Source organism: Rhinoderma darwinii, chromosome 2, assembly GCF_050947455.1.
Source record: "Rhinoderma darwinii isolate aRhiDar2 chromosome 2, aRhiDar2.hap1, whole genome shotgun sequence".
Taxonomy (NCBI): Eukaryota; Metazoa; Chordata; class Amphibia; order Anura; family Rhinodermatidae; genus Rhinoderma; species Rhinoderma darwinii.
The window spans coordinates 97,131,312-97,275,490 of record NC_134688.1 but is presented as its reverse complement, the minus strand read 5'-3'; the positions used below and the strand labels follow the sequence as shown (position 1 = coordinate 97,275,490).

The 144,179-nt window shown below is 42.1% G+C and overlaps 2 protein-coding genes across 3 annotated transcripts; one reads left to right on the top strand and one right to left on the bottom strand.

Moving 5' to 3' along the window:
• The first annotated feature begins 28,985 nt into the window (after positions 1-28,985).
• Positions 28,986-51,087, top strand: HIGD1C (HIG1 hypoxia inducible domain family member 1C). The gene is made up of 4 exons (XM_075851949.1): positions 28,986-29,110; positions 39,134-39,233; positions 47,812-47,946; positions 50,187-51,087. The coding sequence occupies exons 2-4, from the start codon at positions 39,143-39,145 to the stop codon at positions 50,249-50,251; spliced, it is 291 nt and encodes a 96-aa protein (XP_075708064.1). The 5' UTR covers positions 28,986-29,110; positions 39,134-39,142; the 3' UTR covers positions 50,252-51,087.
• A 3,627-nt stretch (positions 51,088-54,714) lies between these two features.
• Positions 54,715-134,832, bottom strand: SLC11A2 (solute carrier family 11 member 2). 2 transcript variants are annotated; one of them, XM_075851946.1, is made up of 18 exons: positions 134,649-134,832; positions 124,538-124,618; positions 121,545-121,669; positions 120,445-120,570; positions 115,599-115,718; positions 114,100-114,206; positions 112,838-112,908; positions 110,199-110,266; positions 109,826-109,981; positions 108,468-108,626; positions 102,415-102,504; positions 101,618-101,737; positions 100,096-100,245; positions 84,224-84,297; positions 78,194-78,347; positions 76,756-76,809; positions 60,427-60,456; positions 54,715-59,786 (listed from the first exon to the last, which is right to left on the bottom strand). In XM_075851946.1, the coding sequence occupies exons 2-18, from the start codon at positions 124,566-124,568 to the stop codon at positions 59,706-59,708; spliced, it is 1,716 nt and encodes a 571-aa protein (XP_075708061.1). In that variant the 5' UTR covers positions 124,569-124,618; positions 134,649-134,832; the 3' UTR covers positions 54,715-59,705. The 2 variants fall into 2 exon arrangements, with proteins under 2 accessions (XP_075708061.1, XP_075708062.1); XM_075851947.1 differs by lacking the exon at positions 60,427-60,456 and having other exon boundaries at positions 134,649-134,831.
• Between the last annotated feature and the right edge of the window lie 9,347 nt (positions 134,833-144,179).

The following is a 144,179-nucleotide window of genomic DNA, read 5'->3' as shown; positions in this document are numbered from 1 at the left end:
TGTGCAACTGGTGTCCCTCGTTATGACACGCTCCCTGCTGTCTATTAGATTGCAGAACAGTGGCAGGACCATGGACGAGACACTGTCTCTGTATAAAAGATCAAGGAGAACTGGCATGGCCCAAGCAATCAAACACTATTGGCCTCTCCTAATGGTCCTTTTACACCAGCCAATATGGGCTGTGAAAATGACTGCGGATCAACGAGACAGCTCGTTGATCGGCGCTCATTTACTCCTTTTCCACAGAGCTATGGATGGGGACGAGCGATTGTTACTATGATTGCTCGTCCCCATATGTTATTATGTTGGCAGTTTATACAGGGAGATGTGCTGCTGACAACGATAATACTTCTTGCTGCATAAACGGTACGATCAGCCGATGAACGAGCGTTTTCTTGTACATCGGCTGTCATTGCCCTGTTTACACAGTGCAATGATCGGGAACGAGCGTTCATATGAGTGCTCGTTTGCCCGATTATTGGCTTGTGTAAAAGGACCTTAAAGGGACACCACATTATAAGTGCCCTATCTCCTATATAAGGAGATTGGCGCTGTAATGTAGGTGACAGCAGTGCTTTTTATTTAGAAAAACAATCTATTTTTACCACTTTATGAGCGATTTTTAGCTTTATGCTAATGAGTTTCTTAATGCCCAACGGGGCGTGTTTTTACTTTAGACCAAGTGGGCGTTGTACAGAGGAGTGTATGACGCTGACCAATCAGCGTCATACACTTCTCTCCGTTCATTTATACAGCAATAGCGATATAGTTATATCGCTATGTGCAGCCACATAAACACACTATAACATTACTGCAGTGTCCTGACAATGAATATACATTACCTCCAGCCAGGACGTGATGTGTATTCAGAATCCTGACACTTCTGAATCTTTTCTGTGAGATTACAGCAAGGCAAACGTAATCTCGTTTGAAATGACAGGTTACATCGTAATCTCGCGAGATTACACTTGCCTTGCTGTAAGTCTCACAGAGACGCTACAGAAGTGACAGGATTCTGAATACACATCCCATCCTGGCTGGAGGTAATGTATATTCATTGTCAGGACACTGCAGTAATGTTATAGTGTGTTTATGTGGCTGCACATAGCGATATAACTATATCGCTAGTGCAGTGTAAATGAATGGAGGGAAGTGTATGACACTGATCGGTCGCTGATTGGTCAGCGTCATACACTCCTCTGTACAATGCCCACTTGGTCTAAAGTAAAAACACGCCCAGTTGGGCATTAAGAAACTCATTAGCATAACGCTAAAATTCGCTCAGAAAGTGGTAAAAATAGATTGTTTTTCTAAATAAAAAACACTGCTGTTACCAACATTATAGCGCCCATCTCCTTATGTAGGAGATATGGCACTTATAATGTGGTGACGGAGCCTCTTTAACCCTTTCACGCCGCAGCCCTTTTTCAGATTTTCATTTTCGTTTTTCCCTCCCCACCTTCCAAAGGCCATAACGCCTTTATTTTTCCGTCGATATAGTACTATGAGAGCTTGATTTTTGCGGGACAAGTTGTAGTTTTTTGTATCACCATTTATTTTGCCGTATAATATACTAGGAAACGGGAAAAAAATTATTTGTGGGGTAGAAAATGAAAAATAACAGCGATTCCGCCATGGCTTTTTGCGCGCCATTTTTACGGAATTCAATGTACAATTAAAACAACATAGTCATTTTATTCTATGGGTCAATACGATTACACCGATACCAAATATGTGTAGGTTTTTTCTATATTTTACTACTTTTACAAGTAAAGACCTAAGTGTAAAAAAGAAAATTTATTTTGTTTCGCCAAATTCCGGGAGCCGTAACCTCTTTATTTTTCCGTCGATTAAGTGGTATAAGGGCTTATTTTTTGCGGGATAAGCTGTAGTTTTTAATAATACCATTTTGGTGTAAATGTGACGGTTTGCTCACTTTTTATTTCATTTTTTGTGTGAGATTAGGTGAGCAAAAAATACAGATTCTGGCGTTTACAATTTTTTTTTTACGGCGTTCACCGTGCAGGTTAAATAATGATATATTGTGATAGTTCAGACTTTGACGGACGCGGCGATACCAATTATGTTTAATTATTTAATTTTTTACTATGCTCTAGGGGGAAAATGGGAAAAGGGGGGTCTTTTGAACTTTTAATATTTATTTTTTTTTTACACAAAAAAACCAACTTTATTGAACTCATTTTTACATTTTTTATTAGTCCCCCTAGGGGACTTCAACCAGCGATCGTTAGATCGCTTGCACGATATACTGCAATACTAATGTATTGCAGTATATCGTGATTCTGACAGTCTCCCATGAAGCCCTGCCGGAGGCAAAGCTTCATAGGAGTACCAAGATGGCGGACCTGGGGGACTTCGTCAGACCCCCAGGCAGCCGTGTGAACCAACGGCTCCCCCCGATCTCGCCGCGGGGGGGCCGTTGAGACGTTACAGGGGGTTGTCCCCCCTGTTTTTAGTAATTTAAATGCCGCGATCTCTATTGAACGCGGCATTTAACTCGGCATGTAACTCGGAAGTGTTGGCTGTAACACACAGCCGACACACTCGCTCTATGGAGCGGACTCAGCCCGTGAGCCCGCTCCATATTCCCCCACCCGGCGTGTGCCATATATATATACGGCGGATGTCGGGAAGGGGTTAAAGAGGCTCTGTCACCAGATTTTCAAACCCCTATCTCGTATTGCAGCAGATCGGCGCTGCAATGTAGATAACAGTAACGTTTTGTTTTTTTCAAAAACGAGCATTTTTGGCCAAGTTATGAGCATTTTTATATTTATGCAAATGAGCCTTTCTTAAGTACAACTGGGCGTGTTTAAAGTTATGTCCAAGTGGGCGTGTATTGTGTGTCCCATACCGAAGAAAAAATAGAGCATATAGTCAGGAGTATATAAGAATATATCAGTTTTATTAATACAAAATAACATACATTTAAAAACACATCATTCAAAGACTCTAGTACTAGTACTATGGTACGACATTCAGCACGGAACGATTGTATATAACACAAACGAAAAGGTATATACCGCAAACCAGTATACACTACCCACGGGAATAGTTATAGTATATTATATCCATGTGGCTTATATACTGATCATCCACAGTGTCCTCTCAGTTAAATAGGCATAAAGGTAATATCAAGTCAAGAGAGAGTCACACCGGGAGGATCAGTAATGAGAGTAGTGAGTAGTTATAGCAGAGCAGTCTTACCCATTTCAGAGAGGAGTAAGGGATATCAATACACGTCCGTGCTGTGTCGCCCACAGAAAACCCCAACGCGCGTTTCGCTGTTCTTAGTCGCTTCCTCAGGGGGTACATTCAATCCACAACATATGTGGTCCTTATATAGTGTGTGCATGTTACCCCAGTGAATCCACATTATCGCCGAGATGGGAGTCGGCGCTTGTCCGATGACGCGACCGGAAGCAAGGCATGCCCCACATCCGGCCCCGCATGCTGGAGCGCACATCCGGAGTCCCGACGCGTGACGGGAGTTCCGGACATGCGCAGTGCACGCACTGAAGCCGAAGGGGGGAGGCATCGCCGCAGGCCGCATCACCGAGCAAGCGCACATCATCAGGGAGGTAAGTGGGTTCTAACTTGGAGTACTAAAGATTTCAAGAATAGAGCATAGTGATGTTTGTCATATTAAACAAGTTTTAATAGCATAACAGAATAGCTGTAAGGCCAGTTTGAGTTATGGACACCATTATTAATAGCATATGTGAATATGCAGAATAAAACACTCGGGATGAATATTAGATGATAACTAAAAAATATATATACAATAGAATAAAATAATGACAATAAAATACAAAAAATAAATAAGTAAAGAGTGTTAGTTATAGCAGTACACATACATACTGTATAAGCAATGACGTGAAAACAATTTTGAAAATACATATAAGTGATTTGTATGATATGTCAACACACATACGATAGTATTCTGTTGAACATAAATTAAATGTGAAGTGTTAAGATACATCAAAGGATGTATATAAAGTGACATAGGAAAAACCAAATATTAAAAATTTACAAATATACCCTAGTACAGTACCAGAACCATATCAAGAGATGTAATGCTCAATACCAAAAGAGACGTGCTATATTATAGGGAAGTAGCACCCGAGCTATTTCCCAAAACAAATATACATATAAAAACAAAGGTAGATCCCGATATTCGCTGCATTGACATAGCTGCTGGATAAATTCATCAACAGTCACATTATACATAGCCTTTTATCCCTGTTATACTGAAATGAAGAAACTATCATACTATCCATTCAACAGTGGGCTCAAATTCACAAAGATGTTGTAGCACAATAGCGCCATCTACGTATAGTACCACATAAATACATAGTAGTGGTTATGTCCAGAACACACAGTAGATCTTGATTTTCTTAGTCTTAGCTTCTCCTGGACATTCTGATGGATCACATCATATTTACACCATATAAGAAGACCAGACACATGGGAAAGGTAGAAGGATATCTAAAAAATACAAATATAATGCAGAAACACATAATTAATAACACAAAAACTCAGCAGTAGAAGCTACAGGAAAGAGGCAAAGCTCAATGTTTCGTTAAGTCCATCAGGTTTCATGGATCCCAGTAGGACAATCCACCTGCACTCTTTCTGCGCAAGTATCTTCTTCACATTGCCCCCTCTGATGCCGCAATGTACCTTCTCAATGCCCCGTATTAGTAGTGTTTTGGGGCTACAATTATGGTATATTTTAAAGTGTCGCGGCAGTGTTTTTAATTGTGTGAGGTCATCGATTTCTCTTGCCCCCATAATGTCCCGCACGTGTTCCCTCGTGCGAATACGCAATTCTCTGGAGGTGAGCCCCACATAAACTTTGGGGCATCCACATGTCGCGTAGTATACCACATAAGTGGTGCTGCACGAGATGTATTCCCTAATTTGAAACTCCTTTTTTCCATCAACCGAGGAGAAATGAGTAGCACGGCAGATGTTGGCACAGGCTTTACAGTCTCCACATGGGAAGCATCCCTTTCGCGGACCACGCGAGCCAAATGGGCAACTTTGTTGGGGTATATAGTGGCTACTAACAAGAAGATCCTTAAGATTTTTTGATCTTCTTGCTGTCATTAGGGGTCTTACTGATAAGCCCTGCGCCAACTGTGGTTCAGATCTTAAAATCGGCCAGTGTCTGGTTAGAATGGTTCTCATTGCATCCCATTGTCCATTAAAGGTTGATATAAACCGGACATTTGGATCGCCGGCGACTCGTGATTTCGATTTAAAGAGATCAGTGCGTGGGGTAGATCTCGCTCTGCTATAGCCTCGTTTGATATTCCTGTTACTGTATCCTCTTTCTCTAAATCTCTCAGTGAGGTCAGCTGACTGCTGTTCAAACAAAGTATCTGAGGAGCAGATCCGCTTCACCCTGAGGAACTGGCCCACTGGGATGGCTTTAATGGTGGAAGGAGTGTGGGCTGATGAAGCATGCAGCAGAGCATTAACTGATGTGGTCTTGCGAAACACATCTGTATGTAGAAAACCCCGAATATCAGTAAATATTTGTATATCTAGGAATTCTACTTGATGCGGGTGATGTTTATATGTTAGCTTGATATTGAGTGAATTATCGTTCAAATGCTGCATGAAATCCACCAGCCCAGACTCCAATCCTTGCCAGATAAAGAAAATGTCATCAATATAGCGTGTCCAAGAGAGCACATGGTCGGCGGCGCAAGCTCCATCCCCATGAAAAACCTGCCTCTCCCAAAGTCCGAGAAACAGGTTTGCATAGGATGGAGCGCACGCCGCCCCCATTGCAGTGCCCTGTTTCTGTAAATAAAAGGCATCCCTAAACACAAAGAAATTGTGACTCAGGATAAATTGTAAAAGTTCCATAATCAAATCGCATAATTGTCCATCCCAGTTGCTGGTCCCCAGGAAGAAGCGGACCGCCCCCAGCCCGTCGTGATGTTTAATGCTGGTATATAGGGATTCTATGTCAGCAGTCACGAGATACGTGTCTTGTTCAATTTGAATCCCATCGATCCTCCTTAGGACGTCCGTCGTATCCTTGACATATGAGGGTAACTCTGCGACCAAAGGTTTTAAATAGTAATCGATAAACTTGCAGATAGGGTCACAGAGTCCATCAATGCCGGAAACGATCGGGCGCCCCGGAGGGTCGGTGGGATTCTTATGTATTTTAGGCAGGAAATATAGGGTCGGTATTTTGGGATCGAGAGTCACCAAACCATCGTATATTTTTTTAGGAATAATACCCTTTTCAAAGGCCATATTAAGGATCTTGAGGAGTTCCAGTGAGAAAGAGCTCAGTGGATTGTGAGATAATTTCATATATGTCTGCTTGTCCCGCAGCTGTCTATACGCCTCTTTCTCGTATTTGGTTGTTGGCCAAATTACAACATTTCCCCCTTTGTCCGCAGGTTTAATGACGATATTGTCAAGTGCCTGTAGCTCTTTCAGTGCGGTCCTTTGTTGGAAGGTTAAGTTGTCATTGGTCTTATATACAGACAGTTTTTTAAAATCATCAATGACTAACTTAGTGAAGATCTCCACCTGGGGACATAGGGACAAAGGGGGAAATCTGGTAGATTTTGGCACAACGGTAGTTGGAAACGTACCTGCTGCATCAATACTTTGTTCCCGCAAAAGATCTTCTAGTGCTAAGAGTGCTTCTCTCTCCATTGGACTATTAAATTCCGCAGGTACATCTCCCCTACTGTGTAGCTTTTTGAGCACCAGTTTCCTTGCAAACAAATGTAGGTCTTTTAGGGCTGTGAAAAAATTAAAAGAATTTGTGGGTGAGAAAGTTAAACCCCTACCCAGTACCTCACATTGGGCGTCAGAGAGGGCATGTGAAGAAAGATTTGTTACCTCAAGGTTGCGCCTGGGTTTCTTGTCCCACTGATCGTTAGATGGTTGCTTCCGTTTCACTTGTCTATCGAACAGTCTTCGTGCATTGTGAGGTCTGGGAGCGTTAGTTGATTCTGAGATATTGCCACTATCTCTTAGCCTAGAGGGTTCATCCAATGATGTGTGAGACGACATGGAGGATGATCGAGATCTAATTTTGGATCTGGACCAACCTCTACCCATGCGCCATTTATATACCCTTTGTTGCTGATAGTCTAGGACGTCTCGCTGGAATTTACCAGCTTTGACTGCACAGATATCCTTTTCCCATTTCTCTAGATCCTTATCCAAATCTTCAGATACTTTATCCAATGCTACACTGGAAAGTTCTGTTCTAAGTGTTGCTTGGATCTCCTCAATATTTTTCTCAATCTCAGTTAGAGTGGATTTATTGGATGATACTAACAGCTCCATATACCCTCTTGAGCAATTGTCTGATAGTTCCTCCCATCTTTTTCTAAAATCTTCATTTTCTATATCGAATGATGGGAATACCTGGACTCTCAGGCCACGAGGGATAAGTTTCCTACTAAGGTATTTCTCTAGGAATGCCTTGTTCCACCAGATTTTAGTTCTCTGGTGAAATAAATTCCTCAATCTACTGCTGAGTTCCCTACAATCCCTCCCACTAGTATTTAAAAGCAAACTAGAGTCTTCTTTGCACATTTCATCTAAATGAGTGAGCCATGAATGGTCACGGACTCTGAAATCCATAGGGTGCTGAGAGCCAGCAGCTGTGAAAAACACAGAGATTATAATAATAGATAAATAGACTCCAAGCTTATATAGGTTACAGGCTAGGTAAAGTTTAACAGGCCAACTTCCCCCCATAATGTATCGGATAGACTGCTCCGAAATATAGAACCATACCGAAGAAAAAATAGAGCATATAGTCAGGAGTATATAAGAATATATCAGTTTTATTAATACAAAATAACATACATTTAAAAACACATCATTCAAAGACTCTAGTACTAGTACTATGGTACGACATTCAGCACGGAACGATTGTATATAACACAAACGAAAAGGTATATACCGCAAACCAGTATACACTACCCACGGGAATAGTTATAGTATATTATATCCATGTGGCTTATATACTGATCATCCACAGTGTCCTCTCAGTTAAATAGGCATAAAGGTAATATCAAGTCAAGAGAGAGTCACACCGGGAGGATCAGTAATGAGAGTAGTGAGTAGTTATAGCAGAGCAGTCTTACCCATTTCAGAGAGGAGTAAGGGATATCAATACACGTCCGTGCTGTGTCGCCCACAGAAAACCCCAACGCGCGTTTCGCTGTTCTTAGTCGCTTCCTCAGGGGGTACATTCAATCCACAACATATGTGGTCCTTATATAGTGTGTGCATGTTACCCCAGTGAATCCACATTATCGCCGAGATGGGAGTCGGCGCTTGTCCGATGACGCGACCGGAAGCAAGGCATGCCCCACATCCGGCCCCGCATGCTGGAGCGCACATCCGGCATGCGGGGCCGGATGTGGGGCATGCCTTGCTTCCGGTCGCGTCATCGGACAAGCGCCGACTCCCATCTCGGCGATAATGTGGATTCACTGGGGTAACATGCACACACTATATAAGGACCACATATGTTGTGGATTGAATGTACCCCCTGAGGAAGCGACTAAGAACAGCGAAACGCGTGTTGGGGTTTTCTGTGGGCGACACAGCACGGACGTGTATTGATATCCCTTACTCCTCTCTGAAATGGGTAAGACTGCTCTGCTATAACTACTCACTACTCTCATTACTGATCCTCCCGGTGTGACTCTCTCTTGACTTGATATTACCTTTATGCCTATTTAACTGAGAGGACACTGTGGATGATCAGTATATAAGCCACATGGATATAATATACTATAACTATTCCCGTGGGTAGTGTATACTGGTTTGCGGTATATACCTTTTCGTTTGTGTTATATACAATCGTTCCGTGCTGAATGTCGTACCATAGTACTAGTACTAGAGTCTTTGAATGATGTGTTTTTAAATGTATGTTATTTTGTATTAATAAAACTGATATATTCTTATATACTCCTGACTATATGCTCTATTTTTTCTTCGGTATGGTTCTATATTTCGGAGCAGTCTATCCGATACATTATGGGGGGAAGTTGGCCTGTTAAACTTTACCTAGCCTGTAACCTATATATGCTTGGAGTCTATTTATCTATCGTGTATTGTGTGTGTACATCTGGGCGTTTTTACTTGTTTTACTAGCTGGGCGTTGTGAATGGAAGTGTATGATGCTGACGAATCAGCATCATCCACTTCTATTCACAACGCCCAGGTTCTGGCAGTGCACAGACACACAGCGTGTTCTCGAGAGATCACGCTGTGACGTCACTTCCTGCCCCAGGTCCTGCATCGTGTCGGATGAGCGAGGACACATCGGCACCAGGCGACAGAGGCTACAGTTGATTCTGCAGCAGCATCGGCGTTTGCAGGTAAGTCGATGTAGCCTCTGTCGCCTGGTGCCGATGTGTCCTCGCTCGTCCGACACGATGCAGGACCTGGGGCAGGAAGTGACGTCACAGCGTGATCTCTCGAGAACACGCTGTGTGTCTGTGCACTGCCAGAAGCTGGGTGTTAACGAAGAGAAGTGGATGATGCTGATTCGTCAGCATCATACACTTCTATTCACAACGCCCAGCTAGTAAAACAAGTAAAAACGCCCAGCTGTACACACACAATACACACCCACTTGGACATAACTTTAAACACGCCCAGTTGTACTTAAGAAAGGCTCATTTGCATAAATATAAAAATGCTCATAACTTGGCCAAAAATGCTTGTTTTAAAAAAAAACAAAAAAAACTTTACTGTTATCTACATTGCAGCGCCGATCTGCTGCAATAGGAGATAGGGGTTTGAAAATCTGGTAACAGAGCCTCTTTCAGGATAGAGCATCAGTGTTTAAGTCCCAGATAATTCCTTTAATGGACTGAACCCCTTACAATAGCTTACAATTAATGCTGGATTGGAAGGTCAGTAAGGGATCTTCTGTAGAGTAATCTAGGACCACCACTCCACTCTTATCAAATCAGTTTCTGGAAAACAAGCAACCAGACTGTTCAGAACAATATTACATTTTAACACTTACAAAAAATAACTACTCCCTTTTCAAGTGCATAAAATGTATATATCCCACAGAGATTAGGATGGCTCACTAGTCTGCTGCACTAAGCGAAAACTTTTTCTACTTTAGCCCAAAACGCAGTAAAATAATAAATAATCATTGGTAGGATTTATATTTATTTGAATGTTTGGCAAGAAATGTCCTTAAGTACAAATTAAAACAAAAAACATTCTACATGAAGAACCAGAAATTGTGTAAGCTTTATTATTGTGGTAAAACGGACAAAATTATACACATCTCGTATTTTCCATGTTCTTGCTCCATACTGTACATCACTCTTGTTTTTGCACTGTAACAATATTAACCACTAACAAGCAGAACATAAACAAAAGGGAGGTATCTGTGAGAGGCATCACATGCTCACCATAAGGCCAAGCTTTTTTATGTAACTGCTCATGCCCATGTTAATACTTGTGTAAAGTTACATGGCTCTGGTGCAAAGAAGACAGCCTTCGTGGCCCTGAATAGGAATTAGTTGTATGTTTATATTGGTCGATTGTTGAAAAAAATAACAGTCAGCAGTGGTTGTGTAAAGTAGAGAGAAGGAAATGATTCTATGAAGAGGTGGTGCCCAATGCCTACTTACATATGATGAAGAGTCTAGTCGGCATCTGAGAAGATGACATTAGAAGTCTGTTTGAGGAGCAGAGGGAGAAACTTAACGCATATGAATAAAGCCAAAGACAGAGGTGAAAAATACTAATCACAGAAAAAATGGGCAGCAAATTACATTTTACGGACAGTAGTTTAGCAAGAAGAATAGAGAGAAAGAAGGAAGTAACACATGACTACGGGATCAAACTACACAGTGTTTGTTTGTAGTCTATACCCAGGGAGACACATAGGTCTGCATAGGAGCTGCAGTCACAAACCATTAGGATATTTTTAATCAAGATTATTTGCAAAGTTTCTTAATTTTTTCTTTTAGATGTATTGGAACAATACAAAATAGAACCTAGAACAACCCTAAATGTAATGGTACGTGTAACACAAATATATAGAACCTATTGAGAACAAAACACGACCTTATATGAACGATAAAAATAGATGTATTTTATTGAATGATCAAGCTAAAATATACAAACATGTACAGGTAAGAAATGCAACCTTCACAATGGAACAGAGAAAGAAAAAGATGCGGCGGGCATAACAAAAATACAGACTGTGTCAAGGTCCTATACAGAATCAATGCATAATAAAATGTAATTTTAATCCAAAATTTATGACATATAGTCATGGAAAAAAGAGGGGAACCAGCGCAGTGTACCAGGATATAAAGCGAATCACAATAGCAATATAAGTAAATTAATGTAATCGGTCATGAGGATAAATAACCAAACATGATACCCAATGTATGAAAGGGTTAGAAATATCCTGATATAAACAATACCTGCAAGGTACCACTGGGCTGGAACACAGGGAAAACCCAGACAGGAGCGGTCAAGCACCACTGCCGCGCTCCCGACGTGTGTTCCGCCGTATGTTCGTCAGGGAATGCCGTCAAAACAAAAAAGACTCCCTTCTTATACCCTCATCACCCCTCCCATTTGCCCCTAGTCCCATGTCTGTTTGCACTGAAAACCGGAAGTCAGGTCGTATCAAGGAGGAGTACACTGCGCTGGTTCCCCTCTTTTTTCCATGACTATATGTCATAAATTTTGGATTAAAATTACATTTTATTATGCATTGATTCTGTATAGGACCTTGTCACAGTCTGTATTTTTGTTATTGCCACCGCATCTTTTTCTTTCTCTGTTCCATTGCGAAGGTTGCATTTTTTACCTGCTATGTGCACATTACACACACAGCTCTGCTATGTGCACATTACACACACAGCTCTGCTATTTACACATTACACACACAGCTCTGCTATGTAAGCATTACACACACACAGCTCTGCTATGTACACATTACATGGAGATGAGATTTTGGAGATAAGGTAGAACATAGGGAGGTTCCCGTCCGTCATACTATTCCACAGATGCAGGCGTAATATAGTGTGGACCTGCGCATGCGCAGTCAATAGGGAGCCATTCTTTGCTCTCTATGGAAACAGGAGATGCTTGATATGCAAAGTGGGGTATGTGGGCGCATGCGCAAAGGGAATCTTAGGACGCTGAGTGTTAGATGAGTTCGGAGCACTTTGTGCAGATATGCTGAGTGTCGATTCACACATTTTTAATAAGTTTTTCTCACAAGGAACAATGGGAGTTGTTTATAAACGTCATTATGGATGTATTTATGTTTTTAAGCACTTTGTTTACATGAAATGATGTACAGGAAATTATGTAACGGATTTTGTACTATATAAAGTGTGCACTGAATCTATGTAACCGTGCTTGATAAAGACCCATTCATGTGTTGAAACGTTGCAAGTGTTTTTATGCTTGGTGAATAAATCAAATACACTTCTTTGGATTATCTTGAGTGCTGCAGTTCCTTTCTTCGATATCATTCTAACGCCATCACAATTTGAGGTTCTTAAACTTGATTTGGCCTTTTCACCCATTGCTAAATATGATCATTTTCCCACAGTGAAAGATCTTACCCTTTTTGCCAGAAAACTTGTTTTTAAAAAGATTTATGCCAAAAAAGATTCCAGTTTTTCCTCGCTCTCCAAAATTTAAAGCGAAGCCCTTGATGCATTACAATCTCTACTGGATGAACAAAATGATACTCGCCAAGGTAAATTTCCGGTCCATTTCTTACCCAAATCAACCAAGTTTCCTGCCTTAAAGGGAATGTGTCGCGAATTAGAAGTTTTTTTTTTAAGTAAGTTACTTATTTCTATTATATTTTTTACGTTTTTTGCTGTATTTTTTTTTTCTTCCACATGGTGGAAAGTATTACAAATTAAATAATAATTTGACATGTTTTCCTATGTTGCCCACCAGAGGGAGCACTTCCCAGAATTACAGCAAGGTGAATAAGGCAAAGCAACCTGACTCACAGCTGCCGTAAATGTGGGAGGGAGTCTCACCCCCCTCCTACAAGCCAGGAAAAGGTGTTTTAAAATTGCTAAGCAGTGTCCGGCTGCCATTTTGGGAGTGATTCTGCAGCTTGCAGAAGCTATAGGACACACCAAAAGGCTAAGGGTATGTTCACACGCTTATTAAACAAAGGTAAAACAGCTCCTGATTTTCAGCCATTTTTTAATATAACTCGCGTTTTTTACGGCCGTTTTTTAAGCTGTTTTTCTATAGAGTCAATGAAAAATGGCTCCAAAAACATCCCAAGAAGTGATATGCACTTCTTTTTGGCGGGCGTCTTTTTACGTACCGTTTTTGGAAAACGGCTGCGTAAAAAAACGCCCCGTCGGAACAGAACGCTGTATTTCCCATTGAAACCAATGGGTAGATTTTTGTAGGCGTTCTGCTTCCGATTTTTCAGCCATTTTTCGGGACGATTACGGCCCGAAAAACGGATGAAAACACTGCATGTGAACATACCCTTAGAATGATGCAAGTGAAGTGAATGACTTTTCAGTTGACAGGTTCACACGGCGTGTATTTGACACGTTTTTTTTGCACATTTTACGTGCCAAAAACCGCATAAAAAAATGCTTGATTACGCTTGATTTTGTAAGGTTTGGGGGGATTTGTGTGGGGGGGGGGTCGCCGCTGATTCTTCAAAACAGCTGATAAGCGGCTATGAAGGATCAGCGGCGCCCGTTCACAATGGCGCCTGCTATCTCCCTACAAACCAGTTTCTCTGCTGTGTGGCTCTGAACTGCGGCTGCACCATACAGAGCTCACGTTCATTGTGTCCTATGCACTGTGCTGCCGTATTCCATCTGTGTATGTGTCGTTAAGAGACACATACACAGATGAAACAAAACATGGCAGCCCCCAGTAAAGTAAGAAAGATTTAATAAAAAAACTTTGTGTGTGAAAAATTAAATAAAGTCAATATAATATTTTATTAAATAAAACCACATAAATTAATTTAAAAAACCAAAACATGATACTGCCCCTTTAAGTAATTTTCCAGAGATTGAGTTTTTTGTAAAAGTTGTCGCTGAGGAACTCAAGAATATCTCAGTTAAAATACATTGTGACAATTTAACACATGCTCAAAGGACAGCACTCAGGGACTTGTCTAATATCGTGCTGTGGCCAGTGAAATTATATGAACAAGAAACGTTCCGACAATTACGTACTATTGAATGCTACAAAAGACTCACCTTTAACCCTTGTTCTAATTTCCAACAGGAACTAGCAATCATTATCTCCCAGGCACATGAAGATGGCCTATTGACAAAGAAACAAATGGAAGGATTACTAATTACAGAACCTACAGTGGCGACTATATATCTACTCCCTAAGATACACAAAAACGCTTCTAATCCTCCTCGGCGACCAATTGTGTCGGGTTCAAACAATCTGGCAGAATCTCTGTGTAAGTATACTTTTTTCTCAAACCAATTGTAGAGACGTTACCCTCATATGTACATGATACTACTGATATTTTGAGAAAACTAGAGGGCATCTCCTTGGAATCCAACATGTTTTTGGTCACTTGTGATGTGGAGAGCTTGTATACCTCCATTAGACATAATGATGGTTTGGAAGTGGTTCGGTTCTTTTTGTCAACCAGCAACTTAGACAGGGCCTTGCAAGATTTTCTCTTACAGGCTCTCCACTTTATTCTAACCCACAATTTTTTCATTTTTAAGGAAACCTTCTACCTACAGCTCCAGGGTACAGCTATGGGGGCGGTATGTGCGCCCTCGTATGCCAATTTATTCCTGGGGCTGTGGGAGAGAAATATCTTTATAACTGAACCGATTCCTATGATCGAGCAGGTAATATTCTGGGCCAGATACACTACCGTTCAAAAGTTTAGGGTCACTTAGAAATTTCCTTATTTTTGAAAGAAAAGCACAGTTTTTTTCAATGAAGATAACATTAAATTAATCAGAAATACACTCTATACATTGTTAATGTGCTAAATGACTATTCTACCTGCAAACGTCTGTTTTTTAATGCAATATCTACATAGGTGTATAGAGGCCCATTTCCAGCAACCATCACTCCAGTGTTCTAATGGTACATTGTGCTTGCTAACTGTGTTAGAAGGCTAATGGATGATTAGAAAACACTTGAAAACCCTTGTGCAATTATGTTAGCACCGCTGTAAACAGTTTTGCTGTTTAGAGGAGCTATAAAACTGACCTTCCTTTGAGCTAGTTGAGAATCTGGAGCATTACATTTGTGGGTTCGATTAAACTCTCAAAATGGCTAGAAAAAGAGAGCTTTCATGTGAAACTCGACAGTCTATTCTTGTTCTTAGAAATGAAGGCTATTTCATGCGAGAAATTGCCAAGAAACTGAAGATTTCCTACAACGGTGTGTACTACTCCCTTCAGAGGACAGCACACACAGGCTCTAACCAGAGTAGAAAGAGAAGTGGGAGGCACCGCTGCACTACTGAGCAACAAGACAAGTACATTAGAGTCTCTAGTTTGAGAAATAAACGCCTCACAGGTCCTCAACTGGCAGCTTCATTAAATAGTACCCACAAAACGCCAGTGTCAACGTCTACAGTGAAGAGGCGACTCCGGGATGCTTTCCTTCAGGGCAGAGTGGCAAAGAAAAAGCCATATCTGAGACTGGCTAATAAAAGGAAAAGATTAATATGGGCAAAAGCACACAGACATTGGACAGAGGAAGATTAGAAAAAAGTGTTATGGACAGACGAATTGAAGTTTGAGGTGTTTGGATCACACAGAAGAACATTTGTGAGACGCAGAACAATTGAAAAGATGATGGAGGAGTGCCTGACGCCATCTGTCAAGCATGGTGGAGGTAATGTGATGGTCTGGGGTTGCTTTGGTGCTGGTAAAGTGGGAGATTTGTACAAGGTAAAAGGGATTTTGAATAAGGAAGGCTATCACTCCATTTTGCAACGCCATGCCATACCCTGTGGACAGAGCTTGATTGGAGCCAATTTCATCCTACAACAGGACAATGACCCAAAGTACACCTCCAAATTATGCAAGAACTATTTAGGGAAGAAGCAGGCAGCTGGTATTCTATCTGTAATGGAGTGGCCAGCGCAGTCACCAGATCTCAACCCCATAGAGCTGTTGTGGGAGCAGCTTGACCGTATGGTACGCAAGAAGTGCCCATCAAACCAATCCAACTTGTGGGAGGGGCTTCTGGAAGCATGGGGTGAAATTTCTCCCGATTACCTCAGCAAATTAACAGCTAGAATGCCAAAGGTCTGCAATGCTGTAATTGCTGCAAATGGAGCATTCTTTGACTAAAGCAAAGTTTGAAGGAGAAAATTATTATTTGAAATAAAAATCATTATTTCTAACCTTGTCAATGTCTTGACTATATTTTCTAGTCATTTTGCAACTCATTTGATAAATATAAGTGTGAGTTTTCATGGAAAACACAAAATTGTCTGGGTGACCCCAAACTTTTGAACCGTAGTGTATATATGTACTGAGATTGGTTCTGGGGCTGTATATATGTACTGAGCTTTGTTCTTGTGCTGTGTATATGTACTGAGCTTAGTTCTGGTGCTTTATTTAGTTATTGAGCTTTGTTCTGGTGCTGTATTTAGGAATTGAGCTTGGTTCTGGTACTGTATGTATGAGCTTGTTTCTGAAGCAGTAATTATATAGGATATATTTATAATAAATAAATTACAGATGGGATTGTTTTCAATTCATTGTATATTTAATGGGAACCTATCAGATAGTTTCAACCCCTTGAACCGCCACCAAGCGGTAATACATGACCTGACAATATTTGCAAACATTCCCCTGTATGTTTTTTTCAAGGCAGCGCCGATCATATTATGTACAAGATAGGGCACTTATAATGTGGTGACAGAGCCTCTTTAACAGAATAACTAGACTTTGACCAATGTTTCCAATAATACACAGACACCTGAAATGTGCTATAAATTTCGGCCAAGGCTATTTATTAAATTATAAACCAATTGTACCTGCATACAAAATCGTTAGCCAGCCATCTCAACTGTATAAAATTTGTTAACATAAATAAAACTTTTAAATGTATAACATACCGGAAGGGGTTCGTCATCATGCCCCACCCAGTTTTACCAACTGAGTGAGCATACGGTTACAGAGTATGTGGACCCACTAGGCTGCTCCGCCGTAGCGGGGAGGCAGCTGACCAGGTCACAGTCTACACGAAAGTCAATAGCAGATAGCAATGCTTGGGTACCTGAACTAGTCCAGACGGTGGCTGTGGCTTCAGCACGGATGGAGGCCGGTGCGGCAGGTAGCGCTAGACGTGGCGGGCAGTATCCAATGTAGCAGAAGATACTGGACGTGGCAGAAGACACTGGACGTGGCAGAAGACACTGGACGTGGCAGAAAATACTGGACGTGGCAGAAGACACTGGACGTGGCAAACGACACTGGACGTGGCAAACAACAGCAGGTGCAGTAGACACGACTCCAACACTGGTAGGCACAGGAACAAGAACAATACGGGATACAGGAATGGGTAACAGGGCACAGGTAACAACTGGAACGGGGAAACATTAAGGGACCATTTGCGAGACAGACTGGGATAGACTAACAACGCTCAGGCAAGGATCAGAAGGCCTGGGGCCTTCTTATAGACAAGGAAATCATGGCAGTTGATGATGATGACAATTTCCTTTGTGCGCATGCACCCTACGGGACACCGCAGAACGGGTCGAAAGTGAGCACTGGCGTCTCCTAGGAAGGAGATGGGGACCAGCGCTCACGGATCCATGACTGCGGGCGTCGGGAGGTGAGTAAACCCGACGGCTCGCGGCCATGGACGCTGCAGTATCCCTCCTCTTACGCCCCCTCTTCTTGGGGCCAGAGCAAGAGAGGAGCTTTTTAATAAGAGCAGGAGCACTGAGGTTCTCCTCTGGCTCCCAGGACCTCTCCTCAGGACCAAACCCTCTCCAGTCCACCAAATAGAAAGTCCTTCCTACTACCCTTTTGCAGTCCAGGATCTCCTTTACCTCGATTACATCAGAAGGACCGCTGGGCGCAACAGTGGAACTAGAAGTCTTGCTGAAGCGGTTTAGGACCACTGGTTTCAGGAGGGCCACATGGAAGGAGTTGGGGATTCTGAGGGTAGGAGGCAACCGCAGCTTATAGGAGACAGGGTTGATTTGTTGCAGAATCTCGAAAGGACCAAGGAACCTGGGAGCAAATTTGTATGAGGGCACTTTCAAGCGAATGTTTCGAGAGGACAGCCAGACTTTAGTCCCCGGAAGATACAGAGGCGGCTCTCTTCTCCTAGTATCTGCCTTTCGCTTCATGCGATCTACTGCCAGCAAAATAGGGGACCGGGTCTGTTGCCAGATTTGCAGGAAGTCCCCATATGCAGAGTCAGCAGCGGGTACCCGAGATGAAGTCGACACAGGAAGAGGGACTCTAGGATGTTGAATGTATACAATGTGAAATAGAGGGGAAGTGGTGGACTCACTTGTGTGGTTGTTGTATGAGAACTCGGCCCATGGAAGAAGCTGTACCCAGTTATCGTGCTGTGAAGAGATGAAGTGGCGGAGATAATTCTCCATGATCTGGTTGATCCTCTCAACTTGCCCATTGGACTGGGGGTGATAGGCTGAGGAAAAGTCCAAATTCACCTCCAGGAGTTTACAGAGGGCTCTCCAGAACTTAGAGGTAAACTGAACTCCCCGGTCGGACACAATGTGAAGAGGCAAGCCATGCAAGCGAAATATGTGTTGAATGAAGAGACTCGCCAGTCGGGGAGCAGAAGGTAGGCCGGTCAGTGGGATAAAATGTGCCATCTTAGAGAACCGGTCCACCACCACCCAGATGGTGTTGCATCCTGCTGAGAGAGGAAGGTCTGTGACGAAGTCCATTGCAATGTGCTGCCAAGGGGCATTGGGTACAGGCAGAGGTTGAAGCAGGCCAGCAGGCTTGGATTGAGAAACTTTGTTAGATGCACACACCGAGCAAGAAGAGACAACATCCAGAACATCTTTAGGTAGCGCGGGCCACCAGAAGTGACGAGCAATCAGGTCTTGGGTTTTACGGACACCAGCGTGCCCAGCCAGTTTAGAACTGTATCCCCAGCGGAGAATTCTTCTCCTGTCTGCCAACCGAACAAAAGTTCTCCGCGGAGGGATGTCTCTAATCTGCAGCGTATTAGCGGTGACAACGCAGGACGGGTCTATGATAGTCTAAAGGGACTCCACTGTGTCTTCCATCTCAAACGATCTGGACAGGGCATCGGCCCTCACTTTCTTGTCAGTGGGACTGTAGTGGAGCAGAAACTGGAAACGGGTGAAGAACAGCGACCACCTGGCTTGACGAGGATTCAGTCTTTGAGCGGACTGAAGGTAGGTAAGGTTCTTGTGGTCGGTGTAGATCAAGATGGGGTGAGCTGCGCCTTCTAGAAGATGTCTCCACTCCTCCAGAGCCAATTTGATGGCCAGTAGCTCCCAATCTCCAATAGAGTAATTGCGCTCAGCAGAAGAAAAAAGTCTTGAGTAGTAGCCACATACTACTGCCTTTCCTTTGGAGCTCCTCTGGAACAGAAGTGCACCTGCACCAACAGAGGAAGCGTCCACTTCCAGTGAGAACTGCCGAGATACGACAGGGTGATGGAGGATCGAAGCTGAAGTGAAGGCTTTCTTGAGGCTAATGAATGCGGACTCTGCCTCTGGAGTCCACACCTTGGCGTTCATACCCTTCTTGGTAAGGGTAGAGATGGGAGCCGTCAGAGATGAAAAGTTCAGAATAAACTGCCGGTAGAAATTGGCGAATCCCAGGAACCGTTGTATGGCCCTTAGGCCTTGAGGACGTGGCCACTCCAGTACAGACTTTAGTTTCTCAGGATCCATCTTAAGACCTTCGAGATGACGTAGCCCAGGAAGGGCAAAGACTTCTTTTCAAAGAGGCACTTCTCCAACTTGGCATATAAGCGATTCTCTCTTAGTCGCAGAAGAACTTCACAGACATGCCTCCGATGGGTCATCGGATCTGGGGAGAAAATCAAAATATCATTGAGATAAACAACAACACAGACATAGAGATCTCGGAAAATATCATTGACGAATTCCTGAAATACTACGGGAGCGTTACACAGTCCGAAAGGCATCACTAAGTATTCGTAGTGCCCATCGCGGGTGTTAAATGCCGTCTTCCATTCATCACCCCGGCGAATCCGGACTAGATTATAAGCCCCCCGCAGATCTAGCTTGGAATTTTTTTTGGCTCCTTGTATGCGATCAAACAGCTCGGATATAAGTGGCAACGGGTATTTGTTCTTGACCGTGATCTGGTTGAGACCACGGTAGTCAATGAAGGGTCGAAGAAATCCAGCTCTCTTTTTAACGAAGAAGAAGCCTGCCCCAGCCGGGGAGGAAGATTTTCAAATAAAACCCCTGTCCAAGTTCTCCTTGATATAGGCTGACATAGATAAAGTCTCTGGCAAGGAGAGAGGATATACTCGTCCACGGGGAAGAGAAGCATTAGGAACCAGTTCAATGGGACAGTCATAATTCCGATGTGGAGGCAACGTCTCAGCCTCTCGTTTGCAGAAGACATCCGCAAAACTGGCATACTGAGATGGTAGACCGGAGAGTGATTGAGGCAGAGGGGGCATAACAGGACGGACTTGTGACAGGCAATGGCTATGGCATCTGGAACCCCATTGAAGAATCTCTCCGGAATTCCAGTCAAGGACCGGGGCATGTAAGCGGAGCCATGGCAGACCCAGCAGGATAGGATTGATAGCCTTAGGTAGTACCAGCAAGGTGATCTGTTCTGAGTGAAGAGCTCCGACTTGTAGTATCAATGGCTCCGTGATGAGCATTATCGGATCGGGCAATGGTAGACCATTCACAGAGGCAACAGCCAGGGGTCTCTCCAGACAGACTGTGGGTAGGCGTAAACGATCCACTAGATCCTGCTAGATGAAATTAGCAGCCGCTCCAGAGTCAAGATAGGCGGAGGAAGGATGTGACATTTCTCCAGAGACGATGGCCACAGGAATCGACAATCTGGAAGAGGTTTTAACGTTTGGAGACGTTCCACCTAGAGTTGCCTCTTCAACCAACCCTAGGTACTGGAGTTTCCCAGTTTCTGTTGGCATTGGTGCACAAAATGACCCTTAAGGCCACAATACATACATAGTCCAGAGGAGCGTCTGCGCTGCTTCTCCTGTTCAGATAACCGGACTCTGTCTACCTGCATGGGTTCTTCAGGGAGTTTACTAGGGGAAGACAATAGTGGTCTCTGGACCGAGGGTGCTGGTCTGTGGGCCCTTCTCTCCTGTCGAACCTCTTGAGTGCATTCCCGGATTCTCATATCAACCCGGGTGGCTAACAGGATGAGGGCATCCAAGGTAGAAGGAAGGTCGTGGGCCGCCAGTTCGTCCTTGATGTGAGAGGACAGTCCCTGCCAGAAGGTTGCCACCAGTGCCTCATTGTTCCATGCCAGCTCGGCTGCTAGGGTACGGAAGGAGATAGCATACTCCCCTACTGTGGAGCCTTCTTGCTCGAGGGTCAACTAAGTGGCTGCGGCAGAGGATGTTCGACCCGGCTCCTCGAACACGGCACGAAAGGACTGCAGGAACAAGGCTAGGTCCGAGGATACAGGTCCTTGTTGCTCCAAGATTGGGTTCGCCCATGCGAGGGCCTTGCCAGCGAGGAGGGAGATAATAAACGCCACTTTGGCCTCCTCGGAGGGGAAGAGATGAGGCCACAGCCTAAAATGAACCGTGCATTGATTAAGAAATCCTCTACATGCCCTGGGATCACCGTCGTAGCGAGGAGGAAGAGGCAAAGGAACTGTGGATCCGGAACAAACAGGAGGAGCAACGGGCAGTGGCACAGCAAGAGCCTCAGGAGGAAGAACCGGGGGTGGAACAGTGAGCAGATCCAGGCGGACCGGGATAGAATTCACAGCCTCAAGGAGTTGATCCTGACGTGTGCATAGGTCATGCATCTCTGTCTGTATCTTCTGGACTGCGGTCTTGGGCTGGCCAGCGGGTTCCATGGCCTGAGCGTACTGTCACGGTCACAGGGTATGTGGACCCACTAGGCCGCTCCGCCGTAGTGGGGAGGCAGCTGACCAGGTCACAGTCTACACGAAAGTCAATAGCAGATAGCAATGCTTGGGTACCTGAACTAGTCCAGACGATGGCTGTGGCTTCAGCATGGATGGAGGCCGGTGCGGCAGGTAGCGCCAGACGTGGTGGGCAGTATCCGATGTAGCAGAAGATACTGAACGTGGCAGAAGACACTGGACGTGGCAGAAGACACTGGACGTGGCAGAAGACACTGGACGTGGCAAACGACACTGGACATGGCAAATGACAGCAGGTGCAGTAGACACGACTCCAACACTGGTAGGCACAGGAACAAAAACAATACGGGATACAGGAACGGGTAACAGGGCACAGGTAACAACTGGAATGAGGAAACACTAAGGGACCATTTGCGAGACAGACTGGGATAGACTAACAACGCTCAGGCAAGGATCAGAAGGCCTGGGGCCTTCTTATAGACAAGGAAATCATGGCAGTTGATGATGATGCCCTTTAACGCTGGGCACGAGCGTGGGCGCGCACCCTACGGGACACAGCAGAACTGGGCGGAAGTGAGTGCTGGCGTCTCCTAGGAAGGAGATGGGGACCAGCACTTACGGATCCATGGCTGCGGGCGTCGGGAGGTGAGTAAACCCGACGGCCCGCAGCCATGGACGCTACACATGCGCTCAGACTCTCCCCATTTCCAGCCTAAAAACACCCCCCAGGCTGACTACCCCTGCCAAGAGCCAGTTGTATGACACCTCAGGCCGAATGCGCTCCCCCACCAAGAACCAAGGCCGCCTCAAGGCCATCCTACAGCCCCACATTGAAGATATCCAATCCAATTTCCGTCAGATGTACCCCATCTGGACGGCACAAACCGGTCACCACGCCATCCAATAGGCGGTGACGCACCACCACACCCCCAAGGAGAAGAATAAAGGCCGCCATCTCCTTGTTGACCTCGCCAGCGCTAACGGGTCCCTGGCGTGTCGCCACACCAACCTCGGCACCATCTCCGACGAGACCAATTATACTCCTGGCAATATACCCAATAAGCGAACGACATCCCTCTTCATCGTCTTCAACAGGTCACGCTGAGACAGCTTTCCGAGGTCATTACCACCATCGTTTAGCACCAAAATCCTCGGAAATCCAACCGTCCTGGATAGGTGAACCACCTCCGACACCAGCGTGTCCAATCGAAGACCCCTGTAGCCGAACCACCTCAGATCCATCTGGTCCTTCGAAAACCGAGCCATTCTCCATTCTTCCTCACTCCAGCTCTCCTATGTGCCCAATAAATGTCCCACGATCCATGCCCCCACCAGACACGGCTGTGGAGAGATGTACCAATTAAGAACTTAAGCCCTCCAACTGAAACGACTAACTCCCCCCATCCTATTTCACCCATCACCAGGCCAGTCACCCTTTAAGGCACCCACACTCGTCCTGGGCGTACAATCCTCTTATAGGCATCCGATTTCCAACGACCAATCTGCTTGACACGATTCACACTCAGACCAACACGAGATGCCTCGGTGGCGGCGCCCACTCTAAATGAATGGGTGCCAAACTCCCCCGCCGCACCCCCCAGACTACTAATACACTTCCAAAGAACCGCCAGGAATTGAAAGCGTGAAAGAAAAGACCTATCCTATCCTAATCTTGCGAAAGTAAAGAAAAAGAGCAACCGGACAGATCCGTTTATCCGCTATTACGGACAACGAAACTGACACATATTGTCACCAAACCTGACTCCCAATACACATCCTCAAACAGTACACCTCCCGCTCGACATTTCTTTGCGCTGACCAGTTCCCCTACCCGAAAGGCCCCAAAAAAGGCCCAAGAGAAAACCAAGGAAAACATCCTTGCTTCATAACTGGACGAACAGACCTCACCCAACGCTTCTAACAATCTCCCAAGAAGCACCACTGAAATCGGCCGTCTAGAATCCGCAGATTGTCTTTGGCGGTTCAACCCTTTCAGGGCCTGCCGTACCCGAAAGTCCTTTGTCACATCTGGCCTCCCGGTTAACTTGAAATAAAAGGCCAAGTGTAATCGTGGGGGGGGTAGGGAAACGGACAAGTGAGCCCTAATCTACCCGCCACTCTGTCCCTGCCTACTTGCAACGACCCGCCCTAGGCGACGGGGTACAACTGGGCGGCGGTCCCTGCGCTCAGTAAGTGCATGACAAACACGACAAACAAACAAGGGAATACAAGCAAGGGAAATGGGCAGTTGCTCGCGGAAACACCGTGAGCAACAGAGTAGTGAACGAGCCGAGTCAAGCCAGGAGAGTGCGAGGTACAAAGCGAAAAGCAGAAGAGTAGTCGGTAAGCCGGGGTCTGTATGGAGCAGGATCAAAAAGTAGCAGGAGCTGTAGCCGGGCCAGGAAACCTCAAGGAAAGAATTCACAAGCACAGATGGACAGGAAGAGCAGGCTTAAATAGACCGAGGGCGGGAGCTAGCTGAGTCTGGCCAGGTTGCGATAGGCTCTCCCACTCCTAAGCCTGCCAGCCTGAGTGGAGGAAGCTGGTGTCTGTCTCAGGGATGTACACTCAGGTGTTGACTGATTAATTCTGGGAATTAACCCCGAAGCAGTGCCTGGCAGATCCTTTACACCAAGGCAGCCAACCGCTTCCCAACGGCTGATGCCGACACCCCCAAGTCCACCAACTTTACCACATAGGCCTCAAGCAGTCCCACCAACCACTCAGGCCGGAAAGATACCAGCTCCCCACCAAGCGACAGTGCTTCAAACTCCCGCCATGTCTTCTCGTAACACCTCAGGGTCGACGGGGCCAACGACCTCCCTATCAATTTACTCATCACGGCTTGACAATGTCCCACAGCCGGTGTGGGCAGGCAACCCCCGCCTCCAGAGCCTCCGTCCAAAACCTTGCCCACTGAAAACGGGAGAGAGCGTCAGCAGCCACATTCAACACCCCGGGCACATGTGCCGTCCAAAAAAACAGATTCAAACGAAGACATTGCAGAACCAGCACCCGCAAAAGCCGAACCACAGGATCCGACCCAGCCGACAGCTTGTTAACAGCATGCACCACTCCCATATTGTCTGACCGGAACACCACCCTCCGGTTGCAAAACTCATCCCCCCAAACGTGGACTGCCACCACTATGGGGAACAGCTCCAAAAAGGTCAAATTCTTCAACAACGCCGAATCATCCCATGAAGATGGCCACCTGGTGGCACACCACCTCCTGTCGAGCAATGCACCAAATTCCACACTAGCAGCCGAATCGGTCTGCAGACCCAATTCCACTGAATCCATCAGACCTGACTAAAAAAACGCAATACCATTAAACAATGACAAAAACGCATCCCACACCACCAGATCCTCCCAATGCTCCTTTGTTACCCTGATGAAATGATTTGGCTCCGAAATGCCTGCCGTAGCCCTGCTGAAACGTCTGCTAAAGATCCTCCCCATTGGGATCACCCTGCACGCAAAATTCAGCTTCCCTAATATTGACTGCAATTCCCGAAGCCTCACTTTCTTCAAACCCCCAAGACGTTTGATAGCCCCCCTCAGATCCTCCAACTTTTACACTGGTAGACGGCAGATCCCTTTTTCCGAGTTGATCTCCAAACCCAGGAAAGTGAGGGAGCACATAGGGCCCACTGTCTTGTCCGCTACCATAGGAATACCAAATTCCCTTGCCACCTGCATCAACGTGTCCAGTATGTGACGGCAAACCTGGGACTGAGCCGGACCCACGCACAGAAAGTCGTCTAGGTAATGTATGATACTACCAAATCCAGATCACTCCCTTACCACCCACTCCACAAAAATGCTAAATTCCTCAAAGTAAGAGCAGGACAGAAACAAACCCACGGGTAAACACAGGTCAACAAAATAACTACGTTCAAAAAAGAGCATCCAAGGAGATGATGGCTATCCAGGTGAATAGGGAGCAGCCGAAAGGCTGCCTCCATATCCGCTTTTGCCAACAGTGCCCCCGGGCCCGGCCTCCCTCACGAGGTCAACCCGCCCTATCAAAAGAAGCATACGACACAGAACAAAGTTCCTTGTCTATACTGTCATTCACCGATAGCCCTTTTGGAAAAGACAGATGATGAATCATCCTAAACTTTCCTGGCTCCTTTTTTGGAACAACTCCCAACGGCGAAACATGAAAATCGGAAAGGGGCGGGGATGAAAAGGAGCCCGCCATCCTGCCCCTTTCCACCTCCGCTTTCATTTTTTCCCGAACCACCTCCGGGAACTGCACAACCGATTTTAAGTTCACCGGAACACCCGGAACCACCCGTACTCAACGAAACTGGAATGGGAAAACTGTTCCCAAAACCGTCCCTTAGTAAATTTGCATGCACTCTATTGCCGTAGCGCTCTAGCCACGGCTGCATCATGCCTAACCTCACCTGGGTCATCCCCTTTTCCAGCCGCATACCCCGGTTGCTCTCCTTGATGCTTGAAACAGTGGCCCAACACACTGAGCACTCATGCTTGAATTTACAGGCCAAACCTGCTTTGCAGTGTTCCTCATTAAAGGGCCAACACACTCCTTTCTTGTTAAGGGCCGGTGGAGCAGAAACTTGCCCCCTGGCCCCTCCGTCAAAGGCTGCAGGTCGCTGCGACATCATCAGCCTCATCCATAATGGCAGATCCAACTGATCCCACCGCATGGAAGGGCATGCCGCCAGGTGCTGACGAAACTGTTCGTCGTAGCGCCACCACACCAGACCCCCATAGGTCTTACAAGCATCCCAAATACCTTCAATGTAACAAAACATAGAAGCACAACGATCTGGGAATTTAGCCCCCCAAACGCTCGCATAAATACAAAAAGCTCTCAACCAATTCCCAAATGTCTTCGGAATCTTCCTGTACCTACGTTTTCTTTCTTCCTCCTCCCGCTTCTTCATCTTCTCGCCCGTATCCGTTTCCTTCGTCTCCGTCAGCGGTAACAACGAAAACAGTTCCACATATTCCCCATCTTCGAACTTCTGCCGAGTCTCGTCCTTCAAAGGCGAAATAAGAACCCCTGTGCGCCACATCCGTCACAGGTCCCTGACCTGCCACCGGAGGACCGGAAATCCCCACCTGAGAGCCGTCCACCGCTGAACCCGATGCCTCTTCGCCTCCAGCCGTACTACTCCTTGGAGAAGAACGCACTGACTCCCGAACTTCCCTCCAAGCCCCCACTACCCTAACAACATCCTGCCCCTCCTCCCAGCCCACTTTTGCAGCCAACAAGTCCTTAACATCCACCAAGACCCGCAGCAAATCACCCGCAGACACACCCGACTCACCTCCCGATCTTGACGACAACCCAGTCGCTGCACTGCTTCTCTGCAAAACGGGGTGCGCTCCATCATCCTGCTCCACCGCGTCCCAAGACAAGGGAAATATTCCCGCTGTCCCATCTATCCACGAGGATCGTCCTACACTTCTCCCCGGTGACAAGGTTTCCCGATTCGATCGAGCTCCCGTCATTCAAACCGCCCACGGTATACCACCGGATCACGACGGCGCTCCGACACTGAAGGCTCCTGATATCCAGCCCCGTGCCTCCCTTCAAGATCTGTCCTCCGATCCCGAATCCGAGTCCTGAACCTCCGACACCCACTTCCCACCGGCGAGGGGCGCGACAGATCCCGCCGTCCCCGTGATCTACGGGGAAAAGGTACCACGTCATCCAATCGATCCCTTTCCACTGGAGCCAGCTGCATACTCCTCACTTCCACCACTAACCCCTCATGAGCCTTTAGATACGCTTCTGCTTTAGTCCACTTTTACATGGCAGTATTTTTTTCAGTATTTTCCATCGGTATTTGCAAGCCAAACCCAGGAGTGGAACCGACACAGAGAAAAAGTATAATGGTAAGATTTTTTAACTCTTCCATGTTTCGCATCTATTCCTGGTTTTAGATTATAAATACTAATGCAAAATACTGATCATAATATTGCCTTAGGCCACTTTCACCTGTCAGTATTTTGCAAATGTTTTTGGAAGCCAAAGGGTCAGTTCACACTGAGTTTTTTTCGGCGCTGATTTTGATGCGGAAACCGTGTTGGAATTGTTTGTAATTGGAAGCAAAGGCGCTTTGGTTTCCGGGCTACTGTTGGGCGCTTGCGGAAAAACAAACAAACGGCGTGCTCTTTCTTTGAGCGGTTTCAGCCTCCGACTTCCCATTGAAATCAATGGAAGGCAGACAAAACCTGCGGTGCTCGTTTTGGGCAAATTTTTGCCTGCAGGTTTTTCATTATATTCAAAATTGTAGAAAAAAAAAAGCGCCAAAACAACGCTGGCAATTCATAATTTGCCTGCAAAAAAAACTGTGTGTGAACTAGGCCAAAACAAGGAGTGGAACCTCATGGACATATTTGTTCCTCTTCCATGTTTTGGACACATTCTGATTTTGGCTTCAAAATACTGAATATAATATAAAATATAATAAATATAAACGTGAGTGTATGTGATTATGTAAAGGCACGTTCACATTCAACGACTAAAGTGGCATTGGGGCTTTGACTAGGGCAGTTTAATGCAAACAAAACAATGGAATAAACTTTAAACTGCTGCTACTAAAGATTCCACATGGGGTGCAGGAGAGCTACTAATGTGTAGCAGCTACTATAGTTTCAGCTTTTTGCGCGGAACTACAAATCCCAGCCTATACCGCTACGAACCCAGGGCCACACATAAATGCGGTATATGACTGTAATCTATATATTGTAATAGCTTGAGACACGCCTCCTGCTCACTGATACGCAGAAACACTATTACCATTGGTTTAGACGAAGGGGGCGTGTCCTGCTGTCACCTCTCCACAGCGGGTATCAAACGAGCTGAACACCTTCCAATTGGCTGTGACGTTCCGGTGACGTCACTCGATCCAGGCAGTTGTCGCCGCCGTGCACTGACTGCGCAGTAGGTTTGTTTGGCATCAGGTCGGAATAATACAGGGCACGTAGGAGGCAGCTGCCAGGTGGGTACAGACTTCAAACTTTGTGCCATGTCCAGAGGCACATAGCACTAGTAATGGCGGCTGCAGAGGATATCATTCATTCAGCGCTGTGTGGCCACTATATCATTATTAGGACTTGTAACAAGTTATTATAGCGGACTTGTGCTGGTTATGGATCCCCAGTTGTTACGAGACTACTGTCTGCCCTTTGACTAGCAGGGCATGCCGGGACTTGTAGTTCTTTTTATATGATGTGTTGTAGGTTGCTTATCCAAGTTTGTTTATCCATAGCTAATACTGGCAGCTTGTTATATATTGTTATTTATATGAACTGCTGCATTGTTGTCGGTCTGTGCATTTATTCAGTTTTGCAGTTTTTTTCAATGCCGCACCTCTACTTGTATGTGTGAACGGGGACCCTAAAGACCTACCTGGACCGGCACGTAGTTGTTCACATTTAACCATGTAGTGTCTTCGTTCTTGGAGACCGGTAATTGAAGTGTATGGGGTCCAATGGAGCTGTCCCTGGTCTTGAAGCATCTCTGTACATTTTAGGGCTTTATCACACAAACGTCTGTTATTTTATATATGTTTGTTTTTTTTTTAAAGAAAATTTGATCATATATTAATAGAGGGATCTTATACCGAAAATATGTAGAGCGCAGAAAACATAAAATGATCCAGATTCTTTTTTTAATTGCAGTTTTATCTTTATATGCAGTTTTGACGGCTTTATAAACAGCTGAGGCCAGCAATCTGTCTGTATCCATATCAACCATAGATCAAAGTCAAATGATCCAACTTGTTATAGTCTGTGTATGGATGTAAGCGTATAAAGGTGGCCATAGATGCAGAGATTTGTCTTGATCTAACTACAGTTAAAGGAGCACTCCCACAATAAAAAGTTATTCTCTGGCCCATTAGAGCGGCACGTTATGTAAATTGTGGTGAAGGTAATCTTATTACCGTTGGCTGTATCTCACTCCGTGAGCCCTTTCCATACTTCCCCTACCCGGCTATGATGTAGTCATACGTCAAATGTCGGTAAGAGGTTAAAACACAAAAAAAGAGTGGTGAAATTACAGGTTTTTTTTCCTATTACCCCAGCCAAAAAGTTAATAAAAGTTAATCAATAAATTATATGTATCCCAAAATGGTGCTATTAAAAATAAAACTTGTCTCGCAAAAAACAAGTCCTTATACAGCTATGTCGAAGAAAAAATAAAAAAGTTATAGCTCTTTGAATGCGAGGATGGAAAAACGTAAAAAAATTAAAAAATTGCTTGGTCATTAAGTTATTAAGGGGTTAAATGTCGTTGTTATTGTTGATCAAGAACACCGGATTATGGTGCAATTCTAAAAATAATCCTTATTCTTTCATTGAAATACTGTGCAATCCCTCCTATCCAGCACCCAATAATACAGACATTCTTAGTCTGCCTAATGAAGAACTGCAAGAAAATGGAAAATCTTCCCTACGGACTTCACTCCTTTCAAAGTGAGTGGTAAAATTCACAGTGAAATCCGCAAAATATTCCACAGCAAAATTTGCACGTGTAACAGCGTTGGATTTTCAGTGGAATGTTTTTACCCTGCATGCAGGTACCCTGATGTGACATATTTACCTATACAGTCCAATGATCCAGATGAAATAATTCTGCATCGGTCATGTATTATTGGCCTCCGTCACAGGTCTGGCCGAAAATACTAAAAGCAATAATGCGGCATGCAGCGCTATTCTTTCCGCTAAAAACCAGACACCCTGATGGAAAACCCGACAGAACCCATTAAAGTCAATGGGTTTCGTCGGGTGCCGATGGTGTCCGTCATACAACGGAACAAACGCTTCCGGAGCAGAGCAACGGAAACACTGACTCATGTGGGAACAGGTCCTCACTAATGGATTAACAAATATTAAACTAATTTTATACAAAACCAAACATTTTTTTTAAACATAATAAAAATATTGCCTATTCATTCCATAGACTTCTGAATGGCAGATCTGCCAAGCAATGCAGTGATATAGGGGCAAGCAAAGTATCAAATCTTAGGCCCCATGCACACCACCGTAAAAATTGTCCGTAATTGCAGACTGTAACACGGTACGCAATTATGAACCCATTCAGTTCTATTGGAAGCTGACACCTTTCCGTAGCGCTACGGATGGGTGTCCAGGCCATAGAAATGATCCGTAAATTATGGAGCATGTCCATTCTTTTGCATTTTACGGGCCGTGGTCCCATACTTTGTATGGGAGCATGGCCGGAAAATGCGGGTGGCCGTTGGCGGCCGGCCGTGCCCGCAAATGCGGGACGTGATTACAGGCACGGCCGTGTGCATGGGGTCTTAACCTGGATATTTGTCCTCCTAGGAGTCTGAAAACCTCCATTACAGGACCCCCTTTGTGTGAGTGTACCCTCCCCTGCGTCAAATTCCTACCCAATACTAACAATGGAATGAAAGTGTTTGGGCCTCAATGCCATGGTGCCAATTGTGCATAGCAGCTCTCTGTCTACTCGGCATCTGTATTAGTAAAGAATAGTTGTCATAGGGTCAGGATCTGGCTCTCAAGACTGATGATGAATTTGTGCTCCTTTGCAAAACAGATTTTGGGTACATGGACTTCATTAGAAATGTGGGCGTGCATGTGGATAGGATTAATCTGTTGTCACAGTAAGGCCTTGTTCACATTGTGCGGATTCGCTGCAGATTTTCCGTGCATCTGTTAAGCCAAAACCAGAATTAAATCTAGAAGAGCAGACATATAAGGCCTTCTTTTATATATTTATTCTGTTTATGTTCCATTCCTGGTTTTGGCTTGAAAAATACTGGCAAAATCTGCAGCCAATCTGCACTGTGTGAACAAGACCTAACACTGCATCTTTACTTGGATACTTTGCTGTTAAACCATTGTAAAGGCCTCAGTTTCTATTTTGCAATCTCCGCCAGGCCTGTAGGCATTAAGAGCCGCTGACACAGTCCTGTCACACATCCTACCTCACAGCTTGGAAGCAGCCAGGTCACTTGAGTACAGTTAACCATGTGCTGCTAGGCAAGGAGAGCTGCATTCACTTTTCTTTTTCTATTTTGTCCTTGTTAAATAGATTGTCCAAAGTTAGAAAAACATGGCTACTTTCTTCCAGAAACAGTGTCCATTGGTTGTGCCCGGTATTGCTGCTCAGCTGAAGTGAATGGGGCTAAGCTGCAATACCACTGGCAACCTGTGGACAGGTGTGGCACTGTTTTTAGAAGAAAGCAGCCATGTTTTTCTAAACCTGGACAAACAATTTAATCTTGGATGTGGATTCATATTCTAAACTCTGTTGTCTACACTCCATGTCTTTAAACCATTCAGTGTTCATTCATGTTCTAATAAAGGAGATCAACACATTTTTATTTTCGTAATGCTGCACTAAGAAGTACAAGTTATTACACCAGTTTATTTTAAATAGTATAAACTTTATAAGGTAAATGTCAATTACATCTTATTTAATTTTAACTCCATAATTATAGCTATTTTGTTGTAAATGAATGAATTCAAATATACCCTAAATAACTTCTAGTTATTACATTAATGCAAGCTAGTACTGTGCAAAAGTTTTAGGCAGTTGTGGAAAAATTCTGCAAAGTAAGAATGCTTTCAAAACTAGAAGTGTTAATAGTTTTAATTCAATTTACAAAATGCAAAGTGAATGAACAAAAGAGAAATCTAAATAAAAACATTTAGTGTGACCACCCTTTGCCTTCAAAACAGCATTAATTCTTCTAGGTACACTTGCACTAAGTAATGAATTTTGTAGGATTATAGTCAGGTGTATGATTGACCAATTATACCAAACAGGTGACAATGATCATCGTTTTCATATGTAGGTTGAAACACAGTCATTAACCTTAACAGAGGCAGCTGTGTAGGAGGCTTAAAGGCATTGTGTTGCCAGAAAAACATGTGTTTTTTTTTTTTAAATTAAACATTTAGTGTGTGGGTTATTTTTTTCACGAGTCAGGAAATATTATAAATTAATTCTAAATTTATAATACTACCCATTTTTGGTCACTAGATGGAGCTATTCCCAAAATTGCAGCATTGCAACATTGGGTTAAAAGCCCTCGCTCTAGTGAGCTCTCAGCATCCCCCCCTCCTTTATCCTGGCTAGTGCCGGGATAAACGAGGGGTTTGAACGGTGTAACCTCCTACACTGTGTGTCGCCATTTTTTGAGCTAACACACAGTGTAGTAGGTTTACATACAGTAGTAAACACACACAAACACGAACATACATTGAAATCTCTTACCTGCTCCTGCCGCCGCGGCTCCCTCCGGCCCGTCCGCTCCGTTTGCTGCCGCTGGTTTCAAGTGCCCAAATCCGGAAGCCGCGACCGGAAGTAGTAATATTACTGTCCGGCCGCGACTTCCGGTCCACAGGAAAATGGCGCCGGACGGCGCCAATTTCGAATTGGACTGTGTGGGAGCGGCGCATGCGCAGTTCCCACACAGACGCCGTACACGGAAGTCAATGGGACGGGAGCCGTTCGCAGTCCCTATGGGACTGTGGCTGCCGTATTCCATGTCTGTATGTGTCGTTAATCGACACAGACAGAAATGGAAAAAAAATGGCAGCACCCATAGGGAAGAAAAAGTGTAAAAATAAGAAAAAGTAAAACACAAACACACAAATGAATATAAACGTTTTTAATAAAGCACTAACATCTTTAACATATAAAAAAATAATTTGTGATGACACTGTTCCTTTAAAATTGGATAAGGAATAGCCAAAATCTGCTACAAAGGTGAGGTTGTGGAAGACCATTTCAGGTTATGGGTCCACCAGGCAAGACAGGGCACAGCAACAAGACACAAGGTAGTTATACTGCATCAGCAAGGTCTTTCCCAGGCAAAGATTTCAAAGCAGACTGGGTTTTCAAGATGTGCTGTTCAAGCTCTTTTGAGGAAGCACAAAGAAAAGGGCAACGTTTAAGGCTGGGTTCACACGACCACATTAACGTCCGTAATGGACGGACGTATTTCGGCCGGAAGTCCCGGACCGAACTCAGTGCAGGGAGCCGGGCTCCTAGCATCATAGTTATGTACGATGCTAGGAGTCCCTGCCTCTCCGTGGAACTACTGTCCCGTACTGAAAACATGATTACAGTACGGGACAGTTGTCCTGCAGAGAGGCAGGGACTCCTAGCATCGTACATAACTATGATGCTAGGAGCCCGGCTCCCTGCACTGAGTTCGGTCCGGGACTTCCGGCCGAAATACTTCCGTCCATTACGGACGTTAATGTGGTCGTGTGAACCCAGCCTAAGACTGTAGAGGCAGTGGTCGGCCAAGGAAACTTAGTGCAGCAGTTTAAAGACACACTGTGCTTCCCTTTGAAATCGGAAGTGCCATTAGCTCAGAACTGGCAGAAACCAGTGGGACCCAGGTACTGTTCAAAGAAGTCTGGCCAGAAGTGTTCTTTATGGAGGAATTGCGGCCAAAAAACCATACCTTCGACGTGGAAACAAGGTTAAGCGACCCAACTATGCACAAAAACATGGGAACTGGCAGCAGGTGCTCTGGACTGAAGTCAAAATTTGAAATGTTTAGCTGTAAGAGAAGGCAGTTCAGTTTGTTCCCCGAAGGGCTGGAGAGCAGTACAAAAAAATTAATGCAGGCAACAGTGAAGCATGGTGAAGGTTCCTGGCAAGTTTGGGGCTGCATTTTAGCAAATGGAGGTGGGGATTTGGTCAGGATTAATGGTGTCCTCAATGGTGCGAAATGCAGGCAGATACTTATTTATCATGCAATACCATCAGGGAGGCGTCTGCTTGGCTCCTAATTTGTTCTGCAGCAGGACAACGACCCCAAACATACAGCCAATGTCATTAAGAACTATCTTCAGCATAAAGAAGAACAAGAAGCCTTAGAAGTGATGACATGGCCCCCTGATCTCAACATCATTGAGTATCTGGGATTACATGAAGAGACAGAAGGACTTGAGGAAGCCTACATTCAGAGAAGATCTGAGGTTTGTTCTCCAAGATGTTTGGAACAACCTCCCTGCCAAGTTCCTTCAAAAACAGTGTGGAAGTGTGCCTAGAAGAATTAATGCTGTTTTTAACCCCTAGGCGCACCACGACGCAACTGTACGTCCATGTGGCTAGTGTCTTAGCGCACAGGGACGTACAGTTACTGCGTGGTTCCCGGTGCACACTGTCGGCGACAGTGTGCACCGGGAGGCCATCTGTCCCTGACAGCTGACACTCAACTGTATGCCGATCAGCGGCTTATTTCGGCAATTAGCCCCTTAATTGCGGTGATCGATTGGAATCACCGTATTCAGGGGTTTCTAGCACATCGGCAGACCTCACAATGAAATCGTGAGGTTTGCAGATGGCTAGCATGGCGATCGGAGGCCAAGTAATGGCCTCAGTGTCTGCCATGTACGGAAGCCTATCAGGACCAGCCTCCTGATAGACTTCCTGTCAGAGTGAGAGGACGTCACTGCCGTTCGCGATGCACACTGTCGATGACCGTGTCGGTGACAGTGTACATCGGGAACCGGGAGCTGACAGCTGACACTCCATTGTTGCCGATCAGCGGCTCATTGCGGCAATGAATCCGTTGAATCCGCAATGAATCCGTTACATGCGGGGCTCGATTGCGATCTCCGCATGTAGGGGGTTTGTAGCACATCAGCAGCCCCCATGCAATTGTGGGGGCTGCTGATGCTTGTGATGGCACCTGGGGGCCTGACAACGGCCTCTGGGTCTGCCATGTATGCAAGCCTATGAGGATCAGCCTCTGGCTGGTCCTCGTAGACTAACTGTCAGAGTGACTGTGACGTCACACTGAAGGTTGGAATACGTTACACTACCTAGGTAGTGTAATGTATTCTAGCAGCGATCAAAGCTGCAGGTAAAAAAAGAAAGTGTAAAAAGTAAAGACAAAAGTTAAAAAAAAAAGTTAATAAAAATGTTTTACAAAAGTGTAAAAATAAAAGATTTTTTTTTCCTAATAATAAGTCTCTTATTATAGGGAAAAAATGAAACCGTTAAACAGTACACCTATTTGGTATCACCGCGTTCGCAATGACCCAATCTATACAACTATAATGTTATTTTTACCGCACGGTGAACGCCGCAAAAAACCCCAAACTAAAAACAATGCCAGAATCACTATTTTTTGGTCCCCACCCCTCCCAAAATATAGAATAAGAAGTGATCAAAAAGTCTCATGTACCCGAAAATAGTACCAATACAAACTAGCTTTTTGGACTGAAAAATAAAAAAGTTACGGCTCTCAGAATATGGTGACACAGAAAAGAAATTATTTTATAAAGAAGTGATTTTATTGTGCAAACGCTACAAAACATAAAAAAACTATATACATATGGTATCGCTGTAATCGTACCGACCCGCAGAATAAAGTAAAATTGTCATTTATAGCGCATTATGAACGCCGTAAGAAATAAAGAATTGAAAACGCCAAAATCACTGTTTTTGATCACCAAAGCTCTAAATAAAATGTAGTAAAATGTGATCAAAAAGTTGCATGTACCAAAAAAATGATACCAATAAAAACTACAGCTCGTCCTGCCAAAAATGAGCCCTCACACCGCTCAATTCATGGAAAAATAAAAAAGTTATGGCGTTTGGAAGGCGGGGAGTGAAAAACTAAAATGGAAAAGCAAAAAAGGATCAGTCCTGCAAAGGTTAATTAATTTATATTAAAAAAATAAATTATTACCACATGTATTGTCGTACTCGGGAGAGATTGCGTTACAAATTTAGGCCGGATTTACACGAGCGTGTGCGTTTTGCGCGTGCAAAAAACGCTGCGTTTTGCACGCACAAACGGTACATAACAGCTCCGTGTGTCATCACCTTATGATGTGTGGCTGCGTGATTTTCGCGCATCCGCCATCATTATGACACTCTGTATGTTTGTAAACAGAAAAGCACGTGGTGCTTTTCTGTTTTCATTCATACTTTTTACTGCTGTTGCGCGAATCACGCGCGTCACACTGAAGTGCTTCTGTGTGCTGCGCGTGATTTTCACGCTCCCATTGACTTCAATAGGTGCGTGATGCGTGAAAAACGCACAAATATAGGACATGTCGTGAGTTTTACGCAGCGGACACACGCTGCGTGAAACTCACGGACTGTCTGAACGGCCCGATTGACATAGGTCCGTGCGAGGCGCGTGAAAATCACACGCGTTCCACGGACGTATATCACGTTTGTCTGAATAAGCCCTAACATCAATAAATATAGCAAAATACCTGTGGGGTCAAAGTGCTAACTATACCCCTAGATAAATTCCTTGAGGGGTCTAGTTTCCAAAATGGGGTCACTTTTGGGGAGTTTCCACTGTTTTGGCACCACAAGACCTTTTCAAACCTGACATGGTGCCTAAAATATAATCTAAAAATAAGCAGGCCCCAAAATCCACTAGGTGCTCCTTTGCTTCTGAGGCCGGTGTTTCGGTCCATTAGGGCACTAGGGCCACATGTGGGATATTCCTAAAAACTGCAGGACCTGGGCAATAAATATTAAGTTGTATTTCTCTGGTAAAACCTTCTGTGTTACACAATTTTTTTTTTTATTACAAATGAATTACAGCTAAAAAATGAGAAATTTGTAAAATTTCCCCTCTACTTTGCTTTATTTCCTGTGAAACGCTTGGGTTAAGAAACTTTCTGAATGCTGTTTTGAATACTTTGAGGGGTGCAGTTTTTAAAATGGGATGATTTATTGGGGGATTCTAATATATAAGGCCCTCAAAACACTTCAGAACTGAACTGGTCCCAGTAAAAATCGCCTTTTGAATTTTTCTTGAAAATCTGAGAAATTGCTTCTAAAGTTCTAAGCCTTGTAATGTCCTAGAAAAATAAAAGGATGTTTAAAAAACGATAAAAATATAAAGTAAACCTATGGGAAATGGTAACTAGTGATTATTTTGTGTGGTATTACTATCTGTTTTACAAGCAGATACATTTAAATTTAGAAAAATGCAAATTTTTGCAAATTTTGGTGTTTTTCACGAATAAATATTGAATTTATCAACCAAATTTTTCCACTATCACAAAGTACAATATGTCAGGAGAAAACAATCTCCGAATCGCTTGGATAGGTAAAAGCATTCCGGAGTTATTACCACATAAAGTGACACATGTCAGATTTGAAAAAATCGGCTGTGCCACAAGGCCAAAACAAGCTGCGTTCTAAAGGGGTTAAGGCAAAGGGTGGTAAATATTGATTTGATGTACAGTATATTTCTCTTCTGTTCATTCACTTTGTATTTTGTTATTTAACAAAAAAAAAAAAAACTATTAGCACTTCTATTTTTGAAAGCATTCTTACTTTGCAGCATTTTTCCACGACCACCTAAAACTTTCGCACAGTACTGTGTGTGTGTGTGTGTGTGTGTGTGTGCCTGCCTATATAGTTTCAGTGCCACTGAAACTAATACATGTATTATAGTGCACCTCCAGAGAAAACTGAACTTCCGACTCTGCTCCTGGGTCCTTATGTGCAGTAACTGTGTACAGTCTTTCTCTTCTTAGCTTAGCTGTTGTGGTCCATCTTCCAGTTTATGATACAGGAAGTAGCTGTGTGACGGCTTACATTGTCAGCCATGTTAGCTTTTATGGGGCTGCTTTTTCTGTCACCTGGTGACCAGAGGGTCCTCCCCATATATTACGGTTAGGGAGCCCTAGCCCTCCCCCTCACACTGCAGAAACCTGTTCAAACGATGCCTATAGAGTGTGAAACATAATTTAGTATCAATGATAAAATATTTATCTGACAATCATCGCTGCCTTAGGTAGAACAGACAGAGTGCTTTATTTGCAGTGTGGGCATTTCACTGTAGGGATCTGGGACCCCCACTGGTGTTGAATGTTCATCGTTGTACTGGATATCTTGTATTATGTTGCCATTTCATTAGCTAACGAAGGAGAGCTTTAAGTATTTCATTTTTCAGAGTGTATAAAGGTAAACTAAAAGCATTGATGTTTCATGTTGTTACTTTATCATGATTTCTTCTTCAACCTAGAAATCAATCATGTCTTCAGATGAATGGACACCCTCAGAAAACGACTCCACATCCTTAAAGCTGATCAGGAAGTCTAAGGAATCACCCTTTGTCCCTATAGGTAAACTACTTAAACTAGCTTCTTATGAATGGATTAAATTTATATTTAGTGATTCTGCAGGGGGAGTCGGGATCAGTTCATCATTCAGGATGGTTTTGTTAAAACACACCTAATTGCATGGGAATATTACAAAATTTGGCTGTTTTTCTTCCCCACAAAGGTAGTGTTCTTTGCCATGATTTTGTGAAAATTGTGGCAAAAACAAACCACATTTTCTATGTTTCTGTGGGCGGGATCCACTAAATTGAACAGGACCTGAAAACAATCCCTTGTCTGTGGGGGCTGACACACAGTCCACTGACACATGCTGTTGGGTGACCACGTGACGAGATAAGCTGCACCAGAGGTGAAGGACAGCCACTTATCCTCCTCCAAGGTAGGTATAATGGTCAGGGAGTTTGGTATGATTGTTTGGCCGACATTAATCTTTTGTCTATATCCATCTTCACTTCCAGTAATATGTCTAGCAGCTTGACTTTGTAGACGTAATACATGCATGTACAGTGAGGGAAATAAGTATTTGATCCCTTGCTGATTTTGTAAGTTTGCCCACTGTCAAAGTCATGAACAGTCCAGAATTTTTAGGCTAGGTTAATTTTACCAGTGAGAGATAGATTATATAAAAAAAAAAACAGAAAATCACATAGTCAAAATTATATATATTTATTTGCATTGTGCACAGAGAAATAAGTATTTGATCCCCTACCAACCATTAAGAGTTCAGCCTCCTCCAGACCAGTTACACGCTCCAAATCAACTTGGTGCCTGCATTAAAGACAGCTGTCTTACATGGACACCTGTATAAAAGACTCCTGTCCACAGACTCAATTAATCAGTCTGACTCTAACCTCTACAACATGGGCAAGACCAAAGAGCTTTCTAAGGATGTCCGGGACAAGATCATAGACCTGCACAAGGCTGGAATGGGCTACAAAACCATAAGTAAGACGCTGGGTGAGAAGGAGACAACTGTTGGTGCAATAGTAAGAAAATGGAAGACATACAAAATGACTGTCAATCGACATCGATCTTGGGCTCCATACAAAATCTCACCTCGTGGGGTATCCTTGATCCTGAGGAAGGTGAGAGCTCAGTCGAAAACTACACGGGGGGAACTTGTTAATGATCTCAAGGCAGCTGGGACCACAGTCACCAAGAAAACCATTGGTAAAACATTACGCCGTAATGGATTAAAATCCTGCAGTGCCCGCAAGGTCCCCCTGCTCAAGAAGGCACATGTACAGGCCCGTCTGAAGTTTGCAAATGAACATCTGGATGATTCTGAGAGTGATTGGGAGAAGGTGCTGTGGTCAGATGAGACTAAAATTGAGCTCTTTGGCATTAACTCAACTCGCCGTGTTTGGAGGAAGAGAAATGCTGCCTATGACCCAAAGAACACCATCCCCACTGTCAAGCATGGAGGTGGAAACATTATGTTTTGGGGGTATTTCTCTGCTAAGGGCACAGGACTACTTCACCGCATCAATGGGAGAATGGATGGAGCGATGTACCCTCAAATCCTGAGTGACAACCTCCTTCCCTCCATCAGGACATTAAAAATGGCTCGTGGCTGGGTCTTCCAGCACGACAATGACCCGAAACATACAGCCAAAGCAACAAAGGAGTGGCTCAAAAAGAAGCACATTAAGGTCATGGAGTGGCCTAGCCAGTCTCCAGACCTTAATCCCATCGAAAACTTATGGAGGGAGCTGAAGATCCGAGTTGCCAAGCGACAGCCTCGAAATCTTAATGATTTACAGATGATCTGCAAAGAGGAGTGGGCCAAAATTCCATCTAACATGTGTGCAAACCTCATCATCAACTACAAAAAACGTCTGACTGCTGTGCTTGCCAAACAAGGGTTTTGCCACCAAGTATTAAGTCTTGTTTGCCAAAGGGATCAAATACTTATTTCTCTGTGCACAATGGAAATAAATATATATAATTTTGACTATGTGATTTTCTGTTTTTTTTTTTTTTTACATAATCTATCTCTCACTGGTAAAATTAACCTAGCCTAAAAATTTTAGACTGTTCATGTCTTTGACAGTGGGCAAACTTACAAAATCAGCAAGGGATCAAATACTTATTTCCCTCACTGTATTTGTACTGTTGAACACATAGAAACTATGAACATAATAGGTTGTATTATATGTTCTATTATTTATTGAGAGTTGTAGTCTGAATAGTTTATAATTGTCCCTTGATGGTAAAAATCTTTGAAGTCCGCCTTTCATCACTAGACAGGTTTTTCTTATTATTTCTACTTAGAAAACATTAATATCGGACAAATCTAATTAACACTGAGCACGGCCCGGCTGATAAATGGCAGTGACATCAGTTGTGTGAATGGCACCAATAATGTTCAACTGTGTTTGTCCTGATGGCTTTGAAATGATTATCTATGACGTCTGCACTTATCGGATTATCTACTTTAAACCTGATTTATGGTCCTATTACCCTATGCATCCGTTGTACACAATTACCATACACCATATAATGTATGAATACATTTTCCACTACCTGCCCACAGTTGCATATAGACATTAAAATCGCTGTTGGCCAAACAAGCATGTAATTTATTAGGATAAGAGGTGGTTAACCTTGCAGGAGCTCCAGAATAAATATGTTTTTGTTCGGCATCAGCACTTACAGTACTTACAAATAGTTAATCACTGTAAAACTAAACTAGCGGATGTAGCGGATGAGGTCCCCCCCCAACCTGTTTGATTCATGGTTCACGGACAATCACAGACACTCCATTTCCCAATTATATAGTACACTCAGACCAACACTAGTGAAGATGTCCCCGGGGCAGGCCTTTGGGAGATGGGAAAAACTGTTTAATTTACCAGGCATTGAAAAGCATATTGAAAAAGGGCTGGTGGATTTCAGGGCACACGTGCACAACGAAAACTGGAGGGAAACTCATTTGAAGATCATTCACCAAGCAATATATGCATTTACCCTGGCCCCCTCCGCCTCACAACCAGATAGGAAAACGTCATGCCCTAGATGTAATATCTCAAAGACAGACATGTATCATGGCCTTTGGGCGTGTGCACATATTCAGCCATTCTGGGGGGAGATAACATCCTTATTGCAGCAGGTGGGCAGGTTCCATGGGAATTTAGGGCCAATGGAGGTCTTATTCCATATACAACATGATGGAGAATTAGAAGAGACAGAAACGACACATTTAGCTCCCATGGCCCATGCCACACTGATAGTGGCAAAGAGGTGCATACTCCAAAACTGGCTGGTAGCTGAAGTACCGACTCAGAACATGGTGGTCCAGGGGTTGAGGAAACTGTTTTATCTAGACCGCATTGGTATATTACAGAATAAAGACACGCAGAGCAAAAAATTCTTTGAGAAATGGAAGCTTTTCCTCACAAAATATTTCACCAGTGAAGAACGAAGGGACATCATAGATCCGTTTACGGGAACGTCATGGTACTTGATTGAAGATCTTAAGGGCACTTTAGGGGCACTGAAAATATCACGGGAGTAAAGCATATATATCCACTGGGATTTCTTTATTCTTGCGGACTAGCTGCCTGAGTTGGTGAACTGCTTCACGAAGCTCCAATTGTTATGTATGCTCCAATTTCTTATTTGTTCTGTGTATTGTTTAGTTATGTAAGTTAGGCAGATATGCAAAGTTATGTAACAATGTTTACAGGAATACCCGACATGTGGGGTTAAAGGAAGGGAAGGATAGAGGAGATAGAGGAGATGAAGGAGGGCTGATAGCCCATGGGGAATAACTTCCGAGATCAAACCTAGTTTGCTGGGAAGCATTCACTATCACATGTTCATTTATACATTTTTTGTAATGTTTATTATTATGGCAATGCATTACTGTATGATTTGTGTTTTTTTTGTGGTGAAAAAATTCAATAAAAAAAAAATATGTTTAAAAAAAAAAAAAAAAAAAAAAAAAAAGAATGGGGGTTCTAAGCAGCTGCCTGGCACCCTAGGTGCCACGTATCTTTGGAGGAAGTAGAAGGGCCAGACCTGTAAAATCCCACTTACTGGTCTTGTATTTTCTTTTCCTTTGTGTGTCTGTTAACACCCAGACTTGTGGATTGTCTTGCTTTTGGGAATATTGTAAACTGATGTTTGGCTATGTGACCACTGTGTGCCTTTCTGGGGGCAATTTGTTGTTTCTTGTTTTTGTATTTATTTTTTTTTTATAATAAAAAAACTAGTAAAATAAAAAAAGCAAAAAAACAAAAACCTTGTAGGATTCTGCTGTCTGCCAATGGCAGCTCCTGCACATATAATGGTGTTTGCAGATCCCTCTGAAATCAATAGAATCTGCTCACAGAGCACGTCCAAGAGTCTCCGGAAGCTCAGATTTACAGTGTGCTATTATTTGCATAGGGCTCACAGCGGAAAACTGCTTCAGCTGTCCCTGTGCCCGCAGAACCAACATGGATCCTGTAGTCAACAGTTAATTTCTTCCCCTGATTAACAAAATATTGACTCTGAAGGGTTAAGCAATTTGACTCTTCAACCCTGCACAGCCCTACAGGTCAGTAAAACGAGATACTTTGGGGGAGATATGTCAAAAGTGCCGCAAAAGGAAAAGTGGAGTAGTTGTCAATGGAAACCTGTCAGGTTGCTGCTTTAGTTTTCCAAAGGGCCTCTAAAAAATGAGGTGCGATCTAAATGGTTGCCATAGGCAACTACTCCACTTTTTCTTTGCACTAGTTTTGATATGTCCCCTCCTTTTGTGTTCAAAAAACAAACCCCAATTATTACAACTTCACTACCTTCATAGACATATCAGAAAAAAATTTCAATTTCTACAATTTTTCCGAAGGTGTGCAGTTAAAAATATAATTTTTATAATACTTGATTTTATTTTCAAGCATGGTCGAAGGTGTTATCATACAGTCCTTTCCAACATCACACCCACCTGCTGGGAGAACATCTTTATCTCAGCCCACCAGTTCTGCAGATAAGCAGTCCATCACACCTGCCCACCCTCCTAGGCCAGCTTGGTGATGTAGGTCCTCCTGAATGAATTCCGTGACTGACCCAGTCTACCCAATCAGGACCTGCTGTACACCGGCCTTTGGTCTATTGATTCTGGATCCCCTGTGATTAACTCCGTGGTGGTGACGTGTCACGATCATCCACTTCACACCTCAAAACTTGGGGGGGGGGGGGGGTAGGATCTTGCACTCCCCTCCACAAGGACCCAGCAGAAAGAGAAAATGAGGACATGGTTCTGCAGATAGTATGAAGTGGTGTCAGGGCAGCTGGATTGAATGTATTAAAATAGCCGCGTTATCTGCCCGATAAGTGTAAATAAGAGACGGCATAAATCCACTCTGCATGTGACATCTAGAGTCTGGCACATGATGACCGACATTATCCACATGAGGAAATTAATGACATAAACCACACTGAATGTGAAGACTGTTATTTTGGCCAGATGCTTATGGGGATATATAACAAAAAAAGGCCATTAAATCATCTGCCGCTACAGCGCCAATGCTCCCATCGTCCTCTGCTGGTCTTTGTTTAAAGCACAGCAGTGAAAACCTACACCAGTAATGTGATTATTATAAGATTATTACTTACTTTAGCAGCTAAATTTTTTTTTATAACTGCCAAAAGAGAAAATGACTTGTGTTAATGCATAGGATCCCCCATGAACACCATATTACAGTTCACTTATAGATCAAGCTACATAAAAAGTTAAAGGGTAACTAAACATTTAACAAACTTCTGACCTGTCACAATCACTAAAATGAAGCGGCAGAAGTGCTTGTGTGAGTGCTTAGCCGCTTAGTTTCTGCTGAGCTTTTTCCGGAAATCCATGTATCGGAGGACGGACTCCGCTACATCGGCTTTCCGGGAAGACCCGAACAGAAATGAAGCGGCTCACACGAGCACTTCTGCCGCTTCATTTTAGTGATCGGTGGAGGTCTCAGTGCTCGGACTCCCACCAATCCAAACTTCTGACACGTCACTATGACCTGTCAGAAGTTTGTTGAACGTTTAGTAACTGCAAATGTGGTGGCTGCTGTGCTGAAATTGTGCTTTATTCCCTTCTTGGCTAGTATAGTCTTTACAATAAGCACTGTACATTACCTTTAAGAAGAACTCCCCCCCCCCCCCCCACAACGCACTGCAGCAATCAATGAGCACTGACATGTAAGAGCTCCGTTAAGCTGTTAGGCCTCGTTCACACAGAGTTTTTGCAGGAGGAAAATTCTGCCTCAAAATTCAGTTTGGGATTTTGGGGCAGATTTTGTCCTTCCTGCATGTCGTTTGCTGCGTTTTTCGCTCGCGCCATTGAGTGCTACGGGCAAAAAACCTCAGTGAAATATGCTCTCTCTGCCTCACATTGATGTCAATGGGAGGTCAGAGGCGTAAACGCGCGAAGATAGGCCATGTCCCCCGCCTCCCATTGAAATTAATGGGAGGCATTTTTGGCCGTTTTTTTACGAGTTTTGCGGAGCGGTTTCCACTCCAAAAAGCTCGTCAAAATACTCCATGTGAACGGGGTCTGTCTACATATTGTTGACTTATTCAGAGGGCAACATGCAGAATTTGGAACGCAACATTTACAGGATGTCCCTCAGATTCACTACGCAATAAGTCAAAAAAATTATTTTTACAGTTATGCAGCATTTCATGTAGATCAAATATAAACTGTAAAATTATATTCAACGATGCACTATTTATTTCATATCGAGTACTGAGTTTGCAGAGCTACGCTGTTTTCGTAACTCCTGAGATCCGGAAATCGCGTAGTTCACTTCTGAGAGTTATAGAAAAGCATATCTCAGAAAGCTCGGCTGTTACCGTACTCCTGGCCACCTCGTGAGTCGTGGCCAGAGCCCAGCAACAGCGGGAGTAGGTAGGTCAGGGGGCCCCGTTCTAGAGATAGATGCCGGTCCCAGAGGTGCGACCCGCATCTATTGGACATTTATGGCATATTCTGTGGATATGCCATAAATGTTCTAGATGGTAATAGTCCTTTTAATTTTACTGAAAAAATGTATTGATAAAAGTAAAAGTTTGAACAGAAACTGGCCGACTTCATGCTGCTGTTTATGGCAACTGCCTTATGACAATGGACTACAGACTATAGTCTTAATACAGCCTGGTTAGAACATTACAAAGTCGTTTTTTAATTTTTTGGGGGCGCTTCAGGAGGGTTTACTATTATCAGAAAGCCTGTTTAGGATTTACATTAGTCATCACAGTTGTATGTGAAATAATGCTATTGGAATGTAAAAAATACAGTAGCTGGGTATATTGTGTTTTATTTTTTTAGACTATACCTTCACTAGAACATTTTTCTTTAGAATATAGAATGCGTTTTACACAATGTTTTGTGTACTTGAGAAACATGGTTTTCATTTTTATATTGGTCAGGTTGCTGTTCTTTATGTCTACTTATTTTTGTTGTTTTTGCACCTGTCGGCACTGTCACTAATTTATTTTTGGCTAGCTATTCCATTCCAAGAGGGGTTGTCCCATGGTTGAATATTACATTTCTCTGTTCGATCACGCAAAACATAAACCTTTTTTATTTCTAGTTATTGACTCCACACTAGCTGTCTCTTCAATAAGAATAGCACCTCTCGAACGCTACATCAATGACCTCTCACACACCCTGCTTTGTACTATCGAGGGTCAAAAACCTGGAAACCGCTGTCTATAGATGGGTTTCTCTTCCTTTTTGGAGCAGGTTTTTGGCTTGGCTAAATAGTCCATAGTTGTGTTTCAAGGCTCTTCTATGGGTCGGACGTTTTTGTTTTGTAATTATTTAAATTATAAAATTGTAATGTTCTGTACAAACTGAGAAATTTAATATTTAATTGTGGACAATCTCTTTAAAGGGATTGTCCCTATTAGGAAACATGAACGTCATATGGGGGTCCCCTGCTCAGGGCCACCCTCTTGGAGTGGATAGCAAAAGCGGCAGCTAATCACGGGTTTGTCTCCATAAGTTAACCCCTTTCAGATTTAGACAGTCAGGAGAACACATGAAAGGATCTAGGTTTTTCCATGGATGTCAGTGTTCGGGTATGTTCACACACTAGACTAAACACGTCTGAAAATACGGAGCTGTTTTCAACGGAAAACAGCTCCTGATTTTCAGGCGTTTTTTAAGCCACTTGCGATTTTCGCTGCATTTTTCACGCCCGTTATTGGAACGGTTTTCAATAGTCCATGAAAAACAACTCCAAAAACGTCCCAAGAAGTGACCTGCACTTCTTTTTCGCGGCCGTTTTTCAAAACGACCGCATAAAAAAACGGCCCATGGGAACAGAACGCCGTTTTTTCCATTGCAATCAATGGGCATATGTTTGGAGGCATTCTGCTTCCAATTTTTTGGCCGTTTACGGCCCGTAAATAGGCCGTGCGAACATACCCTAAAGCCTTTGCTGTTAACTAGTGAATTCTCACTCAAGAATTCAGTATGTTCAAGTCTCTTTTTAGCTGATGCCACTTTCTGTTATCTGGATGTATTTTCGAAGGATTCTTCTCACATAGAGTTTAATGCACCCACACAATATAAATATTTAGTCTCCTTCCCTTGTAGGGATGGCTGGCTTCCTAGCAGTGGTCGCTTATGGCCTTTATAAGATCCGCAGCCGTGGGGACCAGAAAATGTCTGTACATCTCATCCATATGAGAGTCGGTGCCCAAGGATTCATTGTTGGTGCTATGACCTTTGGTAGGTTAAACGTTCGTTTTCCAAAACTTTTCTAATATTTGTAGTTGGTTATTAATATTGGAGTTATAAAATCAAAATGCTTTTTCTGGTAACACAATTGTGTTTAGCTGGGAATGTCTCTGTTACAGGATTAGCAAAAATATATCTCGTACTACTGAATAAAGTATTTTTTAACCCTTTTATGATCGGAGGTGTTTTGGACTTTGATGCCCACAGCAAAATTTCACCTTTTTTGGAAAGCTACATTCTAAAAGAGATTTTTATTGTACCTTAAAGGAAAAGTGTCCTAAAAAATGCACTTTATTTTTTTTATTTGTTTATTTACACTTTTTTTTTTTTTTATGGGGGCTGCCATTTTTTTTTATTGCATCTGTGTATGCGTCTCTTCACGACACATACACAGTTGCAATATGGCAGTTACAGGGCATAGGGAATAATTGGGAGCCGACACTATATCCTATGCGTCTGCCGTTCTGACTGAACTGCGCATTCTCTGTGACATGGGGGGGGTGCGTATGGGGGTGCTTTTGAGGTTGTGGGGGTGTGTGTGGGGGGTGCTCTTTGGGTTGGGGGGTGCGTGTGGGGGGGGGAGCGTGCCCAGTATATTCGCTGGACTACTGCGATCTACGTTTGCTTTTTTAATAAAATGGTTAACGAGGGTCTTGTGGGGGAGTTTTTATTTCAATAAAATATTTTCTTCTGCCTGTTTTTTTAATGCTTTATTACCACCTTAAGGCTATGTTCACACAGTTTTTTGACGCGGAAACCGCGCCACAAAACCCGTCAAAAACGGCCCTAAAATGCCTCCCATTGATTTCAATGGGAGGCGGGGGCGGTTTTCTCCCAAGAGAGGTAAAAAGAAGGGACATGCCCTATCTTCGGGCGTTTAGCTCTCTGAACCTCCATCAATAGAATTGACATCAATAGAAGGCAGAGAAAGCGTATTTTGCAACGTTTTATGCCCGCGGCGCATAATGGCCGCGGGCGAAAAACACAGCGAAAATCGGCATGCAGGGAGAGGAAAATCCGCCTGCAAAAAACTCTGTGTGAACATAGCCTTCGTAATGGCAGTTGTCTGTTTTGAATTCATTGGGGAAAATACACAAAAAATAAGCAGCATTTACACAAATACAATTGACATTCTGCAGAATAAGGCTATGTTCACACTGAGTTTTTTGACAAGTTTTTTGATGCGGAAACCGCGCCGCAAAACGTCAAAAACTATGTTAGAGCCTATGCCCAGCCGCCTTGCCCAACAGTCCCCATGGATGCGCCCACAGTATAATGCCCCCACACAGTATAATGCTCCCCATAGCTGCCCCCACACAGTATAATGCTCCTCATAGCTGCCCCATACAATATAATGCCCCCCATAGCTGCCCCATACAATATAATGCTCCCTATAGCCGCCCCACCGTATAATGCCCACCATACAGTATAATGCTCCCATAAAGTATAACCTCCCCCTTAGCTGCCCCATACAGTAAAATGCTCCCATATCTGCCACCATATTAGCCCCCCTCCCATACCCAGTATAATGCCCCCATATGTGCCTAATGAAAAATAACATAATTACTTACCTATCCCCGTTACCCACGACGGGTGGAGGATCCTTCTCCTCCGGTCTGTGCTGTGAGTGACTCGGCGCAGATAGGTCGCGAGGACGTCACAACATCGTGCCTGCTTGTGCCGAGCCGCTCACGGCAGAGTGAATGCTGGGGCAAGGAGCCGTAACTCCTTGCTCCAGCATTCAATTCAACTGTATCTGCATCCTAAGGACGCAGTTGGAACTGGGACTAGCAGCGGTCACATGAGACGAAACATCATCCCAGGAGGCCGGCCTGGTTGACGTTAGAGGGCCGGCCTCCTGGGATGACGTTTCATCCCATGTGACCGCCGCTGCAGCCAATCACAGGCTGCACCGGTCTCCTGGGATGAAACGTCCTCCCAGGAGGCCGGCCTGCTAGCAGGGCTGCCAAATGTTCAGCATTTTTTTTTTTTTAGCGGACATTCCAGGTAAAAAAGTGCACCACAGTTTGGTGCGGTTTTTCGCCCGAAATTCCCTGAGGCCACCGGGGCAGATACCGTGGCTTGGTACCAAATGATCCACGGCCCGGTGATTGGGGGGTCACTGTGTTTAGAGGATATTTAGTTTAGAATTGAGCAGATTTATTTATGTAAAATATGTAGAACTACTTTGTCAATGTATGACCCTCTCTTTTTTTATTTTTTTTATTTAGGTGTATTATATTCCATGTACAAGGAATATATCAAGCCTCAGTTTGAAGATAAATCTGACAAATGAGGAATGAAGTAAAAGCAGAGCCTGCCGGGAACGTAGTGTCAGCGTAGACCTGTCTGGTGATCGACCCTTTGAGCCCTGGACAAGCTCATCAGTATTGTGTTTTAGCAGTGGTTTTATCACTAGGTAATTTAGCTATATTTTGTAACAATAACCTATATAGGCAGTTTTATTGACTGTGATTATGTACCAGTAAATCATCTGATTTTATATTTGACCAGGGTTTCTTAATTCATGGTGCAACAATACCTCCAGTATTAGGTCTGGAATAACACAGGCACAGCACACTTTAATTGTATGCATTCTTTTATTTTTCTTCTGATTTTATATAACACTTCATATGGTAATTCAGGCTCTGATGCTCTCCGATCACAAGCTTTGCCTAGTTCGGTCCCACTTCCTCCACCTTTCTACTGTGGGTCCTCCGTGCCTCTGTGTAAAGTGGACAGACGTCTGATGGTCTTACTATTGAGATATCTTCATCTTTAAACTCATTAATGTAATCCGTCAATTATCTATAATAATCTTTGGCTTAATTTGCCATCCCTGCATAAATACAACATTTCAAAAAAGTTCCCGACTGCTATGTTAATGTTTGAATTCAGCAAAATCCCTAATTCAGACTGGATCTTGGGGTGGGGAAGGCATCAGTTTAGGTGTACAAATTTGCATAGTATAAAATAATTGTTTTGGCACAATTTATTGCTTCATTTAAACATCATCTGGCATCAAAACGCTCTATCCAGTAGTGGATCAGTCATCAGTATGTGTGGATTATATATGTACAGTAATGACAATAAATGCCAGCGCTATAACCCGAGTGGCTGAATTTTCCAGTATATTTTTGGATTTGTTTTTATTCCTAGTTTTAATTGAGCTTGTCATTGTGAAGGGCCGCCACTTTATTATTCCACTCCGTGAATATTTAGTGCACGTTTGAATATGATCATTGTCCTGTGGCTACAGACTTGTTATACTATAATGTGTAATATTGGATTTTTGCATTAACAGTCTAAATTTAGGGGAAGGTTTCCGATTCAGGACTATAAACTGAGCCACTTTGTACTATATATTTATTATGAAATGCTTTTGTTTATCAGCTCCTTTTAGCCACAGTAAACCAATGGGTGGAATCAGAAAACTTCTAATATTTAGGAGGATAATTTCTATGGCTTCAAGCATTGATGGCCTATCCTCCCATGATTGTGATCGGTGGGTGTCTGGCCCACGGTGCCCCGATGATCAATAGAATGAGGGAGGGGGCGGTGCATCATTGTCTTCATAGGCAAAACTGCTCACCAATACGAGGCAGCTGTGCCTGGTATTGCTGCTCAGTCCTATTTCTGTGAAGGGGACTAAATTGCCGTTCCAGGCACAGCCACACTCGCATGTTCCAGAAACTGAACAAATAATAGGACCGTGTTTTCTTTTTTGTGGTCCGTGGCTTTTTTTCAAAACACAGCACAGTATTTTCCTTTTCTGGCTGTTCCTGATAGGCTTCTCTATAGGACTTTAACAATGCTAGGAAAAATGCATGTACAATATGAGACAAAATAAAAAAACGCTACTAAAAACGCATGTAAAAAAAACACTTAAAACGATTTTCAATAGCTTTTTTTTTGGGACGAGTTGTAGTTTCTCAATGATACCAATTAATGTGCCATATAATGTACTGGGAAACTTTGAATTATTTGGTGGGGTAGAATAAAAAGAAACCCAGCAATTTCCCCATTGTTTTTGGTGTGGTGTTTTTACTCTGCATTAAAAATGACGTGTTAACGTTATTTTGCGGGTCAATACGATTACGGCCATACCAAATTTGTATAATTTTTTTTTTTTATGTTTTACTACTTTTACAGAATAAAAACATTTTGTTAAAAAAAATATTTGTTTTGTGTCGCCATATTTTGAAACTCTTTTTTTATTTTTCTGTCAATGGAGCTGTGAGGGCTTGTTTTTATTGATCACTTTTTATTCAATTTTTTGGGGCAAGCAAGGCGACCAAAAAAACAGCAATTCTGGAATTTAACTTTTTTTTTTTCCTACGGTGTTCATCCAGTGGGTTAAATAACATGATATTTTAAGAGTGAAGACTTTAACGGACGCAGCAATAACAATTATGCAGCTTACATGCCGCGTTCGCTATTGACTGCGGTATCTAAGTGGTTAAACAGCCGGGATCAGAGTTGTCTCTGATGCCAGCCGTTAGAGCAGGGTGTCAGCTGTAATATATAACGGACACCCATAGTATATGGAGAGGGCTCAGCCTGTGAGCCCACTCCACACAACCCCCCTCCCCATGACATACATGCAGTGCTTGGCCGGAAGTAGGTTAAACAAACCTAAGCCGAAATCTGAAAACATTTTGACTGCAATAAATGACAATTATCCTGTTCCGAAATAAGTCATACTCCCCAAAGTCCAGAAATCGGGAGTTTCTTTTAAATGGGGCCTTCACACTGAAGAACTGCTTTAGCCATACTTGTGCCTGTTGGGCTCTGTTTTGCATTTTTTTTTTTTTGACGGATCCATGGGAGCATAAAGGGTCATAATGCCAACCATTGACTTCCATCAGGATTCAGTTTTATTTTTACTTTTTAGGGTATGTGCACACGACAACGCCAATTACGTCTGAAATTACAGAGCTATTTTCAGGGGAAAACCGCTCCTGAATGTCAGAAGTAATTGCATGTACTCGCGTTTTTCACGGCGTTTTTTATGGACGTAATTAGAGCTGTTCTTCATTGGAGTCAATGAAAAACTGCTCCAATTACATCCCAAGAAGTGTCCTGCACTTTTTTGACACGGCCATAATTTTACGTGCTGTCTTTTGACAGCGACGCGTAAAATGACAGCTCGTCTGCACAGAACATCGTAAGACCCATTGCAAGCAATGGGCAGATGTTTGCCGACGTATTGGAGCCGTCTTTTCAGGCGTAATTCGAAGCGTAAAACGCCTCCATTACGCCTGAAAATTGGTTGTGTGCACATACCCTTACTGTACAGAGTATCATAGCAGACTACGCCATTCTGCCTGCTAAAAGCAAAGGAATTCTGGCAGAACAGAGGTTAACTGAAGCATTTACTATCCGAAAATTCCCAGTGTGACAAGACTAGAAAATAGTGGCGATGCAGGCTCGAGAAGCCCAAATTGGACCATACACAAACACTATATTGTTAGTTGTGAACTTGGTTCACTGGTGATCTTCTTCCCTTTTTGTCAGTGTGAGAAAAATACCAAATAAACATCTAGATATTCCAGACCCCATTGAATATGACTATGGTGGTTAAGAGATAGTGGACAACAGACTGTGTACATTTCTGAGTATTGAGTAGATTTAATCAACTTCTATATATTTATACATGGTAAGATGCCTTCTATGTAGACTGCAAGTCATTTTTGAATTTGGCTGGTGTGCTTTTACGGCACTTGCACACTGCTGTATTATGGCTCCGTATTATACAGAGTGGTAACAGGTCTGCCATACATGTACATAGGGCCTCTACTGTATCTCCAATTTCTCACAGTGGCTTTTTCTGTCAGATCATGTACGAATCTAACAGAAGAAAAAGAGTCTAAGCATGTTCTTTCGGACTCCATATGTAGTGACGTATTCTAGACTAGTATTGCATATGGAGAATCTCTCCATACATACGGCACCTGAGTGAGCCTATACTACAGTGCTATAGGGCCCCTACTAAGTAGCTGTACGGCCTCCATGCACTGCCTTACAGGCTCTCAGGGCTCATCACAGGGGGAAAGAATTTCCCTGATGAAGCGCAACATGTTACTATTTGCATGGTGTTGCGCAAATTGAATGAACTGATAAATAATTATACATGCCAAGGTGCATCCAGCCTACATATGGAGATATTGATTTTTAAGGTGCCTTCTACAGACAGTAGTGTGTGCGTAGTCTAAAATTAGACAAACCTTGTAATTTTGGTATCAGGCCTATACACTGTGGCTCACATTTATCATGCAGTTTAGACTGGGTTTTGGGGTAAACTGCGACAAAAGAGTTGCAAATCCCGTGTGACAAATTTGCAGTAAAATTTGCAACATTTCTTGACACTCACCAAATTTGAAAAGTGGGTGTAGTAGAAAGTCTGAATATTAGGCAAATTTTTATGCAAATCTACACCCGCTCATAGGCGCAGATTTGTTTGTCTGCCTCTCGTTTTTCTGCACCATGTTTATTAGGCAATGTGCGCTATACAATTATTTGGTGCACATTATTGTATCCATGTCTGCTTTAGCCTTTGCATTACTACAATAATTACCCAGTTATAATAACCCAAATATTATGCACCACTGTGAGATTTTGTAAGGTCGTATTGTTTGATTTGTGCACTTATTAAATATCCTGTTAACACATAAGATGTGGCCACATTGTTTATCCTTTGTCCCCATTATGGATTTGTAAGAAAACCAGCACAGAACACAACTTCATTCATGGAGTCGCTTGTACTAATAATACTTTAATTAGGCCATATTAAAATAGAATTTATAAATAGAACTTTTTTTTAAAAGCTAATTCATGAAAGGCACATTGACAGCCCACTGCTTCTTCTAGTGGGTGATAAAAATGGTCTAATAACATAGAAAGCTACAACATGGTAAAAAACAAACAAACGCGTGTGGTGTTAGTAGATGTTGTTTTTCTTATTTCCGAAATCTGACATTGGACCTCATTTTAAAATTGCAAAATGATAGCCGGACGTGGCTGGTGGGATAAGAACATTTTATACCAACCACTGCTAGGATACACCGAGGTGTTCTGTTGTATAAGTTGAAGTGTATCTGTAAAACTGATAAATTGTATCCTATAAAACCAGACGTGGTGGTTATACTCACCATTGTCATATTGGAAGGAAACTGTCCATGCACTTTTTTACATTTATCAGGTCTCCTTTATGGAACCTTTTTCAAAAGTATAAATAATATGAGATACTCTAGTGCCGTCTCCGGAATTTAAATCGTCCTTTCCCTTTTTGACTGTTCTCTTCTTATTACTGTGGGGAGCCTGCAGCTCATGAATACACCGGACTCTGAAAACTGCACAGACTTCACTTTCAAAGGTCACCCGCTGGTTCATTCACCACATGTGAACACGTATCGTTCCGGCTCGCTATGGCGTGTGTTCGCTCCATAGTTGAACCGTTGCGTGCTGACGTGGTGAATAAACCAGCGGGTGACCTGTGAAAGGGAAGTCTGTGTGCTGTTACCGTCTTGCTTTACTGGATTATCTATAGGGAATCTATCTCTGTGGTAACGTGCAGTACTATTGTGGAGAGTGCGGCTCCTGAACTAATATTGTCTAAAGTATGTTTAAAAAAATTACACAAAGTAGGTGACAGATTCGCTTTAAGATACTGTTCTCCTTATGAAGGAGTTCTAAAATCAAATAAATAATGAACATACAACCTGTGGGACATTTGTTTTTTTTTTCACAAAGATCTGTGGTTAAAAAAATAGTGAGAGGAACAGAAGATCTATAAAACATAGAACATTTTATGGTGAAATGTAATATTAAATGACTCCTTTGAAATGAAGAACACACAACAAATGATATAATTGGTGGCATCCTGATTCTTGTCTAGTCAGTGATAACTACTACACCAGGCAAAACTGATCTACCGTGGTCTGCCTAGTGAAGGGCCTGAGGGGGCGGTGCATGACACAGGGATTCTGTCCTATTGTTCTTTTTAGTCCCGGTGTCATGCACCGCCACCTCAGGTCCCTCATTAGGCGTAATACTGTGTATCAATTTTGTCTGGAGCGTTTAAAAGACTTAGAAGTAAACAGTTGATTCTACAGTAAAAGGCTTGTTAAACAATGAAGTGCAAGCGGCTCTAGATTACCTACACCTACAAAAGGTCCTTTACACGTCTACATACTGACTTTTTACTTATATGCATAATTTAGGCTTCGTTCACACTGCTCCACTTCCTGCTTTTGTCAGACAGAATAGTGCTGTATTCTTTGCTATTCAAGTGAAGGGAAAAAAAGGGACCCTGGCGAACCCCTTAGCAGTAGATGGAATAAATTAGAATCTATTACAGAACAGATTTGCCATATCCATAAAGCCTGTGTGAACAGAGTGTTACGGTAACTGGAAAACATTGATCGAAATGTAAAACGAGAAATGTTGAGTCCCTTCTCACAATTACAAATCAAATGGGCTCAGCTGCATAAAAAACGTCTGCTGTGGTCCATGGTTATGACGTTCATGATCTTGGCCGTATTTGACACGTGTGAAGGTAATGACAATATAATTGTTAATGTACAGATTAAAGTATAACTCTGGTTATGCTAGTGGCCGCGTCTCCTGCCTGTAGTGTATGAGCAGGCAGGCAGTCTAGTTGCCTAGGCAACCATGTGATGCTGGAAACCTCTACTGCATTACAGTTGCCTAGGCAACCAGTCTGTCCGCTCTCCTTTGCTGAATCTCCTGCCATCGCTCTTAAACTTCAGGTAGGAGACGTGATCGCTGGTATAACTGGAGGTACACTGTAGACAGCATTCTGCCCCCTAAGAGCTCACAATCTATCCTTACAGTACAGGTGCAGTATAATACAGTGACCTGACTAGATCATCACGGAATCACTCTTTTCACAGAAAGGGATGATTCGCTTGAAATTAAAATTCTACAGCTGACCTTTACCAGTCATAACACGCATATATGATTACAAGGCGCTGCTAAAATCTCGATCACAAGGAAGCGGTGTTATTTGGCGATACTTTGGGCTATTATTATAATGCGGTCTCTTCCCCTGGTCATGCAGCGTATGTTCCCAAGTTATGAGCCGCATCAATACAGGATGATTTTGTAGTGCTTTTTCTAGTGTTGTACTTTACCATGTTTTTTCCGTTTTTTTTACTTTCCCTGTTGACATCAATAGAGAAAAACTCTTTAACCCCTTAATACCGAAGGTATTTTAAACCTTAATGACGAGCAATTTTTTAAGTTTTTCCATCGTCTCATTCAAAGAGCTATAACTTTTTTTGTTTTTGCGTCGACATAGCTGTATAAGGACTTTTTTTTTGCGGGACAAGTTGTATTTTAGAATAGCACCATTTTGGGGTACATATAATTTATTGATTAACTTTTTTTAGTGGGGTACTGGAAAAAAAAACAGGAATTTCGCCATTTGTTTTGCATATTAATTTTACGCCGTTTACCATGTGGTATAAATAACAATTTATTCAACGGGTCGTTACAATTGCAGCGATACCAAATTTATATGGATTTTTTTATGTTTTCCTACTTTTACACAGTAAAAACGCATTATTTTCAAAATTATTTGCTTTTGTGTCGCCATATGTTAAGAGCCATAACTTTTTTTATTTTTTGACCGATGCGGTTGTATGAGGGCTTTTTTTTTTGCGGGACGACTTGTAGTTTGTATTGGTACCATTTTGGAGTAGATGCGACGGTTTGATCAATTTTTATCAAATTCTTTTGAAGGCAGGATGAACAGAAAAAAGCAATTCTGGCGTTGTTTTTTATTATATTTTTTACGGCCTTCACCGTCCGGGTTAAATAATGTAATCATTTTATAGTTGGATTCGTTACGGATGTGGCGATACCAAATTTGAGTAACTTTTTTTCATAAAGTATTTTGTAAGGGGAAAATTTTTTTTATTTTTTTTACTTGGGACATTTATTTATTTATTTCAAACTTTATTTAACTTTTTTTTAACTTTATTTTTAGTCCCACTGGGGGACTTTACTGTGCAGACTTCTGATCGCTATTATAATACACTGCAATACTTCGGTATTGCAGTGTATTATTGCTGGTCAGTGTAAAACTAACAGGCACCTGCTAGGTCATGCCTCTGGCATAGCCGAACAGGCAGTCACTAAAGGCAGACCTGGGGGCCTTTGTTAGGCCCCCAGGCTGCCATAGAACCCATCGGCACCCCGCGATGCACGCGGGGATGCCAGTTCAATGAGAGAGGGAGCCCCCTCCCTCTAAAATCACTCAGATGCGGCGCTCGCTATTCAGCACCGCATCTGAGGGGTTAAATATGATCGGAGACAACTGCTAGTGGTCTCCGATCGTTGCCCTGAAGCCCGAGGCTGTTACTAACACCCCGCACGATGCGGGGAAAGTTCTTCTGAAGTGCTGACGTGGAAACGCGTCGCTTCAGAAGAACTACCCTGAACGGCCGACATAAAAACACTATACGCCGGTCGTTAAGGGGTTAAAACAAGAATCTATGACTATTTCCAAAAACTTAAAAAAATATAATAAATAAAAAAACAGCTGAGAGATTTATGGGGATTGTACAAAATTATAAAACATGGCTGCTTTCTTCCAAAAATAGCGCTACACCTGTTCACAGACTCTGCATACGGTATTGTAGTTTATTCCCATTCACTTTGATGGAGCTGAGCTGCACTAGCAGACACAACCGGTGTTTCTGAAAGAAAGCAGCCATGTTTTTCTAATCATGTACAACCCATTTAAAGGGGGTTTCCCATCTCCTCCGTCGAAACTCCTGCCGTTCCCAAGAATGAAGAGGCCGCAGCGCCAAACCAGCTCTTCACGGTTTTTCCCTGCACAGCCGAGAAGGGAACTGCAGCATAGTTTGATTCATGTAAATGGGGCTGATCAGAAAGGGACGGCATATCTTAGTAATATGCTATCACTTTATGAGTTTGAAATACCCCATTTAAGAACATTTTTATATGTTTTCCATTCACAACACCAAAAAGTATCGCCAAATATTCCAGCGCTCTACACAAAACAGTATAATTCTCTCATAATAAATTAAAATAAGATTTGGGGTTTAACAATCTCCCCTCCAGTCTGATGTACAGTAAAAGAGACTTCCTTATAACAACCGATCAGACGCTGCCTTTCATTTACATCAATCTTCACTTGCAAATTGTCAAGTGAAATATCTTTGGTTGCTCTGGGTAACACCACAAGCTTAATTATTTAAATTAATTTCAGCCATTTCCCCCCCCCCCCCCATTGTGTGACTATCCCATACACATAACTACCATTCATAATTTAGGTGGTAAGAACAATCATTAAAATTTCAGTACCTCATCTAACCAGTCTACACTACATGATAATACTACAATGCTGATTTCCCCATTTGTTCCCATTTACAGTCATCCGAATGGATGGTTTTATGTCAAACTTTTTTTTTTTTTTTTTTTTTTTTTACAATCCATCAGAATAGGGCAAATATGGCATTAAGACAAGCCATTGGCAGGTATGACATGTCACATTTAAGACTATAATAAATATCATCACGTCTATTTTCATCATCATGTTCACTATTGTGTTTCTGTAGTCCACCTCTAACTTGTGTGTTTATTGTGTCTCAAAACGTTTGACATGGCACCTATTAGTTGCCGAGTTCTCCTAGATGTGTATCTAGAAGGGTTGGAGGATCTTCAGAAGACTGAATAAGAGTGCCATGTGATCACCGTCATCATCGGGGGGAGGGCAAGTCTTCAATCTCCATATTGTTTAGGAGGAAAAGCTCAGGATAGGTGGTCAACCCCAGGTTATACTATGATAGAGAAAGAAAATACACATGAAAAATAGCACAGTCAAACAAGTAAACACAAAAAAACTACTCTACATGTGATTGGAGGTCTTCAGAAAACTGGAGATGTATACAAGATCTAGAATATAGGGCAATCTGGTGTAAGTTATACTACTGTATATGGATTGTCTGTGTGTGTGGATATATAATATATAACCGTGGTGCAGAACAGTCCAAAATTAATATAATGAAGCAATGTATACTACAGCCCCTCTGCAGGCTCTTGGCAAGTCCACAGTGCCAGGAGCCCTGAAGTTGGCGCTAGGTGCTCTCTGTTTTGGCTGTTTGACTTCAAGGTTATATGCAGGTTGGCAAGAAGAGGGGAAGAGGAAGTGGAGTATCCCATGATTGCAGGATCAGGCTACATGTCGTTTGTTTGTAGTCTGTAACCATGGAAACACATAGGTCTGCAAAGGAGCTGCACACACGTTACTCTAGGATATTTTTAAGACTATTTGCAGAGTTGCTTAATTTTCTATTTTAGACGCATTAAAGCACAAAGTTGTTGTAAAAATGCATATAGGCTTTCTATTTATATTCTAGTAGTTTCGAGAATAATATACAAATCTGAGCATGCCCCATTCCTCTTTGTATTTGTACTTACACCATCCACTGCCACTATTTGCAATGAAAGCTTGTAAAACAGTAAAAACATCATATATTCATAAGAAGGCAATACACACTATTATAATATAAACATCAGAGCGTCCAACTCGACAGCACCTTGGGTGATAAATAGAACATGATGGGAATTTTACAGAAGCACCCCCACTCCCTACCGCTCTTCTATTCTAACAAGAGCTATGAACTATGTATAACAATCATACGATGCACACACTGAAGCGAAGGGATAAACATCTATAAACTGCATATATGTCTCATAAAGTTATAAATGATATCTAAAGTAAAACATCCACAAGTAGCATAAAATAAGCTTTATAACCCTGGTGTATTTTCATATTTGGTGAATATGTTTATATTACATATAGGGCTTTCTTATACCTGTTCATATATTCCTAGAAATGCCTTTTTTCGGACAATGGGAAAATAGGGGAAAAAAAACCAAACATTTGAAATATATTAACCTTTAAAAAGGGTGTTTCAGTTTTCCACCACCGGCCTCCATTTGTCTTGCAGCCCCATTGTTTGTCACTACCCGATGTCACTTAACTGCGACTATCACTCTTTAATCGCTGCAGTAATGTTTTGTTCATAGTCAATATCGAGGACATGTCATCGCTTTGGGATGTAAACATTAAAGTGGTAGCGGACCAAAGCAGTATTTTAGAGGTAAGTATATTCAATTTCAATTGTTGGAAACCCCTTTAAAGGGAACCTGTCACCAGCATTTCACCTATTGAACTTCTCCCTCACTGGCTGCTGCTATCAAAAGTTCATTGCCGTTATCCCCTCCTAAACTCCTCTTCCGACTGTAAATAACGGTCTGCAAACATTTTGCGCCTTTTATTGTAATAATCCGGTGTCCCTTTGTGCGCACACACCAGTAGAGGACACCAATGCACAGGCGCAGTATTTTGTGTGCTGGGGGAAGGTGAGGAGCTGTCAATCAAAAGTAAGGAGGCGGGGTAAACTCGGAAAGACTTGAGGAACGTAAATATGACACTTTTCAAACAAAGATTTGACTCTTTTCAAATGAAGATTTGACTCTTTTCTGCTCATTAGCATACGGTGTGGGAACACGAAAAACCTGAATACTAAAGCTACAGAGCCGACTAAGAAGACAATTATAGGTTATATAGAAATGATTTTTCACCCACTACAACCTGGTATTGCTGGTTTAATAGGTGAAATGCTGGTGACAAGTTCCCTTTAAGTACCAGTAAAAAAGAAACCCAAAACAACTCGTAGTCGCTTCCTACAGGGGGCATTACTCCTGCTTACTTGTGGATGACTGTACAGCTTTTAAGGGAGTCCTCAACAGGCACTACTTGATTCTGTGATGGTATACACAAGAAGGATAGAGCTTGTATATCAAAACTGGTTCACAGACTCTTGGAAATTCTGATGGATGGTATCTCTAATCCCAAAGACCAATGTGGGAGCTAACAAAAACTGTGTAGGGTGTTGATCATTGACAAGTGGGTGCTATTGCTTAGATGGAAAATTCAGGACTAGAGAATTGTGTACCAGATGGGGTCATCTTGGGTGATAACATGACCGCATTACTGTATTAATATGGAAATGGCATGAGATGATTAAACCAGGGCATGGTCTTAAAGTCTGGATACTTATATTTATTTATGTATACAGCTGCTGAAGATGAGATATTCACATAACTCCCCCTTGTTATTCTGTGGTTGGAGCGGACATAGTTATAGTGATACATAAATTGGATCCACGTAACTTTGTCAGTGTAATTTTATCATTTTACCCATTTTGCGCCTTTTATGGTAATAATCCGGTAGTCTTGTTCGTTCCTCTTCTTACGCCTGCCCACCACCAACTGCCCTGAATGGCAAAATCTTGCCTAACGTAGCATGCATGTCAAGTATGGTCTGACACCCTTCCCTGCTTCGTCCGGGTCTCAAATCTAGTTACTGCGCATACGCCGCTATCGTGTCCCATTGTGCGCACGCACCATAACAGGACATCTATGCGCAAGCACAGGATTTCGTGTGTGCTGTGTGGAGGCTAGGAACTGTCAATCAAAAGTAAGGAGGTGGGGTAAACTCAGAAAGGCTTGAGGAATGAAGATATGACTGTTATGCTCATTAGCATACGGCGCAGGAATACTAAAGGTACAGAACCTACTTAGAAGATAATTATAGGTTACATAAAAATTATTTTTCACCCACTTCTACCAGGTATTTCTGGTTTAATAGGTGAATGCTGGTGACAGGTTCCATTTAAGTCTAGGACTCTTTATTTCAAGAGAGTGTTGTTGTTGTTGACAAGCAATTACAACTATCTACATTGTGAGGGACATAAACTAAAACACTCCTGACCTGCACAATGGTCGTCTGTACTTATGTCCGGGTATTCTTTGATTTTTGCCCTCTGCCGGTTAACATTACCATTGAGGTGCACGCTCGCTCTTTCATAGGCCATACATTAATTCAGATACACTTGTTTGGAAAAAAAATTCTCTCTTCATCCATGTTGTTTCATTTTGGAAGAAGCAGATCCAGCTGAAAAGTCCTAACACGAGTATAAATGCCCTGAAGATCACTTCAAAACAGGTGATTCAAGCTATACTGTAAAGCCAGCCATATACAGTCATGGACAAAATTGTTGGTACCCTTCCGTTAAAGAAAGAGAAACCCACAATGGTCACTGAAATAACTTGAAACTGACAATAGTAGTAATACATTTTAATTTACTGAAAATCAACTAATGTAAATCAGGACATTGCTTTTGAATTGTGTTTCAACAGAAATGTTTTAAAAACAAACTAATGAAACTGGCCAAGACAAAAATTATGGTACTCTTAACTTAAAGGGGTTTTCCACCTTCTGACAACTGATGACCTATCCACTGCAGCTCGGCCGCTATTCCGTGGCCAGAGCGAACTGCTACCGGCATGTACGTCCAGTGCGCAGAGGCACCGGACCAGCTGATCTCTGTGGTGCCTGGGTGTCAGACCCCCACAGATCATGTACTGATGACCTATTCGGTCATCCGTTGTCAGAAGGTGGAAAATATTAAGTTGCACAACTTTTTGACTGCGCTGCAAAGAAACGATTTCTGTAAGGGTATGTTCACACGGCCAAATTACGGACGTAATTCGGGCTTTTTACGCCTGGAATTACGTCTGAAATTACGGCTTGAAAGCGTTGACAAACATCTGCCCATTGAAAGCAATGGGCTGACGTTTGTCTGTTCACACGAGGCGTATATTTACGCGTCGCTGTCAAAAGACGGCGCGTAAATAGACGCCCGCGCCAAAGAAGTGTCCTGTCACTTCTTGGGACGTAATTGGAGCCATTATTCATTGACTCCAATGAAAAGCAGCGCCAATTACGTCCGTAATGGACGCGGCGTTCAAGCGCCTGCACATGCCGTTACGGCTGAAATGACGGGGCTGTTTTCTCCTGAAAACAGCCCCGTAATTTCGGCCGTAACAGACGTGCACGTGTGAACATACCCTTAACTCTCAATGAGACTTCTGCATCTGTCCACAGGTATTTTGGCCGGTCCTCGTGAGCAAACTGCTCCAGCTCTCTCAGGTTTGAAGGGTGCCTTCTTCAGACTGCATGTTTCAGCTCCTTCCACAGATGTTCACTAGGATTTAGATCAGGGCTCATAGAAGCCACTTCAGAATAGTCCAATGCTTTGCTCTTAGCCATTCTTGGATGTTTTTAGCTGTGTGTTTTGGGTCATTATCCTGTTGGAGGACCTGTGACTGAGACCAAGCCTTCTGACACTGGGCAGCACATTTCGCTCCAGAATGCCTTGATAGTCTTGAGATTTCATTTTAGCCTGCACAGATTCAAGACTCCATGTGCCAGATGCAGCAAAGCAGCCCCAAAACATAACCGAGCCTCCCCCATGTTTCATGGTTGGTACAATGTTTTTTTTCTTTGTATGCTTCATTTTTGCATCTGTCAACATAGAGCTGATGTGACTTGCCAAAAAGTTCCAGTTTTGTCTCACCTGTCCAAAGATGGCCTCTTTGGTTACAATTCGTATTATTCGTCTCCTCAATTTGTCATCAATTTTCCTCTTGTGGCAACGTCCAAGGAGGTTGGCTATAGTCCCATAGACCTTAAACTTCTGAATAATGTGTGCAACTGTAGTAAGAGGAACATCAAGCTGTTTGGAGATGGTCTTATAGCCCATGTTTGTCTACAGATTTCTTTCTAATTTCCTGAGACAACGTTCTCCTTTCTTTGGTAAATGTTCAGTGTGGTACCCACCATGATACCAAACAGCACAGTGGCTACTTTTCACTTTTTAAATAGGCAAACTGACTGATTACAAGTGTGAAGACACCTGTGGTGCTAATTACAGATCACACCATCATTTTTGTCCAGGGCAGTTTTATTAGTTTGATTTTGAAAGATTTTTCTGTTGAACCACAATTGTACATTAGTTAATTTTGAGTAAATTAAAATGTATTATTACTTTTGTCAGTTTCAAGTTATTTCATGACCTTTGTGGGTTTTTCCTTTTTCTTTAATGGAAGGGTACCAACAATTTTGACCACGACTGTATATAGCACAAACGCTTGCTCAGCTGAGAGCGATCTACCTGTACTCCCCTTTTTTTGTCAGGCAGAACAAATCTGCCTCACAATTCCTTCAGGTTTTGCCTCCCATTGATTTCAATGGGAGCTCAGAGGCGAAAAATACTCAAAGAAAGAGCATGGCGCTTTTTGTTTCCCGCGAGCGGCTAAAAGCGGCCCGGGCAAATAAAAAAGTCTCGACCTCCCATTAAAATCAATAGGGCCAATTTGGGTAGTTTCTTGGCGCTGATTCCATGTCAAAATCAGTGCCAAATAAACGCATTGTTGGCCGAATCTCCTGGACCGAACACAGTTCAGGGAGCCGGGCTCCTTGCATCATAGTTCAGTATGGCGCTAGGTGTCCCTGCCTCCCCGTAGGAATACGGTCCCATACTGAACATGTTCCAGTACGGGACAATATTCCCGCGGGGAGGCAGGGACACCTAGCGTCATACATAACTATGATGCTAGGAGACCGGCTCCCTGAACTGTGTTCGGTCTAGGACAAGCGGTCCGTATATCACGGACCACACACGGTCGTGTGCATAAAGCCTTAATGTGCACGCTTGAAATCGGTCAAGTGTGCATGTTGATGTCAAAATGGAGTAGCTTATCCCGCCTTTCCCCTGACGGCGGATGTCGGGGGAAAGGCAGATTTAACATGTTGAAATGTAACATGTCCTCTCCTTTGTTCCCGAGATAAGCCACTGCAAGAGGTCTCTGGCAGCAGCTTATTCCTCCCTTCCCACTTAATGCACATGCACACGCTAAGCAAAGCATGCATGTGTATGCGGGAGTCATGAGGAATAGTCGTCGACCAAACCTGCGTTCCGCTGACAGCTATCTTAAAGAGGCTCTGTCACCACATTATAAGTGGCCTATATTGTACATGATGTGATCGGCGCTGTAATGTAGATTACAGCAGTGTTTTTTTATTTAGAAAAACTATCATTTTTTACGGAGTTACAAACTATTTTAGCTTTATGCTAATGAGTTTCTTAATGCCCAACTGGGCGTTTTACTTTTTGACCATGTGGGCGTTGTGGAGAGAAGTGTATGACGCTGACCAATCAGTGACCAATCAGCGTCATACACTTCTCCCTATTCATTTACACAGCACATAGTGATCCTGCGTTGTTTACTATGTTCAGCCACATACACACACATTAACGTTACTCAAGTGTCCTGACAATGAATAGACATCACCTCCAGCCAGGACGTGTATTCAGAATCCTGACACTTCGCTAACGTTTGTGGTTGATTTACAGTACAGCAGGCGTAGTCTCGCTGTAAATGACAGTTTACAGCGTAATCTCGCGAGACTACGCCTGCTGTGCTGTATTCAGGATGTATCAGGATTCTGAATACACATCCCGTCCCGGACACTTGAGTAACGTTAATGTGTATGTGACTGCACATAGTGATCTAGCAGGATCACTATGTGCAGAATAAATGAATGGGGAGAAGTGTATGAAGCTGATTGGTCAGCGTCATACACTTCTCTGTACAACGCCCACTTGGTCTAAAGTGAAACACGCCCAGTTGTCCATTAAGAAAGTCATTAGCATAAATCTAAAATAGGTCATAACTCCGACAAAAATCTTAGTTTTTCTAAATAAAAAAAACTTCTGTTATCTACATTACAGCGCCGATCACATTATGTAGAAGATAGGGTACTTATAATGTGGTGACAGAGCCTCTTTAAAGGGATTATCCAGTTGTTTTTTTATTTGTAAAATAGGAAATTATAGTTTTCTAATATACATGTATTAAAAATTCTGCTCACATACATTTCTTATAGCGCATGAGGCCCCTGTCACAGTAGAATGGTATACAGATAAGTCCTGTGTAATGCATCAACGGGCTAACTGAATATGACTAAACATGGTGTCAGTCACGTAACCCCCCTCCTACATCATGTGCCCCCTCGCATTCAGTTAGTAACAGGGTTACATGACTTGTTGGGGTCACATAGAGGACACATCCGTGGGTTAAGTGAATAGAACTAATGGTGGAATAATGATGGACAACTGCTTCACTGTGCCTGTATTTACCGTCTTTAGATGATTTTTAAAATGGCTGCCTCTCTCTAGGGGATGTTGTCATGTTAATAAAGTTGAATATAAAAAAAACAAAGGAAAGCACAAGAGACCGGGAGAATGGAAGAACTGCTCCTCACAGACACGTACAGACATAACGATGAGATGTTGCTCTAGGTAACAATTCACTTTATAATTTCTGCTCCTCAATAACCTACTATTCACCTGTTCTATACCTGGACAGTGTTAGCTGAATGCCAATGGTCACATGACTTCGGCCATGTTTAGTCCATTCAGTTATCTCATGGACTAATCATTGGGCTATACCATTTTTTTCTTAGACAAAGGCAACTACTATATTTAAAAAAAAGGTATGTGAACAGAATTTTAAATATGTATATATTAGATATCTGTATGATTTCATATTCTAGAAATAAAATAAAACAAATTGAAAGTGGACAACCCCTTTAAGCGTATGAGCAGCTTTAATTCTACGATTCTTTCAGGTGCTGATCATTGCCGTACTGATCCATGGTTATCTTAAAGAGTCTGCTTTGTGGGTTCAATAAATTAACATGAATGGTTCTTCTTATCTCCTGTTCAGTCTTCCTCCTCAGAGACTTAAATATTACGGTAAAATATGTCAATGGATCAGGTCGCTATATGTAGTGACTGCTCTGTATAAAACATTACTTATTACATTGTCCATGATATTAATTTCATTATATGCAAAAATTAATTTGGTTGAAGGCACAGGTAAGAATTTACAGTGGTTATTTTTCAGCATTGGTGTCTGTCAATATGCGGAAAGATTTTATGAAACACCCCTAATCCATACAGTACAGGATGCTGAAGTAGTGTGCGTGGCATTGTTAATTATCATAGTTAAAGAAGACCTCCAGTTAAAAACAACTTTCCATGTCTGCATTCCTCCCCGACTGTATACCACACTCTACACTACTTCTATATATACTGTACATACTTTTTGAACTGCTGCCTTGTTTGTGCTTTAAAAAAGCCTCCATCTTGATCCTTAGATTTCCCCAGCTTTCTCTTCCTATCTGCTTTGCTATCAATCCCATGATGCTACAGCACAGCATCACATGACCAGCTAAAGACCATACCATTTCTGCATGCTGGGGGACAGTGATTATCATTCTCCTAAATAAGCTGAGAAACCATAAGTATACAGACGGAGGTTGCACTATATTATTCTACATTATACCTGTGTGACAGGAACCTCTATCAGTAGTAGGTGATGATAGAGCTTTGTGTCGTTCCCCCCCCCCGCCCCCACCTGTGCAGAACTAGTGTAGTACAGGAAGTGCTGAAGCCTGTGATGGGTGACACATAGATCTCCATAGACTGAGCAACTATCTGTCTGATAGAAATAGAAGCGGCAAGAAAAATAACAACAGGTGAGAGACTGACACACAGAATACCAGAATGGTAGATATTGGAAAGTTTTGTTTTGGCCGGAGTGCACCTTTAATATGGAGAAATACACAGCAAGGTGGCAATATAAATAAATGTAAAGTTGTCTTGTAAATATTCATTGTGTTCAGAAGCAGATTTCTTTACAATGCAAAAGGAGCCATAACTTGCTGTGCTCCACTGTACAATCTTCTGCATCTTTCTTGTGTCAGTGGATGCTGGATCAGATTATACTGCACTAAATCCTTCCATCATATTTTCCCCTTCATTTTATTTTGCAGCTTGTATTCATCCACAGAGTATAGCATTAAACAGCCATATACTGGGTCTTCTACAATGTCCATGATTTTCCCATTAAAAAGTGACAAGCAACATGACTGCTGGAGTATCTTACAGCCCTGTAATAAGTACTGGTGACACAGGCACTGCCCATGACCAAACATGATCTTCAGTTATGGCGTGTAACTAATGCGATACGGTAAAACGACACAATTTACTGTCAGTAAGAAGTAGGTGTAGAATGTTATTCTACGAAGATGTTCATGGTCGGTCATGAGCGAACCCCTTTGATGACTTTGTTTAGACGTTCGTAGTGACCTGACAGCTGCTTTAAACTACAGTCTGATGCAGCATAGGATAGAGGGAAGGCGCTGAGCTCGGCGATACATAGTCTTCTATGATTTAATTCAACATTTTAATATAAAAAGCGGTTTATGGTTCAAACGAGTTTTATTGATTTTGCCATAGAAAAGTCATACATATAAACGTTTGTCAGGTAAAAAGATGCATTTAGCAACTGTGCAGTGTCAATGGGTGTTTGCAGGTCATCAATGGCAACAGATGCAAAGATTGTATTAGAGACCAAGATGTTGCAAGTGAATAAATCCCATAATGGCAGATGACACCACATTCGTAAATTTGGTACAGTAAATAACATGGGCTCAAGGAGCCAACATAGAAACAAATAAAAAAGACCTTATTAGACAAAGACAAATGGATAGAGAGGAGACTAGAAGACAGAATTGAGTGTCGGGGGAGGGGTATATATGCTTGTGCAAAGGGAAGTCATCCCCAGGTAACACTTAGTAGATCAGTTAGAATTTGGGATAGCGCCACCGTTAGCCTATTGGGAAAAGTGAGGGGAATCTCGAAGGGTATAATAAAACCCCCTGAACAGTCAACGGGGCGTGTACTGTCAAGGGGGCGTGTTACTATGGCTGTGACGCTGTCCAATCAGATATGGACAGTGCCACAGCATAAGAGAGTTTGTGATTGCAGTCTTTTCATCCGAACAGGCAAGGGGGCGTGTCAATGCTTCAGACAGAGCTGTGGAGAGGATGCGCTCTCTCATCTCTTGTGAGAGATCAGTCTTGTACTTCTGACAAACTGGCAAGGGGGCATGTCACTGCTACGGACAGTGTAAGAGCTAGTGAGCGCTTACAATGTCTGTAGCAGAGACACGCCCCCTTGCCAGTTCGGCAGAAAATACAAGACTGATCTCTCGCAAGAGCTGAAGAGATGAGCGCGCGCATGCACACTCTCCTCTCCACAGCTCTGTCCGTAGCACTGACACGCCCCCTTGCCTGTTTGGATAAAGAGACTGCAATCGCACATTCGCTCATGCCGTGGCACTGTCCATATCTGATTGGACAGTGTCACAGCCATAGTAACACGACCCTTGACTGTTCAGGGGGTTATTTAAATATCGGGCGCCAAATATAACGGCACCGATATCTAAATAACAGGGGGAGGTAGAAAAAAAAATGTAAAGGGCCCCAGGGTTTGTGCAGCCCTCCCCATTACATGCTGCACATGTATGGGGAGGTGAAAGGTTGTCTTTAAGAAAGTCATTAGCATAAATTTAAAATAGGTCATAACTCCGTCAAAAATGATAGTTTTTCTAAATAAAAAAAAAAAACTGCTGTAATCTACATTACAGCGCCGATCATATTATGTAGGAGATAGGGCACTTATAATGTGGTGACAGAGACTCTTTAAATGCTGTCAGGACTCAGAGAAAGCCTGAGAGTCCTGCTTCCCCCACCCACACACACTGAAAAGCTGTCAATGTATGTTGGCGGGGGAACCGGGACTCGTGGGCTCCCTCTGAACCCTAGCAGTATTTAAACAGCTTTTTACACGAAAATACTGAATTAAATCAAAGAAGACTATATATCGCCGAGCTTAACGCCTCCCCTCATCAGATAAAAGAGATCTGACAGAGCTATTTTAAACTAGATCTGTCTCTTACCAGATGCACATTAGGCCAATCATGTTGCTCGATGCTATGGCCAAAAGCATGTTTTTTTGTACACGTAATAGAAGTCCACACCTGGGAATTGTAAACTTGTTCAATGTTGATGACATATCGTGTCATATCCTACCACTGACTGGTTTCTATATGAAGACTTTAGGTAGATCTATGCTTAAATAAAAAAACACACCAAACCAGCTACTCATGATCTGCAATCCTTTATTGAAAGATTCGAGATCATTTATGTCAGGTAGACTTCATGACTGTTGTGTGGTCTTTATATTGCATTATGGGCTAAATAAGCAGATGTGAATTAACACAATATCTAGTATATAAAATGTCTATCTTAAGGTAGCCTAATGCACATACATACACAATAATAAATCTATATGGCTACAGGGACTAGAAGGTAAATTCATGATTCTCAGGATAATACATCATTACATTGATTAAACATGTAAAAAAAAAAGTAGAAGAGAAAAGTCACTGAGAATGTGGGAATTTGTATAACAAGATGAGAACTTATAGAGGGTCCGGGTGTATAAACAATGCCTTTATTTAAAGGGGATGTAAATCAAGAGGAAAGGGGACATTGTTTTGTATAGCCCCACTTCCCAAAAACAGTCCAGTGTTAAAATATCACCTGCAGGAACAACTGAAGTGTGACACTGACCTGTCGCGTGCATTTTGGTTTACACTGTGTATTATATTGTATAGTCTATCGAGGTACGCTACCCAGCTGCCCTGCCCCCCCCCATGATAGAAGAAAAGAGACACCGCAAGATACATTATCCTACACCACAGAAACAGAAGGGTTATTTTCCAGCAATGCTGAAAATTTTGCAGTTGCAATGTTGCCATAGTAGTACTAGCTCCAGATATATCATACATGTAGCTCTATCTTAACATGCACGCACATACACAACTTCTAGATCATCCAACAGCGCTGTTTGACCTTACAGTAAGGGTATATTCACACAGCAGATTTGTAGCAGAAATTTCATCTGACTTGAACTTGCAGAAATCCATGTACATGCTGTAGAAACAACCACATTCAGATGAATGGACTAGATTTTAAGAAATTTCTGCATTAAATTTGCCACGTGTGAATACATCCTTAAGAGTTATTGAGCCCTTTATTAAAGGGATTGTCCAGTCCCAAAAAAATTGATGACCAATTCTCAGGATAGGCCATCAATATCTGATCGGTCGAGGTCTGACTCCCGGCACTCCCACTGATCAGCTATATTGAAGGGGCCTTAGAGTTCATACGAGCGCTGCTTCCCCTTCATTTTGTTTGCTGTTCACAGGTTTTTTTTTTTATGATAAAGCTTTTTGTAAGGGGAAAAGGTAGGTTTTACTTTTTTTTTTTACTTGGGATTTTTTATTTATTAGTAACTTTATTAAACTATTTTTGTCTTTTTTTTTTTGTCCCACTATGGCACTTCACCATGCCCTCTGGCAGGGCCTTATAGGCATACACTGATGGCAGACCTTGGGGCCCTTGTTATGTCTCTGGCTACCAACCGCGATTGCATGACCGCATTGTCAAGTCTTTAGAAGGCTCATGCACAGATCACGGTTAGGGTATGTTCACACGCAGTGTTCTCAGGCGTATTTTGGGGCATTTACGCCTCAAAAAACGGAAGCTGAATGCCTACAAACATCTGCCCATTGAAATCAATGGGAAAAACAGCATTTATTTCATACCGGGTGTCGATTTTCCATTGAACACTATGAAAAACGGCTCAAAAAACGCCTTATAAGAAGCTCCAAATTAAAAGAAGCTTCATTTTCAGCTTCAAAAACGCCTGAAAATCAGAGGCTGTCTTCTCTGAAACCAGCTCCGTATTTTCAGACGTTTTTTAGTAAGCGTGTGAACATACCCTTCGTATATATGGGAGTAGTGGACAGCACACACCACTTCATCATTTGGCTGTATGATGTACAAATCTGGGTCGGTTGATACCAGGAGAAAACTCCCTCCATGAAGGTCCACTATAAAGTCTTTGTGCAATGGTCTGGGTCTGTTTGTCATTAGTTTGGCTGGGCCCCTTAGTTCCAAATATAGTGAAATCTTAATGCTATAACATACAGGGACATTCTGTCCCGATTCCCCATGAAAATGTTTTATATTCTATTCAGAAGCAAAAACAGAATAGTTTGAATATGTTCATGATTTGACCTGTGCAGAGCCCTGATCTCAACTTCAGAGAACACTTTTGGGGTAAACAGATTTGCAGATCAAAAGCCAGGCCTTAAAATCCAACCTCAATGCTCCTGTTGACATTCATTTCTATAGCCATGATCCAAAATCTAGTGCAAAGCCTTCCTAAAAGAGAACAGCAACACCAACTCTATATAAAGTCCATGGTTTTTTAGATGGCTTCAATGAAAAAACTAACTTCTTGGTGTGGATTTATGGCTAGGAGCAAATGCTCGGCAAAACAGATTGAAAGGTCACTGACTGACAGGGCTCTCTTCCTGGAGTATCACCCATATGTCCTTTGGATTTTACTCATTCATAAGTATCTCATAGCAGCCTAATTGAACCCTTTCATGTCCAAGGGTCATTGATGCCCCAGTGTCCAGGTCAAATTTTCCATTTCTGATATGCCCTTCTTTAACGATAATATCTTTGCAACCGCCTTGAATATCACAACTATTTGTACTTTGTTCTTTTTTACAAGACTTATGAGCTTTTTATTTTTTAGATTAGTTTAATTAATTCCATGTTTTTAATTTTTATTATGAGCAGATGAAATCACTAAAAATCAAAAAATGAAAATTTTTGGGTATTTGTGTGTGTATATATATATATATATATATATATATATATATATATATATATATATATATATATATATATAATCACCCTGGATCACTGTGAGTGGATAAGAGGGCTATAAGGCTATATTCACACAACATGAAAAAAAAGGGCAGTTAACTTATCAACTGTCAGTTTTTCATGGCCGTTTTGCATCAATGTGTCTCAAAATTTGAATCCATTTCACCGACATTTGCCATCCATTTTTAATAGACGTTAAAAAAATGGATGAATTTTATTAGTTAGCGTTTTTTTTGTCGCAGCCACCTGAAAACACCACAGTGCCTATGTAGATAGTGAGGGGAATCCCTGGCCAGAGAGCTATCTGCAGGGGGTTTTGCGCTATCTACAGGGGATTCTACAGTGGGTGTGTAGTCCGGGGCTCTTAAAGCCCCTGCAGACATGAGAGTGCAGTGCTGCTCACACTGAAGCAGCACTGCACTCATTAAACCCTGTTCAAGGCTGTCAACGTTTATACACGTGGCAACTGCACGGGGCATTGGCAGTTGGAACGGGTTAAAATGGAAGCATCACCTCTAAACATTTTCTGACAGGTCACTGAGACAAGTCAGAAGAGGTTGTTATTGAGGGTCTGTGCCCTGTGACCCTACCTTTCTTTAGAAGAAAAGGGCTGATGCACTCCTACAAGCACCATACACCTTCCACAGTGAATGTAGAGTAAACGTAATACACATGAAGTCCCAATCCAGTGAATGGAAAAGCCAAAGATCTAATTCAGAAGATATAGGTTCTAACAATTGGTAGTGGTTACAAGGAAGAGAGCCCCCCCCCCCCCCCCCGCCCAGACATAACATCTGGCATGTTTGTGACATGGTTAAAGGTGAATGTGCCCCTTAAAGCTACACAGTCTCATATCATCAGTGTGTCATCATACATATCATTAATAATAAAAAACAAACACTGCACTACAGTACATCTTTACATACTGTATATTATAGATGTCAGTTTACTATAATCATAATACAGATAACCCTACATAACCTGGTTTTTAACATGTTCACACTTTTTGATTTATACAGATTTTACGGAGAAGTATTCACGAATGATGTTACAGTAGTCTAAAGAACGAAGTCCTGGTTAGACAATACTTCTATTATTTAGTACGATTAATAGTATTTCTGACTATAAACACTGTTTAATTGTAGCTTTATATATTACTGGACATTAAAGGAGAAATCAGAAGATCAGAGATGGAGATCAGCCTTCTCCCATCTGGAAACCGATGGGGGTCCAAGCACATGGAAACTACGGTGATCTTTTAACATGTATCTATGTCTTCTGCAAACATAATTTTTGTCTGGCTTCCTCCATTAATTGCAGCAATGTGAATTTATTATAAATTAACATCGCTACAAAGCACATTGCTGTCGGTCCAGCTGTAACATAACCATCAATCGTGTCATAAATGTCCAGTCTTAGTGGAATTGAGACTTTAGAATTGGAGCAGTGAATGAAAATGGGATTCTGAGCTTCTATAGTGGGACCATCGTATAACTGGAGAATCACAGCATCCATTCACCTCGTTCAGCACTGCCACAGACAATTTAACAGGAAACTCCACATTGGAGCTCGGTTCTTCACTAAAGGCTGGTTTACACGGGCAGTTTTTTGCCCATAACGAGCGTTCGGCAGATTAGTGGCCCGCGTAAATGGGCTTTAAAGGGGTTGTCTGGATTCAGCAAATTAAAGGTTTTGTTTTTCTTGTATAATTAAAAGTTATACAACTTTCCAATATACTTTCTGTACTAATTCTTCACGATTTTCAAGACCTCTGCTTGTTATTCAGTAGGAACATTCATGGTTTACTTCCCGTGGATACAAGTCTGTCCATGGTCATGTGATGTACACACAGGTGCTGGGGTCATTAGAAGACAGAACTCTGATACACGTACTGTAACGAGCCGTGCACCTGTGTGTCCATCACATGACCATGGACAGATTTTATCCACAGGATGTAAACAATGAATGTTCCTACTGAATAACAAGGAAATATCTTGAAAAGCGTGAGGAATACAAAAATTATATTGGTAAATTGTATAACTTTTAACTATACAAAATATAAAATTTAATTTGCTAAAACCCGACAAAGCCTTTAAATATATTACATGTTTACGCCAAATTTCCGCATATGCTCATATGAGAATGCACTAAACTTGTGCAGGATTTAAAAACACTTCCAATGCTGCACGCCATATGTTTACAGACATTGCTCATTTTAAGGCAGTATGTAACCAGTGGGGGATGGGTAGCCATCAGACGGTCACACTCCTGCAGGACCGGTGCATATGAATAACTATGTTCCTTAAAGATAAACATTTTCAAAGACAAGTTTATTATGACAGTGATTTCATAGCAACTTCCTAAATGGAACTAAACGTTAAATTAAATCTTCAGCTCTTCATTTGGCCGGATTCACACGGGCGTTACGCATCTTGGACGTGAAAAAGGGACCGTTTTTCACGTCCGAGGTGCATCCATGCTCTGCGCTGCGGGACGCGTGATCACAAGTTCCCCATAGACTAGAGTCTATGGAGGGATACATGAAGGGTGAAAAAAATAGGATATGTCCTATTTTCTCACGGACCCTTCACACGGTCCGTTGAAACGACAACCGTGTGAGCGACCCCATTGAATTACATAGGTCCGTGTGACGGCCGTTGTTTTAACAGCCGTCACATGGACGTATAACACGTTCGTGTGAATTAGGCCTTAGTGTATCCTAGATTTTCCATAGCATATAAAATGTAGTACAAAAGTGTCAGTAGTAGCACTGAAGTCAGTTATGAGTAAAAGGCAAAGGGTTTGAGGAACATTATATCATTAAACATTAGATCTGAATGGATTATTAGGTCGACCATAAACATCAAAATATTATTTTGACTCTTCCATAATAGCAGCACTAAGGGATATCTTTACACATATAGAACATGTATCAGTTATGTAGAATGGGTTAAATAAGAAAACAAAGTAAGAAAACTATACAACCATGATTTATAACATACATAGCATCCTCTGTGCAAATTGCACATACATTTTGGTATGTTCACACAGTAAACCATAGAAACACACTGGCTCTGATGGCTACTTGCCATGCCCAGATAGACTTCATTCCCTTAGTAATTAATAGAGGGATCAACTTGATCTTCGGCAAGCATTATTTGATGGATGCTTACCGTCTGGCCGCATGCAAGGAACTTCACGCCCAAGGCAACCAAACATTGCCACGTCTGTGTGAAAAAATGAAAAATAGCCGTATTAGAATACAGAAATATGACAATAGCGCTAATCTGTGACACTACATGAGCTGCGACTGGACAAATCCAAAGCCAATGTGCCTAGAAAACACCGGACCATTAAAAAGTCAGACAGTGATCGTATTGGTTCCAAGTCTAAAGTATTTTATCCAGCTTTGTACTGAACCACATACTCTCTTTACCACATTTATTTGAGTAGAGCTGCAGTACCAGATAAAGCTCATGGAAAAGTGTGGCGTGGTTCTGGAAAAAAAACAAAGCTCCTTTTCTAATCCTGGACAACCCCTTTAACACTCATGTGATCGTTTTGTTAGATGCACCAGCGCTAGTTAACACTACAGGTAGTATGTGCTAAACAACGAAGGAGAATAAGATAAACAGAGGGTGAGCATGCGCCTAGGACAAAGGCAATGCGTGTTTATTTCAATACGCCCCATGCAGATATGTGTCTACACAGGACCACATTGTCATTATGTATGTAGCGGACTGGAAAACATTGAGGAAGAAGGGGGTATGCAAAGCAGCATTTGATTAATTGAATGGGTGGTTTTGATGCCTAGAAATGCCCTCATGTTAATGGTACAAACTATATGCCCAGAATGCTACTGTAAACAATGATGCTGACCAGGGAAGCGGGCAAATTTCCCCACCGGACAGTTAAATAATAATCCAAATATTGGAAATGCATTGTCCCATTTAAACTACGTAGTGTCACAGTGAGTCAGTTTCATCTTCTTGATATTTTTTTGTGCTGATTTTGAAGCAGAAACCGCGTCGCAATCCGACACCCGGACCCCGCACCGATCAGATATTTTGACTGCATCCGGCACGGAAGTTATGCAGTGGTCGGTGCCGGAAGCAGATGGCACTGTTCACAGTATAGCGTCTGTGATGCAGCTCTGCTCCTATTCAAGTGAATACAGCGTACAGAGCCTTCTGTTTCTAGCATCGACCCCTGCATTACTTCTAGTGCCTGTAGGCAGCTGGAATAGCTGATCGGTGCAGGTTCCGGGTGTCGGACCCCCACCGATCATATGCTGATGACCTATCCTGTGGATAGGTCATCAGTATGAAATTCCGCCCCATGCCTGGACAACCCATTTAAAAACGACCCTCTCCTACTGACCTTTAGTTGAGATTGTACAATTTATTCTGGCTATAAAAAGTGGTTATAATAAATATAACTTGGCTCATATACAGGGTTGTCTGTACTAAATAGAATATACGTAATAAATGCAAGTTACAAACTTATGACTATAAATATTTTCTCCCTCACCATTCTGTTTTCCTAAATAATAAAGGGTAAAGTATGATTAAAAAGACAAAAAGGTCATATACTAAACATTACTACACTTACCAAATATCCTACAAAGCATAGATAGGCAACAGACAAGACGGCTGCTCCCACATAAAACGCCACATGGCCAAGAGAAGACACGTATACCACCACAAAGTACATATTTATGCAGCAAACTAGAAGTATAAGGACACCGCCAGCAATCTTCCACCCCCTGTAGAAAAAAAAAATCATATATCATAATTTTTTAAAGGTACAAGGTCAAGAAGAAATATAATTTTTAACACAGAAAAAGTGAACCTAACCTTTCAGGGTGCTTTTCAGAATAAGCGGTCATATGTGAGTATATGAGAATAACACTATTTCTGGCCATTATATGACTTGTATTCTGCATTTTTTTTAAGCAATTTACCCCTCTGCAGGCTCTCGCTCTAATTCTCAGTTTTCCCTGAGAGCCCAACGGCTATCAAGTCTTCTATACACTGCACCAGGGCCGGATTGGGACATAAAATCATCCCTGGCATTTTAAAGCACAGAGATCCACCTACTATCCACAAAATGTTTATTCTCGGTTGCAGGCCCACTGTTTAGATATAAAAAAAGAAAATGATACGTGGTTTCTGATGCTCCTTGAAATGCTGCCCTTCTTTTGTGCTATTCAGATATTTCATAAATTAATAAATCCCACAAACCTGCTAAAAAGGAGCAGTATGTGATGGACTGAATGTACACATCGCACATAACTCACACACAGGAACGGTGCCTGACTATCCGTCATAGAATGTTTCAGAAGCACAGACAAAAACAGCAGGAATGGGACCTACTGGAGATGGTGACAATACCCGGAAGTATGCTCTCCCCAATCACAAATAGAATTTTGCAAATATATTAATATATGTGTGCAATAAATAGAATATATCATACACCACCAGGATATATATATATATATACATATATATATATATATACATACACACACACACACACACACACACACACACACGTGTCCGTAAAATTATTTGATTCAATTAATTATAATTTCATTATTAGATGGATGATTTTAATATTTTACTGATCCTTACTGTCCAAACTCTTCACATTCTTAAAAATGGCGCTATATACTATATGTTTTAGCCAAAATTTTGGGTTTTCACAAAGTTTGCCGCTTTAGTGTTTTTAGATATTTTAGTCAGATGTTTCTATGGTATACTGAACTACAATTCTAAGCATTTCATTAGTTTTTAAACTTGACAAATACATCAAGTTTATGCAAAGACTCAATATTTAGGGTTGACCTTTCGTTTTCAAGACTTTTTTTTAAGAGCTTTATATTAGAACCCCCCCCCCCCATAAAACACCCCATTTTAAAAACTAGACCCCTCAAAGTATTCAAAACGGCATTTAGAAAGGTTTTTTAACACTTTAGGCGTTTCACAGGAATTTAAAGCAAAGTAGAGGTGAAATTTACAAATTTCATATTTTAAGCAGAAAATCTTTTTTTATTCCATTTTTTTCGGTAAAATAGAAGGTTTTACCAGAGAAACGCAACTCAATATTTATGTCAGGTTTTAAGAGGTCCTGTGGTGCCAAAACAGTTCAAACACCCCAAAAGTGACCCCATTTGGCAAACTACACCCATCAAGGAATTTATCGAGGGGTATAGTGAGCATTTAGATCCAATGGGTTTTTGCTGCATTTTGTGGAATTAGGCTGTGAAATTGAAAATCACATTTTTCAGTTAAGACGTGCAAATTTTTAATTTTTACAAGGATCAAAGGAGAAAAAACACCCCAACATTTGAAAAGCAATTTCTCCAGATAACGGCAATACCCCATGTGGTCATAAACTGCTGTTAGGACAAAGGGCAGGGCTCAGAAAAGCAGGAGCGCTATTTGACATGTACATTTTTTTGCTGGATTGGTTTCTGGGCGCCATGTCGCATTTGCAGAGCTTCTGAGGTACCAGTACAGGGGAAACCCCTTAAAAATGACCCTATTTTGGAGACTAGACCCCTTGAGGAATTCATTGTAGTTTTCATGAGATGCATGCGACCTTTTGATCAGTTTTTATTCTATGGTGACTGAAATACAGCAATCACAATTTATTCCTTTTTTTACAGCGTTCACCGTGCTCTATGACATTCACTTTATTCTGCGTGGCGATACGTTTACGGCGATACCATATGTTTAAAGGTTTTTTTTATGCCTTATGGCGTTTGCACAATAACATACTTTTAAAAAAAAAAATCATTTACTTTTTGTGTTGCCATCATTTTTATTCTTCCATCAGGAAAGCTGTGTGAGGGCTTGTTTTTTACGTGACAAACTGTAGTTTCAATCAGTACCATTTTTGGGTGCATGCTCTAACATCCATGGCCGTGGACCGTCGGGTCTACTCACCTCTCGACGGCCGCAGCCATGGATGTGAGCGCCGGTCCGAATCTCCTTCCCAGAAGATGCCAGCGCTCACTTCCGCTCTGCTCTGCTGTGTCCCGTAGGGTGCACGCGCACGCCCGGCCTTAAAGGGCCAGTGCGCGCACATGTAAAACATCACTAATTAGCCCATGATCACGCTGGACTATAAGAAGGGCTCTGCGCTTTTACTCCTTGCCTGAGCGTTGTTTGTAGTCCTCTGTTAGTCTTGTAATTGTAAATGGTCCCTTAGTCGTATCCGGTTCCCTGTGTTCCCGTGCCCTGCTACCTGTACTGTATTTGTTCCTGTGCCATCTCTAGTGTTGGAGTCATGTTGTGCAGTCTACTATGCCTGGTGACTTACACCACGTCTGGTGTCATCTGCCACGTTTTTGCACCACCTGCCGTCAAGGTCCCATCTGTGCCTAAGCCATTGCTACTGTTTGGACTATTACAGGTACCCTGTTACTCAGACTTTATATTGACTTGGTACACTGTTTGGCCAGCTGCTACCCCGCTACGGAGGTGCAGCTTAGTGGGTTCACATACCCAGAGATCGTGACACATGCGACTTTTTGATCTCTATTTATTCCATTTTTTGGGAGGTTAAGTGACCAAAAAATTTTGATTTTGGTATGGTTTATTATTATTTTACTTTATGACGTTCACCCTGCGGCATAAATAACTAAATACTTTTGACGGTCAGGCCGTTACGGACGCGGCGATACCAATTATGTATAGTTTATTTATTTTTAATAATAAAAAGGATTGATAAGGGAAAAAAGGGAATTTTTACTTTTATTACTTTAAAACTTATTATTTTTACACAACTTATTTTTAACTTTTTTAGTTTGCCCTACTAGGGGACTTGAAGGCAGGAAGCCCTGATCACAATTCTAATACGCTGCACTACATGCATAGTGCAGTGTTTTAGAGCGGTCATACACATACATACATAACGCCATTATATACACTGTATACATGAATAACCTGGCACACATGCCGCACATGTGCCACTCACGCATAAAACACATGCCGCACACACCACTGAAACCTAGGACATTAACTTACAAGGGGGTTTATCAGGCTAGGACGTGGTGCCACATGCAGCTCTATTTTTCCTGTCAAATCTGAAGGAAGCTGGGACAGAGGCTCTGACACAGATGAGAACAGAACTTAAATTCTCTGCAGCTACTGGGGTGTGTTGCTTTACTGTAGACACTAATAAAGAGTGTGGTACTGCTGAGCAGCTGCTGTATGCCAGGTCCAGTGGCTGCTTATTGTCTCTTATCAAATGAGGTCCGAGAAATATTCTGCTGCGACTTCAACCCCACGGACCCAACAGTGATGTAACCAATGCTTGGCTGATGTGCAGACACTTTCCTTCTGGCAAAGAATAGCACTGCTTTCTCTTTGCCACTTGATTGCTGCTCAATTATATAGAGGCAGCAAACGTCATCCCACTTCTTCCCCTTGGCATCTCTCGGAGTATGAGCGGCTGCTTATACATAAGCTTGATCAGACACCCAGTCCGCAGCTATAATTAAAAGGATTATCCCAAAATTATAAATTATCACCTATCCACAGGATACCCACCGATCGTGAATGTGGGTTCTGAACACTGCACCCCCACAGTGAGGAGTTTGAATGGAACGGCAGTCGAGCAGGTGCCCCCCTTGCTCCATTCACGGACTATGAAAATGACCGAAAGAGCCAAGCAATGTACTAGACGGATTCCATCATTCCCATAGACATTGAATGGAGTGGCAGTGCGCAAGATCGACTGCCACTGCATTCATTGTCCTCAACAACAGTTAGGAGGAGTTTAGAACCCTCGTTCACACGATCGATTGGGTCCCAGTGGTGGGGCCCCTAGTGATAAGAAAATTAGTGATAATTTATGATTTTTGTGAAAAGCCTTTTAATAAAAACTAAAAAAAACAACAAAAAACTGTGGGTGGCAGCCAACCAGCCCACTGTACACCAGCCCATCTGGTATTTGCCAGAATTGCCAGAACAAACTTCCACTGCACACATAGAGAAGAGAACATCTTTCTCTCAGCAACATGGAGGATATCATACAGTAGTAATGAGAAGTGTAGCTGAGAATCCAGCACTAGGGTGAGCTATAACACTTACAATAATCAGCAGCAGCATCTCTGTGTCTCTCTCCAATGCCTCCCTCTCACTCTGCTCCCCCTTCTCCATAGAATTTTATGGACAGCTGTAACCTGATCCCTAAGGGTATGTGCACACACACTAATTACGTCCGTAATTGACGGATGTATTTCGGCCGCAAGTACCGGACCGAACACAGTGCAGGGAGCGGATAGTTCGTCGCATGTTGAGGAGACAGCTTAGCAGTAAATTCAGAGTGAGTGAACAATTAGGATGGGGGGGGGGGGGGAAGCATAATTAGTGGAGAAAGGGGTTTGTTTTTCTATTGATATATATTACAAAGTACCTTATATTTGCCTGTCCTATTGATTTATGCGACATTTTTTGAAGTTAGTCACCATTTAATAGTTTAGGAGATCGCATTTTAAGGCGGAGCTGTCACTGGTGCGCTGCCAGAGGATATCTAAAGCAAGCAGAGTTTCCCACCTGAGTGCATCATTTTAAGATTTCAACTAAAAGATATATTGTCCTGTATAAACCGTGTAGAGTCACCATAAGCCCCTATTAATTTTAGTGATCCACCATGATAACTTTAATGGATATATTTATTTTTTCTGCCCTAATAAAGTATATAACTATGATCATGTAATGCCAACATATAAGATTAAACTGAAAGCAAAGAGGTTATCAGAATACACATCCTATATTGAAGGTTCTGATAGGGTAAATTCTGAAATAGTAGGATCAAAATAAGAAGAAGTATGCGACAGTAGCAGAATAATTAGAATGGATATTAGAATGAATCTGTCAGGTCCCCTATGTTTCCTATAGGATATGATAGAGAGGGACACTAAGCTCAGCAATAACATAGTAATAAACCGTATCTTCATGTAAAAAGCAATTGCATTTCTGACAGGAGAAATAATTTATCCTTCTTCCTCCACCCACACAGAGCTCTGTCTTTTTCTATCCGATACCGGACATACCCGCTTTAAAGCAGTTGTATGAGATTAGAAAGACATGGCTGCTTCCTGTCAGAATTAGCACCATCCTTGTCCATGGGCTGTGTCTAATTTTGCAGATCAGCCTTTGTGTGTTATCTAATCTCACACAAATCCTTTAAATCCTAAGAAAGCAAGTGTTCCAGTAAGTTAGGGCTCATGCACAGGACCGTTGTTTTCTTCAGTGTCCGATCTGTTTTTTTTGCGGGTAGCATACTGAACCATTCATTTCTATGGAACCATGCACACACCCTTATTTTTTTCTTTATTGTGGATTCGTGTGTCCGTTCCGCAAATCATTGAACAGGTCCTATTCTTGTCCGCAAAAAACAAACGACAGCAGACAGAAGCCACTAGGATCCGCGTTTTGTGGTTTGCAAAACGTAAACCAACGTGTGAATGAGGACTTTGGAGTTCCAAAATCTGTTCATACTAAGCAGGAATGAACACCTGGGAACCTCCAATTTGATGGTCATCTTTACATGATCTCCACTAGAACAAGGAGCAAGATTATAATTTATGTATTGCATTGGTCACCAAAGACTATTTTTTGTACTTACAATCCATTAGCAAAGTCGTTCATTACAGGCCGAAGACTGGTAAAGGTCAGTACTGGTATCAAAGCAAATGGAAGCTTAAAAATAAAAGAAGAAAAAGGAAATCAGTCAAGTAGCTAAAAAAGAAACAATGATTAATACAGTTATATCCAGGGAGCAGTAACAATTTCCAGAAATCTATATAATTCATCAAAGTTACCTCACTCCAGTTAGTTTGAAAATAATTGAGAGATACCCCTCAACTGAATGCCATCATTTCCATTATTCTCTTTTAACTTTTGGCAAATGATATTGGAATGTCCATATATTTTATCATTTTGGCAAGTGGTTACGGATATACTATCTGATATCTTACATGTCCCAGTCCCACTGAAACCAGAAATTTGTCCATATGGACTTCTACAGGAAGAGACTTGGCTTTTTTTGGAGGGAAGACCAGAGCTATCCGATCAGTGAATCAAAGGCTCTAAATAGAATGCAATGATAATTTCAGAAAGTACAGGGTGAATGGTGTAACTCTCCTATTACGTTTTATGCCCCTAGCCCGAGACGCCTTCTTGAATAATGTACATGCCTAAAAAAATGTTTTATATTTCTCTGTGAACTTTATTAATGTATAATGTTATATATCATATCTAATATAGCAATACTTTTTCTATATCATTTTTACTGTATGCTGGAAGTTTAACCCTTTAATGCCGACAATCTGTAGATTCACATCCTATCTGCATATGCCCCGTGCAGCCAGGGCGTGAATCTACAGACCTCTGCATCTGCCGGCACAGCGCTTGGGGAGATCGCTCTGACGCCGGCAGTGTCAATGGCCCCGGCTTCCCAGTAAACTGTTCTCTGACGGCTACAGAGCATGTGATCACCATGATTAACCAGTTAGTGACCGACCCATCGTGTTTCTACGTCGGTCACGAACGGGCTTTATTCCGATGCCATAGACTTTTTACGTCGCGGCATCGGAATAAAATAGCGCCGCCGGGGGGAGGTTTAGCTCCCTGCTCTCAGCTGCCGGAGGTAGCTGAGGGCTTGGAGCAGTGACTGGGGACCGCTGTTTGTGGTCCCCATACCGGCGATCGCCGGTATTCAACGAATACCGGCGACCGCCGTTACAATAAATGTGCCTCAGCAAATTATGATTTTATCTCCTCTCACCATGTATGTTTGGTGAGAGGAGATAAAAAAAACTGTTTCTTAGGGCCCCTGCTGCCTCCGATCGTGTCCCCCGATGCCCCCCCCCGTCCCTAACTGCCGGGAAAAAAAAGAAAATGGCGCACGCATGCGCTTGTGTGTCTAAGGCAGCTATTTTGCCTGTAAATAGAAACTGATCAGGGACCCTGATAATTGGTCCCTGATCAGATGGTCACTGTGATATACCTATCACAGTGACCATAGTCCCATATTTACACAATACAGCACAAGATTTTTGCTCTTTCCCTCCCTCCTCTCACTGTAGTTGATCTGTGAGAGGAGAGAGAGAAATACTATAGAAATCTTGTGCTGTATTATACTGTGAAATACACCACATACTTACTCGCCAGTGTTCCGATATTGTCCGTAATCACCCCAGATTACCCGTAATCACGCCAGATTACCCGTAATTACTTGTTATCTCCGTAATTCTTTTTTTTTTCCGCTGAATTAGTTTTAGTTGCTGTAATTAACTGCGGTTTACCGTATTTTTTTACGTTAGTGTTGTGTCTATATTATATTTAAAAAAAAAAAAAATACAAAAGAAAAGTAAAATACCAAAAAAAAAAAAATGTACTGGTTAGTTTAGTGTTAGAAAATAATGAACCGCAGAAGCCGCAGAATGTTCTCTGCAGAGCAGGCATACGCCATGCTATGCTCTAGCGGTTCCGGCAGTGATACGGACACTGCGTCAGAAGCAGAACTTGGCTCAGAAAGCGACACAAGTTCTGCTTCTGCCACTGGACCCCCCAGCCCTATGGTGGTGGACGCAGCGGTCACCGGTGAAGCCTCAGGAGCCCGGCCTAGTACTGCAGTCCCTCCCGCAATGTGGGATCCTGCAGTTTCTTTCTCCACCCAAATTCCGCCATTTACAGCGACTCCAAGCATCAACTCTGATGTCACAAATTTTACCCCCTATAATTTTTTTAATTTGTTTATAGGCGATCAGGTCCTGGAACTAATCGTCCAGCAGACAAATTTATACGCCAGGCAATTTGTCACCCAAAATCCCAGTTCTTACTATTCCAGAGGATGGATCCCCACAACCGTCTGAAATGAAAACATTTTTGGGAATTACCCTAAATATGGGGATAGTAAAAAAAACTTCTATCCGCTCTTACTGGGCTACTAGCGCTATCCATAGCACCCCTGTATTTGCTGCTGTCATGACCTGAACGCACTATGAGACGCTAATGCGCTTCATGCACTTCTCGGACAACTCCCAAATCCCCCCAAGAAGTGACCCAGGCCATGATCGCCTCAACAAGTTGAGACCCCTCATCTCCCTCCTATCTGAGTCTTTTCTAAATTTGTACACCCCAGGCCAAAAAATAGCGGTAGACGAGTCCCTTATGGCCTTCAAGGGCCGTCTATCGTTTCGCCAGTATATCTCCTCCAAAAGAGCCCGATACGGAGTGAAACTCTATAAGGTGTGCGAGAGCACAACGGGCTACACCTGTGGCTTTTTCATTTATGAGGGCAGGGACCGCCACCTTAATCCCCCAGGATGCCCAGAGGATATTGGCATTAGTGGGAAAATTGTCTGGGAACTCATGGTGCCATTCCTACAGAAAGGGTACCATGTGTACACCGACAATTACTACACCAGTGTCCCCCTGTATAAGTTCCTCCATGCTGCGAATACAGGGGCCTGTGGGACGGTACGAAAAAATAGAGTCGGCTTCCCTCAACAGCTGGTGTCCAGGCGACTAGTAAGGGGTGCGTCACTCTCATTCACAAGTGACCAGTTGCTCGCAATAAAATGGAGTGACAAAAAGGACGTGTACATGCTCTCCACCGTGCACGAGGACACCACAGTGGCAGTGAGAGAGAGGAGCGCTACCTCTGATAAGAGGAAACCAGTCTGCGTGGTGGACTATAACAAGTTCATGGGGGGGAGTCGATCTATCTGACCAGGTCCTACAACCGTACCTGGTCAAGCACAAAACTAGGGCCTGGTATAAAAAGGTAGCGATCTACCTTATCCAGATGGCCACTTACAACAGCTATGTGCTCTACAAGACCCTGGGAACGCCCAGTTTCCTCCTGTATCAGGAGAAAATTATAGAGCACCTCCTGTTTGACTCCCCCGCACCTGGAGACTCCTTTGAGTCAGAGAATGTCAAAAGGCTCACTGAGCGCCACTTCCTTCACCCCGTCCCTGCCACTGAGAGTAAGGAATACCCCCAAAGGAAATGCCGGGTGTGCAGTAAACACGGAAGGAGGAGGGATACCCGGTTTTACTGCCCCATGTGCCCTTCAAATCCAGGCCTGTGCAACTACCCCTGTTTTGAGACCTACCACACCGTTTCTAATTATTAATTTTATCTATAATTTAGGGAACACCAAAAAGGGTGGGGTGGGGGGGGGGGATTCTTTTTAGGGAGTCCATTTCATTTATTCATATTTTATTTTTCGTTTCTGAGCTTTCCAGGGGAGGGAGGGATTCTCACGGGGAGGTAGTAAAGTATTTATTTCAGACTGTAAAACTAATTTTCCCCCTTTTTTTTTTTTTTTTTTTTATACATTTCTTGGACAATTAAATCCAGGACTTGATCACTCACAAATAAATACAGTTTATTGTGCAGGAGCCCACATCTGTCTATTCAGAACATGGACCCCACAAGTGTTCTTGAAATAAAAAATAAATGTGGGCATTGCATTTATTAGTAGATAAATCCAACACCTGCGACCCGTGCCGCCCCTGAATTAGTGGAAGTCGTGCATTTTAGCAATGGTTACAAGAATAAATTGGGTATGTATTTCCTTTTTCTTATGACTATGTCCTGCCACATACAGCGGTTACATTCCTAATTCTGTACCGTGATACGGGCATGATATTTTTTTTTTTGGAGGATCTCTAATAATCGAGCTGTTCCTTATCAATACACCATGGGCTTTGTTACGGTTCTTCTGGAAATACTGACATAATTTTGGGGATTAGTGATCCTTTACTGTTCCTATAGATGGTTTTGGACACTGTCCCTTTATATATTCTGTAGGTGATTGGTTGTTTTGTGCACATAGCAGTTCCTACCTTGCCGGGCAGGGGCCTGTTATGGTGTACCGCGTCACTTGGCACATTCATCCCTCATATAGGGATTGATGGAGCTAAAGAGACGTTGTACAACCAGTCACTGAAAAAAACAAAAAAAACAAAAAACAAAAAAAAAACTTGTCATGACAGCCCTGCAGGTGTTCTTCTATCTAGTGAACAGACTCCAACATAGTTGGATACATTTTCCTCCATTTGTTTGAAGATATTGCCCGTCACTCCAGTACAGTTTATTTTTTCCTCTCTGACTGATTTTATATTAGGACAGAATTCTGTCCACAATGACATAATAATGGCACCAACTGCTTCTTCAGCAAGACATAGTCATAAGTACAGGCAAATACGTCTATAGCGACATGTATCCGTTATGAATACACGGCTTCACTTCTCTTCTGTGCCGCACAAATTTATTAATGTGGCATATTTCTAACAAAATAACCTTCTACCACGTCTCCTCTATTTCATGTGGAAACGTAATAAGAGTTTGAAGAAAACATATACCCATAGTGTCTGAAATGATACCCATTATTTCCTACTTTAAAAAATTTTTGGTCCGCATGCCCACTACACCACTAGATGAATACCTTTAGGGGTTTAGTTTTTAAAATGGGGTCATTTCTGCATGTTTTTTTTTTTTGTTCAGGCAGCTCAATGCCTCTAAATGCATGATATCGGGCCTAGAATTTATTCAATTGTGCCCTGAAAGCCAAAGGGTGCTCCCTCTCTTTTTGGCCCAGCCACACGTCTAATAAGCAGATTGGGGCAACAATGAGAGTATTTTTGAAAACAGGAGAAACCGGGTGATTGATTTTGGGGTGTGTTTCTTCATTTTCATGTTCGCTTTACAAAGAAATCGGTCTTCAAACTGATACTTTTATGAAAAAAGTGAAGTTTAATTTTTTTTCACCTGTAATGCTTTAAATTTAGCAAAAAACTGTGGGGTCAAAATACTTACTATACCCCTAGATAAATACCTTAAGGGGTCTAGTTTTCTAAATGGGGTCGTTTATGGGGAGTTTCTATCGTTCTGGCAGCTCAAAACCTCTCCAAATGCACATTGGGGCCTAAAACATTTTCAAGCAAAATAGTCCTGAAAGCCTCCGGGTGTTCCCTTCCTTTGGGGCCCTGCTGTGTGTCCAGGCAATACATTAGGGTCTCAATGGGGGCATTTTTGAAAACAGGAGAAACAGGGTGATAGATTTTGGGCTGTGTTTCTTCATTCTTATGGTCGCTTTACACAGAAATCGGTCTTCAAAGTGATACTTTCATGAAAAAAGTGAGATTATATTTTTTTACGCCTGCTTTGCATGAATTCTTACAAAAAAACTGTGGGGTCAAAATACTTACAACACCCCTTAATAAATACCTTAAGGGGTGTAGTTTGCAAAATGGGGTCACTTGTGGGGGTTTCCACCATTCTGACACCTATGAGCCTCTGAAAACCTGGCTTGGTGCAGGAAAACAAAATGTACTTCAAAATGTATACAATTATTACTAAACTTGTAAGTCTTCTAAATTGCTCCCCAAAAAATTTTTTTTTTCAAAAGTGCTGCCAAAATAGAGTAAAGCGATGGAAATATATATTTAATAAAAAAAATTGTACTGTATGTATGTACATATGTGACATATTGCCGTTAAAAATAGGGAAAAATGATAATTTTTACAAAATATTTTTTCTATTTTTTTATTAATTTCCGTAAATCGTATCAGTCTACTTTTACCACTAAAATAAAGTACAACATGTGACGAAAAAACAATGTCAGAATTACTTGGATATTCAAAACTTTCACAGAGTTATTCTCTGATAAAGTCACACATACCAGATTTAACAAATCTGGCTTGGTCATTAAGGCCCAAACAGGCCCGGTCATTAAGGGGTTAACCAATCATGGTGATCTCTGAAAAGTTTGTTTACAAACAAACTTTCCCCACTTGTCTTCTCCTCTCAGCCTCCTTCACTCTGTCACAGTGCTTCAGAGAGAAGGAGACTGATCGAGACTAGACAGAAGGCAAGTAAATAAAAGCATTACATACCAGTGTGTCTGTGTGCACACACACACACACACACACACACACACACACACATATATATATATATATATAAATATATATACTTTGTATTCCCTGTGCCCCTTAGTGTTTGAATAGGCAGGCAGGAATAGTAGGTTAGTTAGCGTGATCATAAATTGTTAGTTAATTAAGTCATACATTAACTATTTAGTGTCATTTAATAAATTACACTAAATCTGGCATGTTTTTGATCAATTATTTCGTTGTAATATAAAATATGTGTTGCCTATGTAGTAAAAATATATATTTTTTGATAGTGTGACTTGTTGCGAAAAAAAACCCTAAAAAAATGGTTACGTTATCCCAAGTAGTTCAGAAGTTATGACCGTTGTATGCCAAAACTTTAAATTTAGGCCTGGTGATTGAGGCATCAACGACCCTTGGTCCTGAAAGGGTTAAAAGGACGCTTTATAACTGTACCACTTGTTTACTTTTAATAAAACAAGTTGAATTTGGGTTTTTCCAGAATTCTTACCATAAGCAGAAAAAACTACTAATCCTAAAATATTACAAAATCCACATTATTTATAGTTAAAATGTATTTTAAATACCTTACTAGATTTAGATTAGGGGGGCAGAGTTCTAACAATATTTTAAAAAAATCAAATGTCTTTCCACATCTCAGCCACGTTCGAGTCATTTTTTAGCTATAACAAAACCCAAATTTGCCTATAAGGCAACTACCCCTATTTTAACCCCTTCACGACTGCCATACGGCTATATACGTTCCAACTGCCGATGCCCGTGCAGTTGTCATGTATATAAACATTGGCAGCCTGGAACGGGGTTTAGTGCTGCTTCAGTGCGAGCAGCGCTGCGCTCTCATGTCTGCCAGGGCATGGAGAGCCCCGGAATACACCCCCCACTGTAGATAGCGCAAAGCGCCCTGTAGATAGCAACCCCCCGCTGTAGATAGCTTTGCACCCCTCCCCACTGTAGATAGCGCCACCTATACTCCCTCTAGGAGCGGAATCCCCGGTGTCAGGGATTCAGCTTCTAGAGAGAGCCCCTGATGTCACTGTCCATTTGGACAGTGACATTAGGGGCTCTCTCCAAGCGTGGAATCCCCCGGCCAACACTCTGGACAGTGACGTCAGGGGCTAACTCCTGAAGCGGAATCCCCGCTCAGGCAGGGGATTCCGCTTTTAGCATTAACCCCTGATGTCACTGTCCATATATGGACAGAGACATCAGGAGCTCTCTCTATGAGCAACAGTGGTGCCATCTACACCGGGGATTCCGCTCCTAGAGGGTGTTTAGGTGGTGCTATCAGCAGGCAGTGTGGTGCTATCTGCAGGGGTTGTGTTGCTATCTGCAGGGAGGTGCGGCACTATTTACATGGGCACTGTTATTATATGGGCACTACCTACAGGGGACACTGTGGCGCTATCTACATGGGCACTATCTACAGTGGTCAATATGGCACTATATACAGTTGTATTGCGGTACTATCTACATAGGCACTATGTTGTTTTCAGGTGGTTGGGACAAAACAAACTAACAAATAAAATGTATCCATTTCTTTTTTTAACGTCCATGAAAAACAAATGGCGGTTAAAAAGACGGCCGGGAAATGGATTCAAATTTTGATGCAAAACAGCCATGAAAAACTGACAGTTGATCCGTTGTTAACTGCCCTTTTTTTTTCACGTCGTGTGAATATAGCCTTCTTCACTCTCCCCCCACAGCGACCCAGCGTGACGGAGAGAAAAGACGAATTGTTATGAGCTGTACAGTGTGTGTATGTGTATATATATATATATCTCAAAAACAAATCACATTTTTAGTGATTTGTCTGCTTATAATAAAAATAAAAAACACGGAATTAAACTAAACTAGAAAATGACAGCCTCATAAGTCTTGTAAAAAATATAAAAGTAAAAATAGTTGCAATATTCAAAGCGGTTGCAAAGATATTATCGTTTAAAGTGTAGTACTGAGACCCCCACCAAATCGCTAGAACGAAGCAGAAGCGTTTGTGTGAGCGCTCAGCTGCTTCGTGTATGTTCGGCTTTTTCCGGAAAGCCAATGTATCGGAGTACAGGCTCATAGACTTTCTATTCAGTCCGTACACCGATATATTTATTTCCGGAAATAGCCGAACAGACACGAGGCGGCTAAGTGCTCACACAAGCACTTCAGATGCTTCGTTCTAGCGATTGGTGGGGGTCTCAGTGCTCGGACCTCCACCAATCCAAACTACTGATATGTCTCTATGACATGTCAGAAGTTTGTCAAACGCTTAGCTACACTTTAAAGAAGTGCATATCAAAAATGGAAAATTTTACCTGGACACAGAATCAATGACCCTTGGTCATGAAAGGGTTAAAAACTATTAACAGAAGGAATTACATTTTTTTTTTTCCACATAATTCGTAATAATGAAAATAACCTTTATTAAAGGCACGTAGCTATATTTTAGCTATATTCTCTTGCGAACTTGGCTTTCAATAACACGCTAATTAGGGACAAGTCAAAGGCTAAAAGAGGGATTTTTTTTTTGTCTCCGAGAGAAAATTTTTTATATTAAAAACGTATAAAATTTTCCAACATACCTTACTTTCGTTAATAATTCCTCGTGGTTTTCAAGATCTTCGCTTGCGGTCATTCAATAGGAATTGTATTGTTTACTTTCAGTGGATACAAATCTATCCTGGTCATGCGATAGACACACAGGTGCTGGGCTGATTATAGTAATGCCTCATACATACGACCATGTGTGCTGGTCGGGTCCCGTCAGTGATCTGTGGAAAGATAGGACATGTCCTATCTTTTCACAGATCGGAAAGTCGGGTGGGTCCGTGATTATTATCAGGTGCCACTCAGTGCCGTGAAAAACGGCTCGAGTGGCAGTCGGTCATGTGCAACGGGCATAAAACAGTATGTGTATCAGAGCTGTGCCATGCGCCTCTATGTCCATCATATGACGATGGATAGATTTTTATGACCCGGGAGCATAGAATTAGAGTTCCTATTAAATGATTCACAGCAAGTACAGATCTTGAAAACCTTAAAGAATTGATACCAATTGAAACCATATTGGAAAATGTTATAACTTTTTAGATTAAGATATATTCAGCAAAAGAATAACATTTATTTGTTGAAACTGGAATGCCCCTTTAACGCCTTAATGACCAGGCCTGTTTGGACCTTCATGACCAAGCCAGATTTGTCAATTCTGGTATGTCTGACTTTATCAGAGAATAACTGCAATAGTTTTGCATATCCAACTAATACTGACATTGTTTTTTCGTCACATGTTGTACTTTATTTTAGTGGTAACAGTAGACTGATACGATTTGCGCAAATTACTTAAAAAATACAAAAATTGATGACATTTTGTAAAAATTCAAAATTTTTCCCTATTTGGAACTGCAATATATACACACACATACTGTACATTTTTTTTAAATTAAATATATATTTCCATCTCTTTACTCTATTTTGGCAGCACTTTTGAAAAAATAAAATAAATTGAGCACTTTAGAGGACTTACAAATTTAATAATAATTTTATACATTTTGAAGTACATTTTGTTTTCCTGCACCAAGCCAGGTTTTCAGGGCCTCAAAAGTGCCAGAACAATAGAAACTCCTCATAAATGACCCCATTTTGAAAACTAGACCCCTTAAGGTATTTATCGAGGGGTGTAGAGAGTATTTTGACCCCACAGTTTTCTTTATAAAGCGAACATGAGAATGAACACACCCCAAAATCTATCACCCTGTTTCTCCTGTGTTCAAACATACCCCCATTGTGGCCTTGATCTGCTTACGAGACGTGTGGCTAGGCCAAAGAGAGGGAGCACCCTTTGGCTTTCAGGGCACAATTGAATAAATTCTATGCCCCATATCATGCATTTTAGAGGCATTGAGCTGCCTGAACATACAAAAAAAACCATGCAGAAATTACCCCATTTTAAAAACCAGACCCCTAAAGGTATTCATCTAGTGGTGTAGGGAGCACGATGACTAAAAATTTTTAGAGGCTGAAATAATGGGTATCATTTCAGACACTATGGGTATATAATGTTTTCTTCAAATTCTTATTACGTTTCCACATGAAATAGAGGAGACGTGGTAAAAAGTTATTTTGTTTGAAATATGGCACATTAATAAATTTGTGCGGCACAGAAGAGAAGTGAAGCCGTGTATTCATAATGGATACATGTTGCTATAGACGTATTTGCCTGTACTTATGACTATGTCTTGCTGAAGAAGCAGTTGGTGCCATTATGATGTCATTGTGGACAGAAAATTGAGGAAAAAATAAACTGTACTGGAGTGACGGGCAATATCTTCAAACAAATGGAGGAAAATGTATCCAACTATGTGGCAAACTCGAGTCTGTTCACTAGATAGAAGGACACCTGCAGGGCTGTCATGACAAGCTTTGTTTTTTTCAGTGACTGGTTGTAAAACGTCTCTTTGGCTCCATCAATCCCTATATGAGGGACGAACGTGCCAAGTGACGCGGTACACCATAACAGGCCCCTGCCCGGCAAGGTAGGAACCGCTATCTGTACAAAACAACCAATCGGTTAAAGAACATATAAAGTGGCAGTGTCCAAAACCATCTATAGGAACAGTAAAGGATCACTAATCCCCAAAATGATGTCAGTATTTCCAGAAGAATTGTCGGGAGCAAGAGGTCCTGCGAAAACCCAAATGTAGTAAATGTATTGATTAGGAACAGCTCTATTATTACTAATCCTCCAAATAAAAAAAGATCATGCCCGTATCACCACACAGAAATATTAATACAAATAGTAACAGCTTTGTTCGGCAGGACAGTCATAAAAACAGTCAAAAGAAACAAAACGATCAAAAATATGAAAGAGGTAAAATATTTTCTGAAAAAATTAACTCTACTACCTCTCCCAAAATAATTCCTCCCCACTTGGAAAGCCCACAAACTAAAATGAAAATATAAATTAAAATGAATTTCCTAAAAAGACGCCCCTCCCCCATTTTGGCATTCCCTAAATAAAATTAATAATTGTAAACTGTGTGATACGTTTCAAAGCAGGGGTAGTCGCAGAGTCCTGGTTGAGATGGGCACATCGGGCAGTAGAAGAGACGATCCCTCGTGATTCCATGCTTACAGCAAACCCGGCACCTTTTTTGGGGATATCTTTGCGTCTCCGTGGAAGGGGCGGGGTGAAGAAAGTGGTGCTCTGCAAGTCTTCGCACATCCTCTGACTCGTAGGGTTGTGCAGGGGCATTGGAGTCAAATAGGAGACGCTCAATAACCTCCTTCTGGAACTGGAGGGAAGGGAGTGTACCTTGTTTTTTTAATATAAAGTACAAACCCATTGTAGGTAGCAATCTGAATTAGGCAGATTGCTACCTTTTTGTACCAGGCCCTGGTCTTCCGCTTCACCAAATACGGTTGAAGCAGATCTACACCCCCCATGAATTTATTGTAGTCTGTCACACAGACAGACTACGCTTTTCCACGGTGGCCCCCCTCTCTCTAACTGTTACCGTGGTGTCTGGATGCAGAGTGGACCGCATATAGACGTCGTCCTTATCATTCCACTTTACTTCAAGTAACTCCGCGCTTGCCAGTGCGAATGACGCCCCCCTTTCCACACGTCCGGATACCAATTGCTTTGGTAATCCCACCCATTTTTCACGGACTGTCCCGCAGACCCCTGTATTTGCAGCATGGAGGGATTTAAAAAGGGGGACACTGCTATAAAAATTTTCAGTACAGACGTGGTACCCTTGATGCAGGAAAGGCCCCACACAATTTTGGCGGATGTGCCAATTGTCTCTGAGCAGCCTGGGGGATTAATTTGGCGGTCTTTGCCTTCATAGATTAAGAAACTGCAGGTGTACCCTGTTGTGCTCTCACACACTTTATATTATTTAACGCCATATTTGGCAATGTTGGGAGGGGGATCAACTGCCATAATGAAAGACGGCCTTTATAGCTCATCAGGGATTCATCCACCGAAAAATCCTACACCCCAGATCAAAATTTGAGTAAAGATTTTTGTAGGAGGGAAATTAAGGGTCTCAAGTTATTAAGGCGATAGTAGCCTGGGTCATTTCTTTAGGGAACTTGGGCGTTCTCTGTATAATGCATGAAGCGCATTATGGATTCATATCGGTGTCGGGACATAACTGCTGCAAATACAGGGGTAGCCTGAACAGCCCTTGATGCCGAGTAGGAGCGGATAGTTGGTTCTTTGACCAACCCCATATTTAATGTTAGGCATAAAAAAAATTTAAGCTCAGGGACACTAGTGGGGGTCCATGATGAGTAGACGGATGTTGGTTTCTGTGCAATAAACTGTCTTGCATATATATTTGTCTGTTGGACAATTAACTCCACGACTCGGTCACTGACAAATATGTGGAAGAAGTCCAAAGGGGTATAATTAGCAACATCCACTTTTATTCCTGAGGTTGCTGACAGTTGTGGGACCTGGGGGGGGAAATGAAATTGCAGGATCCCAGAACACAGGGGGCCCTGCACCTGGGGATTTGACAGCGACGACGGATTCCACCACCATAGGGATATGGGGTCCAGACGTAGAAGTAGAACTTGAGTCGTCACGGTCTAAAAAAAGTTCCACCTCTGAAGCTGGTGTCACTACCTGAAATGCCAGAGCATAGCAAGCAAGGCCCACACTTGCTCTGCAGTAAACATTCTTCGAGCCATTATTTAGGTAGAAATGTAACCGTTGGGCTACTAACTTTTTTTTGTTTTGCTTTTTATTTGTTTTTTTTTGTATTTTTTTTCAAACTAGGAAAAAAAAAAAAAAAGATACCCTGCCTATCACTAGGTAGATAGATTCCTAAAAGCAGCGCAGAAAAAAATGACGTAAAACTGGCTAACAACAAGTAATAGCTACCAGAAAATGTACTGATCACTTATGCTCACACAGGGGATGAGGGGGCACAAACAGGTGAGGAGGGGGCACAAATGGGGTGATCAGGGGGCACGGACTTGAAGTTTGTGTGTTTTTTCACTTTACTTCACTTCTACAGCTCAGGATTTGGTTGTAGTGTCCCTCTCTCCTCTCACAGATCAACTACAGTGAGGGGAGAGGAAAAAACACAGCCCATGTCCTGGCTGTATTTTATAAATATAACATAGATCACTGTGATAGGTATATGTCAGATTGGTCCCTGCCTGTTACTATTTGCCATATGCTGCCACATCAGCCACATCAGCATGTGTGCGCCATTATGATCAGGGACAGGGGCTGGGGTCAGGGGGGGTCTAATAAGGGGTGCTGGCCCTTATTTTCACTATTTCTCTCTTCTCTCACAGAATATATTCTGTGAGAGAAGAGAGCACTAACCGCCACTGTTTTTACAGTGATCGCCGTTATTTGGTGAATAACGGCGATCACGTGACCGGGGACCAGACAAAACGGTCCTCAGTCTGTGCTCCGAGGCCTCAGCTACCTCCGTAGCGGAGTACACAGAGTTTAAACGCCTCCCGGGGGCGCTATCTTATGCCAAAGCGACGCTGTGAAAAGGCAGCGTCCTGACATAAGTACCCTGAATAGGCTCAGTGAAAACACGTATAGGCGGTCATTAAGGGGTTAAAGAGGCTCTGTCATCTGTTTAATACTTCTCTATCTCCTACCTAATCTAATAAACGCTTTGATGCTAATAATAACCGTTTTGTTTTTAAAAAACAAGGTTTATTAGTGACAAAGTTCTGATAATTTTTACATTTATGCAAATTAATTCTAAATGCCCAACTGGGCGTTTGTTTTTTTAATTTCACCAAGAAAAGTGTTGGACTTTGACTAATCAGCGTCATACACTTCTCTCCTTTCACGCCCAGTTTTATTTACAGCACAGCGTGATCTTGCGAGATCACGCTGTGACGTCACTTACTCCCTCAGTTCCTTCACCAGAGCGACGGGAGAATGACCAGACATCGGCTCCAGCCGTGCCAGGATGATTATCCTCCTCAGCAGCAGTCCTGGCATGGCTGATGGCGATGTTTGGTCATTCTCCCATCACACCAGTGAAGGAACTGCGGGAGTAAGTGAGATGACAGTGTGATCTCACGAGATCATGCTGTGCTGTGAATAAAGCTGGGCATGAATGAAAAGAAGTGCCTGACGCTGATTGGTCAGCGTCATACACTTTGCTGTACAACGCCCACTTAGTAAAACTAAAGAAAACACCCAGTTGAGCATTTAGAATAAATTTGCATAAATGTAAAAATTATCAGAACTGTTTCAATAATCAACGTTTTTAAAAAACAAAACAAAAAAAAAAAAAACAGTAGTTATCTACAACAATGCGTTTATTAGATTAGGTAGGAGATAGAGAAGTATTAAACTGGTGACAGCTTCTTTAACTGGGCTTAAAAAGGTCTTAATGACCAGCAAAATTTTTACGTTTTTGCCCCTCTGCCTTTCAGCAGCGATAACTTTATTTTTTTTTATTGACGTGGCTGTATGAGGCCTTGTTTCATGCTAGAGAATTTTATTTTTATTTTTTTTTGCACAGTTTGGGGGGTAGAAAAAATTCACTGTCAAAGTTACATAATTTTTATGGCGTGAATATCGGCATTGTTTTTTATGTTTCTTTTTTCAACTTGTTCACGTTTCACGCTAAACCTGTTGAATTAATTCTTCAGGTTATTCCAGTCGTGTGGATACCTAATATGTGTAGGTTTTTTGTTTTTATGTAGTGTATTGGCAATAAAATAGATTTTATGCAAAATACTGACTTTTTTGATTACAATTTTGTTTTAAATCCCATTAAGGGATAACTTTATTTACAACTTTATTTTTTACTTAAAATGTATTAGCATACTCTTGTATGCTAATACATTACACTGTGTCACTATGACACAGGCTGCTGTTAGGGAACATTATGTGCTGCCCTAACAGCAGGCACACTGAACAGACAGCACTGGGGTCCTTTGTAGGTCCCCAGGGCTGAATTCAGAGGGATGCACCGGTCTTTGATCGTGTCACCGGGTTTTCAGACCATGGTGATCAAAGGGTTAAACAGCTGGGGTTAGAGCAGCCTCCTGAACACAGCTGGAATCAGAAAACGTTCCAAGATCAGGAGCTGCAAGTTACAGCTCCTACTTAGAGGATGAGCGCTCATCAGCCTCTTCTACAGCGACGCAAAAGATGTCACTGTAGACGAAGGGTGTATACCGCCTGATGTCAAAAGACGGTGGGCGGTCGTTAAGGAGTTAAGAAGCACCTTTTCTAGCAATCTTAAATAGTTCAATAAATAAAATTTGCAGTGCAACATATAATTGTTTAAGTGGTCACATGTTGCAGTACGGAGCACCCAAGAGACTACTAAACACGATGATAATTTGGGAAAATTAAGAACATTATTACAAGATTATAGCCAGTGAAATAAGTGGCTTTGCCTGGGGGGTTAATTTGAGACCATATCTGTGACTATACTAATAAGATCAAAAATATATTCTCTGAAAGAATCCCAGACGTATAGGACCATAGAGAATATATTTAGTCTGAGACAACAACATGCTAACATAAATTTACATATACACTCCTGGTACAGCACATACTGTAGATACTCACCTGTAGACTCTGCAGCACATTGAGAAAATCGTTCATCCCTGTAAGGTGCTCAACATCTTGGAAAATGGCAACAAACAAAGTGGGAGTAATTGCAATAGATCGAGTAAGGATCACCCTGGCAAATCGTGACCATTTCAAGTTCAAGAAACCCTAAAAAACAAAAATGAAAACACAGCAACATTAATAATAAAGAATTCAGAAACAAAATGATCCAAATCATTAAGATACCTCTGGTGGATGCCTTTACTACGTACACAAGTCTGACTGTGGTTTTAATAGATAGCTTGACCCCACGATCCACTAGAACGCGGATCCCGACCGCAGGGATGAGGAGCATGAATGGAACATCGGTCAAGCATGTGCTGTGCTGCTCCAATCAAAATCTGTGGGACTGACTGAGACAGCCGAGTACAGCTGTGGATAGGCGATAAAGGTCAATTGTGGGAAAACTCCTTTAAATGACTAGCCGATTTTGGGTCTTCATCTCCAAGCAATATTTTTTTATTTTTTCACTGTCGCATTCCAGGCTAAAAAAAAAATATATACACATTTCAGATTTAACTGGTTGCCGACACAGGACGAGTATGCTCATCCTGAGCGGCGAGCACTTCGCGCATTAAGACGAGCATACTCGTCCTGTGTGACAGCCGTCTCTGCGTGCGATCGAGAGCGGGGCAACAGCTGTAATACACAGCCACGGCCCCGCTCTGACAGCGGAGAGGAGAGAAACATCTTCTCTCCGCCGTTAACCCTTTGAATGCTGCGATGAAAGCTGATCGCGACGTTCAAAGAGAGGGGACTGCACATTGATCGCGCCACAGAAGATAACTGTGACGCGATCAAAGCCCACAACTCATATGGCCAGACAGCCCAGGGTCCATTTAAGGACCCCAGGGCTGTCTGAACATATTTCCTGTTGTTAGGGCATACTGAGGTATGCCCTAACAGCTGCCTGTGTATAATCAGTAACAGGCTAATGTACTGGCATATAGATCTATGCCAGTACATTAGTTACAAAATCAAAATGACAAATCCCTTTATGGGATTAAAAGAAAAAGTTAACTGAATGTAAAAAAAAAATACACAGAAACACATACAGTACAACTCGTCCCGCAAAAAACAAAGTCTCATACAACTACGTCGTACAAAAAATAAAACAGAGTTAGGTATGAGTGTCAGGATGCAAAGAGGGAAATGTAAAAAAATTGCTCTGTCCTCAAGGCCAAAATTAACGGAGAAAGACCCATGGGAGATATGGGTGCAAACTGTGTAATGCATTTACACAGGTTCCCTTTGTCCAACATTATATTTTGTGAACATTGGCAAGTCATAATCTAGTAGTGCACAAGGGAATGGTTTTCTTTTTGACCAATTCTGTTTAGTGTACAGAATTAGTGAAAAAAAATATAACTCCTTGTAGACGTAAGGGGCACCTCTTCTTTACATGCAGTGCCAGTATATCAAGAGTTTGTCTTTGCAGATGATAAATTAATGCAATGTCAGAGGAATTCTATTTACTTACCTCCATGACAAACTGTCCAGAGTAAGTGCCAGTCATAGTTGAGCTTTGACCTGCAGCCAATATCCCCACTGCCCAGATATAGAGAGCAGCGGGTCCAAAATAGCACCCTAGAACGACACCCTAGAACACAAGAAACCACAGGTAAATCACAAGGAAACTACCTTTTCTCTCACATGAAGAGACCAACTTAAGGGCAGCTGGGCTTGCACACTGCCATCTCAATGTTTATTTTATGTTTGAGTGTCCAAGCGTCGTGACACCATTGCAATGCCATCATTTGTGTATAAGGTGCAAACATTAGCAGAGCTTGGTATGGAGTTCATGGGATCCACACAAATTGTGTTTTGTATAGTAACAAATGTGTCTCCTGCTCGGGGATGTTAGGTGTGGTGTGTGTGGCACTTTAGGTGTTTGCATGCCACTTGTGGTGCCCTAAACTAACCAAATGGGACATAGTGATTTTAAGACACTACTTTTTGTTTTGCATTTTTGTAATAATTTTGATTGGAGAATTACCTTAGCCATCTGTATGAATTCCATGGGTCTTCAGAACGACACTAGTTATTTAAAATATTAACCTTGGTAACTTTATATTAACTATGAAATCGAATGTGAAACAATCATGACCCAAGTGGACTTGTGTAATCACCTGACTAACAGTAGGTCACCTGTATCGGCACAATCACTCTGTATTTTTATAGATGGATATCAAATAACTCTCATAAAGGAATAAACCTTTCGAATTCTATTAAAAAAAACTTAAATTATCAGCATGTTCCATTTGAAAATATACTCACCCCCTTGTAAATATCCACTTTCAAAGTGTCGGTGTTGTTGGGAAATAAATAACTTTGGCCACCGCTGGTCTGGTTAAAACACTGTGTAAGCTTAGGAAGGAAAAAAGAAAAAAAATAGGGATTTTTTATACTTGGGAGATAATCTGTCTGTCACATGAGTCGATGATGCAGAAACACAATTAGCATAGCTCTAAAATAACAATTTTGCGTATTACGTAACCTATCAGCAAAAACAACACTGGTATATTAACTCGTTCAGGACCAAACCAAAAACAAACAAACAAACAAACAAACAAACAAAACATACACCCCACAATTCCCCCATTGTTCCTTTTATTTTTTTCACATTGCTCATTGCTGAACTAAAATAAGTGTATATATTTATAGTGCATGTCGTGACGGTTTTGGGGATGTGGGTGTTATAGTACTGTACATGCGTTTCTAAATAAAACGTAGTATATTTTAAAAGAAAAAAATGTGTTTTGTGCCATTCTGTTGTACTTTTTTTTTTTTTTTCAGTGATTTTATTCATTTTTTTTGGTCCCATAAAGGGATTTTGATTTTGCATTGATGTTTTTTTTTATTACAATATACTGCAAATATTTATGTATGCAAATATATTGTGCCTGTTGGACTTACGCCCTAACAGGCTTTTACAAGAGACAGCGCTGGGGACATTTGTCTGGTCCCAGGCTGTCCCATAGTGGGCCTATGGCACAGATTACAGTGCTGCAATTAGGTTTACCCCTGGGATCGGAGTTCTCTCCAAATCTGACAACTACAGTGACTGTGCGGCTGTTTATTAACAGCCATTCTCCCGCTAATTGTGCGGGCCCAGCAGCAGTACCTGCACGATCACCTTGACATAATAGCACATCGAGATGCATTACCTGCTTAAGGCCCTTAATGTACTATTACCTCAGGGGCAGGAAGGGGTCAAACCTAAAGTATGCAACCTGGATCGGAATAAAAACCTAATGGCTTTAACCAGTTTTTAATATAATAGCAAAACCATAAGGGCTTTATAGCTATATTTATTTTAAGGGAAAATTACCCTATTGTTTAAATCAAGTTTTTATGTTAACCCCTTCCCGACCAGCCCACGTAGATTAACGGGCTGCAGCACTGGTCCTTGTGGCTGCTGCCCGTTAATCTACATGTGCTCCTAACAGAGCGCACAGGCATTTCTTGCAGCCCAGCATCTCTCAGTACTGGCTGCTACTAGCAGCCTTAGTACTGACGGAAGACATCGGGTGGTATCACAGACGTGATCCCCGCCGATTAACTCCTTAAATGCGGCGGTCAATAGCGACCACCGCATTTAATACGCTGCCTGTCAATATGAAACTGACAGATAGAATACCCTGCAATACATAAGTATTGAAGGGTATTATAACAACGATCCAACAGTTGGAAGTAATTAAAGAAAAAAAAAGAAAAAATCCCCCTTTTCCCCCTTAGAAAAAAATGAAATAAATAAATAAAAGGAATTTATAATAATAAACTATGCATAATTTGTATCGCTGCATCCGTAACGTCCATAATGTTATTTATCCCGCACGGTATACGCCGTAAAAAAACAATACTAGAATCGCTATTTTTAGTCACTTCAAGCCACTTCAGAACTGAACTGGTCCACAAAAAAATAGGTTTTGGGAATTTCCTTGAAAATGTAAGAAATTGCTGCTAAAGTTCTATGCCTTGAAAAGTCCTGGAAAAATAAAAGGATGTTCAAAAAAATGATGCAAACATAAAGTAGACATGTTGGAAATGTTAACTAGTAACTATTTTGTGTGGTATTACGATTTGTTTCACAAGCAGATACATTTAAATTTAGAAAAATGCAAATTTTTGCAAATTTTCTCTAAATTTTGGTGTTTTTCACAAATAAATACTGAATTTAATAGACCACATTTTTGCACTAACATAAAGTACAATATGTCACGAGAAAACAATCTCAGAACCGCTTGGATAGGTAAAAGCATTCCAAAGATATTACCACATAAAGTGACACGTCAGATTTGAAAAAAAAATATAAAAATCGGCTGCTTCCACAAAGCCACAACAGGCTGTGTCCTGAAGGGGTTAAACAGATTTTTGCGGGTTTTTTTATTTTTTATTTTCCACGTCACTATATATATATATTTTTGAAAAAAAAATCTCAAATCTTGCCGTTTGTATTATTTTCTGTAGCCATCACATTATCATTACAGGCAGGATTACAATGGCAATTATATAAATAACACAGGATTCATAATTTACAAAAGGTGATGGTCACAGTTCTTCTCCTACCCCTCCCTGCAAAATGACCTCTCCAAAGGTCACAAGTCACAGAGCATGCAAAAAAATAAAAATCTACAGGTTGCTATGGTCCATGTGGCTGCTGTAAAACATCTCTCTAAATGCTGCAGCAGCTCAAGCAAAATGGCTGCCTCCATAATCGTATACAGAAAATAGAATATGATCTACAATCAGAAAAAAAAACGACTAGAATATATTTTTTTTATCAGTATCTGGTTTTAATTAATGAAAAAAATATCGGCAATATATTCCATTTCACCCATTAGTTATCGCGCATTAGTGTTTTTGCAGCGGCCACTAGAAGGCTTTATTCCGATGCAGTTGCCTCTTTACGGTGTTGCATCAGAATAAATATATAGAGCAAGGAGCAGTTAAATCTCCCTGCTCTCAGCTACATCCGGTAGCAGAGGGCTGGGAACAGACCTGCTCGAACGGATGAGGTCGACATCAGTATCGATTCCGCTCGTTTAACCCCTCAGATGCGGTGCCGCATCGGAGTGGTTTTGGAGAGAGGGAGAGGGCCCCCTCTTTCACCCCACCGGCACCCTGCTATAGGATCGCAGGGTGCCAGTGTCTTCTATAGCAGCCAGGGGCCTAATAAAGGCCCCCAGGTCTGCCTCTAGTAAATGCCTGCTAAGCCATGCCAGAGGCATGGCCTAGCAGATGCCTATCCGTTTTGAACGGACAGGCAGTAATACACTGCAATACAATAGTATTAAATCTCAGTCAGTAAATCTCAGTATCCCCCAACATGTGTAGTTAAGATTATTTTCACTGAGTCTCTGACCTGTTTAAGGGATATATAAATTGGCAGTCAACGTTTCACTGCCAATATTTGTATAATAAGTATAAGTATGTCAGCTTATACAAGATAAATGATACAATGTATCAAGAATATGTGTCTGGTGCTTTCGCACTTTGCATTGACACAAAATAAATTAATCTAGTGTGGTAGGTAATAATGCTAAAAAAATAACATATCACATATATTCATGTCCAGTTTGTACCTTAGTTGCTATCTGTTTTTATATATGTTTGTAAACTGAACATAGAATATCAGAGATATAGGTGGGGCCCAATAGTCACACCTATAGAGATCTGCACAAGGTAGATAAATTCAATCCAAGTCCAGCGCATCCAAGTTAGGTACAAGGAATATTGTTCAAGTGCTAAAACCCTTCATTTCATTCCTACCCACTATTAGCCATACGCGTTTCTTTGCTATCTATTTATGCCGCAAATCTTCAGGGGCCTACAGCAATCAATCTATTAGATCTTCTAATCCAGGGGTCTCAAACTCGGCCGGGTAAGTGGGCCACATATAGAAAAAATGGGAAGTTGACGGGCCGCATTACTTTCAAATTGCCGCAGTGTCCTCGGCAGATGCTGCCACAGTGCCCTCGGCAGATGCTGCCACAGTGCCCTCGGCAGATGCTGCCACAGTGCCCTCGGCAGATGCTGCCACAGTGCCCTCGGCAGATGCTGCCACAGTGCCCTCGACAGATGCTGCCACAGTGCCCTCCGCAGATGCTGCCACAGTGCCCTCCGCAGATGCTGCCACAGTGCCCTCCGCAAATGCTGCCACAGTGATGTCAGGGGCTTGCCCAGAGCTGGAGTCCCGGAGCAGAGCCGCTTCTAGCACTCTGCCTGGGATTCCAGCTCTGCTCCTGACATCACTGTCCATATATGGACAGAGATGTCAGGGGCAACCCCAGAGCTGGAGTCCCGGGCAGAGTGCTAGTATGCTCTTCCTAGAACTCCAGCTGTGCTCCTGACATCACTGGGACTCCTGCTCTGGGGAAGCCCCCAACATCATTGTCGATGTATGGGCAGCGATGTCAGAGACTTCCCCAAAGTCCCAGAACAGAGCCTATACTAGCGCTCTGCCCGGGACTCCGGCTATGGGGAAGTCCCAGACATAGTGTGTCCAAACATGGACACCGATGTCAGGGAATTCCACAGAGTCTCGGAGCAGAGCCGATACTATCTCTCTGCCCGGGACTCTGCTCTGGGGAAGACCCTGACACACTGTTCATATATGGACAGCGATGTCAGGGAACTCCACAGAGTCCCGCAGCAGAGCCTGTACTAGCGCTCTGCACGGGACTCCGGCTCTCGGTAAGCCCCAGACATCGCTGTTCACAGCAATGTCAGTGAATTCCAGAGTATCGAAGCAGAGTCTGTACTAGCGGCTCTGTGTCCTGCGGGCTGCAGATGACAGCCCCAGAGGCTGCATGCGGCCCACGGGCCGCGTGCTTGAGACCCCTGTTCTAATCGTAAGCTAGCTTACTATGTTCACGTTGTAGCACGATTTGTTGCATTCAGTACATTGTACACTTAGACTTCTAGAATGCTAGAAGGTCTAATAGATTGATTGCTGTAGGCCCCTGAAGATTTGCGACAGAAATAGCAAAGAAACGCGTAGGGCTAATAGTGGGTAGGATAGGAATTAAGGGTCTTAGCACTTGACTATTGTGCCCCACCTATATCTCTGATAATCTATGTCCAGTTTACAAACATATATAAAAACAGACAGCAACTAAGGTACAAACTGGACATGAATATATGCGATATGTTATTTTTTTAGCATTATTACCTACCACACTAGATTAATTTATTTTGTGTCAATGCAAAGTGCGAACGCACTAGACACACATTCTTGATACATTGTATCATTTATCTTGTATAAGCTGACATACTTATTATACAAACATTGGCAGTGAATCGTTGACCGCCAATTTATATATTCCTTAAACAGGTCAGAGACTCAATACTCAATACAGAAGTACTGAAGTGTATTATAAAAGCGATCAGGTGATCGCACAGTAAAGTCCCCTAGTAGGACTAATAAAAAAAAGTTACAAAAAAGTTTAACAAAAAAGTTTATAATAAATAAATAAATAAAAATACTTTATCCCCTTACAAAATGCTTTATTATGAAAAAAATAAATAAATAAATTTCCCACAAAGTTACACATATTTGGTATTGCCGCGTCTGTAGCGACCCCAACTATAAAGCTATTACATTATTTAACCCGCTCGGCGAACGCTGTAAAAAATAAAATAAAAAACAATGCAAGAATTGCTGTTTTCTGTGCATCCTGCCTTAAAAATGTGATAAAAAGCGATCAAAAAGTCGCACGTGCTCCAAAATTACAAGTGTCGTCCCACAAAAAAAAAAAAAAAGTTATGGCTCTTCAAATATGAAGACAAAAACAAATAATTTTGAAAAAGAAGTGCTTTTACTGTGTAAAAGTAATTGAACATAATAAAACTATATAACTTTGGCATCGTTGCAATAATAACATCCTGCTGAATAAAGTTAGTGTTATTTATAGCACATGGTAAACGGCGTAAATATAGGACGCAAAAAAGTGTTGTTTTTTTTCTATTCACCCCCCAAATAAAGTTAAGAAAAGTTAAATCAATAAATGATATGTAACCCAAAACGGTGCTATTAAAAAATACAACTTGTACCGCAAAAAACAAGACCTTATACAGCTATGTCGACGCAAAAGTAAAAAGTTATAGCTCTTTGAATCAGACAATGGAAAGACGTAAAATATAGCTTGGACATTAAGGCCTAAAATAGGCTGGTCACTAAGGGTTAAACCATACCGAATCATATTAATGTACAACATAAGGCAGCAGGACTTGTTTCTAGTGCTGTCTCCACAAGGTACCAGAACACAGAGTACTGGCTGGTAGGATGTAGGCTGTCATCTACTTTCTATTAGTGAATAAAGACTTACCACTTCTGCATTGGTTTTTCCATAGAAGGCTTCAGCAAACACGGCCACCACAAAGACGTTGATGAGGAAAGACACAAATAAGGCTATAGTTGACTCAATGAAGTAGTATTTGTTGGCCTCTCTCACTTCTTTCTTATTGGCACGATTTATTTCTCTGGACTGGAAGGCAGAAAGAAGTAAAATATAGTTTTTTATTATGAAGTTGATTGAACACATTTAATAAATTAAAGCAAAATTGACCACGAAACAAAAGTAACACGTAAACCGGTAATTATTATTTTTTTATTAATTAAATAATTTTTAGGATTTGGAATCTTGTATTTTAAAAAAACATTAAAAATTACAAAACAAAGGGATTCTCCCCCCTCCACATAAAATCTCCTCTACCCACATCCAGCCCCTGTGGATACATAGATAAATATGTTCATCTCACAGATACGGAACACACACATTATTATATATATAATTCTACGTTAACTGAAATACATTTAATTACATCAGTCTCGAGCCAGAGGTTCTAACCGTGGAGTGTCCAAACATGGACCCCATCGTTTTTTTAAATTTAAGTAGGGATTCCCTGTTAAAATAAAATACCCCTTTCCAGTTCAAGGAGGCCATTTACTTTATTAATATATTCTTTACTATTTGGGGAGACACTGGAGAGCCAGTGTAAGGCTATCAGTTTTCTGGCTGTATACAACTGTCGCCCTATTGCTACCTTTCCGTGTTCAATCCATCTAAAGAAGTCATCAATAAATCCCAAAACACATATCACTGGGTCTCTAGGAATTGCAACTAGCAATTATTTTTAACCATGTATGAAAATTACAGTTCTGTTAAATGTGTTTTCCGAGATCCCCTCCAAATAATTACTTTATATTTTTTAGAAAATCACTTAAAATAGAAATGAAGATACACATTGACGACACTGAATTCTTTTAAACAATATGGTTGCTGTGACATCACTTTCTGGTTGTCATGTGATATTATCAACCAACCATAAGTTCTCTACACACACAAAAAAAAACAAGAAGATCCAGGGATTCGTGGTATAACTAGGAAACGCTCGGTTTCCACTTTATTGGATATAAGCAAACGAGAAGCTTTAAAGAAACACCAGCAGGAGAGACAAGGTGGTGGTATGTGGCAAATAGATTTAGCCTACGCGTTTCAAGCACTAGCTGTGCTCTTAATCATGGCTAGGTCCTCTACACACAGGCACTATGCACACGTGCATACAGAGGAGGGTGGAGGTCCAGAAAACAAAAAACATTAAAACCCTGTTACCCATGGTTTTAAAACCTCAAACACATTAATTATTAAGAGCAAATGACAAATGATTTTACACAAACACATACCTTGACCAAGGCTGAATGTAAGTACATATTGTGAGGCATAATGACAGCTCCCACTATCCCTACTGCTTGTTCAAGTTGAGGGGTCCCACAGCCTTCACAGTAAGGAAAAAACATGCCCTTAACAAGATTTCCTTGGTCTGGGCCGACACGAACATACTGAAAGAGAGCAGAAAACGGCAAGGAAAATGAAGGTTACTATACTGTAAGCACATAAAGTCTCTGACACGGTACAATTGAACACAATTGAAGGGGATCATTTGTCAAAAACGGGTATCAAATGCCACATTGCCAGATCCATTTTCTTTGTTCTATAAATTCTGCAAGATTAACAAAAATACGATAAGAACCTAATCCACATAATTAGTCAACCTACCTCGTAGCCAAAGGTTATTGCCATTATTGCAATCAGTACCCCAAAAAATGCTTCCAATTTTCTCAAACCTACAAATAAACACAGAAATGTTTAGTTTAAAATCAATCTAATTTAAAAATATCTGCAATAGTTACTTAGGCCCCATGCACATGACCATATTTTTATCTATCCCGAAATACTGTCCATAAATACGGATCTGTAGGCAACCGTATCTTATCCGTATATACAGAAGGGTGTCCATAAATACGGTCCGTATTGCATCCGTATTCCATCCATATATACAGATCCGTAAAAAAAAAAAGAAGGAGTGAGGGTGCAAATGATGCCATCATGTTGCATAGCAACACTTCCGTAAAAACGGACGGTATACGGATGCACATCCGTAGCCATCCATATTTACTGAAGCTCCAATAGACTTCTATGGGAGAGTCCTTGCTGTAATTACGGACAAGAATAGGACATGTTCTATAATTTTTTCAGCACGGACACCCATCAGTAAAAATATTGAAAGGTGTCCGTGGCCAATAGAAATGAATGGGTCTGTAATTACGGTCAGTAATTACTGCTGAAAAATACAGTCGTGTGCATGGAGCCTAACTGAAAGTATTATACGAAGCCAAATATGAACACCATAAAATAAATTCTTAACATAATGGATAAAAAGGTCACTTATTGCTAGGAGTAAGACCTCATGCCCACTTCAGTTATTTTCTTCAGTGTGCTATGCGTTATTTTAACAGCACACTGACATTCATTTCTATGGGGCCATGCACACTTCCGTTGTTTTAATGGAACCATGTGTCCGTTCTGACAAAAATAGGACAAGTCCTACTCCTGTCCGTTTTTGATGGAACATTCTCGACCATTTCATTCATTTGATCCGTTGGAACAAGGGACTGCACACGGAAGCCATCTGTGTGAAGAATGTGCATGAGGCCTTAGGAAAAGAATATCTAGACCTATAGAATACCTATACCTGAGAACATAGCCTAACAGATCAAGGTCACTGTTACAGGAGAATATTGCTCCCATCCAGGCACTCTATCTATTTACCAGATATATTTTATGTGGTTATAAGACATAGTATATACTGATATTATTCAGTGATGTTCACCCATTCGAGGTGTCGTTATGCCCAGAAGCCATTTCGTCATAGATTCTTCTCTACAGCCTAATTAGCATTACAGTGGACCTCAAAACAGGAAGTAGCCATTGTAAACGGGATGTGGAGGCAGCTGTGCATACTGGGAATAGATTTACCTATACTGTACTGATGCACATTGGAAGGTATATGGGTGGTTTTAAGGCGGAGTCAATGGAATGAGCGGAGTCAACTCAGAGCTAGGAAGATTTAGACCATGTGAAGCTCTTGATTCGCTCTCTTTTCCTGCCAGCCCTGGACGATCAGCACTTAACATTAGGAATAAGATAAGTTATATCATATTTGTGCTTTCTGTGTATGTATATAAGTATAATACCATTACAGCAGACTTTATACGTGTACATACAGATATTCTAGGCATGACTCTATGTACACATACTAATGGTCAGGTTCTGTATGTGGCTTTGGTTATAAGTGTAGTACCAGGAAACCGTATAGTGTTGGGATCTGGATATATATTACACACACATACACATTACTAGTCACATGTGCAAAGTGCCCAGGGAAGGTAGGAAAAGGAGGCGGCTGTGTGTGGTTGTGTTCTCTATGTAACGTATTGAATCTTCATGTAATGTATATTGCTCGTCACTTCTATGTTATGAGTAAAGCATTTTTATATATTTAAGTATCTGCGAGGGTTGTATGTTACTCCTGTGGTGTGTGAAGGACTGGAGGGTGTGTGCATTGTAACAATACAAAGTAAGCGGACTGTATAGAAAACAGAGTCAAAAGTCTCCTATTTCAGCCAACATTGCATGTGACGAGAGGGGCTGTCACGTAGGTTTCCACACACACTAATTGGCATATAAATGTACACTTATGTTCCAAATCTGCTTCCCCAATTTTACTCATCTGCATGTGTGTCCGTTTTGACCAGAGTTCTAGCACATTAGGATGAAAGAGGTATAGGTCCTACCCATATAGGAGAAAGTTTTAAACCATGCTGCAGTACATAAAATTGGAGGTAGGTATATAAAAAAAAAAAGTTTAAAGACGTTCCCCAATCTAGAAAGTGATTGCATGTCGGTAGGATATACCATCACTTTCTAATTGGTGAGGGTCTGACTGCCAGGACCCCCAAAGAGCCTCAGCGCTGCGGCCCCTTGTGGGATTTTTCCTGCGCAGCGGATGTCTGGGAGTACCTGTAGCCGAGCTCCATTCAAGTTCCTAGGTGTGGTGGGGGGGGGTCCCAGAGGTTGGAATGTTAAAGCATTGCCCAGATGTATGCCATAACATTACCATATGGTCATCTTGAAAAGCGGAAAACAGGGGACCGTAATGAAGGAAGGATCATTCAGGAACATGGAAGCAGATAGGTTGACTACAAATTTTCAAAGTATACGCTTTTTTTTTTTTTTTTTTTTTTTAGGATTTAGGATTTTTTTATTTTTTTTTGGAGGGGGGGGGACTGGGGGTCATCTTAAAGAATTTAAAATGACACATCTGAAACCTCTGTAAGTCTAGTTTTTATACTCACCGTACTTATCCAGAAAGAGGAAGAAAAAAGTGTCTACGATTGTAATCAAAACTCCTCCCCATAGAGGAATTCTGGTGAGACAGAATAAGACAAGAAGGCGTCAGATAATCTTTTAAGTGTCTACTGTCATCTATCTGGAACACAAATGAATAGCTGGTACTCATATTTAATCTGTAAACTGTAATTAAATGAGCAAAATATCTAACATTTTCTGCCATGATTAAGAGCACAGTACGTGCTCGAAACGCGTAGGCTCGGGAAACAGCCCGTTACTACTCCACATCTTGGGACTGCGTCTCCTTTTCAATTTTTAATCCAATTTCTTCAATAAAAGTGGGAATGCCATTTCCTTTTTAAAAACAACTTGACACAGCGCTGGATCATTCCTTTCCTTTTTTGCTAAATATCTATACTTATTACCTGACATTGTAAATATGCTACAACGCTATATTACTATAATCAAATCTAAGCACAATTTATTCTGCAGGTAGACTTTTCTGTACTGTTCGCGAACTCCAAGAGGATACACATACATTAGTAAAAAGATTTGGTTCCATACATATTTTACCAGCGTTCTTCCATAAACTATACCTAGCCATACACAAGTGATTTTAGAATAATGGTAAAGAATAACAGTAGGCCTGAAAATGTTAAAAACGTCATACATCACATTGAAAAATAAATCTCTGCTTTGCTCTTTGACCTGGGTGGAAGTAGTGAATGTTAATGAAGGGACATTTGGCATACGTTTACTAGTGCTGGTCTGTCGTTTCTCATGAATGCCTTTCCAATTATGTCAACCACAACACATTCGACTTTTCTACAGATATCTGCCCCCAGTTGGTGTTTGTCCCACTCCTACATGACGCGAAAAGGTGCAGACGCTCGGCAGCAAATACATGAAATAGGCCTTTTTTATAAAAAAAAATAAAAAAAATCGCTGATTGATGGGCAGCTTAGCATTCAGAGCAGTAGATTAGTCGCTTCCCCCAAATCCTACAAAAGGCAGCTACACCAAATACAAACACATGGTTTATTACATGTATGGCTGTGCACGTAAGGCCTGTATAATTAAAGGATAATTCCACCAAAAATGTTTTCAAGGTCCCTTCACAAAGAATACACCTAAACAAAGGGACAGGGGAAGCCACATGTAATCATTGTGTATATGAGGAATGTACAAATTTATTGTCAAATTAGGAGGATGATAATGATAGTGATAAAAGTTATGAGATGCTTGAAAAAGCGAAGTAGGGACTTACATTCCTACAGACAGAAGGTTAATGGCAATAGCCGAGCCAATGACCTCTTGCATATCAGATCCAATGATAGCCAGCTCTACCATAAGCCACAAGATAATGCGGGGAACCTAAGAACACACAATAAGGTTATGTCATATACTGGTATAACAATGATTTGAAAAAATTTAAGTAAATAAGAGGCTACCATATTATTGCCTTGGCAATATCATAGAAACATATGGACAATAAAAGCACAAGGAAAATTTGATATAAAGCATAATTATTCCGTTTTTCTAAAGTTTTCCAGATTCTAAAAAGCTGGGCCAGCATAGCTAAATAGGCCAGTCATGTCTCCCACTTTGTGGTCAGTGCTCCTAGAGGTTCAGTCCTGTTTCAGACAATCAGCATGTACCGACAGTATACTTGCAGTAAGAGCATCCAGGATCACACAGTGCCTACATCATAAATAAAGTCAGCACTAAAGAAGTAAAAGTTAAGAGCATCCACCTGCTTAACTGGTTCCCGACCACTGGCTGTGTTTTTACGGCCAGCGTCCTTAAAACCCGAGCCATAGACTTTTTACGGCTCGGGTTTTAACTTGCTGCCCGCGCGATCGGGCAGCTGAATGTCGGGTCTCCGGCTGTCAGTGACTGCCGGGGACCCTGAGGAGAGGATAGAAGCAGCTTTCGCTGCTTCTGTCTTCTCTGATGACTTGTACACAGCGCTCAATGAACGCTGTGTATAGGAATAGAGGCAGCGGTCGCGCCGCTGTCTCTATTGCTCCCGGTGTTCATGTGACTGGTCACATGATCGCCGGGTGCCGTTACTGACAGACTGCTGCTGGGTCTTACTAGACCCAGCACAGCCCTATTACTGACAATCGCCACTATGAGAGGGCTGATTTCCCCTGTAACTGGGGCTGCAGTGCAACTCCAGTTACAGTGGAAAAGATGGTGTAAAATAAAGAAAAAATATATATAAAGTTCCCCAAAGGTCTTTTTTGACCTTTGAGGGACAGACCATAGTAATAAAAAAAATAATAAAGTAAAGTGCAAAAAAAAAAATAATAATAAATACACATAAAATACCCATCCCAAAAAAAGTTCCCCTCCCGCCAATCATTGTTGCAACGCTAGCGCCGACCCAATTGCCCTAATATAGACATGTAATATATTAAAATTTACGGTAGACAATGACGATCACAAATAAAAGGTCTATTTTAGGGTAAAACTATGTTATTACCCAAAAAAAATAGCTGAAACGTAAAAAAGCTTATTTTTTTTACTAGTATTTTCAAACTTTATGAATAAAAATTCTAAAATAGCAAAAAGGATGTGTATAAAAACTATAAAAAAATAAACCTGCATTGTCTACGGAAAAATCAGGTTGTTAGCCCAACAAATAAAAAAAGTTAGAGCCATTTAACTAATACGTGCTAAAAAGGGCTAAACGGTGTCTGGTCCTGAAGGCTCAAAATAGCCCGGTCCTGAACTGGTTTTAATACAGATAAAAGGACATACCTTTGGATACTGCCTGTTGCAGACTTCAGCTAAGTGCAGACCGGTCACTACTCCCAACCTTGCTGCCAAACGCTGCAGAAGGAGGCCAATAATGGTGGCAGCCAGAAGAACCCATAGTAACTAAGGAAACATAACATCCGTTAAATAAATGATTACTTTATCAATTCAGAAAGCATTGTACATAAATAGCACTAAATGTATCTGGTGCTCTGCAACAATATTTTCACCTTTTGAAGCACACTTTAGACTTTTCTTATTTTCTTTTTCGTTTCTTAAAGAGGCTGTCACCAGATTTTGCAACCCCTATCTCCTATTGTAGCAGATAGGCGCTGCAATGTAGATAAGAGTAATTTTTTTTTTTTTTTTTTAAAACGAGCATTTTTGGCCAAGTTATGACCATTTTTATATTTATGTAAATGAGGCTTTCTAAAGTACAACTGGGCGTGTTTAAAGTTAAAGTACAACTAGGCGTGTATTGTGTATGTACATCTGGACGTTTTTACTTCTTTTACTAGCTGGGCGTTGTGTATAGAAGTATCATCCACTTCTCTTCACAACGCACAGCTTCTGGCAGTGCACAGACACAGCGTGTTCTCGAGAGATCACGCTGTGACGTCACTCACTTCCTGCCCCAGGTCCTGCATCGTGTCGGACGAGCGAGGACACATCGGCACCAGAGGCTACAGTTGATTCTGCAGCAGCATTGGCGTTTGCAGGTAAGTCGATGTAGCTACTTACCTGCAAACGCCGATGCTGCTGCAGAATCAACTGTAGCCTCTGGTGCCGATGTGTCCTCGCTCGTCCGACACGATGCAGGACCTGGGGCAGGAAGTGAGTGACGTCACAGCGTGATCTCTCGAGAACACGCTGTGTGTCTGTGCACTGCCAGAAGCTGGGCGTTGTGAAGAGAAGTGGATGATGCTGATTCGTCAGCATCATACACTCCCATTCACAACACCCAGCTAGTAAAAGAAGTAAAAACGCCCAGATGTAACAAACACAATACACGCCCAGTTGTACTTTTACTTTAAACACGCCCAGTTGTACTTTAGAAAGCCTCATTTGCATAAATATAAAAATGGTCATAACTTGGCCAAAAATGCTCGTTTTTAAAAAAAAAACGTTACTCTTATCTACATTGCAGCGCCGATCTGCTGCAATAGGAGATGGGGGTTGCAAAATCTGGTGACAGAGCCTCTTTAAAGGGGTATTCCCACCTCAGACATTTATGGCATATCCACAGGAGTCACGGAAAGATCATAGCAAAACACGCTTGGCTGTTTACAGAAAACCCAGTCAACTTGTCAGACAGTGGCCGGAGCCCAGTGACAGAAGGTAGGACGGGGTCATGGGGTCCAGTTCTAGAGATAGATGCAGGTCCCACCCCTGGGACCTGCACCTATCGGACATTTATGGCATATCCTGTTTTCAAGATGGGAATACTCATTTAAAGGAACACTAAACAAATGAATGATTTTCTACAGTCTTGTAGAGATCTGGCAGAGAACACAGTGGATTTCCTTCTGATCGCTTCCATTTTTGGCTGGTTAAAGAGGCTCTGTCACCACATTATAAGTGGCCTATCTCCTACATAAGGAGATCGGCGCTATAATGTAGGTGACAGCAGTCCTTTTTATTTTAAAAAACGATCTATTTTCACCATTTTATTCGCGATTTTAGCTTTATGCTATTGAGTGTCTAAATGGACAACTGGGCGTGTTTTACTATTGACCAAGTGGGCGTTGTACAGAGGAGTGTCTCTCCATTCATTTAGTCAGCGCATAGGGATCCTTTTAGATCGCTATGTACTGTCTTATACTAACACATTAACGATACTGAAGTCTTTAGACAGTGAATAGACATTCCACGGGATGTCTATTCACAATCCCTGCACTTCGTTAATGTTTCTGTGGTAGTTACATACTATAAATGACAGGTTACAACGAGATTACGCTTGCTCTGCTGTAACTACCACAGAAACATTAACTAAGTGGCGGGATTGTGAATAGACATCCCGTGGAATGTCTATTCACTGTCTAAACACTTCAGTATTGTTAATGTGTTAGTATAAGACAGTACATAGCGATCTAAAAGGATCCCTATGCGCGGACTAAATAAATGGAGAGACATGTATGACGCGGATTGGTCAGCATCATACACTCTCCTCTGTACAACGCCCACTTGGTCAATAGTAAAAACACGTTCAGTTGCCCATTGAGACACTCATTAGCATAAAGCTAAAATCGCTAATAACATGGTGAAAATAGATAGTTTTTTAAAATACAAAGCCCTGCTGTCACCTACATTATAGCGCCGATCTCCTTATGTAGGAGATAGGGAACTTATAATGTGGTGACAGAGTTTCTTTAACCAGTTCAGGACCGGGCTATTTTGCGCCTTCAGGACCAGACACCGTTTAGCCATTTTTAGCACGTGTTAGTTAAATGGCTAAAACGTTTTTATTTGTTGGGCTAACGACGTGATTTTTGCGACGTTTTTTCCGTAGGCAATGCAGGTTTAATTTTTTTCGTTTTTATACACACCTTTTTTTGCGATTTTAGAATTTTTATTCATAAAGTTTGAAAATAATAGTAAAAAAATAAGCTTTTTTACGTTTCAGCTATTTTTTTGGGGTAATAACATAGTTTTAACCTAAAATAGACCTTTTATTTGTGATCGTCATTGTCTACCGTAAATTTTAATATATTACATGTCTATATTAGGGTAATTGGGTCAGCGCTAGCGTTACAACAATGATTGGCGGGGGGAACATGTTTTTTTTGGGGTGGGTATTTTATGTGTATTTATTATTTAATTTTTTTTTGCACTTTACTTTATTATTTTTTTATTACTATGGTCTGTCCCCCAAAGGTCAAAAAAGACCTTTGGGGAACTTTATATATATTTTTTCTTTCTTTTACACCATCTTTTCCACTGTAACTGGAGCTGCACAGCAGCCCCAGTTACAGGGGAAATCAGCCCTCTCATAGTGACGATTGTCACTAATAGGGCTGTGCTGGGTCTTGTAAGACCCAGCAGCAGTCTGTCACTAACGGGACCCGGCGATCATGTGACCTGTCACATGATCACCGGGAGGAATAGAGACAGCGCCGCTGCTGCTGTCTCTATTCCTATACACAGCGTTCATTGAACGCTGTGTAAAAACACATCGGAGAAGACAGAAGCAGTGAAAGCTGCTTCTATCCTCTCCTCAGGGTCCCCGGCAGTCACTGACAGCCGGAGACCCGACATTCAGCTGCCCGATCGCGCGGGCAGCAAGTTAAAACCCGAGCCGTAAAAAGTCTATGGCTCGGGTTTTAAGGACCCTGACCGCAGGCCGTAAATATACAGCCAGCGGTCGGGAACCAGTTAAGGGAATGGGGTTTAACATTCTTTTTCTCCTATAGCCCACAGAGCAGTGGGCAGAGATTCCTGATGCAGCCAGTAGTCTTACAGTCAAACACAGGATTGTGTCGAGGAGGAAGAAGAGGGGAAGATAGATGATCACTTGGGACATACAGGTGAATCCTTTAAGTATTTCTCAGTTTTGATTGCAATGAGACAAAATATTATCAAAGTAGAGGAAGATGTTACATTTTATAATTTATGTGTATTTTCTGTGTTTAGTGTTCCTTTAAATTTTAGCTTGTTATATTTTAACTAAATGTTATTCTTGTATTACATTTTATATAACATCAAAATGCCTTAGGGGTAAATAATTACAAATAGCTGTATAGACGACCAGTCAGCTCTCCTGGCGTGTCAGTTTTATTAAAAACTGGAATCCCTCCATTAAAGGGAATGTATCTTTTTTTTTTCTAATCTGTTTTTATTTTTTGATTGTACATTTTTTATTCTATTTTATTTCTGTACATGATTATGGGAGCAGCTATCTTGCATGAGCTGCTGTTAACAGCATTTAGGAATACAACAGCCACATGGACCATGGGAACCCGTTCTGCTCACTGTACATGATAACCCTCATACATCTATCTTGAGTGGAGCAAAACAAGCGACCACCGAAATGTGTACACATGAAATCATGTTACAATCGCAGACAAGGTCCATTTTGTATCACCGAGGCCGATTGTAATAATACGTAATTTGAAGTCACCTTGACGTGACATTCCCAAACTCACACACATTTAGGATTTTACCCATACAGTACATGGGTAATGCTAACACCGGCGGTAGCCGATAATGAAGATGATCACTTTAACGTTAAATAGCTTTCAAATGAGCCCCGACTCGACCCCCCCACCCATGCCATTTAAGATTTTGCTGTCCCCGCCCACCCCACCGCCCACCAGGGGGTGTTTTTTTTTTTTTTTTTGCGTTGACTGGTAGATTTTATGACCCCATTAAATCCCACCAAATTTCAACCCTCTACCTCGAGCCGTTCAAAAGTTATGAGGGTGTTCCGGAACTTTTGGTGGGCACTGTATATTGGTTTTACCCTTCATTGTAATCCTGCCTGTGATAAAGAGATGGATGGTGAGAAGTGATCTCTAAGGAACAGGAAGTGTTAGTCTATTGTGAGGCTTACTCATGAGTAAGAACACTTCTGTTCGAAACGCATAAGCTGTGACACGACTTACCTGTGTTCCAACTGGATTTTTTTTAAAGATAACATAATAAAGCTCTTTTTATACCATATTTTGTGGATGTGCTGAGGAAAAATTTCTCTTCTTTGAAAAGTCAATTTATTCATACATTTACAGAAGGAATAACATAGAAACGGTACAAAGATCCAACATTATTATTTAACGAGGAATACAAATATTTACTAAAACAGACATTCCAGGAGATTTGACAGGTTCTCTTTGAACTTAAGAAATCTATTCACCTTGAAGCCAGCTACAGAGCCAGACTGCAAGTCAGATTCAATGTTTCCTGGATCTAGATAGGCAATGCTCATCAAGAAGCCAGGTCCAGTAAAGGCCCACAGCTTCCGGAAACTGAACCAAGAGTGCTGCAAAGAAAATAAATACAAAGAAGTATAATAATTACATGTACATTATATATGTATAAATACACAGATATATCTACAATTCAGTTAAAAAAAAGAATTTGCACCGGTTATTGCATATTTGCCATACTCAATTTCTGATGGGTACATTTCTGCTAAAAAAAAACAAAACATCAAGGTGCATACACTGAATAGATACAGTAGACTACTATAGACCGGATGTATGTCACAAGAATGTACTTTTGGCATCCACCAGGTAGGTATACGGCGTAGCTTTCCACCATGAGTGGCAGTCGGCTACTGCAACAAAAAATGTACTGTGAAGTATAAGTTCTTTGACTAGGGGGATTATGAATGACATAAGCTACTGTTAAGCATACAGTGGCATAAATTGGGACTCTACGTTCTATTTCCATAGGGTATGCGCCAAATGTAGTCCCCTAGACTTGATGGGAAAAGAGCTTTATCCATAAATTACCCATCATAATTTTGCTCCCCCTTGTCCCTGTGCAAAGGCCACATTTTCTGTCAACTATAACAGTGCTGTAATGTGTCACCTTTGGAATGTGGCAGTCATGTGATGATCAGATGAGATCACGTGACCAAAGACTAAACAAGGTCACACTAGAGACTGTGGAAGTATAGTGCCAAGTTTATTATATTACTTTGATATTATTTCTGCATAGACAAAAAAAGTTCATAAGAAACAGAAAACCCTTTTAAAATTAAGTGGGTAGTTTCTGTCTTATATGGGTGATATGAATTTATAAAATACAGAAACACTTAAAAAACAACAACAAAAAAAGCGGTATACATTTCCTCAGACTTCCCTTTGCCTAACATAACATTTTGTTTATAGATTACTTTTTCCTGAAGCATTCATAATAGGGGGCATAAAGGAGAAATAATCATTCAACAACATAAAATAGATAGAATAAAACAAGCATTCCCATCTATGTATTCTCCAAGTCCCTTACCACCTCATCTTCCGGGATGGGTATTTTCTCATCAAAATAGCTTGTAAATGGTTCACCCTCAATGACTGGCTCAATACTACCATCACTGATGTCTGGTTTGGATCCATTATCTCCTGATACACTTTCTAGAAAACAAAGACGAAGATAATTTATGAAGGCCATAAACTGAGCTTTTTAAATTTATGTCAAATAATATGTCAATATCAAAAGCTATCTATTAAAGTGGTTGTCCAGTACCAAAAAATGTATGGCCTATCCTCAGGCTAGACCATCAATATCGGATCGGTCAGGGTCTGACTCCCGGCACACCCGCTGATCAGCTGTTTTGAAGGGCCCTCAGCGCTCGTACGAGCGCTGCTTTCCCTTCATTACGGTCACTGCTCACACTGAATCGCCGACACACTTGTAGCGGCGATTCACAGTATTACGGAGTTCTCCCATTGAAGTGAATAAGAGAAGGCCGTAATACTGTGAAGTGCCGCTACAAGTGTGTCAGCAATTTACAGCATGAGAAGCAAAGGAATACGTGATACAGGTTTCAGTGCTTGATACAGCTGCTCTGTATACAGGATACAAAGCAGCTGTATCTCAAAAAGAAAAAATAATTTTTCATAAAAAGCATTTAGAAAGTTGCACCAAACACACTGATTGACATTTTTATAAAAAAAAAAAAAAAAGAAAAAGGGGTACATAGCCTTTAAGCCCTTTGGCAGTGCTTACAGAAGCACTCCAATGAATAATATTATTCTTTTGTCTCTCAGCAATGGGTATCTTGTACACATGTACTTTATATTTTCTCCCCAAGCGTTTATTCAAATACAGCCTGTGTTCAGATCCCCCATGCAGTCACCTGATCGCCAGTCTGACTCGCCAATTCACACAGGGATCAAGTGAACCCACTACTTCATCTGTGATAGGGAATTGCACAGATACGATTGACAGGTTCCCTTTAAGTAGCTTCAATCGCAAAATATATTATATATATTTTTTTATTTATTTTTTTCATCGATATTTTATATGATTGTGCTTACTATTATCTGCTGCAGCATGGCAAATGTATATTATCACATGGTGATACTGTACTGTGTAATAGGGTTACAATGTGCAGCCATTGTAAGATAAAACTGCTATCAAAAGTATGCAAACCCTGCTAGGAGAGGATTAGCCTTTTTCAGGGCAGACATGTAGAAAACACCCTTCTCATTGCCATTCTAGTCCTTGTGCTCCATTGATAACACTCACCCACATGTGACATCTCACATGCTTGTATGGCCATTTCAGGCCTCTCAGCAGGGTTTCCCCAGCTTTTTCCATCCATACCACAACCTGTGTCAGATTAAAGCAACCTCTATTGGGTACAACAAGAACTTGTCCCATTAGTATATGTATAATGGTTATGAGGATTAGGGTCAGTTCACAGTTTTTTGTCAGGCAGAAAAAATCTGCATCAAAATTCCTTCAGCGTTTTTTGACTCCTCTTTCATGTTTGGTGCAGCATTTTTAAATAAATCAAATGCAAAAACCAGTTTTGGTGAAAAACTGCAGCAAAAAAAACTTTGAATGAGCACCGCAGTTTTTTCTGCCTCCCATTGATTTCAATGGAAGGTCAGAAGTGGAAACCGCTCCAAGAAAGAGCATGCAGCTTTATTTTTGGCGAGAGGTCAAAAGCCGCCCAGGAAAAAAAAATTGCCTTGGCCTCCCATTGAATGGGGGGTGGGGGGCAAATTTGGGTAATTTTTTTCAGCACCGATTCCAACATCAGTGTAAAGGGAAGCATTTTATGTAAATTTTTATATACGCATGTGTGTATATATGTATCTATTGTCCCATCAGACATATGTCCATGGGAAAATGATCCAGGTAATGAGATAAGAGTTGGCTCCAGCCAGGTGCGATGTCTTGTTTACAATCTGGGAGGAGGAGAAGATTTCCTTTGATCATCTTGTCGCCCAACCACCGGGAAGGGGGGGGGGGGCATAAACAGCGGACACATCCTATGATGCATTCCCACGTCACAGAAGGTTCCCACCGCCCCCCCCCCATCCCCCACACGTGCATGAGTTTGGCACAGTTATGTCATACAGAAGTGCACGGAGAGGATTTAAATAATCCAGAGCTACTGCACAGCACATTCTTACACATTCCCCTGGTCCGGATTTAACCCTTTACCTCCCCTCCTGGTCTTTAACTATTTACCTGCATTTTCCCCTGGTTTAACCCTTTCTAGCCTGAACATTGGTTAAACCTTTACCTACCTGCACATTCCCCTAGTACTTAACCATTTACCTTCGCTAGACTACACTTTTCCCCTGCTATTTAACCCTTCACTTCCCCTGGACAAACCTCTCTATTAACCCCAACCGTACAAAAGTCTACCCATTAGTAACAGGGACAGTTAGAGACAGGTGGGGGTGCGACATTTATTTATTTCAGTTACTTATATAGCGCCAACATATTACGCATCGCTGTACAGAGGTCCTCTTTTTTACTGTCCCCTTTGGGGCTCACAATCTAAATTCCCTATTGGTATGTTTTTGGGGTAGACATAGAAGCAAGCGTGAGTGTATTGTATTTTAAACTTGAATCTTGGTACATGAGTGGGTACTAGTATAGGATTGTACGAGTACGGTTAACGTGTTGTTGATATATTGTACCACGTGTAGTGTATATTTAGTACATATTGATAGTTATTATATGTATTGAAGTATACTGATACTATACCGTGAATATATGCATTTTGTGTTTGATAACGGAGTATGATTTAGTGCTGGTAATAAACCTTTATTTACTACACACTTGTGTCGTGAATCACCGTGTACACAGACATCTAAGAAGGCACATAGAAAAGTGTAATACAAGGGAAAAGGTAGAGGAGCTAGGCATAACCCTAGTGACCCTAATAAAAAGAGGTAGTGATAGTGGGGGACACTAGCCCATTGAACCCCACTAAATATGAGCCCTTTTACAGTCAGCGACTTGCTAATAATACTTACCATCTAAATGTCGGTAATTCTGGTCAGACATGGTGGCACTTGCGACGGGTGACTCGCTTTCTTTTGAATAGGCCACATTAACTAAAAGAAAAAAAAAACAGCGACAAGTATAGTCAATATCATTACATGATAACACTGTATGAAATCCGTATGAAATGAAGAAGTTTACCATGAAACCTGCATTGCAAACCACAAAATACAATATACTATATCTCTCAAGATGTATAACCTTATGGGTACCAGGAAATTCTGAAAAAGACACAGGGCTTTTTTTTTTTTTAAACAGCGCCACTATGGGCTGTGTCTTGTATTACAGCTCATCCCCATTCACTTGATTGGACCCAAGCTGCAATACCGCCTACTACAGCCCATGGAGAAAAGTGGTGGCGTTTCTGGAAAACAAGACGACCCTTTTATTCTAATACTCGACAACCCTTCAATAATTCACATTATTATTATTGCATTACATTTAAAGCAGATCTGTCCACTGAATATGCTGTGCTGGCCAGGTCCGCTGTGCTAATAATCCAAATGGAACAAAAAATGGATTGTGACACTTGTCAAATAAAGCTTAACAAAGAACACAACAGACTCCTAGTTCTAGTGAAGATTACCGGTGCCTGACAAGCTGTAAGAATAGATTTACTATTTATACAAATATTAACCTCAGACATGCATCTCTAAATATCTTCTCATATAGTCAAACAGGCCAAAATCCTTCCTGGAAAATGCATGAAATAAAATATATAAAAGATATAGCTGTAATAGTTGTGTAATAGGGCAGCAGGAGATGCAGCGAGGATTATTAGGTTTCAGTTGTCTGTAAACAGAGTTTGGCAGCAGGATCTTCCAGAACTCTGTGTCTAAGGTGACTGCCATATACTCTTATAAGTTATGTATACTGAGAAGAGAACAGGAGTAGACAACTAATCCATTGCGTCGTGGGGGTGTCTTAGACATGTAATTGGTTATCGATGTGGTGTTCCTGGTTTTTTCCCTCTGTGAGTACATACACACTTAGGTAGATGGGAGCCATAATCAACTGAATACGGATCTGACTTGCCTATACACATTTTCCCTTAGGGTATGTTCACACGAGGTCATTACGTCCATAATTGACGGACGTATTTCGGCCGCAAGTACCGGACCGAACACAGTGCAGGGAGCCGGGCTCCTAGCATCATAGTTATGTACGACGCTAGGAGTCCCTGCCGGACAACTGTCCCGTACTGTAATCATGTTTTCAGTACGAGAGACAGTTGTCCAGCAGCGAGGCAGGGACTCCTAGCGTCGTACATAACTATGATGCTAGGAGCCCGGCTCCCTGCACTGAGTTCGGTCCGGTACTTGCGGCCGAAATACGTCCGTCAATTACGGACGTAATGACCTCGTGTGAACATACCCTTAAAATTAAGAGGGTTAGGTGGGGACCGAAAAGTATTAGCAGTGTACTGGCTGCTGTATGTGAGTACACTCGCAAATATACATTCCAGCCCCCGTCACGCTGATTATGAGATTTTAGTCGCTTTTTACAGCACTGGCGGGGGACCGGAAGTCCAATGGCACAGCCTAACTTCATGATGACACGACTCCTCGTCATGTGACCGGCCCCGCTGTACTCTATGTAATCGCTGTAGCAGTAGTACAGAGATTACATAGAGTACAGTGGGGCCAGTCACATGACGATGAGTCGTGTCGTCATGAAGAAAGCCTGTGCCACTAGAATTCCGTTCCCCTGCCAGCGCTGTAAAAATCTTTTCAAATCTCATAATCAGCGTGACGGGGGATCGGAATGTATATTAGCGAGTGTACTCACATACAGCAGCCAGTACACTGCTAATACTTTTCGGTCCCCACCTAACCCTCTTAATTTTAAGGGAAAATGCATATCACAGCCAGTGATGAGAAGACGGTGTGATCTCGCAAGAGCGATCACACAGCAGAAGCTGGTCTGACACTGTCCGCAGCTGATTGGACCGTGTGAGAGCGCAAAGTATCCCTTTCCATATCCAGGAATGCCCCACTGACATTAATGGGGCTAATTTACATAATGGTCGCCAAAAATGACAGATTCAATATCTCCAGAACAGCGAAGGCTATACAGGTAATACAAAGTGCCCCGGGGTCTGTGCAGCAGTGCCTATAACATGCTGCACATGTATGGGGTAGTGAACGGTTCTCTTTAATGGTAGGTAGCAATACAACCTAAAGATAAATTAGCACATAACTATCAACTAAAAACGAAGAACATATTAGGTATAGCTCACAGCGAGTGCTGATCAAGTATGTTGTTTGTCATCACGACCCATTGTCCACAGAGACCCATGTATTAGTAGAGAATGGAATATATTATAATCCAGCCCAGCGATTAACATTCTCTAGGGTGGTCAATACTCATTAATCTGCTTACTCTACACTTTCTTACAAAAATTACAAAATGTGTTTTTAGAAGTTTACCAAATCGAGTGTTTCAATGCAGAAAGCACTTCCCTAAAATAACAGTAACAGCAATAACAAGGAGAAAATGAGTAAGGCTGGGTTCACACGACCTATTTTCAGACGTAAACGAGGCGTATTATGCCTCGTTTTACGTCTGAAAATTGGGCTACAATACGTCGGCAAACATCTGCCCATTCATTTGAATGGGTTTGCCGACGTATTGTGCAGACGACCTGTAATTTACGCGTCGTCGTTTGACAGCTGTCAAACGACGACGCGTAAATTGACTGCCTCGGCAAAGAAGTGCAGGGCACTTCTTTGCAACGTAATTTGAGCTGTTCTTCATTGAACTCAATGAAGAGCAGCTCAAGATATACGAGCGTCACAGACTCCTCGTATATTACGAGGAGCAGCATTTACGGCTGAAACGACGCAGCTGTTTTCTTCTGAAAACAGGCTGTCATTTCAGCCGTAAATGACAGCTAGCGTGTGAACATACCCTAACAGTTGACTATAAAAGTTTATTAAAAGCGATGTGCCCACTGATGGGAGCTACGGAGGTTGATGGGAATTGCATTACCTGCAAAATCTTTATACCGGCCTTAACAAATCTAATTGAGATCTCGGAGTCAGAAATGTAATTTGTCAGATGTATGTCAAGCTTTAGCGGCACAGCACGCCTGATAATGCTGCATTTCTGTCAATTCATTCATAGATCAGGAAGAACAGTAATATAGCCCCACCGACCCAAATAGGGGAGTATTACAAGTACAAGGAAATGTATGATGAACCTAGAAATTATTAATTAAAATGGTCATATCTAACCCCCAGAAGTATGCATGACCTGTGTGGCAATCCACCATGATCGCACTAGTATTCTGTGTTGTCCGAGCATCATAATAACAAGGGCATGCCACATCTACAGAGCCGTTATCTTCTCCTGACATATATAACTCTCGCAGAATAGATTATGACACATTTGACTATCTGTTTGCTGCACCTTATTAACGTACTTCAGAAACTAACTGTACAACAGTATGTGAGATAGTACCACGAAAACGCATAGTTCTCGGGTCAGAGCCACATGGCAATACCACTCACACTGTCCAGACTGAATAAGTAATGAATTGCATCAGGTAGAGGAACGATTGTTTACATCACCCAGAGATTTACAAGTATCAGGCCTATTATACAAGGTTGTAATATCATATCTATACATAAGAGACAGACAAGGAATAGGAGCTGCACTGACAGAAACTGGTGGGTGCTAGACTGAGGAATCCTGACAAAAACCTCATACAAACGTCAGTACACAATCCAAGAAAAGAGGCCGCACTCCAATGCAATAGAAAAAAAACAAAAAAAAGTTTATTCACCCAACCAGCCTGTATGTTGGGTGAATAAACTTTTTGGATTTTTTTCTACTACATTGGAGTGCGGCCTCTTTTCTTGGATTGTGTACTGATCTCTATACAAAACGCATTACTTCAAGAAACTAAATTGCCCAGGGAGTGATTGAAGTGGCTGTAAAGTCTTTATGGCTGGCTGCCCATGTGTTTATATCAATCTATAAAAGCCTAAAGCAAATTTGTTGGTAACACAAACTAAACTGATAAAAGTCACTCCCCGCAGATAGACCTGCAATGTTATCTCTAGTGCTAATACACACAGGGCAACTAAAGGCCCTTTTACACGGGCCAACGATCAGGCGACGATAAGGGGGAACGGCTCATTTGTCTGCTGATCACATCTTTTAAGCAGCAGTAAAAATCATCCTTGTCGGCAGCACATCTCCCCGTCTAAACAGTGAACGTGCTGCCGACAATTATGCAAAATGTATGGGGACAAACAATCAGGATTGCTCCATGTAAATGGGCAAAACGAGCGCCATGCTACATCGTCGATCAGCGTTCTTTTACCTGCAGAAATCTGAGAACGTAAAGACCCTAAGGGTATGTGCACACGTAAACTGCATTTACGTCTGAAATTACAGAGCTGTTTTCAGGAGAAAACAGCTCCGTAATTTCAGACGTAATTGCTCGTCATGGCATTATGCGAGGCGTCATTAACGGACATAATTTAGAGCTGTTCTTCATTGAATTCAATGAAAAACGGCTCAAATTACGTCCAAAGAAGTGTCCTTCACTTCTTTGACGAGGCAGTCATTTTACGCGTCGTCGGCACAGTACGTCGGCAAACCCATTCAAATGAATGGGCAGATGTTTGCCGACGTATTGGAGCCGTATTTTCAGGCGTAAATCGAGGCATAATACGCCTCGTTTACGCCTGAAAATAGGTCGTGTGAACCCAGCCTTACACTAATAATAGGTATAGCGTCTAGATTCCCTACCTATGGTATGTGTACCCCACAGGGTGCACACCATGTCTCTGAGGGGGTACTGGAACTGTCCTCATACGGTGCTTAATGTGCAGCACAGTGTATGATCATAGGCTTTGCCGTACTCTAAGGCTACATGCACACATTTCGTTGAGGTAAATACGCAGCAAAACCGCAAGAAGTTTGCAGGCAAAAAACGCACATGAAGGTGCGTTTTTCAGTGCGTTTTTTACGTTTTGATGCGTATAGAGCGAAGTTTTCACGCTGCGTGTTTTGGTGCAATTTTCCTCTGCACTAGGTAGATAGAATTCACAAGCAGAAACGCAAGATAAAGTGACATGCTGCAGATTATAAAATCCACTTCGCTGGACAATTTACGTGCGAGAAAATACTGCAGCGTGTACATGAGATTTCCTGGAATCTCATGGTCTATGCTGGTAATGTATTATGCTGCGGGTTTGCCGCACAACAAAACCACACGTAATCCGCATCGTGCGCATTAACCCTAAAGGGGTTGTCCGGGCATGGGACAGTTTTTCATATTGATGACCTATCCACATGATAGGTCATCAGTATGAAAAAATGTCCTGTGCCCAGAAAACCCCTTTAATATAATTTGAGTAGGGGGTACTTGGCTTAGAAACATTGAATAACACTGGTTATAGGTAAATGGTAAAGAGTAGGGCTGGTCACCCACATATAGTGACAGTGCCCACATAGTGACAGTGCCTACATATAGTGACAGTGCCACACACCCTTGCAGATAGCACCCCTATGCCCATTTAGATCGCAGCACACCTCCTCCCTTGTAGATAGCAACCCCACATGTAGGTCTCTCCCCGACCCCCCTTGTAGATCGCACCCCCCTCTTCTTCCTTGTAGATATCGCCACTGTAGCTGCCACTAGGAGCTGAATCCCCGGCCATCTACAACAGGGTGCTATCACTTTATACGAGGAGTGTCTGCTCCCTCGCGGAACTGCTGTTCCGTAAGCCATCGTCTTGTTCAGTACAGGGCTTCCCCCTGTAGCATGGCGCCACTAAAGAATCGATTCAAGGATTCTGTTAAAAAACAGAATCATGGGAGTCCTAGAGGGAGAATTAATCAAATTAATTTGATTAATCGCCCAGCCCTAGTAAAGAGGTATTCCAGTTTCGGCAAATAAATGTTATTCTTTATATAATGGAATGTTACACAATTTTACAATGTACTTTCTGTATCAATTCCTCCGGTTTCAAATCTCTGCTTGCTGTTATTAAATAGGAACTTTCATTGTTTACTGCCAGTGGATACAAATCTGTCCTGGTCATGTTATGGACACAAAGGTGAATGATCATCACATGAATAGGACTGAATATTATACCCTGGGAGCAAACAATAAAGGTTCCTTTGCAATGACTTCAAGCAGAGATCTTGAAGTCTGTGAGGAAATGATACAGAACGTATATTGAAAATTGCAATTAACAGCTACCATGAAAGATCTTTACTTAAGGCGTACCTAAACTTTTCAAGTGACTTTTCAGAATAAGCGGTCGTGTGTGTTAATGTGATGTAACACTATTTCTGGCCATTTACCAGTTTTCTCCTCATGCAGGCTCTCCCTATAAGGCCAAATGCACATGATGTGTATTACGTGCGGATTTGCCGCGCATATTTTCCTGTGGCAAATTCACAGCGTAATACAGTAATAACACAGTTAATAAGATTTCAAGTAATCCCATTTACACATTGCAACATTTTTCCGCACGTAAATTGACCTGTGGTGCGTATTTTAAGATCTGCAGCACGTCAATCTATCTTGTGTCTCCGTCTCAAAATTGTATCTGAAAAGTTTAAAAAAATAAAAAAGAACTGAGAGGATTTTCAGTAGCCGAAAATTTCTGCAACAAAATCTGCCGCTCGTGCCTACATCCCGTTTCTCAGTATTTTCTAAACTCCGTTTCAGAGGGGGAGGAGCCTAGCTGCTAGGATGTCTGCCATGAGATCCTGCTCCCTTATTAGACATACAAATATACAGAAACTGCAGCATGGAGGAGATTATACAGCAGTAATGGGCAGTGTAGCTGTGAATCCAGCACTGGGGTGAGATAAAACACACTGACAGCAGCTGCAGCATCTCTGTGGGTGGGTCTCTCCTCTTCTCACTCTAGCAGCTCCCTCCTTCTCTTTCCCCTCCCCTCTTCATAGACTTCTATGCTCAGAAGCTACAACCATATCTCTCAGTGTACAAATTCCTGTGTACAGATTTTATCATTCAATTCTGGAAAAGAACAGTTAGGCCTAGTTCACATCCCCCCCTACGCTTAGCGTGTACATTAGGGAAGTTCCAGACGTACACGCTAAACGTGTCCATAGGGCTCCGTTATTAGACCATTTTTTGGCAGAATGGAATAACTGACTAGACTACGCTATTCCATCCTGATGGATCCTGCAAAACAAATGCCACACTATGGCATCCGTCACAGGATTACGTTGCCACTCTATGGCATCCATCACAGGCATATGTTAAAAGTATAGGTCGGGGAGTTTCGCCTTGGCCGGAGACCTGGGACGAGCATTTGGTAGCGCTCAGCCCGGGATTCCAGCTTTTGGGAAGCTCTTGAAGTCACTTTTCATATATGAAGCCTTCCATCGGAGGTATACGTCGAAGTCCTCCCAACGTATACCTCCACTGGAGGGCAAAAAACGTGGTGTGAACTAGGCCTTATGTTCTAGCTATCATTGCACGCACCGATGAAGACATCTGACATGTTTTTATGGCATGTCAGAAGTTTTCCGTTACTGGAAAAAAAAAAAAATGTTCACACTTGTAGGGACAGCTTGTCTTGGTCGCAGATTATACCTGTTCTATTGACTACAAAGTCACACAACAGTGCCACGTCAGAAATGGATCACACTGAAATTAGAATCAACAACTATTTTTGTTTGTTGCGGCCATTTTACATTTTAGTAAACCAGTTAAAAAAAAATAATAAGGAAAATAAACTGAAGGAGACGTTGCTCAAATCATATGTAAGTGCACAAGGGACAGGTCAGTGTGTACTGGTCACAGAACAAACTTCAGTTATGCAAGAGGTCAGGACTAACCATTACATATAAGTGGTGTCAACAGTGAAAAATACGACCACCCAAACGTCCAAAATTGCAGATAAACTGCTATGTGAACTAAGTTAAAGGGACCCTAACAATGTGTGAAAGAAGCTCAAAGGCTCACGCACTAAGCTATGCTATGGATCCTTCTTGTATGCATCCATAATAGGGTACCCCTAAGCTGCTGCGGGTCCATAATGTACTTTCATATCCCTCCAATTTTATATGGAGCCGCACAGAGGATTGTTTTCCTGGATTCTATTAGAAAATTGCTCCATCACATGCCGTTGTATGCAGGTATTCTGGAGAAGAATGCAATGTCTCATGGAAGCACCATACAGTGGCACAGAGGGACTTTTGGGGAAAAGAAAAAACAGTGGCGTTCTGCTATGCTTCTGGGGGAGAATATAGGGCATCACTAAGGCACCATATGGCGGCATACAGAGGGACTCTGAGTACATGCACGTCGCTATACATTGTGCCACGGACTCTGTCTGAACTCAAACTAATAGGATCCGTCGCAGGATCAAAACGGTGCTTAAATGGTAACTAAACTTTAAAAAACTTCTGATATGTCATAGTGACTTGTCAGAAGTTTTGATCGCTCGGGGTCTGAGCACTGAGACCCCCACCATCACTAAAACGAAGCAGCAGAAGTGCTCAGGTGAATTGCTGAGGCACTTGGTTTCTGATCGGCCTTTCCTGCAAAGCCAAACAGTTAGTGTACGGGCTCAATAGAAAGTCTGTGAGCCCGTATACCAACTGCTCGGCTTTCCGAGAAAAGCCAATCAGAAGCCAAGCGGCTCAGTGCTCACACGAGCGCTTCCACCTCTTTGTTTTAGTGATTGGTGGTGGTCTCAGTGCTCAGACCCCCACCGATCAAAACTTCTGACAGGTCACTATGACATCTCAGGAGTTTTCTGAACGTTTACTTACAATTTAAAAAGAACAAAATACTTGCACAATTAGGCTGGATTCACACGAGCATGTTCGGTCCATAAAGGACGGAACGTATTTCGGCCGCAAGTCCCGGACCGAACACACTGCAGGGAGCCGGGCTCCTAGCATCATAGATATGTACGACGCTAGGAGTCCCAGGGGAACAGCAGAATATATGGAAGGTGAGCATAGTGGTGCACTTTCCGCAAGCAGGAATCGACGTCCCACAGATATAGAACTCCACACTGCAGGTCAATTCCTTCACGGAAAACATGCGGATGAGATTAGTTCAGATCTCATCCACTTTGCTGCTACTTTATTCCTTGTGGATTTTCCAACTGCAAATCCGGATGGAAATCCTGCAGCAAATCTACTACATGTGAATGTGGCTTTATAGAGCTAAATGCAAACAATCCATATTACTTGTTATTTAACGCTGTACTGAAATACAGAAGTATGAAAGGAGCCTCAGACCCCGCACAATTTATTATAGGACTACACATTAGGACTGCTCATAGTGACGTGTTCAAATTAGCAAAATGGTTTTCTTTTCCTTTTAGGGCTCATCCGGAATTTCGGCAGGGAAAAACGCATGTCCATTCCTGCTACGGAAAGTGGACTGAATTGCTGCGTTTTCAGAGATGTCACCATCTCCCAACATTGGGAAAAACGCTTAAATTTACGCACCATTTTCTGCTGCAAAAAAACACAGGAAATGGTGCGTTTTTGCCGCAGCGGAAACCCTTTGACTTTCAACGGAATTGCTGCAGAAATTTTCTGCAACAATTGCGTTGTGTGTGGACAAGCCCTTACATGCGGTACCGCAGTGATACCCGACGGTGGCTCTCCAGCTGCAGACTGCCAGGACATGGTGGGAGTTGTAGTTTCACAACAGCTGGAGACCACTGCGGTACAGGGAAAGTATTTTAGTTCCCAGTATTTTCCTAGAACGGCTTCATAAAATCGTCCTATATTTACACGCTGCTTTAATGATGCGCTAGTGTTTTGTTTTGTTTTGTTTCAATGTGAACAACTTTACGTCAATTTTTCCCATAGAAACAAAGAAAACAAATTGCAGTCGACAATTTCCAGTGGTCAGAAACGATCAGTGTTATAGTAACTATTATAGTAACCGGTGCACGGCCACCGCCGCTCTATATACCAAGAGCCGGTAATAAGACCTCTATGGCCTGATACACAGCAGCCCTACAAACCACGTGACCGGCGGCGTCACTCCACAGAGCTCCCATCACATTGCTAGTAGTACGCGGAAGCGACTTCCCGCCACCTCCGCTGCTTACTTACCCCTCTCCCGAACCACCGCCGCCGCCGGTCATACAGCACGGGTCACCTCGCAGTTTCCATGGCAAATTCCGCCAGTGTCACAGAAAAGTCCTGCCCACGGTGACGTGCCCCGGAAGGACGAGTGGCAAACACCACCTGAAGTAGAAGCCCTCTGCTGGCAAGTTCTGGCATTTGCGGTGAAGAAGCCGCCGACAGCTCTGTACAAGAAGCATGACATATTTGCATTTACTTTCTATTTCTAAAGTCTATGGAAACATTTACTGTACAGTACAATATGCACTAGAATAAAGTATATGTTTTCCCAATTGACGTCCATGTATTGGCATGGCCAGATTACAAACTGCTGTCAGACGGCCGTATTCTGAATGATTTGTCGTCCAGTCAGTCTGTGAAGGTTGTCACTCCAGACGACAAAGCCGTAAATTAAACCGGCAAATTGCTGGTTGTTCTCTGCTTTGGTCTATGGCCTGGTCTGGACTTCTATTGATGGGATCCTCTCCTTTTCTGGTGTCGGGAACGGAGGAGCGAGGATTGGTGACGAAGTAGAGGCTTTGGGTATGTACACACGATAACGTCAATTACGGCTGAAATTACGGAGCTGTTTTCAGGAGAAAACAGCTCCTGCATTTCAGACGTAATTGCTGGTACTCGCGTTTTGCTAGGCGTCCATTACGGACGTAATTTGGAGCTGTTCTTCATTGAAGTCAATGAAAAACGGCTCCAATTACGTCCCAAGAAGTGTCCTGCACTTCTTTGACGACGCTGTTATTTTACGCGCCGTCTTTTGACAGCGACGCATAAAATTACAGGTCGTCCGCACAGTACGTCGGCAAACCCATTGAAATGAATGGGCAGATGTTTGCCGTGTTTTCAGGCGTAATTTGAGGTGTAAGGGTATGTTCACACGGCGGGAGTCCGTAACGGCTGAAATTACGGGGATGTTTCAGCCTGAAAACATCCCCGTAATTTCAGCCGTACCGGCATGTGCAGGCGCTTGAACGCCGCGTCAATTACGGCCGTAATTAGCGCTGCTATTCATTGGAGTCAATGAATAGCGGCTCCAATTACGGCCAAAGAAGTGACAGGTCACTTCTTCTACGCGGGCGTCTATTTACGCGCCGTCATTTGACAGCGGCGCGTAAATATACGCCTCGTGTGAACAGACAAACGTCTGCCCATTGCTTTCAATGGGCAGATGTTTGTCAGCGCTATTGAGGCGCTATTTTCGGGCGTAATTCGGGGCAAAAACGCCCGATTTACGTCCGTAAATAGGCCGTGTGAACATACCCTAAAACGCCTCGTTTACGTCTGAAAATAGGTCGTGTGAACCCAGCCTTTTTGTTGTTTTTTTTGCTCTTGTCTGAGGTTTGAATTTAGGAGTCTGGGGCCAGAATATATTAACCCCTTCCTGCCGCAGCCCTTTTTCAGATTTTCATTTTAGTTTTTTCCTCCCCACCTTCCAAAAGCCATAACGTCTTTATTTTTCCGTCGATATAGTATTATGAGGGCTTGATTTTTGCGGGACGAGTTGTAGTTTTTCGTAGCAGCATTTATTTTGCCATATAATGTACTAGGAAACTGAAAAAAATAATATTTGTGGGGTAGAAAATGAAAAAAACAGCGATTCCGCCATGGTTGTTTGCGTGCCGTTTTTACGGAATTCACTGTGCAATTAAAACAACATGTTAACTTTATTCTGTGAGTCAATACGATTACGGCGATACCAAATATATATATTTTTTTCTATATTTTACTACTTTTACAAGTAAAAACCTAAGTGTAAAAAAGAAAATTTATTTTGTGTTGCCAAATTCTGAGACCCATAACTTTTTTATTTTTCTGTCGATTAAGTGGTATGAGGGCTTATTTTTTGCGGGATAAGGTGTTAATAATACCATTTTGGGGTACAAGCGACGGTTTGATCACTTTTTATTTCATTTTTTGTGGGAGATGAGGTGACCAAAAAATAGACATTCTGGCGTTTACAATTGTTTTTTTTTTACAGCGTTCACCGTGCGGGTTAAATAAAGATATATTATATTAGTTCAGACTTTTACGGACGCGGCAATACCAATTATGTTTATTTTTTTATTTTTTTACTATGCTCTAGGGGGAAAATGGGAAAAGTTTTTTTTTTTTTACTTTTAATATTTTTTTACACAAAAAAACACTTTATTTAACTCATTTTTACTTTTTTTATTAGTCCCCCTAGGGGACTTCAACCAGTGATCATCAGATCGCTTGCAGAATATACTGCAATACTAATGTATTGCAGTATATCGTGATTCTGACAGGCTTCTATAAAGCCCTGCTAGAGACAGAGCTTAAAGAGGCTCTGTCACCAGATTTTGCAACCCCTATCTGCTATTGCAGCAGATAGGCGCTGCAATGTAGATTACAGTAATGTTTTTATTTTTAAAAAACGAGCATTTTTGGCCAAGTTATGACCATTTTTGTAGTTATGCAAATGAGGCTTGCAAAAGTCCTAGTGGGTGTGTTTAAAAGTAAAAGTCCAAGTGGGCGTGTATTATGTGCGTACATCGGGGCGTTTTTACTACTTTTACTAGCTGGGCGCTCTGACGAGAAGTATCATCCACTTCTCTTCAGAACGCCCAGCTTCTGCCAGATCACGCTGTGACGTCACTCACAGGTCCTGCATCGTGTCAGACGAGCGAGGACACATCGGCACCAGAGGCTTCAGTTGATTCTGCAGCAGCATCGGCGTTAGCAGGTAAGTCGATGTAGCTACTTACCTGCAAACGCTGATGCTGCTGCAGAATCAACTGTAGCCTCTGGTGCCGATGTGTCCTCGCTCGTCTGACACGATGCAGGACCTGTGAGTGACGTCACAGCGTGATCTGGCAGAAGCTGGGCGTTCTGAAGAGAAGTGGATGATACTTCTCGTCAGAAAGCCCAGCTAGTACAAGTATTAAAAACGCCCCGATGTACGCACCTAATACACGCCCACTTGGACTTTTACTTTTAAACACACCCACTTGGACTTTTGCAAGCCTCATTTGCATAACTACAAAAATGGTCATAACTTGGCCAAAAATGCTCGTTTTTTAAAAATAAAAACGTTACTGTAATCTACATTGCAGTGCCTATCTGCTGCAATAGCAGATAGGGGTTGCAAAATCTGGTGACAGAGCCTCTTTAATAGTTGCATAAAGATGGCGGACCTGGGGGCCTTCATTAAGCCCCCAGGCAGCCATAGCAACCATCGCCCCCCCGCGGTTGCGGGGGGGGGGGCCGCAATGAGCTGTTAGAGGGGGTTGCCCCCCTCTTTCTAATGATTTAAATGCTGCAGTCTCTATTGACCGCGGCATTTAACGAGTCAAAGGAGCCGCTCGTAACTCTGGTGTCGGCTGCAACAAACAGCTGACACCGGCATCGTATGGAGCGAGTTCACTCCGTGAGCCCGCTCCATACTTCCCCTACCCGACTTTGGCGTATGGACACGTCAAATGTCGGGAAGGGGTTAAGGAGCCTGTTCTGGGGTCTGAATAATTTTAAGGGTCTTGCCTGGGGTCTGAATTAACTAAGGGGTCCGGCCTGGGGTTTGAATTAATTAAGGGGTCTGAATTAAATAAGGGGTCTAAATACATTTAGGGGTCTGATCTGGGGTCTGAGTTAATATAGGATTCTGAATTAATTTTGGTATCTGGTCTGTGGAGCTCTGCTGCAGTTTCCTTCACAGCGGTCACAGCGGGTGCCCAGGAGCGATGCCGTGAAGGGAAAAACAGTGAAGGGACCACAGCGCTCAGCTCATTTAAAAGTTTGCTATGGGTCCCAAAATGTTCTAATTATGTTCTTGCTTTCATCTGTATTCACGTCCTCAGGTACAATTACTTTGGCCATATAGTATTTGGGGGGCAGTGGGCACAATAATGGTAGTAGCAGCAGTGTTGAAGGATTTGGGGGCTGTGTTGCTATAGAGGATGGGGATGGCCTGTAGAAGCCAGGCGCCAAAGATGTCTGGGCAGCAAACTGCAGTCTTAGGGAGAAGTCGTCATGGCGGTCTGGCCTGAATGGAGAAGAAAAGGAAAAAGAACGTCTGCAAACAGAGAATATGTCACCTGTAAGTCACTGGATATAATAGTTATGTATTCTGCCTGTGTGTGATCACACAGTATTTTCTTGTAGTCTGCAGCATGATAATACTCTGCAGACCTCCTGTATAGAATAGGTATCTGACCACTATATGCCACTATATGGCAATATTATTGGTTACTTTTTTGTATAGTGGGAGCTTACATCTGTCCTTGACTATGTGATGTGGTGTTTCTGTGTTTCACTTATTTTTATGCTTTTTATTTATTTTGTCTTATACTTGAACACATACAGTACAAAAGGGCAAGTAAACATCGTCTTTGCAAGCAATAATTTTTAAACTTTTTTTATTTATCCCCTTACGGCACTTGAACCAGCGATTGCTTGCACGATATAATGAAATACTAATTTACATAGTACAAAGATGGCTGACCTGGGGGCTTACATTAGGCCCCTAGGCTGCCATGCCAACCATCAGCACCCCGTGTTCGTGTCACAGGGGGTGGCGAGGGCTGTCAGAGGGGGTCATCCCCCTCTTTCTAATGCCTTAAAGACGCTCTGTCACCAGTTTATAAGTGCCCTATCTCCTACCTAATCTGACAGGAGCTGTAATGTAGATAACAACAGTGGTTTTTATTTTGAGCAAGTTATGAACAATGGTAGATTTACGCTAATTAGTTCTTAAGGATTTTTAACTTTTTACCAAGTGGGCGTTGTAAATAGAAGTGTATGACGCTGACCAATCAGCTGTCACGGCGCGGGGTGTGGACCCACTGGGCCGTACCGCGCAGCGGAGTAGCAGCTGGCCAACAAGGTACAAAACAATGTCTATAGTTCAGAACGGGTACCTGAGGCAATGTAGACCGTAGCGGGAGCACGACTTGACTTTCACAGCAGGTGACACCGCGGATGCAGCGGGAAGACACAACTTGACTTTCACAGCAGGTGGCACCGCGGAGGCACAACTTGACATTCACTTGTAGATACGATAGCACGGGATACAAGGTACAGGCAGCAGGAATGGGTAACATTGGGAACTGGAAAACACTGGAAGACCATTTGCAAGACAAACTTAGGTACACAAAAACGCTCAGGCAAGGAACCAGTGGGCAGAGCCCCTTATTATAGTCCAGCAGCCATTTGGGCTGATAATTGATGGGTGACAGCTGGACGCGTACTGGCCCTTTAAGGCCGTGCATGCGCAGGCGTGCGCGCCCTGCGGGAATTAGTCAGAGGACCTGGAAGACAGTGCCGGCGTCTCCCTGGAGGGAGCTGATGCCGTGAAGAGAGATGTCCATGCCCAGGATCGTCAAAGGGTAAGTCTAAACGACGACTCCTGGCCATAGACGTTACAGTATCCCCACTCTTACGCCCCCTCCTCTTGGGACCAGAGCGGGAAAGACATTTCGTCATGAGGACAGGAGCATCGATGTTCTCCTCTGGCTCCCAAGACCTCTCCTCTGGACCAAATCCCCACCAATCCACCAAGTAAAACGTCCTGCCTCCTACTTTCTTGGTGGCCAGGATCTCCCTCACTTCGAAAGTTCCAGATGAACTGCCAGGAGCCACTGCGGAACTAGGAATCCTGTAGCAGTTCAGGACCACGGGTTTCAGCAAGGAGACATGGAAGGAGTTAGGGATCTTGAGGGTAGGAGGCAGTCGAAGCTTGTACGACACAAGATTGATCTGTAGTAGAATCTCGAAGGGTCCAAGGAACCTAGGAGCAAACTTGCAGGATGGCACCCTCAGCTGGATATTCCTGGAAGACAGCCAGACCTTTGTACCTGGAAGAAACTGGGGAGGTTCTCGTCTTGTAGTGTCTGTCTTTCTCTTCATGCGGTCCACCGCCAGCAGAATAGAAGATCATGTCTGCTGTCATATCTGCAGAAAGTTCCTGAAGGTAGAGTCGGCTGCAGGCACCTGAGACATAGTAGAGCCGGGCAGGGGTATTCGAGGATGTTGGCCGTAGACTATGAAGAACGGACTGGAGGTGGTGGACTCACTGGTATGGTTATTATAAGAGAACTCCGCCCATGGGAGCAGCTGCACCCAGTCAACATGTCGTCTTGAGGCAAAGTGGCGCAGATAGTTCTCCATAATTTGGTTAATCCTCTGAACTTGTCCATTGGACTGAGGGTGGTAAGCTGAGGAGAAGTCCAACTTTACACCGAGTAGGCCGCAGAGTGCTCTCCAGAACTTTGAGGTGAACTGGACTCCTCGATCCGAGACAATATGCAGGGGTAATCCGGAAGATGTGTTGCATGAAGAGATCGAGTGGCAGAAGGCAGGCCAGTCAGAGGAACAAAATGAGCCATTTTAGAAAAATGATCCACCACCACCCAGATCACACTGCATCCCGCAGGGAGAGGCAGATCTGTGACGATGTCCATAGCAATATGCCGCCAGGGGGCATCGGGCACGGGCAGTGGTTGGAGCAGACCGCCTGGTCTGTAGTGGGCAACTTTGTTTGCTGCACACACCGTACAGGAGGAGACACAGCTCCCCCTTCCCTTGTATATAGTGGCACACAGCTCCCCCTCCCCTTGTATATAGTGGCACACAGCTCCCCCCTCCCCTTGTATATAGTGCCACACATATCCCTCTCCCCTTATATATAGTGGCACACAGCTGCCCCTACCCTTATATATAGTGGCACATAGCTCCCCCTCCCCTTGTATATAGTGCCACACCTAACATGGCCTGCAGCCTATAGTGTCCAATTGTATCTGCGTCCTGAGGAAATAAATGTTATGGGCAGGGCGGCACGGGCCCCCTCATGCCTCAGGCCCCGTAGCAGCAGGGGGCCCTAAGAGGTTGGAGCCCTGGGCAATTGCCCTGTTTGTCGTCGTCGTCGTCGTCCCCCCCCCCCCCCCAATGCCGGTCCTGCTCTGATCACTACAAAGATATATTAAGAAATTAATCAGCACAGAATGTAGCAACTAAAAACCACATGGTGTTAGAAGGTCGACATTCACTTTAAGCTTTATTTATATAATTAGGCTTTATTTGCAGCTTTACCTTTACTCCGTTGGACAATGTTGAAATCTTGTATCAACTATGTATTTCAGACATCTGAATCTTTCTTTTAATCCATACCCTTATAATATATGCAATGTTTACGCTGCTATCAAGTACAGTTCTTGACTCAAGTACTGCACTTGTATTTGAGACTGCACCTGCGTACATACCACTTTTTCTTCTTTTTTTTTTTTTTAAATGCCAGTTATAAAAGGGGCCTAGTAGGGGACTTTTGTCTCGTTACCAATGTCTGCACTAATCAACATGCATATTTTCTGCCATAAATCAGGGACACATCTTCAGATGGCAGGCAAATTTAAAACACACTGACCCCATCTGCTACATACTACTGCATTATGCTGAATTTATAATTTAAGGTTTTACAGGTAAATTAGACTTTACATTTTGAAGACAAGGCTTCTCAAAAAGGATTAACTTGTGAGAGTCAGACTTAAAATTACTCTTTCTGTGCAGGTCCAGTTCCACTCCACGATTTGAGGATAGATTTCATCAGTGTTGTCCAAAAGCTCCCAGAAGCTCAGCCTCAAATAAAAGTGATGCTTTTAAATCATGTTAAAACTGTATCGTTTCTCTAGCTGAAAGAATATATTGTTTTCATGTACTTTTACCTTGCCTTTTTGTTGGAGATCCATCCACAGGAGTCACCAGCATGTCTTGTATTTAGCAGAAAACACGAACAAATGAGCAACTGTGAAGTTGATCAGCAAAGATTTTGGGGATGTGGTTTGGGACACTGAGATTAACAAGTAGGGGTCCTATAAAAGTAATACCCCAAAAACATCTACAGGTAAAATCGATGGGGCTGTATGCTGAAATCACCTATTTGGTGGAAATTCCCTTATGTTTTTTCATCATAGTTAATTTCAGTTTACTGATGTGTTTCACACTTTCAAAACTTTCAGGTAAGTTATAGGACAATGCACCAATTTTTTTCTCAAGTACTGTGGACAAATAGCCACGTGCTACCCTATTATGAATCTAGAAGCATAAAAAGGAATAAAAATGGCACTATTTTTTTCTCATGGATTGACAGGCAATAATGCTTTGGTATACTGAGCATACCAAAGCATTATCAGTAGATCACATTTTAAAGTCCCCTAGTGGGACTAAAAAAATGGTTAAAGTTTAATAGACTTTATTAGGAAAAAAAAAGTATTCAGTAAAAAATTAAATACATTTTTTTCATAAAAATTGGCTTTATTTAGCAAAAGCGTAAAAAAATAATAATAATACACATATATGGTATTGCCGTGATGGTAACAACCCATATAATAAATTCAATACATTACAATACCACACGATAAATAACGTAAACAAAAACATGCAGAAAACTTCATAATTGCTACCTTGTCTATTCCCCCCAAATGTTTGTTTTTTAAAAGCTCATAACTATGTTATATGCACCCCAAAATGGTTCTATTAAAAAATATCACTTGTCCTGCAAAAAGCAAGCCCTCATACAGCTACATTGGCAGAAAAGTTAAAAAAAAGTATGGCTTTAGGAATGCAACATAAATGTTTTTAAATATATATATATATATATATATATATATATATATATATATATATATATAATTTGCTATTATTGTGGAAAGTAGTAAAACATAAAAAGAAACTATACTGATTTGCTAATGCCGTAATCGTACCGACCCATAGAATAAAAGGTAACAAGTTATTTATGTCTCAGGGTGAACGGCGTAAATTTAAAACAAAAAACTATGGTTACATTCTGTTTATTTTACAATATCACCCTCAAAAAAGGTTAATAAAAGTTAATCAATAAGTTATATGTACCCCAAAATGGTGCCCTTGGTGCCAAAAAAAACAAAAACTGGGAGAATTGTTGTTGTATTTTCCATTCCCCCAAAAAAGCTAATTAAATTTATAATAGAATTTCACACAATGTAAAACAGGGCGACAAAGTGTGAGCACTCATTATTCGTAATATATTCGAAGACGTAACTTGAAGCTCTTGGGCCCCAATGCTAAAGCTGTAACAGAACCCTCAACTATCACACGTTATTCATAGTATTGATTTCCTCATAGGGGGCAGGGGTACCATTTCAGTCCCCTCAGGCTGCAGTGCCCGGATACAACCACATCCTCTACACCTCCTATAGTTACGCCCCTGTATATACCCTGTTAAGAAATAATGTGAGGACAAACCCGCTAATACAGAAATCAACGTAAGCAGGTCCGTCTATACAGCGACTAGCACAGATGCAGCTATAGACTTTTTGGCATCTTCCCTCCCAATACATACTCCTATATTATTAATTATAATTTAGTTTGAGGAGTGATTGGTTGCTATGGACAATCGCTCCAATGTCTCATATTTCAGAGGTCCTTTTGAAAATGAAAGCAGAAGCTTAATTGGTTGCTATGGGCAACTGCTCCACTTTTCCCTTGCACTAGTTTTGGTAAATACCCACGCACTAT

What these genes read in the sequence shown, in the direction of transcription:
- SLC11A2 (XM_075851946.1), bottom strand. Translation starts at nt 124,568, where the DNA reads ATGTCTGACCAGAATTACCGACATTTAGATG. An exon ending in AACGACTTTGCTAATGGATT is followed by an intron (nt 78,348 to 84,223) that starts GTAAGTACAAAA and finishes TTTTTTCTACAG; the next exon opens with GGGGTGGAAGATTGCTGGCG. An exon ending in TCCTTGCATGCGGCCAGACG is followed by an intron (nt 60,457 to 76,755) that starts GTAAGCATCCAT and finishes CTGTTTTACAAG; the next exon opens with CTTTCATTGCAAATAGTGGC.
- HIGD1C (XM_075851949.1), top strand. Translation starts at nt 39,143, where the DNA reads ATGTCTTCAGATGAATGGACACCCTCAGAAAACGACTCCACATCCTTA. An exon ending in ATCACCCTTTGTCCCTATAG is followed by an intron (nt 39,234 to 47,811) that starts GTAAACTACTTA and finishes CTTCCCTTGTAG; the next exon opens with GGATGGCTGGCTTCCTAGCA. An exon ending in TGTTGGTGCTATGACCTTTG is followed by an intron (nt 47,947 to 50,186) that starts GTAGGTTAAACG and finishes TTTTTTATTTAG; the next exon opens with GTGTATTATATTCCATGTAC.